Source organism: Gymnodraco acuticeps, unplaced genomic scaffold, assembly GCF_902827175.1.
Source record: "Gymnodraco acuticeps unplaced genomic scaffold, fGymAcu1.1, whole genome shotgun sequence".
NCBI lineage: Eukaryota > Metazoa > Chordata > Actinopteri > Perciformes > Bathydraconidae > Gymnodraco > Gymnodraco acuticeps.
Window position 1 is genome coordinate 3,171,788 of NW_022991216.1, and position 144,179 is coordinate 3,315,966.

General features: G+C 40.6%; 4 protein-coding genes across 5 annotated transcripts; 3 read left to right on the forward strand and 1 right to left on the reverse strand.

Moving 5' to 3' along the window:
• The first annotated feature begins 6,715 nt into the window (after positions 1-6,715).
• ptcd2 (pentatricopeptide repeat domain 2) lies at positions 6,716-10,428 on the forward strand. Its single transcript, XM_034238976.1, has 10 exons — positions 6,716-6,864; positions 7,659-7,751; positions 7,842-7,971; positions 8,507-8,624; positions 8,750-8,828; positions 8,912-9,003; positions 9,136-9,249; positions 9,348-9,422; positions 9,511-9,624; positions 9,844-10,428. The coding sequence occupies exons 1-10, from the start codon at positions 6,753-6,755 to the stop codon at positions 10,063-10,065; spliced, it is 1,149 nt and encodes a 382-aa protein (XP_034094867.1). The 5' UTR covers positions 6,716-6,752; the 3' UTR covers positions 10,066-10,428.
• A 643-nt stretch (positions 10,429-11,071) lies between these two features.
• Positions 11,072-17,316, forward strand: cacfd1 (calcium channel flower domain containing 1). Of its 2 annotated transcripts, none has more exons than XM_034238889.1 (5): positions 11,072-11,658; positions 13,757-13,829; positions 14,471-14,596; positions 14,760-14,867; positions 15,296-17,316. In XM_034238889.1, exons 1-5 carry the CDS (start codon positions 11,547-11,549, stop codon positions 15,384-15,386), a joined length of 510 nt encoding a protein of 169 aa, XP_034094780.1. In that variant the 5' UTR covers positions 11,072-11,546; the 3' UTR covers positions 15,387-17,316. The 2 variants fall into 2 exon arrangements, with proteins under 2 accessions (XP_034094780.1, XP_034094781.1); XM_034238890.1 differs by having other exon boundaries at positions 15,023-15,309.
• A 2,607-nt stretch (positions 17,317-19,923) lies between these two features.
• LOC117561454 (PHD finger protein Alfin1-like) lies at positions 19,924-22,089 on the reverse strand. The gene is made up of 6 exons (XM_034238891.1): positions 22,082-22,089; positions 21,788-21,876; positions 21,588-21,693; positions 21,249-21,354; positions 20,369-20,427; positions 19,924-20,041 (listed from the first exon to the last, which is right to left on the reverse strand). The coding sequence occupies exons 2-6, from the start codon at positions 21,871-21,873 to the stop codon at positions 19,949-19,951; spliced, it is 450 nt and encodes a 149-aa protein (XP_034094782.1). The 5' UTR covers positions 21,874-21,876; positions 22,082-22,089; the 3' UTR covers positions 19,924-19,948.
• A 7,846-nt stretch (positions 22,090-29,935) lies between these two features.
• On the forward strand, positions 29,936-114,217 carry si:dkey-34e4.1 (carboxyl-terminal PDZ ligand of neuronal nitric oxide synthase protein). The gene is made up of 11 exons (XM_034238876.1): positions 29,936-30,435; positions 31,783-31,854; positions 73,363-73,455; positions 73,676-73,734; positions 75,438-75,546; positions 76,925-77,066; positions 80,759-80,931; positions 95,621-95,782; positions 98,568-98,760; positions 101,104-101,431; positions 112,401-114,217. The coding sequence occupies exons 1-11, from the start codon at positions 30,331-30,333 to the stop codon at positions 112,915-112,917; spliced, it is 1,953 nt and encodes a 650-aa protein (XP_034094767.1). The 5' UTR covers positions 29,936-30,330; the 3' UTR covers positions 112,918-114,217.
• Positions 114,218-144,179: the final 29,962 nt, after the last annotated feature.

Consider the following 144,179-nt stretch of genomic DNA (forward strand, 5'->3'; position numbering starts at 1 on the left):
TTTTACGTCGCCACATCCATTCCCATTGTTCATCATTGTTCCACAATGTTTATCATCATGAAATTAATATCCATATATTGTATACTATACTTGCACTGCTTACCGTTTCATACTTTATATAGCCTATCTTAGCATATTGTAACGTTCCCAAGATGAGTCGGAGACAGGCTTGTAGTTATTAGGCTTTAATAACTAGTATTTGAAGACAGATGATAACAGGTCAAGTACACTTCGTGGGTTCTACCGCACACTAACTTATTTCCTAAACCAACCACAAGATATAGCACTGTCTACGTCACAACTCCCCGCCCTACCCCGTCCGCTCCACCAACCATAGGCCCGCACCTCAGCCACCATCACGGTGCAGCTCTATGATTGGCAGAGAGACGGGGGATGCCTAAGTGACACCCTGAGTAGCCTATCAGGATCGCTACACTATTCATACACACTGTTCATACTGCTCACAGGCTGCTGTGTCAACACATCCTCACTCCCAGGTCGGCCTATGTTGACGTTATGTCAAGTCCTGTGTCGGCTTTTTCCAACGCAAGGGGGGGGCCTTAGCGTCCATTTTCAACGCAAGAGGGGGGCCCTTAGCGTCCATTTTCAGCTTTCCGGGATGTCCATATGCTTCTATGGACGCTCATGGAAGCACGGCATTCGTTTGTGTCGGCTGCCCTTAAAGGCAATGTGAGCGTCCATTCTCATTGGATAACGGAGAATTGTACACCCGGAAGTAAGTATTCCCCTTACTGTCGATTGAGTTTACAGTGATATCTGCACTACTCATCGACTAAAAAACACCAGATTATCCTTGTTAATTACACAACATTGATTGGTTTAAATTGTGTACAATGCTTTTGTATTTTTCCCCTTCGATTCGGAGAAACAAATATGTGTTCGGAGTAAAGGATGGCAGAAGACACTACACTACCCAGAATCCCCAGCTATCGTTTGGACTACACCATGTGCTCTGTTTGACGTCACGTGATCTTCAAATTTCTCCCTGCAGAAAAAAAAACATGGCCGAACTTCGTTTTATTCTCGGTGTAAAATGCCTATTTTAAAGTTAGTTTGGCCATTAAAATGCGTTTTGATGTCATTTGATGCGAGAAATATGAGTTGTTATTTCAGATTATGTGTGCAGTGGATGTACATGATCTTTAGTTTGCTAGTTATTACGAAGATTACTTCAGGAAGTTTTCATTGTTACCAAGGTGGTTGCTAGGGACGCTGCTATCGATATTAATTCTGTTATGTTGTGTAACTGTTTAATGGTGTTATCTTTATTGCTACCCCCTTCCCCGTCAATGTATAGTGTTGGTCCACAGCGCAAACGTATTAGTTTAACAAACTCCGCATCTAAAGATACGTTATTTTCCCCTGTGCAATTCCAGTCTCACATCTCAGAGCACATCGTCATTAACAAATACCGGAAACAGACCGAAAACATTTAAAAAAAATAAAATATTACTTTATTCCGAGTGTGCTTGCTTTTCTCTTTGAAAGTCATCACATAACGGCATTGTAATACACGGTTCGGCTGCATTAAATATTACATATCTGCCGTAGTTCTGTATTTATAGAGCCCTGATGAGAAGACTTATAGACAAACATGAGGAACTGAAAACGTGACGTGGATCATAAATATATCAGCAGTTAAACAACATCTTACATTTCTTTTCACACAATACGTCTCGTTGCAGTATCAACACTAATTCGGCTGACTTTTATATTTGATCCAATTGGTAGATATGCTGTATTTACACCAGGGGTGCCCAACCAGTCGATCGCGATCGACCGGTCGATCGCGGGGAGATTCCCAGTCGATCGCGAGATGTGTCTAAAAATAGAACAACAATATTCTGTTTTATCGTTAATGTCCTGTAACATAATCTTCCTGTGCCAGAATAATGCACATGAACGCATCAAAGCTTTGTGATTGGCCGGCGTGACCCCATGTGTCGGGGCGTGGCTGGTTAGCAGTGGACTAGTTCGCTAACGTTGTCCGTGTCAACAGAAGTGACAGTCCGCACACACACAAGACCGCAATTATGGCAGAAGCAAAACATATATAATTTTCACTCCGAGTGGGAGGATGATTATATTTGTATCTATTCCAATTCAAAGTCCATCTGTCTCATCTGCAATGCGAGCGTGGCTTTATCGAAGAAGGGTCATTTAGGAGCGGCATTTCAAAACAGTGCACAAACGCTACGAGACGGAATTCCCTCCTAATTCTGCCCTACGCTCCCAAAAGGGGAGGGGCCTGAAAGGACAGCTAAATGCACAGCAGTCCATTTTCACCAGGCTCAACAACAAGAGCAAGGCTGCTACCAGAGCATCTTATCGTGCCAGTCACGTTCTTGCGAAACACATGAAGTCTTTCAAAGACGGCGAAGTTGTGAAAGAAGCATTCCTGGAGGCTGCCGATGCGTAATAAAAATAACAGTAGCATTTCAACAGTTTTTTGATATGATAAAAACTCAAGTTAGATACCGTTATTAATCAGCTGTAAGTTTGAGTTTGTTTGAACTTATTCATTATAATTAATGTACAAAATGGTATAAGAATGCAAACATTAAGATCTGTTCTTTTTAAATTGATTATAGTCTATTATCAATTCAGGTTAAGAAACTAGTGTTGCTTGCATCCTATTTTAAAGGCATTTATTTTTATACTCTACTAAAATGCAACAAAAAAAGGGTTTGATTCTTTTAATTTTGTCTTTTGTATTGCACTGTTGCAGCAGATTCCTGTGTAGCTTCAGATCTGAGTTGTCTTATTAGTAAGCCTAATTTATACTTTTGTAGCAACACTATTTTTATATAATGGCAAAGAAAAGGTAAAGAGTCTTTTCTTTTTTCCCTGTGTCATATTTGGCAGGGTTGTGTAACCCTTATTGTAACATAAGGGTTACACAACCCTTGTGTAACTTCAGTTAAATACTTGTATGTGTGTAGATTAGAAAGAGGTAAAATAAAGGATCTGCAGTATTTTATGGAGTATTAATCGTACAAAGGCTAGTTTTATACAAGTAGAAGTGTGTATTTACCTGGTAGTAGGCTGTCAGTAACTACGCCTCTCTATTTGGACTGGTAGATCTCAGCAGACTGGCAACTTTAAAAGTAGCTCTCGGTTCAAAAAAGGTTGGGCACCCCTGATTTACACCATAAAGGTGCACAGCTGATATAAAGGGACACCTAGTGGTTAAAGCATGTTATTGAATTTCATTATTTTTATTATTAGATATTAATAGGATCCCTATAAAGTATATTCATTACTCGTTATTCTCTACTAATAGTTAATTAAAGACTGTATATAATGACTATTTTGCACATCCCTTTCAAGATTTCAAGATTTTCTAAGGTTTATTGACATATCATATAGGCCCACACAACTATGGTGTAGTTCTGCATTGAATGAAAAACTTGGGTCGCAGGTTCCTCAATAGTGCATTACAAGACATCTATCAATATTTGTGCATACCTCCAGCAATGTTAACTATGTTGAAGCACTTATTTTAACTGATATTATACATAATGTATTATACTCTTATAAGATGTATGTAGATATTTAATCTCCGGCCTTGTCAGGTATTGAACAATCAATAAATAAAGAACACAGAATTGTTGAATATAAAACACAGAATTTGTGTGATTATACTAAATGATTTACAAATGAACACCACTGCATATTTAACTGTTACACATGCTGATGTAACGCAAATGTTCCAACTTGGGATCAATAAAGTATATCTTATCTTAAGCTGATCGATGGCTACTGCCATATTTGCAAAATGTGCCTCTGAACCTTGACAAGTGCATGTTTCAGGCTTATCAATTAATGTAATGTAATGTTATCAATTAACAACAGGGGTCACAAACATAAGACCAGCTGTTAAATAAAGCTCTTCTGACCTTAGCTGGCATGTGTGTATATATATATTAATGCTGCCCATTATGGGCACAAGCAATTTTCACCCATTTATTAATTATATGTTTTAAATGTGAGTGTTTCCTATCCCCTAAACCTCCAGGGATGTACACAGTTTAATACTGGCAACTTCTTATTATGGGAAATACGAAAACGTCTTTTAAAACTACAACTCCCAGTAGAGACGTGCCATAGATAGAGAACATGTTGCGAAACAGAATAGCCAGCATGTGTAGTTCTGGGGGGGGGGGGGGGGGGGGGGGGGGGGGGACGCGGTGGTCCCGTTCAAATCCAGTTTTGGACATTCTGCCGTTCGAGGCTCGGCGTAACCCTCGGAGCACACTCTCCAATCACAGAGCTTGAGGACTATCACGGGGTTTGTCAAACAGAGCACATGGTGTAGTCCAAACGATAGCTGGGGATTCTGGGTAGTGTAGTGTCTTCTGCCATCCTTTACTCCGAAAAAATATTTGTTTCTCCGAATCGAAGGGGGAAAATACAAAAGCATTGCACACAATTTAAACCAATCAATGTTGTGTAATTAACAAGGATAATCTGGTGTTTTTTAGTCGATGAGTAGTGCAGATAACACTGTAAAATCAATCGACAGTAAGGGGAATACTTACTTCCGGGTGTACAATTATCCGTTATCCAATGAGAATGGACGCTCACATTGCCTTTAAGGGCAGTCGACACAAACGAACGCCGTGCTTCCATGAGCGTCCATAGAAGCATATGGACATCCCGGAAAGCTGAAAATGGACGCTAAGAGCCCCCCCCTTGCGTTGAAAATGGACGCTAAGGCCCCCCCCCTTGCGTTGGAAAAAGCCGACACAGGACTTGACATAACGTCAACATAGGCCGACCTGGGAGTGAGGATGTGTTGGCTGTGTATATCTAGTGCAGGGGTAGCCAACACGGTGCCCGCGGGCACTCAGTCTCCCGCAGGGGCAACGTGAGGCGCCCGCCGGGCACGTTCTAAAAATAGCTCGCCAAGAAAATCCAAAATGTATAAAATACACAAAACAAAAAAGGAAATGTAATTAAAAGAATCTACCCTATGCATAAACGAAACCTAAATCATAGCGAACTCTATCTACTTACTACAACTCGATATCTATCTAACACCCCTCCTCCCCCCACCCCCACAATGAATATCGACCAATCACGTTCTTGCTTGATTTGCGGGACCAGCGTTGCAGTCGGGAAGAAAAGCAATGTGGCACTTCCCCGCTGATTTTCCTTCTGGCAGAATCTACACATCAGACCCATTGAACTAGTCATGCCAGCCTATACAACACATGAGGGGCAGAGTTTTACTCTGTGTGTTGTAACTTGCATATATATTTATTCCACTTGACCACACACACATGGCGTAATCTCCAGGGGGGACATGTCCCCAGCTCTTTTCGAAATCCCGTTTGTGTCCCCCCACTTTACAAATATGTTTATTATTATTTTTGAACGCAAGCCGTCATCGCCACGGAGGTGCACACAGATTGTGTGTGTGTGTGTGTGTGTGTGTGTGTGTGTGTGTGTGTGTGTGTGTGTGTGTGTGTGTGTGTGTGTGTGTGAGAGAGCACCCCATTTATCTATTTAATATAGATAAAATAAGAAATAATTCCAATGTGTACAATAGGACAGTACAAAAAATTGTTTAAAAGGGGAGTGATTAGTAAAATATGCATAAATAAAAAGAAAGAATGCTAAGGTAACATAAGATAAGAATAAACAAGTTTAAATGATTTGTTATTGGTTGTGATAAAGATGTTTGGATTATTGAAAAGTATACAGCTCCCTTTCATCTGAGTGTTGAGAGCTGTATCCATAAATTCATGTTGTGTTCAAAGTGCTCCAGATTGATGCATTTAACTTCAACATTTAAAAAAAAATCTTCCCGGGGGAGCATGCCCCCTGGACCCGCCTAGAGGAGGTGAGGACCCCCCTAGAGGAGGTGAGGTCCCCCCTGGAGGATGTGAGGCCCCCCCTAGAGGAGGTGAGGTCCACCCCCAAATAAAGCAGGTTAAAATAATTTAATTGCATACATGCTATTTGAGTAAACACTGAAAACAAACCCAAACAGCACACAAAGGTTAAAGGTAAGCATATCATAATGTTTAAAATGTGCTAAATATATACACTGCAAAAAACTAAAAAAAGAGGAGTAAAAGTAGCCCCCGACTTGTTTTATTTTTAGAAAGTAGCCCTCATCCTAAAAAAGGTTGGTGACCCCTGATCTAGTGTATTCATACCCCTCACTGTTTATTCATCATTCAATTCATTCTATATTGTATTCTGTCTATTGTGTAGGCCAACATTACTTTTCACTTTACTGCTTGTTGCACTCCTGGTTGGAAGCTAAACTGAATTTTGTTGTCTCAGTACCTGTAATATGTACAATAACAATAAAGTTGAATCTAATCTTGAGCAGGAACAAATGTATTTACTTAGTACATATCTGACATTAACGATTAAACACATGTGTGCATTCTTTATAAATGCAAACCGAGTCAAGCCGACTCCGGAGGTGGCGGTATGCACCTTAAAGTTGTTTGCAATCCGCCAAATAACCGAGAGAAGAAGAAGAAGGCGAAGAAGAAGATGAAGAAGAAGAAGCCGACTCGGAGCTGTCCGACTTCAGGCGAGCTTTTTGAGACCTCCCCCGGCTGCGATCGGCTATTCTCGTCTACTTTCGAGGCGAGCCGCAACGCGTCTCAAACAAACCTAGTTTTTCCCCGAAGGTCCCATGGGTCGGAAGTAGATGGGCGGGACTTCGCCTCTCACGCTGTATCCACTCCAGTTTGTATTATATATCCATGATGGCGCTGGCCAGGATTGGTAAATTATGTCGGTCGTTGGTACATGAACCTTCGAAAGGACTGTTTGTTGGAGTTTTACAGCCAGGGTGGATTGAATGCTGCACAGGAGGTAAATTAAACACAATTTTTCAATATGTTTCGTGTCAGGTGACCTTCAAAGCTAGCTGGATTAACAGACAGAGATGCTACACTGGCAGCATGTAAATAACCCACATGTGTGTACAGCTGCCTGTAAATGTGTTGAATGCGTCATAAAAACTCACCAAAACACGGTGTAGCCTACCTGTAGTTTTACTTGCATTATATAGCAGTTGTATGTCCGTCTCATTCATTACATTTGGACATTCGTAATACCCGTACAAGCTTACTCAAGATTGGGTTAATTTTTTTGAGTTATAGGCAATGATGGAAAGTACATTAACTTGTAGTGTACTTCAGTAGAAGTGTGAGGTACTGGTAGGCAAAACGGTACTTCACTTGAGTATTTCCATTTAATGCAACACATTACTTCTACTCTACTATATTTGTAAGCAAATATTGTACTTTACATACAGATTATACAATAACAACAAAATTATACAATAAATACAACATATGAATACACTAATACATCATTTATATTAAAACAGGTCAAGCTAACAACCTATTTATAAAATGTGTTTAAATGAGTTTCACATTTACTAGCAGCAATATCAAAATGATACGCACATTAATGCATCACTAATTATAATCCTATAGTATGATAAATATGTTAATGATATGGGAAATGTTTTGGTACTTTGAGTATTTTGGTGCTAATACTTGCTTTTGAATTTGAAATCTAGGGGTATTTCTAAACTTTTGTTACTTTTATTAATTACAATATCTGAATTCTTCTTTCAACACTGTATTTTTTCTTTGCAGCTAAGAGGCATCTGTTATCACAAGATGTTATCAAATTACAAGAATTCCAGAAAAATAAGCTGGCTGTGGCTCACCTTCTCACTGGAGCTAAAGGTGAACTATTTATTCTTAATGTTTCTAAAGCTGCAGTTGTATGTCCTGCATGATGATCCACAAAGCTTATATCTTTACTTTATTTTACAGGAAATTATATTGAGCTGTTCAGTCAGAAGCTACAGAGGAATGACCTGATTCTGAGAGATGAGCTGAAGCGTCTCCTTCACATGTGCCAATCCGCAGACGACATGGTGATCGCCAGAGATGCCATCTCTAGGTATGGTACATCCTGTATTGATAGTTATTTCAAGCATCCATTACAGCATCAAATCATTGTCCTATCCTCTTTTTATTCTCCAAAATGCCATAAACAATATTAAACTGAACAAAACCAGATGCTACCAACTTCACTTAAGATAACTAAAATATGTCTACAATGGCTTTGACTATCATCATCAATTTTATGTATATTGTATTATTACAACTCAACTTTTTACCACTGACTGATAGGACATAATATGACATTAGTGCAATGTCATTTATATAATTAATTATTCTTTAACCATGTCCTCCTACTATTACACTACTGAGACCTCCAATTCGATACTGTACAAGCATATCTATTTGACCTTCATATGCTCTTACACTAATTTTCGAATTGTAGCTATTACATGTCCTTATTTTTGTCTTATATTTTCAATCTTTCCATTTTGTAATGCAAATGCTGCACATTAATATCCGTATAAATAATAAATACCCTTTTTTTATTATTTTATCTAATCTGTTATTATCCTTTAATTTGCAATCACTAGGTATCATGCAGATAACCGGAACTTAATGTTTGGAGACTTCAGGTTTGGTCCTCTCTTTGTGAGACTGTGCTATGAGCTGGGTATGGAGGACTTGGCTGCTGCTACAATTATGGATAAGGTAAAAAAGAACATAAAAACGATATGCTGTCTAACTTGGATAAAAACATTTGTTATGGTACTATTGACAAAGTTTAAACCAGACAGTGTTGGAATAATAATATTTCATTTGACTTTTCTGAACAGAGTATGAGTGGATTTTTCAGCGAAGCAACGTCTTTCAACATCACCTTAGACATGTTATTCACTAAAGGCTATTATGAAAGTAGGTGACAGATTAACCTTCAAGTGTTTATTTTTTATTTTTCACATAATCACATGTAATATATCAAACTTTGCCTTTTGCAGATTGCCTAGAGGTACTAACAACCATGAGGAAACAACCTGTACCATTCAACATAAACACATTGACGCTGGCATCTGCCACATTCTATAAACTGGTAAAACAAACCAATCAACATGTACAGATCATTTCTTAAAAAAATGAACATTACAGTTCCAATATACATCAGTTATTGTTTTAAGATGTACAATCTCTTTGCCGTTATTTAGTTGTGCGTTATGTTGTTCAGAACACGGAAGAGTCCTACAGGATGTGCACTGCTATGCTCGAGAACGGACTGACTGAAGGGATGACCATCCCCAGGCATGCTCTCTGCTTTGCTGTAGCGTTAGCACTTCGACAGGTTAGTAAGATCTTCTTCACATCTTTCTTTCATGCACAGAGATGTGAAAATATAAAATTGTCATTAATAATATATGTTTTCCTTTCTTTTTGTTCCAGAACGACATAGAAAAGGCACAGTCGTTGTTCTCAAAAATAATGATTCCTGACAGCCTAATATGTCGAAATTTAAAGGCAAGTCTGCATCCTAACTATGGTGTACTTAACTACTTGTTGTTTATGTTGAGTTAATAATATATTCTTCTTTTAAATGATGATTTAGGTTATGATACTAGCAATGTCAGGAGAAGTGACAGACGTCATATCCTTGCTGTCTGCAGCCTTGACGGCAAAAAGCTTTTCTTTTGTCAAGAAGCCTGAATTTTCGCAGGAGGTGGTAAGTTTGCTCCATATCAACTTAAAAAAATAAATCTAGATATCTATGGGTGCATTATTTAAATATTTTACACATTTCAATTAATATTAATGTCAATGCTTTTTTCTGTGGTTCAAAGGATTTTAACCCAAGATAAAAAATGAAAAAGCTACGGATATGAATATGTAAATCTCTGAAAAACCGCTAGTGAGCTCAGTGGCCTCCTATGACCTGTTTCAGGTGGATTTGCTGCGCCTGCGGATTGAAGGCGGTACACACATGCTGAAGGTGGAGCAGATAGTGAAAGATCTGGAGCAGGCTGATCAGGTGACCCAGCAGACCGTCGATGGCATGCTCTGCCACACGCCAACAGGGAAGAGGAGGCCGTCGCTGCTGATGGAACAGAGGAGGCACAGCCGAAGTACTCAGAGCCCACGAGTGGCCACTCTGCTGTCGGAGTGAGAGAAGCCTGCTTTCACTAAAGGCTGAATGCAATCAGTCCAAAAACACTAACTCTGGCTAGAGCAGACTTTGTTGAAGTAACTGATCTACCACTCCTAAAACAGACAGTCATCTATCTGCAGAGCTGGATTTTGTCCCATTTTTTTTTGTCTATCCAATTTGAAGAAGTTCAGTTGAAAAACAGTTCATATTTGTGGAGCAGGCATTGAAATACAAAGCTGCTAAAAGACAATGTTGGATGCAAAATCTTCATGGTTATGAAGCATTTCCTTGAAAGGAAATGGATAATGAATGATTTGGGAAGAATGTGTTGTATATAAAAGTGTGAATGAGTGATTAAAGATACATTTAATAATGGAAAAAGATTCTTCCTCTTGCCTTGATTTGTAAAGAAGTTGGGGGAAATGGTTTTTAATAATCAAGAATTTTACCTCAGGAAATAAAGGAAAGAAACACTTTCCAGGGAAACATAAATAAGGAATTATTTACTATAAAAACTCTGAAGATAGCGACTTGAAAATCACACTGTTATTTACAGTATATTTGTTTTAGATTTTGAGAAAATACAGGGACTGGGGATTTTGTTCTCCAGCAAGTCCAATAAAAGTACATTATGAAGGGATTTATTAAAGGTTACTACAGAAGGAATTATGACAACAGGTATTACATTGCATTTAGCTGACGCTTTTATCCAAAGCGATTTACAATAAGTACATTCGACCATGCAATAAAATCTGTTTCATTGCATGGGAACTCAGTTTGGTTTCTATACACACTTCAAACATTTATTTTGCTGTTAAACATTTTGAATAATAGGACTTCTACTTGTTACGTAGCATTCAGACATTATTGAATGGGTACTTTTACTCAAATGGAGGATCTGAATACTTTTTTTCAACATTGGGCGTATAGAATATTCATTGCAACTCGATTACAATCAAATCTGGTGATAGAAACATGTAAACAAACCTTGACGTGCGTCAAATCGTCCCACAATGCACCGCTCTTATAGGCTGAGTAACCAGGGAAGAGAACAACGGAGCAGACTACCTTACCTGAACCCGAACAAAACGAGGGGATTGTTTAAAGCTTTTTAGGGAGAGTTTAGGGAAGCTTTGCTCATTTATCTGATTGCTAAAGGAAATTCAAAACGGATTCTGTGTTGATATCCACTCCTAGCGGCAGCTGGTGGCGCTGCTGTTAGCATCAGCTAGCCGGTTAGCTGGTACCAACTGACGGGGAGAAGCTGCTGGCAACATCAGCTCAGCTGGAAAACACAAAGAAACAAAGAAAAAAACTAATTAATTATACTTTACATTTTGTATTTCATACAGCAGTGCTGAAAGGGACCGCTTTGTATTACTAAACGAGTGAGCAGTTAGTTTGTTTAGACTTGCTAACTTAATTGTGCTTGGTTCTTAGAGGCTTCACAACTTTAAATACGGTTTAGCTTTTTTAGCTAACATCGATATACAAACACAATGAACACCGAGGAGAAGGCAGCCGCCCCCGTTGCACCCCCTCCAGAGGATGACGGCATGACATGGTGGTACCGATGGCTCTGCAAAATAGCTGGAGTTTTAGGAGGAGTATGTAAGTAAATATCAAAGTACAATTTGTTACTTTGCACAATTGTAATGTATGTATTAGACACTGTCTATCTGGAGTACATTGTTGTTGCTTTATCTATCTATCTATCTATCTATCTATCTATCTATCTATCTATCTATCTATCTATCTATCTATCTATCTATCTATCTATCTATCTATCTATCTATCTGTCTATTTAATGTACAGTGAATACAACTATTGAGGGTGCCAGTTTACAAAGACTTATGTGCTCTTTTCTGTAGGAAGCAGGTGCATTTATTGACTTGTCAGCATACTTTTATACTGTGTGCACTTTCTGCATTAATATAAAACAGGACAGAAAGGGGATCAGGTTAATATTTTGGAAAACAACAACATGTTGTGTATACTTATTATATATACCTAACTGTAATGCTGAGCAATGCCAGACTACAGCTTTGTCCCAGCCCATTGTCCCCTCCCTGTAGCAGACAGTTGTGGGCACCGCCTGTTTGCATGGCTTGCTCATTCCATAACACTATGATATTCCTGATTTTCATCTGTATGATATGAACAAACAGTCCATAGCTGGTATGTTCACTCTTCCCCTCAGTGCGAGACAGGCTATTTTTACTGCTGGCTTTGCAGTTTTCCAGCAGCACTGCAGCTCTCCTTCACAGTGACACCAGAGCCACAGTGTATCACATTAACCAGCTGGGGCACTGCATATTCAATGGACTCTGTATTATTAAGGAGGCTGGATTGTCTAAAGAATCTGGATATACTACATTATTCTTCCCTTGTTTGTGATAGTGTGGGCTAGTCTCGACTGCTGGCAAATGTACCCTCTTTTCTCACTGAGTTTCAGCCTGAAACTGCTGTACATTGTCAACTCTCAAATACAAATACTTTACTTTGTGTTGGTATATCTGGCCGCAAACATTTAAAAATTCCAAAGGTTTTAGCATATTAGTTAGAAATGTGTGCCTTAAGTACCATATCATTATAAATGAGGAATAATTGACACTGATAACATTACTCTGTTGATAAGAAAGAAATGCCAAGGCACAAATGTTAGGAATGTTTTTGTAACATCTTCTTTACTCTTCAGTAGTGAAATAAATAAGTGTGGCATTTGGGCAATTTTACTCCGTTGAAAACATCTGTCTCACATTTGACTTTTTGACTTGTTAGAGAAGGAAAAGCAAAAGGGAAACATTATCTATCTTTGTTCTAAAGCTGAAATTATAAGTAAATTATCGGAAATGTTTTTGTGACAGCAATTATTTTAATCTTGTTTTTTTATTTTGCAAACACTACAAATACCACAGAAGTGTTGCATGGTTGATTGCTTCGTGTTGGATTGAAAACAACTGATAATTGCATTTGATATATTCTAGGACTGGCAACATAGTTTGACTTACTGATGCTGTGTAAATTGCTTTAACTGTGACACTTCCAATGTGTGTGTCCAATGATGTTGTCAAATCACACCTTATTTCAGAACCTCACACACACATTGACTAAAATATTTCACATCTTGATCACCACTTATGAAAACACCAGCCTTGAGGTCAGGCTTATCCCATATTGCACTTGTCACACATTGAAGATAACATATAGTCTGGGATTGATTTGAGGCAGGTACCATTATGTGCATATGTACCTGCATTTTAAACACATAATAGTAATGGTGAAAGCTAGAAAAGGCCTGTATTGAAAATGCTGACATTATCATAAAGTAATCTATAGCAGGGAAATAAAGCCTGTGGAAATGTCACTGCCTCTTTATATAAATGTTGGATTCCTGGATTGTATTCAGTGTTTTTCAGATGTTTTCAAAAACGGTTTTATTAACAGCTGCTTTTCAAAGATATGTTATACGTTTGTGTGTTGTGCATTTCACCCACATACTGTACATTCTCCATATGTTCTGCATTGCTGATTTTCTTCTGCTGTTTTTAGCGCACAGCCTGTACTAACCTGGTACTAACCCAGCACTGTCAATTAAAGTATTTAGTTATCATGGCTTTTATAACTAATGGTCCGGTCTAATGTTTTCATTATCGGTCATACGTCTTATCTTTCTCATAACCTTTAACTTTGTCTTGTCTCTGTGCAGCCTGTGCCGTGTCAGGAGTGTGGAACTGTGTTACTGTCAACCCTTTAAACATCGCTGCTGGAGTATGGATGGTGTAAGTCTTTAGCATTTGTTCTGCTTTAAAAAAAAACTTTAAAAAACTTTAACTTTAAAAAATAGCTTTTTGTTTTATAGGCTGTTGGAATTCAGTAAAAAACAACAACACACATACTATAACACCACTTATTTAGACTGTACAAAGCTCTGTGTACTGTTTGCCACAATGCACAGTGAAGGTGTGGTTTTAAACAGCACGATGATCATTCATTATTTGAACAAGACGGTACTTTATTTGTTCTACTAAAGTTGTAATAAGTTACAGGCACAGATGTTACTGTTTTAGACATCTCCTGAAAGGAAACATACAAATTATAATATATGTCATGATCCATGGGAGCATTATGTTCATGTAGACATGTTGACACAACTTGCTGCTCAAATGACGGAGGCGTTCAGACATTCTTGTTGAGAATATACATGTTGTAACAAAGCCCGCATTGATTTGTCCAGAATTTGAAGAATTTAGCACAGGCCTCAGCCAGCCTTGGTTTTGGTTTTCTTCCCAGATAAAAACACTGTCTGCAGTCAAAGCTTAGCTGCATTGTTACCTAGGCTTTAATTAGTTGGGAAAACCAATGAATCCTGAATGTAGCTGATATTCACTGCTGTATGTGTTTCCTTTTCTTCTCTCTCAAGGTTGACTGCCTTCGTGCTGTTCCTGTGTGAAGTCCCATTCTGCTGCCAGTTCATAGAGTTTGCTAACGCAGTAGCAGCCCGTGCAGACAAATTCAAACCTTGGCAGAAAGCCTTCTTCTACTGCGGGTAAGAACTAATATGCATTTATGTCAACAGAGTCTGTACTTTACTTCATGAAAAAATGTTGCATAAGCATTTGGAGACACTCTTGGGAATGTTGCTGTTTTATCTCCAGCATGTACTTAATATAATTGACTGACTTTTCGTCCCTTTTATTGTTCATTTACAGGTTGGCTCTGTTTCCCGTATTCTTGAGTTTCTCCTTCACAACCTTGTTTGGAAATGCCATCGCCTTTGCTACAGGAGTTCTGTACGGCCTCGCATCTTTGGGCAAAAAGTAAGATGATTTAACATGTAATGATGTAATATATAATATGCACTTATAATGTATCATCTATTTCTTTGAATCTATTTGAACAGCTGTGCAATATAGACCTTTTGCAATTACTCATATCTCTTGATGTTTCCTTCATCAAATCACTCCTCTAAAAGGTCATATTATAACAGGCTCTCATTAAATTCCTTTTTCAACATTAAAATGACTTCATAAGATCTTTATTTTATGCTTCTAACAACAATAATGAGCCTCTTAATTCGTGCAAATGCTCTTCTGACAAGGTGAGCCATGTCATAACCTTGCAATTAACAATGTTATCCTCTCCTGTCATACCCGCTCTCTCTTGGTTTCTACCCCCCCTCTCCCTGGTCATAACTTTTCATTACCCTCCTCCTCTTGCCTCCTGTGTTCCCTTTTTCTTTCCTCAGAGGAGACGCGGTGACTTATGCCAGACTGCAGCATCAGAAAATGGGGGATGAAGAGAGGATGACAGAAAAGGCAAACGGGGCTCCGGAGTGAGACATCTGCGACCTCCTTTTACTTTCTTTAGTCCTTACTGCCTTCCATCCATCCAACGTCCCCTTCCATGCTCCTCCGCTTGTTCCCATTTCTGTCCCCCCATACTTATGGTACTGACTTTATTTATTTCCTTTAACTGCTGCATCCTTATCGTCCTGACCTGAAAGTATCCTAACAGATTGATGTTGGATTCAGTCCAGTATTTGCTACCTGGCGTGTAAATGGGATCTCTCATTGTGACTCGATACCTTCGATTGTACGCTTTGTTTTTATGGTTTTTATGATTTATTATCTTATCCTGGGTTGTTTATATTATTTGTTACCCTTTGTTGTGTTATGTTGTTTGTCTCAACCCTTTTTTCTGCAGGAAAAATGTGAGGTACATCTTTTTAACCCAAAAGCCTTTCAGGAAATCCCAATAGGAGTTAATGATATTGTAAAATGTACATAATTGACTCGATATCAGCTCTTTTGTAGCTCTCACCTCATTATCATTACAAAGTTTTAGGCAGTGGAGTTTCCAAAGAGTTTAATGTAAACGCTGCATTATATTTAAATAATTTATTATCAAGAAGTGAATGTACTCAAATGAACATTTGAAAAATAGTGCTACAAAAGCTCTATGTAGATTTATGATCTGAGGGCTTATTAAATTGTGTTTTATCTGTATTGAAAGAAACTGCATGTTTTTATAATTTGGACTTAAAGTTACAACCCCAGATCTGTAAATTCCCTTAAGTTTTTCCTTAAGTTTTTGCCTGTATTTTATCCAATTGTACCTTCATTAGACTAAGGAAATTAGTAAGTATTAAAATATGACTTCCAAATACAAAAACAAAAGTCTGAATTTCCGCCTAAATGCATTTTCAAACATACATAGGCATTGGGGATATTTGTAACATTGGGGAATGTATCAGGTATACGCAAAGATAAAGACAGTTATTACATATATATATTTTCCTCTCAGTTGTATTTGGCTCAGCACAGACATTTCTGCACTAAACCTTTGGAGGGAATTAATGCAAAATGTTCAGTACATGTGTCACTTTGTTTTATTTGATTTCCTCATGAACAAGCAGCCGGTAGCAAAGTTATGGCTGCAGATTTCGTGGTAAATGTTGTAATGGAAAAAGTGGAATGTGCGCTCATTTTATTCTCTTTTTAAAACGTTGTTGCTACTGAAAATATTGTTTCCTTTTAAATGATGAGTCTTAATTAGTACACATCAACAAAGCCCATGAAATATTCCCTAAGGGGAAGTGTCTTTATGCAGGGACTAATTGCTCAGTATCCCACACTATCACCAGAGCCATGGTTTGCCTTTTGTCACTCAAATGAGGTCTGCTGTACAATTTGTGTTTGTGTTGTTTTGTTGCTTTCCCTCTTTTGTGTCATAATAACAAGGATGCTTTGGGAATAACTGTTTACCCGTACCTCTTACAGCTGTTTCTATCCTAAGTCTTTGACTGGCTGCTCAGTGACTGAGTGGATTATTCACACATTACCACCAGCTCTCAGGTGTCATACTTCACAATGCTCAGCGTACAGATACAATGTGGTTTATGCATATGTATATGGTAACCAGCATAAGCATAACTACAAAATAACTATATAATTTGAGCCAATGAAAAAACTGTTGTGTTGCACAAAACTTGCACAAGTGATTAAACACTACAACCACACCAGCAGTATGTTACAGTCTGAGACTAAAAAAACAATAAAAAAACACTACTCTCGTCCATAGCACATCCATCCAGTTTTATTGTTTTTGCAGTGACATGCATTGAAGACTCCCTTGCTTTGATTTATTTTACATCTTCAGGTGTTGAATGCATATTTTTTGCTGTAAGGGATATGTGTATAATAAGTGTTGTGATGTGAATCACGATCCTGTTCTCAATTAGGAAATTAAACAAACTTGCTTCTACTACCATGGTGTTGGCTTCTTATGTTTTGTACGGCCATCACCCATTTCTTCCATGCCTTGACATTTCCTTAAGCACCACCATGAAAACATGTTTTCCTAGTGCCAACAGCAGGTTCTGGTTTTCCTTAATTTCATCTACCAGATCAATTGCACATTCTTGGGTATAGATCCATAGATATGAATTGCTGCTATACATTACTTTTTAAATGAATATAGGTTAATAACTTTTGGGTGGATTGATCTGAAATTGTTTACAGATATTCATGGTCCACAGGGGATGCAATTCAACAATACACAAACCAAAACAATTAAAAATACAATCCTAAGCCTAGCTGCATTTTATGTTCAGTGCTAACTTGCAAATGTAAACATAAGAACATGGTAAAGAAAAATGTAAGTGAATATCTAATTCTAGCTTGGTCACAGGTTGTCGTTTATTATTGGTTGTCAATCTGAAGAAGGCGGTTCTTAGTGTCAGCTGTCAAATAGAGCCAATCTTGACCTTCTCTCTATTTGATGGGCGGCATTTGATAATTTGGGCTTTTTTACCGGTTTCCACCTGTGGAAAAATACACCAAAGATGTTCAATACATTGGTCTATAAATAAGTTTGGGTTCAACCTTTTCCCCTAAGAGATTGGTTAAACGTTGACATTTGTTTTCTTAGTTAAGTTTTAAGGTCAAGCCAATTATGTCAAGATTTTTATCCTAACTAAAATGAACGAGTTTAGTGCACTTGCCAATTAGGCCTCAGCACAACCACGAATTCGAGTGTGCGATACAGCGGGGAACAAGTAGCGCTACGGGGAAAAGATGGTGGAGTTCACTGCGGTTCAGGTAAGTTAGGTCTTTTTTGTTGTCTTTACATGTCACTAAAGCATCACATTTTTGTTTAAGACTATGTATATTGTAACATCGTAAGGCTACATTTTTGCTTAAGTCCCTTGACATTGATAATGTTTTAACCACTAGCAGCTAACTTGTACTATCAGAGTTAGCGTTGTTATTGATGGCATGCTAACGATAGAGAGCCGTATGGCTGCAAACGTTAAATCGTACAGTAAAGTAACTAATTAGACATGGCCAGAGCCCTAGAGAGATAAGAGTTACGACACTCTTTGATGTCGCTGCCAGCCGGTCACGTGGTTTATGTATGCCGGTGTTGTGTCACATTATGCCTCCCCGTCATGAAATGCCCCCCTTGTCACGGGAACGCGCATTTCTAAATGACACGTTTCACCTCTAAATGACACGTTAACACCATAGGTTTACACCTTAAAACGATGTTTAAAACGAAAAGTAAACGTTCAGGGTTTTTATTAATGGTAATTTTCAGACTGTGAGTTGTTTAGTGGTAGCTCATAGTCTTGATTCTTCTGGTTTAACTTTTCGCTCCGTATTTGAGGTGTCGAAATTCGTTCGTCACTTCCTTTTCAGTTTGTTTTTTTAAATGTTTTTTTTTATCATTATTGTTACGTCCTGTCTGTATAAACGTCCTTTAAAATGTATTGTTTAATTTTACATAGTTGTCATCTAATAATCAAAATATGTTTACAAATGTTACATAGTCTTTGTCAGCATATATGCTATGCGTACAAAATAAAAGTGTGACATTCATGAAACTTGCTCCATTTATTGGTACCAGTCCTAGAACCATACCCTGAAAAATGCTTGAGGGTGGGATTCATAGAAACCTCTTTTTTTTGGGGGGGGGGGGGCATTATATGACAGGCCTGGCCATCACAATATGCCCCCCCTTGCTATCTTACAAAATAAAAGTGTCACATTCATGAAACTTGCTCCATTTATTGGTATCAGTCCTAGAACCATACCCTGAAAAATGCTTGAGGGTGGGATTCATAGAAACCTCTTTTGGTGGGGGGGGGGGGGATTTTATGACAGGCCTGGCCATCACAATATGCCCCCCCTTGCTATCTTACAAAATAAAAGTGTCACATTCATGAAACTTGCTCCATTTATTGGTACCAGTCCTAGAACCATACCCTGAAAAATGCTTGAGGGTGGGATTCATAGAAACCTCTTTTGGTGGGGGGGGGCATTTTATGACAGGCCTGGCCATCACAATATGCCCCCCCTTGCTATCTTACAAAAATAAAAGTGTCACATTCATGAAACTTGCTCCATTTATTGGTACCAGTCCTAGAACCATACCCTGAAAAATGCTTGAGGGTGGGATTCATAGAAACCTCTTTTGGTGGGGGGGCATTTTATGACAGGCCTGGCCATCACAATATGCCCCCCCTTGCTATCTTACAACATAAAAGTGTCACATTCATGAAACTTGCTCCATTTATTGGTACCAGTCCTAGAACCATACCCTGAAAAATGCTTGACGGTGGGATTCATAGAAACCTCTTTTGGTGGGGGGGCATTTTATGACAGGCCTGGCCATCACAATATGCCCCCCCTTGCTATCTTACAACATAAAAGTGTCACATTCATGAAACTTGCTCCATTTATTGGTACCAGTCCTAGAACCATACCCTGAAAAATGCTTGATGGTGGGATTCATAGAAACCTCTTTTGGGGTGGGGTGCATTTTATGACAGGCCAAACAATAGTTGCATTGGTTGAAATGACAGTGGACACTAGTTAATGATGGTTCCTTCGGGGCATTATGTGCATCCAGGGCACAAGTACGGTTGATCAACTGGCGGCCTTTGTACACATTGGTGGTGGTACCACTGCTGACAAATGTCACAGCAAATCTGAGAAAACAATAAATACTTGTTATGTAAGGTATGCATTATGGGATTTTGTTATGATAATAGAATATCTCTAATGTATTTCCCACTAACATTCTAACCATTCCTTCAATAATCGAAATCTTTCAAAAACATAAATGTTGTGTTATGAGAAAGAAATACATTTTCAACAAAAATGTATGGAAAAACAAGCAAAACATTAATCCTTTATCAGTTAATGCTGAAGATGCCAAATATAGTAGCAATTACCAACGCAAATGTTATGTTGATAAAGTCTGGAAACATATTTCTGCTAATTTTCTTTATTTGTAATGTGCAATAGGAAATTACCCAATGTTCTTCATCCTGCTCCTCCATCCCGCAGTAAAAGCAAAGCCTGCTTAGATCATCTGTTGAGACAAAACGTAATCAATATCTTCAGATAAACCACATTACAGATTTGGGGTCAAGGTGACCCATTCCAATTTTTGACTAAAAGGTCAATTATATAAGGACACATTTGTTGTGGTCTTTTATTATTTTGTGTGAAGAAAAGGCAAAACACACACAAACACATAGATTTTCTAAATGATTAAATCTGAGCACAGAGGAGCCATCTGCTCCTTCTTTCACTATCTCCTTACCCTCTTTAGAATGGGAACCTGCACAATGTCATTACAAAACATCCAAAAACTTCTTTCGCACTGTACGCATCAATTTAAGTTTGGTTCTCATGGTTCTTTTGTTGTTCATCACATTAGCTTTACAGCTTTGATTATAATAAGTTCAAGGTAAAAATTAACTGAGGATATCAGTTAAAAGTAATACACACCAATGAGCACATTGAAAGGAGGAAGATGGGGAAATCTCACATCTTAAATAAACCGCAGAATTGAAAGGGTGTGTTAGAGTGTGACGTGTGTAGCCTATATGAAATTGCAGTTGAAGATGCCTGCCTGCGATGCTTCATATGTTATCTGTTTGGAGTTGAGATACACAATATACTGTATGTAGTGACTATTTACCCTAATCTATACTTAAGCCACTGTGTTGCTTTTAAAACCCTGATAATGTCCCTGGTCAACAGTACCAATGGTCCAAGCAGTGATACAATACAACAATTTGCATGGCACATTATTAATATACTAGGTTATTGATGCATACTTATGAGATACAATTAATAAAAGTAACTACATGAAGTCATTGACAATGTTGAGAAAAGGTAACAAACCAGATTCTCTGAGGAGAGAAGTAGCAATGTCCAGCCTCAGCTCGTGCACTGCCTTCTGTGAGGTTTCAAACTCAATTGACTCCCCCAGTAAAATCTTCTCTGCAAACTGAAGAGAACCTTGATTAGTATATGGACTGCATGGTCTATGATTTTACCCTCAAATGGAATACAGACAAATTACCCAACAGATTTAAAGAATGACATGTTGTATATGTGTAGTTTGACACAATTCAATACATCTTTGATCAAGATGTATAAAAGCAAGTCAAGATATTCAGTCTAATTGCTACTGAATTTGAGTTTGAGAGTAATGTTTGGCTAAATGCATTTCACACTCACTTTTAAGGCCAGGACACCACAGGATGTGCTGTCTTGTTGGCGATTATGGGGGAGGGTGCTGCATGTCCATCTTGACACCTTGCAGCCTTTCATCCTCATAAAGGCTCTACAGTATGTATATAGTACATGTGTCAAGATGCAGCACATCATTGTCAAAATACTCATAAAACACCGGAACTAGTACACTGTATCAAATGTACCTTGTAGACTGCAGGCACACCTTCGTTTTGCCTTTCCCTTCTCCAAGTGGATCCAAGAAGAGGGTTTTCTTCTCATGGGGGTACATTACCTTTTATTATTCACATGGAAACACAACATGCATTAGGCAGGAACCATACATTACGCAGGTACGATGTAGGGTATTGTTTAGATTTGATCAATAATAAGTGACAGCATGTATGTGTGGCCCGGTTATCTTGCAAATCACTAATTATATATGGTGTATACAGCACTATAGATACAGATTGGAGCTTAAAATATGCTCCTATTCTCACCACCAACATCCAATGACGGTTCTCGTTCACAATTCCCACGATGACTGTGTGCCATTGGATCAACCTGAGAGTAGTTGCACAAGTATTACATTCCTGTTGAAAAATGCACATTTGCAACATTTACAAAAGCAAAGTCATTCCAATCATGTACATACCCGGATTCTTCCAAATTTGTGTTTCCAGATGGCGGTCATAGCGTAGCTGTCAATAACAGCTGCTTGACCGTCATTGCGCTGGTTGATGTTCCTGGGTATGGTTCTAGGACTGGTACCAATAAATGGAGCAAGTTTCATGAATGTGACACTTTTATTTTGTAAGATAGCAAGGGGGGGCATATTGTGATGGCTAGGCCTGTCATAAAATGCCCCCCCCCCCCCCCCCCCCCCCCCCAAAAAAAGAGGTTTCTATGAATCCCACTCTCAAGCATTTTTCAGGGTATGGTTCTAGGACTGGTATCAATAAATGGAGCAAGTTTCATGAATGTGACACTTTTATTTTGTAAGATAGCAAGGGGGGGCATATTGCGATGGCCAGGCCTGTCATATAATTCCCCCCCCCACCAAAAGAGGTTTCTATGAATCCCACCCTCAAGCATTTTTCAGGGTATGGTTCTAGGACTGGTACCAATAAATGGAGCAAGTTTCATGAATGTGACACTTTTATTTTGTAAGATAGCAAGGGGGGGCATATTGTGATGGCCAGGCCTGTCATATAATGCCCCCCCCACCAAAAGAGGTTTCTATGAATCCCACCCTCAAGCATTTTTCAGGGTATGGTTCTAGGACTGATACCAATAAATGGAGCAAGTTTCATGAATGTCACACTTTTATTTTGTACGCATAGCATATATGCTGACAAAGACTATGTAACATTTGTAAACATATTTAGATTATTAGATGACAACTATGTCAAATTAAACAATACATTTTAAAGCACGTTTATACAGACAGGACGTAACAATAATGATAAAAAAAACATTTAAAAAAACAAACTGAAAAGGAAGTGACGAACGAATTTCGACACCTCAAATACGGAGTGAAAAGTTAAACCAGAAGAATCAAGACTATGAGCTACCACTAAACAACTCACAGTCTGAAAATTACCATTAATAAAAACCCTGAACGTTTACTTTTCGTTTTAAACATCGTTTTAAGGTGTAAACCTATGGTGTTAACGTGTCATTTAGAGGTGTAAACGTGTCATTTAGAAATGCGCGTTCCCGTGACAAGGGGGGCATTTCATGACGGGGAGGCATAATGTGACACAACACCGGGATAGTTCAAAACGCACTTCCGTTTCAATGCTTCTCTATGGCAAAAACAGCACAAACATGGTCAAAATAGTCATAGATTAAACCAACGCTGTTCTTTTTTAAAGATTGCTTTCATATTTACATGATGTGGTTACACTTTGTATGGATTGGCACTATTTATAAGTTTCGTTATTTAACGATATTTTGAGGGGAAAGTGTGGTAGCACAAGCAGGCTATGTTGCTGTCACTGCCAGGGCAGTCACGTCCGTAGTATAGTTGCGCTGCGCTGTCATGTTCTTCTATGGGACAGACAGACAGCAGCGATTGCATTATTGAATGGTAAATAATATATATATTAAAAAAACACACACACCCAAGTACTTTTTCAGCTGTAATTGCCTTATTGCATACTTTTTATTGACAGTTTTGCATTTGAAGAGGCAGGGTGACAACGGAAAGCTTGGTAGCCTATTACTTAGATACGTTTTACATTTTTGGAGGGAAACGTTTGTGTTCATGTTAGCATGGTGAAGACTGTTAACTTAATCATGTTAAGACTATGAATATCATTTTACCACAACAGTGGATGAACAATTGATATATGTGTTTGAACAAGAACAACAGGAAGAACAAAGTAAAAGGGACGAACACATGTGTGAACAAGTATTAAGAACAGTGTATGGAAAAAGTGATGTGATGTGGGATGTGTGTTAGAACAAAACAAAGTAAAATGAATGAGAAGGAGAACAAAGAGGGTTAGGGTTCAACAGAAAAAGATTAATTCAGCCAAAAAACACAATTTTGATTAATCTAAAGTGTAAAACAATCTTCAACACAGACCAAATTATTGCCCTTGGACAACAAAACATATGGTGGGGCAAAGAAACGATCAATTAAATTGAGAGAGTGGGAGACTAAAAATGATTACTATGATAAATATTCAAACTATTTACAAAACTATTTACAGAAGCTCCTGTTGAACCAGCAACAAAAACAGGTTTGTCAACAATAACGAGGCCACTTTGCCAGGGGGAGGTGATCCAGCGAGGAGACAATAAAGCAATTCATATTAGGTTCTGTTGAGACACTACAGAATATAAAACCTTCCAAGCCATGACCTCTGCCTGAAATCAGGACCACTCATGCCCCTTTCACACCAGCGCTTTTTGAGCTCTGGCTTGGAGCTGGAGCCTGAAAAGCGCCGGTTTTTCCTGTTCACACCGCAGCGGTGCCGGCTCTTAGCTCCGGAATCGGATTCACTTCCAGCTCCAAAAAATTGTCGGTCTAGAGGCAAGAGCTTCGGAGCTAAGAGGTGGCGTCGCTTACGTCTCTCTTACGTCGAGGCGTGCAGGAAACTAAACCCTCCTCCCCTGAACATGGGTCGACTGTCATACCTGCCTACAAGCAGTAGTGCTTATAAACACACTTTATAAAGTCAGGCAACACTAACCAGGCTTCGTGTGGTTCTGTTTATTTGTACCTTACTTTGACCATCCGTTCACTGTTATTGATCATTGTGGAGAGAGGCAGACGTTTTGTTTTGTATTATAGCAGCTATAGGATGGAATCAATACATGGGCTGCACAGGTTGTCGTGTCCGACTATCACAAGTAGAATCATAATAAAAATACGCCGGTAAAATGTGCCTGTAGAAAACGGTTTATGCCACAATAGGATAGCAATAGCAAGTAGTCAGTTTAGCTTCGGTTGCTATGCTAACATCACCCATTTTATACCAGAGAAACTTTCATAACAGCGTTGTGATGCCAAACAGCGTCAATTCAGACTGACACACATTCACTTAGGCTAAGGGGAACTGGGGATATGTATCAGCTGCTTGTGTGAGTCGGACAGTGAATACTTTAGAGCGGCCGCAGCAGTGTGAGCTAACCGGGAGCTAACGGAGGAGAATAAACTCCCGTGGAAGAGCAGCCAACACTGCAGCGGTCGGTAAATGCTGCAGAAACACATTAATAAACAATGAACCACGGCACTCTGGAGAAAAGCATAAGGTTGGAGAAGTCGTTATTCAATTTAATCTGGCTTCGTGTGATTAAAAGCAACACGATCATCGACCCGACGCAGTTCCCCGTTGTTGTTGTTGTGAGCGCCGTAATGCCGTTGGGGAGCAAATCAGCGATGTAAACGGTGACGTCATGACGCAGCAGCGGCAGCACCAGTCGGGTGCTAGGCGGTGTGAACAGAGCGGGAGCAGAAAAGGGAAACCGGAGCTGAACCAGAAAAGCTCCCGCTCGGAGCTAGAAAGGGAAAAGCGCTGGTGTGAAAGCCGCATCAGAGGAGAATGCAGCACATCAAACTGGAGTCAGGAGTGTGAATAACACATTTTGGCCAAAACAAATTGTTGCTTACCAATACAGTGACTGAACATTGGACACCAAAAAGTTTGACCTCATGTCGTCACGCAACACTGTTACTGCCCTAAGTCATTTCAAGATGGAGGAGTATGATAAGGCCATCAGCTTCCTCCGGGACTCCATCCATCTGTTTCGGGGCCTGAAGATCGGTCCCAAGGGCAGCTGGAAACCAGTCCAGACAGGACTGGTGATGGCCACAACAACAATCCTGGAGGTCCAGCATGACCTGTTGAGACAAGGGCACAAATTTGTTCTCACAAGCCGCTTCACTCCAGACTGCCTGGAAAACACATTTTCGTCCATTCGTCTGAGGAACTCTGTCCCAACACCTGTAGAGTTCCAATATGCTCTGCGCGCTGTCACTGTGGGTGGAAAAAAAAAGTGCTAATTATTTTTTTTTAAGTGTTTATTTTGTTAAAAATAAACATTTTGGATGCATGGATGCATGAAGGAATGAAGGATGAAGGAAGGATGAGCCTAAAAGGCTCATCCTTCATTCACTGCTGTAGAGTAGCCTATTCAGTAGGCTATTATTTGTTTAAGACTGAATAATACCTTTGAAGAACAATCATTAAACTAGAGTGTATATTACAATACAAAGGAATCTATCCTAGCATGCCATCAAGCATTAAAAAGTAGCGCTAGGCTAGTTGTACAGTACAGATGAGTTAACACGGAACAGTACCAACAAAAACAAAGTACAGTCAACATGTCACATCATTAAATGTTAGTATATCCCAAAATTCAATGAAATATTAAATGAAATATTCATCACAAACGCCACCTCATTTCTACTAGTGCTAGCAGTTAAGTCATATCATACAGATAAAGCCGACTAAGGATGGCTGACACGGTCAGGTTCAGCGGATACAAACCAAAATAACAATAAAGACACATAATCAATCTAAATCCTGCTTGTTAGTTACCCAGCATCAATTGATATATAAGCTGCTAGCGATTCATTACTGAAATCTTACCTTCAAAGCTGACGAAGTCGCGCTAGCTAACTAGCAGGCAATGCTAGCTAAATTGGTTGTAACAACCAGGATAAAATATAGATAATTACGCTGTGCATATACAAATGAAGACCAGTATAAGCATCATAAAGGGCCTCTGATACAATATAGACAGTTGACAATTCAAAAGAGTTCGATATTTCAGCAACTTACCTCTGGAACTAATCGACGCGCCGTAATGTAAGTGAATGAGGTCCAACCTATTATACATCCATGGGTTCAACGCCCAAATGACAATATTTTTGAACTATTTCGATGTCCATACCCCGGAAGTAGGCGCCGAGTGTCGTAACTCTTATCTCTCTAGGGCTCTGGACATGGCGTCATTTCTGTTATACGTAAAATAAATAAATTAGTTTAAATATATTTTCGTATCAAAAAATGAATTTGTGCTAATCCAAAAACTACCAAAATTGCCCTGGCAAATCATCTCCAAGTGCTATAGTGGCTAAAACTGAAGGGGAGCAAGTGAACATACCATCTTTAATTAAAGTGGACCTATTATGTTATATTGGAAAAATATATTGTAGGGCCATTACAATAAGTACATTCGACCAGGAAGACACAACCTTGAAGAAAACAGAATCATATAAGTACATCAGGTTTCATAGAGCCAAACATTTCAAGTGCTACTCAACTGGCTTTAGATAAGCCAGTCCTTTATTAGTATATAAGTGCTTTGTTAATAGTTCTATCGCTCGAAGTGGAGTCGAAAGAGATGAGTTTTCAGTCTGCGCCGGAAGATGTGCAAGCTATCTGCTGTCCTGATGTCAATGGGGAGCTCATTCCACCATCTTGGAGCCAGGACAGCAAACCCACGTGTTTTTGCTGATGGGAACTTGGGTCCCCTTCAGCAAACCCACGTGTTTTTGCTGATGGGAACTTGGGTCCCCTTCGCAGCGAGGGTGCAGCGAGTCGTTTGGCTGATGCAGAGCGGAGTGCACATGCTGGGGTGTACGGTTTAACCATGTCCTGGATGTAGGAAGGGCCAGATCCATTCGCAGCATGGTAAGCAAGTACCATTGTCTTGAAGTGGATTCTAGCAGTTACTTGAAGCCAGTGGAGGGAGCGGAGGAGCGGAGTAGTGTGGGAAAATTTAGGAAGGTTGAAGACCAGGCGAGCCGCTGCATTCTGGATGAGCTGCAGAGGTCGGATGGCACATGCAGGTAGACCAGCCAGGAGGGAGTTGCAGTAGTCTAGGCGTGAGATGACGAGAGCCTGGACCAGAACCTGCGTCGCTTTCTGGGTCAGCTGGGGACGTATCTTCCTGATGTTGTAAAGCGTGTATCTGCAGCAGCGGGTTGTAGCAGTGAAGGACAGGTTGTTATCTAGGATCACACCCAGATTCCTTGCAGTCTGAGTCGGGGAAACAACACAGGTGCCGATGTTGATAGTCAGGTCAAGAGTGGGACAATCTTTTCCCGGAAAGAAAAGCAGTTCAGTCTTGTCAAGGTTGAGCTTGAGGTGATGAGCAGATATCCACTGAGAGATGTCAGCTAGACATTATTGATGAAAGAACACCTGAAGGTGGATTTCAGGTTGAGTGCTGAACATGTCAGCCTCATCACACAAATCCAGGGGAACCTGGATTTCTGAAAGATTATTTTAAATGTTTTTTTTTACTGGTGGTGCCTGTTTTATGTAATCAATGTAATTATAACCTCATCTCTGCCTTTAATTAACATGTCATTATGTCAGTAATATCCCTCCTCGTGAGGCATTTTCTCTTGCTTATAAAGCTTATTATTTGTCAATATTAATATCTAACCCTCTGAGTACAGCTTGTAGGGAGTGTGTTGCTTCTTTCTCATATTATCACGAGTTCTTAATTCATCTAATTTGCAAGTATTTGTCTAAATATGTCCCACCTGCTAGATATGAACTGTATATTTTCGGACCAATGAAAGTACTCGACTATTGTATGTTCTATTCATGGTGTAACATCTGAAAACATCTCAAATTGAATTCTTAACTTCAGTAACTTATAGTGACTGATCAACAGAGGGCGCCATTGCATTATTTCCAAAACGTGTTTTAGTTTTAATTAAGTATTTAACCTTGTACTTAATTAATCATGTGACATTTTGCTACTCGTACAAAGAGTGCTCTCTTTAATGATACATTAACATGTGATGCTCCACTTCCTGACTTATTGGTATGAACATGCATGTGTAATGTTAATAGCAGTAATATGACTAACATGGTGAGAGGCGGGAGCTTCATAAAGGCTGAGCATCTTGAGAATAAACATCATTTCCATTATACAACCAAACAGCATCTTATTGTCTGAACAGAGATTTAATTTAGCAGTTTATATACAAATGTTCATGCATTCATGGAAACTATGGCTGTTCAATTTCTGAATTGTTATCCATGAATAGACTGGGCTCCAGTGGGGAACACCAGGATGATGAAAACGACCACATGAGGTTTGTGTGATGAGTCCGAGCTGCTTGATTATTATCCTCCTGACTTAAGGCTCATGGCCTACAGTGAAATCCCTGCATGATGCAATTACGGAAAACTGTAGTCTATTATCTGAAAGGGAACAATATGTTGTTGTATTCAGGGAATGTTTTATGACATGAAATGTTCAATCTATAGGAAAAAGTACTTGGATCTAGTACAAATATAAATAAATACAAAATACAGCCGCATTGACTATAAAATATGAACATACAGTATCAAAAGTAAACGTAGCCATTATGTAGAATGGTCCCTCCCATTGTGATATACAATTATTGGGTTGTATCTTCTTCATCTTGTCTTCTATAACAATGTGTCAGATTGTATGAACTGATCATTATGTAAACAAGAATAATATTTGGCTCTTTTATTAATATCTCCATATAGGTTTATTTACTTACATTGGTGTAATTTATCTAAGTATTGTACTCAAACACAGTTTTCAGGTACTTGAAGTGCAGGTACATTTTATACCTTATACTTCTACTTCAAAATAGTCCGCAATGAGAATAATATACAACTTTGAAAAGACATTACTCTGTTGAAATATAATTCCACTGTGCAGTGTATCGCCCCCACATTGAATCTTCCCCGGTTCCCAGGTATAAATGAATGAAAGTATCTCCTGAGGGCAGGACTCACTGCTCTCCTCCATAGCTTTCCTCCCAGCTCCGGGTTGCATCATGCCTGGCAACTTTGCTCCAATAAGGGGCTTGCTTTGTGCTCTCTGGAGGGAGGCGGGTGCAGGGTTGCTATCAACAGGACGTGAGTAAAGCAAATACCCACACATGAGCAACATCACCCGCGGAGAGGTAACACCACTGGATTGGATTTCCCCCGCAAATTTGGAAGAGTCCACGTGTTTATTGCGTGATTTGTGCATGGAAGGAAATCCCTAAGTGTGTGTATCGGTGTTTTGTCACAGGAAAAGCGGCGCCCAAATCTGTCCTTCCTGAGGACGGGGGACCTTTTTAAAACATTTTTATATCAACAACAATGGACTGCGTTTCCACCAGGAACTTTCTCTTGGAGACACACATATGGGATTGTAGCGCTTCAAACCCGGACGACATTCGTGTGTTTTAGTTGTTAAACGGTGTGACTGTCGTTGAGGGGGGGGTCGGCGGTTGGAGCCCGTGATGCCGGCGAGGAACAGGTACAACCTGGTGGATGATTTGGCGGACTCAAGGGTGCCGCTGCATAACGAGGAGGCGTACCAGCATGGGATTTCTTTCCAAGCCAAGGTGAAATAAAAAAAAGAGTGCTTCTTTTGGAACCGTGTGACCACACAGGGAATTCAGTATAGTGTTGTTTTGGAGCGGAGTGGCAGGTGCAATGGAGCCTTTCATCCGGTACCCAGCATGAAGTTTGAACGCATGACATTGTACTCAACTAACTGCACAGCACACATGTGGTATATTGTTGCAGGTCTTATGGAGATTGTAGTTTATGTAATCCCTAAACATTTAGATAGATGTCTTTTTTGTGTGGTGCTTACAAGTAGGCTACTGGTGGAAGAGGATTCAGTAGCAGTAGAAATACTCAAGGAGGCTAACATTCAAAATGGTCCTTTAAAGTACTACATTATTGTAGCACAAAATTACTTAATGTTCAACAAGTTCTAATTATGCAAACAGGACTAAAATCATACATATATTTCATTTATTGGCTTTTACAGAGCATTAATGTGTTCATCACTTTCTTGATGCAGCTTGTTAAGAGAGCTGAATTGAACTACTTTATATATGGCTGTGTACTGTAGGTTACCCAATAATAATATATCAACATAGGCTACAGTATGTGACTTGATATATTTGAGGTGATTTGTATTAATGATATTAACCTGCAAAATACTTTAGTATAAAATAAATGAAGGGAAGTAGAAGTGCAATATTTGCCTTAAAAGGTATTTGAGTCCAAGTATAAATAGCATAAAATGGAAAGAAAAGTACTATACCTCAAAATAGAACTTAAGTAGTCTAAAGTACTTGAGTAAATGCACTTAGTTACTTTCCACTGCAGCTCAAAGTGAAGTGAATTGAGTGTATTTTCAGGTTTTCCCTAGTCATTGAATTATTAACATCTCGGAGAAGAAAGCTTGACAGTATTCTGTTTTTAGTGGCACTATTCACACAGCAATCTGCTACTTTATTATGGGCTTTCTTGATGTTTTTCTTTTCTTTCTTTTTTGAGGAGGGCAAAGAAGAGTGCAGTGGTAGAAAGGGTTACAAAAAGTGTTACTGTTGTAAAGTTCAATCACAAAACTGCTTGTACCTTCTATGCTGTTACAGTAGGACTGTTTATCAACTATGTTTCTCATCCATGTTGGTTTTCTTTCTCAATATGGCTTTATTTCAAATAATACATCCATATGCCACTATAGCAGCATGTACATATTATATCAAATGATCGTCAATTCATTAAAAAGTGCATTATTATCCAAACCAACAAATGGATTAATAACCCCCCCCCGAAAACATCTTATTTTGTGAATGGTCTGTTTTTTTTTCTACCTCTTTAGAAGCTGTTAAATGTTCAGCTGGAGTGTGTGGGATTACACCTCTGACTTTGTGTGTTTTTGTTTACTGCAGTATGTGGGGAGTCTGGACGTGCCCAGGCCCAACAGTCGGATGGAGATCGTGGCGGCCATGAGGAGAATCAGGGTAAGATGTAAACACAATGTCATGTGTGTGTGTTTAAGAGCGCACACGCCACAGTCCTGTGGTGATCTAATTTGAACTCTCTTTACAATAATGCACTGAGCACACACATCCAAAGAGTATTTGTGTCTGTCAGATGACATTTATATTGAGACCGTAGTGACGCATGCACCCACTGGCTGGACAACAGATCACGACTTCAGAGAAAGCAATGCAGGGGTGAATTCTGCAGAAAGAAAAAGCAGTAAGAGATTTATTGGCTGAATACTGTGTTACCCTTTCTATAAATGTTTTTAAAAGTTCAAGGACACAGTGTGTGGGCATGTTATGGCTACCTTTGATGAAAGTCAGTCTGTTTCCTTCCTGTGGAGAGGCTAGTAGCACAAATCAAACCTTTTTAGAATGAATGAGTTTAATTTCATTTCTCGCCTGGCATTTCCTCATTCTTATTCATACTATCGTATCATAGCCAGGCTTGTTGTTTTTTCTTCTTCCCATAAAGCATTAGCAGTCAGTAGTGTTACTATGGGGATCCTGTAATCATTTTCCCCTTTCATGTCCCAGTGGGTCAGCGTTTTCCTCTAGGAGCACAGTGGTATCAGAGACCTGGATTTATTCTGTCATTTAAGTGTGGCTCACTGTACTCGCTTGTTTCAGACATGACGAGGCTCTTTGAAGCTGAGTGAATTTGCAGCATGATTTTCTTTTTAAAGCTCAGCAAAGCCATAATGTGCATTCATCATCTTAGAAATGCGTGAGTTTAAAGGGGCCCTATTATGCTGTTTAGGGTTTTCCTTCCCTGTATTTTATACAGAGGCAAAAATGCCACTTTTATCTCCTACACCCAAAATGCACAACAAAAAGGTCTCCGTTTGTTACAGATTCCTTAAAAGATCACACCAATATCTTTAAATATCTCCATTTTGAATCCTATTGCAAAATCATTCAAAAACACTGGCAATTCATTACTTATTCAAAATGTTGCAGCTCCACAATTATGAAAACTGAAAATTAGCATAATAGGGCCCATTCAAGGCACAACATTCCAACTTTTTTTTTTACAGCAGTTTTGGGGAATCCGCCATGTTCTTTTTCAATACTTTGTTTTGGCTCCTCTAGTGTAAAGGATTGAGGTTGGAGAAGGCAGTGTATAACATCTGAGAAACCCTGCTGTTAGAGAGAGATATTTTAGGCAGAGACAGACGTTGTCACGGTTTGTGCAGGAAGCAGGACCCAAATGCAGATTAAAGTGACGAAAAATAGCTCCTTTATTTCAAGGCTCAACTATTAACAAATACAGAACAGAACACTCACCGCAGACCAAGTCAAAACACAAGACGAACCGACAAAGACAGACGTAAAAACCAGAACTTAAATACACCCAGGACTAATCAAACAAACACGAGACAGGTGAGGAGGTAGGAGAAAACACAGAGGCACCAGGTGAACACAATCGGGTAATCAGGGAGGGAAAACAGACAGAAAGCAACAAGCAGGAAACGGGGGTGAACAATTTACAAAATAAAACAGGAAACCCAAAGACAAGACAAGACAAAACAACAACACAGACAGGTGTGTGTGTGTGTGTGTGTGTGTGTGTGTGTGTGTGTGTGTGTGTGTGTGTGTGTGTGTGTGTGTGTGTGTGTGTGTGTGTGTGTGTGTGTGTGTGTGTGTGTGTGTGTGTGTGTGTGTGTGTGTGTGTGTGTGTGTGTGTGTGTGTGTGTGTGTGTGTGTGTGTGTGTGTGTGTGTGTGTGTGTGTGTGTGTGTGTGTGTGTGTGTGTGTGTGTGTGTGTGTGTGTGTGTGTGTGTGTGTGTGTGTGTGTGTGTGTGTGTGTGTGTGTTCCTAAAATTCCCAAAGCTGACAAATCAATAAAGTTGTAAACCAAACATGATCATGGAGGTGATAAACGGCAGGGCGAGGCAGAACATAAAACAGGCTTTTTATATTTATTTATTGACATGATGTTGCTATTCAAAGATATACACTCATTGGAGCTTGTTTATGTCCGAGTATGATGATGCATACATGTTCTGTATCTTAAGTACCTCTTACGGTCTAAAGAAAGCCTACATTCATAATGAATGAGTTACTATTCTGAGGTTGCAACTCTCAGGCTATTGTATGGAATATCTTTGTTTTTAAGTCAAACAGAACACTGCTTCATGGAGTCCCCTGTGTGACTAATGTGAACAGAGAGTCTGCCTGAGTGCACCGATCTATAAAAATACAACCTCATTTATTATATATGTGTGTTTAATGCATTCTCTGCTTACTAGAGAGATGTTACTATTTTTGGACCAGTGGATTGGCATTTTTACTGTGTCATGTTATCTTTGAATTACTTTACTTTTACTGTGGCTACAAGTGGCAATCAAAAGATAATGTAGAAATGTATTTCCTGATATTGAAATATATTTTTACTGCAAAAAAAAAGTGAGTAATGTTCATCCTACATTTTGTAGGCTAGATTAAGGAGTAAAGGCATCAATCTAATGAACATTTAGAAGTAAATTTAAAAGGCTATATCAACATTGAGTTGAACACGGGTCTGTTTTATATCTTGTGAGTCAAGTTTTTTTATCCAAAGGTTTTTTAACTTCTTTTGAAAGTTCCATTGTCTCATTTCTTAAGTCAGGTACTGCCTTGTAGAATCAATAGTACGCCTGGTGTGTGTTTGTGTGTGGCCCCGGGTTTTGAAACACATGGAAAGCACAGATTGTTTCTTGTGGCCAAACTCTTCTTTAGGGAGCCCCCTCCCACACTGTGCCTACACTGAGTGAATGCAAACACATTTAGAGGGTGGGCGTGCGCTCTGCGTTGGCTGCCAAGTTAAACGTGATTAGCTTTGTGCAGCTGAATATTGACTGGCCTTCCTGACTCTCGCCTCATCTCTTTTCACTGAAACCTTGTCTTTATTTTATTTTTAAAAGAAGCACAACCATTTAGCTGAGGGACTGAGTGTGGAGGAGAGTGATTAAAGAGAGTGGGGAATGAACTGATGGCACTGAGGAGAGAGACTAGAGTCCTGAAATCAAGAGGGGTTGTTGGCTGGCAGAGCCGAAGTCGTTTCATCTCCCTCGACTAATCTGTTTAGTCTCAGTGGATGTGAGGAAACAGGAGCAAACATGAGCAGGGAGGCAGAGCAGCCTGATCCTCGCTGAACAAACACTGAATCTGGGTTTGACAGTGCTAGTTCAGTCAAGTCCTCACACACCTGCCATTCCCACAGCGAACAAAGAGAAAAAGACACAATTTTGTATCCTGTGGATCTTTTCAGAGTTGTGTTTTGTTAAACCTTCTCCCATTATGTCTGATTGGTCCTACTGTGCTGGTTCATAATAATTACTTTCATTCAGTTTGACCGGTGGCTTAGAAACCGCCCCAGTAGTGAGTTCACTTAGTATTTGCACGTATGAATGTGTGTGTGAGCTCCAGTGCTTTATAATAGAGAGACCCCTTGCATTGTAACGACCTCCACAATTGATTAACGAGGCTGAATGATAAAAGTTGCATCCCACACGGAGAGATGTGGTTTAGTCGCTCACAGCTCACTGCTTTGGAAAAGGCATGTCCTGGAATATCCTTGGGAAACAAGCAGGCCGATGTCTCCTCTACGAAAAAAAATTACGGACATTCTCGCCTCCTCACCCCTTCTCTCTCCTCCTACCAGAATAGACGGTCTCAATTGAGCACATCTCTGCTATCTCCTCAGTGCTGACAGGAATAGATTTAGGCTGAGGGCAGGCTGCATGCCTCCCTTTGAATTTTGATCGGCTCTAATGGGATTTTAAGCCTCCCTCGTGTCCGTCAGGATGCAGCCTCCGTCCTCTCGCTGCCAAGAGTCTTGCTGGAAATTGCCTGGCTCCCTTTGGTCCCATTAGTTATCCGGACATCTCAAGTTAGAATATTTCTCTGTCGTGCAAGAAAAAAGCAAACCATATCGTTTTTAGGGTTCCTCTATTTCAGTATAGTGCTGTTGAGCCTGTATCAGGTTTTTTTAGAGAACTGTCATGACACAGAAGTCAGGAGCAGATCTTTGACTGCCAAGAGGAATGAAGTGAGAAAACAGGCACTCTGGACCCGTCAGAGCGCAACAGCATATTTATTTATTTTGTAGTTTTACCTTTTTTGTGTCAATTTTTTCAAAAACTTTAGTGAACAAAAACAGCTCTGGGAAGCAAATACAGTTACATATTGGTACATTCTGGCATGCAAATATTGGCATAACATCTTTCCATTGTATACTTTGCTTGAGGATTTTGTCAACTAAAACCCCATGAGATGCTTTAAAAGCCAAATAATCAAGCAAGGCTAAGGCATGTGTGTTTAATATGAACCATCTTGTTTCTCTTCTCTATGTGACCACCTGTCTCTCACTCATACAGCACTGTGGCAGCAGTCAACTCTATTTGCCTGCAGCCAAAATAAATAACTTCCACCAGAGGAACAGAGAAATATTTCACTTTCACCGTAGGAAATATTTCTCTAGGTATCAAACTGTCTTACTTTATATTCACTCAGGGAGACTGAATATGCTACATTTCAACAGCTGTTGCATAGTTGAATATCTTTCTGTTATCGTGGACTCGTATTGACCATTATCGGTGCCAAACAATATGGTGAACGATAATCCCACCTTATGTTTACTGTCAATCACATTTTTGTTTAACAATGACACATCCTGCATGTCCCAGAAACCAGGGGGAGAAATGAGAGCACAGATTAACTCGTGGGGGGTAACAGATCTTAAGCAAAGTGAGGACGAATGGAAGGGTGCTGTTCTATGTGCACTCACATGTGTGAAAGTGGGATATGCACTATTTAGGGGAGGCATGACACATATTTGGTGGGGGGGGGGGCATTGTTTTCACTTTGTATTCATGGTAGCTTAATGGCAGATGTACAAGAGCATAGTCGCTGACCTATATGTGTACTGGATCAGACGTGATTTTAGCTTTGAAAGGGGTGCAGCTACTCTTTGTTTAACCGAACCCCCAGAGAAAGGGGGGTGGGGGCCCATTCTTCTTTACAAATAATTAATTCACAATACATGATCAGTGTTTTAAAGTGAAGTGCTGCATGATCTGCTCTGTTAAGACCCGGTCACACCAGAAAGTGGCACAGTATATGTATGTGGACAATATTTCAGTATGATAATTAATAATCTTTTAAGGAAATGCATCGGGATTAAATCATATAAGAAAAGTTTGTGGTATTCAATAAAGTAATCATGACATACAAATTATAAGTAACATTTCCCAACATGTGTGATGTAATTTCTTTTTAGTAAATATAATTTGAAGATTGTTTTATTTAGGCAACTTTACTTTAACGGTGTATATATTAAAATATCTATTTATTTTCTCTATTATACGATACGATACGATATACTTTATTGTCCCCGTAAGGAAATTCGTTCTGGGCTCCGTCCAGCAGTTCCGCATACATGTACATAATATACAAACATAGTGGACATTTAAGAGACATACACATATCATCAATCATACACCGTTTGAACAAACACAATACACACAGACGCACATACTGACAATGGCGACCTATTGCACAACCCTCATGGCCAACATTTAAAAAAAATATATTAGAATTATAATCTTTGCACTGAAGTACGTTATTATAAGAGAAAATACTTTTTTCTGACATTTCATAGACCAAACAACTAATCCATTAATCAAGAAAACAATCAACAGATTAATTGACAATAAGAACATGTTGTAAGTTGCAGTCCAAAATGCTCAATTGCAGCATTTCCATTGTAATCTACAGATTTCTTCACAATTGTTTTTTTGAAATGCTGGTGTGACCCAGCCCCCTATTTTAACTTTACTTTAAACCTAATGCTGCACACTGTAAATTAGCTGACACCCGCACTCTATGGGAAACACCATTTTATTTTGCCAGCAGACAGTGGAGTCACAAAAACATGACCTCAGTTAAATCATTTTCTCTTCCTGCTGAGGTGGAATATTTAATTTGACCTTTTTTTAAAAGTGCATTTGGTGCATTTCCTGAGTGCAAGCACTTAAGTTAATGTTTCATCGTGTATCTTTTTAGTTTGTTGCTGATCTCATAAGCTTTTTTTCAAACTGTTGTGTGTATGTGTGTGTTGGATAAATACGCTGAAGGGACAGCAGGTCTTTGCTCACATGGATGGACAGACAGGTGGTGAGTGGTCCCTGCCTCCATAACCAGCATAATGTTGCACACACACACACACACACACACACACACACACACACACACACACACACACACACACACACACACACACACACACACACACACACACACACACACACACAGGCTTATGCTTATGCTTATCATCTCCCCTCAGGCGCTGCTGTGTCTTTCAGTGCAACAATTAGTCAAGTCTTATACACTCAGATCTCCCCACGCTCACCCAAAACGAGACCCACGCTTAGGACAAGACATTTCTAAAGCCAGGAACTCCATCCTGCTGCACAGCCTGAAGGCACCATTTCTTCAAAGACATTCCCCGACCATCGCTCTCTTCAGCCTCAGGATCTTTGTATTGGATACATAAACATAAAGGTTGTTATTTGTAGTATTTCCAGACTTGACACAACACAGATGTTGGATAAAACCTTCCAAATCTAATGTTGGCATTGTCAAACCAGGTCAGCTGTGTTATTTGTTCTCTGTTTGGGACAATTGCAATATGTCAGCAAGTCAAAGCTTATAGTTGTGTAAAGTGTAAAGGTCCCAAAAGAGCTCATAGCCAGAAACTGATTATATGAACAGTCATCTGTTACTGCCAGCTGCACAGCCTGCTGTAGCTTATCTTGAGTACAAACACAACTTAAATCAACTTCCCTGGCTGAATCTACAGTGCAGGAATCTCATGAAATCTAGAGACCAACTACTAAAGCAAAGCTTGAAATCCGGACTATCCACTGATAGACAGAAATGCACTCGTAACAAGATAACACAAACAATAAGGCAGGCCAAAGCAAACTTTTTCATCAACATAATTGAAGGTGCGAAAGGTAACAGTAAAAACGTTTGGCAAATCCTAAATAAACTATTAGGTAAACAAACCAAACAGGAAATAATGTACTAGAATTAAAAATCAATGATGCCCTGATAAAAGACCCTGCAGTGTTGGCCAGCTCTCTATATGAGTATTTTATAAATAGTGCTCTGGACATTACAAAGCTCTTCCCGCCATCTGAGGTCTCACCCAGCCCGACTGTGGATACACACCCCGTTTTTGACCTGGAGGAAGTCACAGAGGCTGAGGTAAACAAATATAATCTTAGGGTTAAAAGGTTCTAAGGCTAGGGATGCATATGATTTCGACACCAACTTTATAAAGACAAATATTGACGGTCTAATAAAACCAATTAGTATGCTAGTAAATCAATCTCTTAGCACGAGGGAAGTTCCATTGTCCTGGAAGGTGGCCACGGTGACACCGATCTTTAAATCTGGGGATAAGGCAATGATGTCCAATTACAGACCAATCAGCATCCTCCCCTGTGTCTCTAAAGGCGCGGACACACCAGGCCGATTATCGGCGTCGGTGGGCGCCAGGCCGACGATGAGCGTCAACACGCCCTACTCAGATTGGTGTGTCCCGCACCGTTGGGTCTTTTCAGCCGGGCCGACGCCTTTTCGGCGAAAATAAATCACTCTGATTAGCTGTTCAGCTAGCGAATCAGTGCATTAGAAGCAGTGTTGTGCTAGTTACTGAAAACCAGTAACTAGTTACATTACTAGTTACTTCATGTCAAAAGTAACGCAGTTACTTTACTAGTTACTTACACCCAAAAGTAATGCGTTACTGTGAAAAGTAACGTTTTAGTTACTTAAAAAAAGGGCTCCCATTAATGCCCTTATAGCCTTCATTTCAGTACTGTTATTGCATTGGAGAATAATACAATCTGTTGATCAACTTGACATGCATTATATGCAATCTGGATTGCATCGATATTAGCTGGCTTTCCATTTTTGTATATTCTTTCTCCAGGTTGTTGGAACAAGTTTTCCGTCCCATATGCCGTGTGCCGCCCGGACATGCTATCATGCTAACTAGCTCCCTGAAAGCGGGTGACTCCACTGTAGCAATAGCCTGCATGTGTTCTACAACATACCGTGCAATGGCTTTATCGACTTTTCCCTGGCTAGCAGTCCCTCGGTTAAAATCCAGCCGCTGTTGCTTAGGTGGAGGTGGAGTGGCGTCGGCTGAGTCTCTGTGGTCTTAGCTACTAGCTTCGTCCCCAGCATGTTGTTTTTGCAGATGTTTTAAGAGATTTGAATGACTGGTTTGGGCAGTAGATAGGATCTTTGACCCGCCAAGACACAACTTACATTGAACTAAAACGTTCTTTTCTTTGTGCTCGACAAAAGTGAAATAGTGAGAATATCTCCAGGTGGAGAAACTAGACTTGAGCTCCGCCGCCGCCATGATAGTCTTGTTAGTAAACAACACAAACACGCCCACAAGCGCGTCTCCGCATGTGACACAGGAAGTATCTAAGTACATTTACTCAAGTACTGTACTTAAGTGCAGTTCTATTTCGTATATGGCTTCGCCCTCTAAGGCTATCGCTATTGGTTTACCCTTCTGCGCCCCCGCGCAGTACTGAAAAACACTTGTAGTCCACGCCCACCCGCTAGGTGGGCCCCACCCTCGGGCCTCCTTCCGGTATAAATAGGGAGGTTGCCCGGCGATCTGCTCCCTCTTTTCTTCAGCAACCAGCAGTTTACTGAAGCACGAGAAAAGCAACATCATGAGTAATAAAGAGTGTGTCCGTATGTGCCCTTCGTGCAATACGGGCTACATTATGAGCTACGATTTGCATCCGATATGCGCAGCCTGTCTGAGGCCAGAGCACGCGGACGCGGCTATCAGCCAGCAGGTCGCATGTCCTCACTGTGTGCGTCTTCCGTCATCCGACAGGAAGCGAAGGGCGGACGCTCTAGCTGCTGCGGGTGAGGAAGACGTCTGGGGTGGGCAGGAGCCCATCCAGAACACACCACCGTGGCTCCAGAGGAGGCGGAGGAGATCGCTAAGGCGGCCAGCACGGCGCTCTTGCTGTGCACAGCCGTGGCGGTGTCCCAGGCGAGGATTACAGCCTGGATGACACAGATCCAGCGTCACCTCTGGTTACAGCAGGCAGCGGTCACAGAGCCAGCCAGGAAGGTTTTACTGGACGCTCCGATCAGCTCGGACGGGCTGTTCGGGCCCCAGTTCCTGGCCATGGTTGATTCCATGAAGGCGGCATCGGAGCAGGCGGAGGACATCCGCCAGCACGTCGGCTGGCTCCAGCCAGCGGTGAAGCAGCACCGACACCAGCGGCAGCAGCAGCAGCCAACCCGGCCACAGCGGCAGACGGACAGACACCAGCAGCAACAGCAGCCGAGGCGTCAGAATCGTCCGTCAGCGGCGGCCGGGGCACCGGCCCACACCTCCAGGGCACCGTCCCGCACCTACGGGCCCCCGCCAGAGGGGGTTAAAAAGGGAGTGAGATACTCCCGTTCGGCGTCTGCTCCATGAGAGCCGCCGAGGAGACAGAGCGGCCTTGACGGTTTGGGAGGGAGTGTGAGGAAAATAAAAAGAAGCTTATTTTCCAACATGTTGGCTGAGTCATCAGTTTCAAATGTGTTTCACATATCCCCCACTCTGGGTAAACCAGCTGCCTATGACCTATCGGTTAATAGCCAGCAGGATTCGTTACAAAAGCCTGCGCATTTTAATCTATCGATTAATAAGCTGCGGAGCACAGTAACTACACCAGCTGCCTTCAATCTGGTGATTAGTAGGCAGCATGGTTCGCTGCAGGGTTCTGGTGGTTATAACTTTCGGTTATTAAACCACAGACCTCGCGGCATTCCTCTATCCGAGATACGCCACCTACACACGGTGACAATAAGCCCATGAGCACCGTGGTAACGCCTCATGTGGTTATCACTGCACACACCTCCACCCATCCTCTGAGCGTGTACGTGCATCATGATGAGAGGCGGAGTGAATGCAACATATGGAGGCCTCCTCACAGCCTTTTCGCTAGGCCCACCTTGGGTTGCCTCACGGGGCCTCCGCCCCCCCACCAGGAGAGGGGGGGTAAAAAGGGAGTGAGGTACTCCCGTTCGGTGTCTGCTCCATGAGAGCTGCCGAGGAAGCAGAGCGGCCTTGACGGTTGGGGAGGCAGTGTGAGGAAAATAAAAGAAGATTATTTCCCAACATGTTGGCTGAGTCATCAGTTTCAAATGTGTTTCACATATCCCCCACTCTGGCCGGTGAGCCAGCTGCCATGACCTATCGGTTAATAGCCAGCCGGGTTCGGTACAAAAAGCCTCTGCGCTATTTAATCTATCGATTAATAAGCTGTGGAGCACAGTAATTACACCAGCTGCCTTCAATCTGGTGATTAGTAGGCAGCTGGGTTCGCTGCAGGGATCTGATGGTTATGACTCTTCGGTTATTAAACCACAGACCTCGCGGCATTCTTCTGTCCGAGATACGCCATATACACGGTCATAATAAGCCCAGGAGCGCAGTGTTAACGCCTCATGTGGATATTACTGCAAACACCTCCATCCATCCTCTGAGCGTGTACACGCCTCATGATGCGAGGCGGAGTGATACGCAGCGTGTGGAGGCCTCCGCACAGCCCTTTCGCTCTAGGCCCACCTTGGTGTTGCCTCACGGGCAGCGGCGACGAGGGCTCTGGCGTGGCTCGTCGTCATGACAACCACAACACATCTCGAGCATGCGCGCCCGCTGTCAGAGTGTTTCTCGGTGTGGCAGCGCATGTGTTTGATGGACGGATGGATGCACAGGCTGATCAGCAGAGGGTACACCCTGCAGTTCGCCTCCCCCCCCCCACAGTTCAACGGGATACAGGTGACATGCCTAACATCCCGTGAACAGTGTCTTGCGCTCCAAACAGAGCTACGGGAACTCCTGTTGAAAGAGGCTATTTCCAGGGTTCCCCAGGAGGAAGAAAATCAGGGGTATTACTCCCGCTATTTTCTTATCCCGAAAAAGACAGGGGGAATGAGACCCATCCTCGACCTGTCAGTTTTCAACAAGGCAATAATGAAAAGGCCTTTTCACATGCTGACGGTCAAAAAGGTGCTAGAGTGTGTTCACTAGGGAGATTGGTTCACCTCTATAGACCTAAAGGATGCATACTTCCATGTACCCATCATTCCGCAACACAGGAAATGGTTTTCTGCGGTTTTCATTCCAGGGAATAGCGTACCAGTACAACCGTCTGCCGTTCGGCTATTCCCTGGCTCCTCGTAGTTTTTCAAAGTGTGTAAAGACGGCGTTGCAGCCGCTACACAGAGGAGGGATGAGAGTACTATTTTTACCTGGACGACCTGCTGCTGCATGGCTCGCTCCAGGGAGGAAGCGGCTTTACAGACGGTACAACTCATATTGTATCTGTCAAAGCTGGGTTTCATGATAAATTGGGAAAAGAGCTGTCCTATTCCAGCCCAGAGTATTGTTTACCTGGGTGGAATTGAACTCAGCCCGCATGAGAGCACGACTCTCACGGCAGAGAGTGGAGTGGACACGCTGACAGCTCTCCTTCGACGTGTCACACCCCGCAGCGTGGTGACGAAAAAGCCCCCCACAGTTCAATGGGATACAGAAAACACTCCTGTCCTCCCAGAAGCTATGTCTTGCGCTCCAAATCCGAGCTGCTGGAACTCCTGTTGGAAGAGGATATTTCCAGGTTTCCTCAAAGGGAGGAAAATCAGGGGTTTTCACTCCCGTTATTTTTCTAATCCCGAAAAAGACTGGGGCAATAAGACATCCTCGATCTGTCAGTATTTCACATGCTGACGATCAAACAGGGGCTGGAATGTGTTCACCAGGACGACTGGTTCACTTCCACCTGAAGGATGCATACTTCCACGTACCCATCATCCCGAAACACAGGAAATTCCTGCGGTTTCTCATTTCAGGGAATATCAGACCAGACAATCGTCTGCCGTTTGGATAGTTCCTGGCTCCTCCATTTTTGGTGTAGAGAAGGCTGGAGCCGCTACACAGAGGAGGGATGAGAGGGGTGGGTTTCCTTGGACGACCTGCTAGTTGCTGGCTCGCTCCAGGGAGGAAGTCGCTTTACAGACGGTACATCTCGTATCGCATCTGTCAAAGCCTGGGTTTCATAACAAGTTGGAAGAAGAGCTGTTCCCTTCCCTCTCAGACAAACGTTATCTGGAGTGGAATTACAAACTCAGCCAGCAGCAGAGCGCTCTCTGGCAGCGAGTGAGAAACTGACAGCTCTCCTCCGGCGTGTCACAAACCACACAGCCCTCTCCGTAACACAGCTCTGCTCGGCATTAGCGTCAGCTGGTCACAGGGGGGATTCCCCTGGGTCTCCCCCACAGGGGGAGTCTCCAGAGGTGCTTCATTCACTGCAGAAGCCTGCTGTTTTAACCTATTGGTTTATAAACTGCAGAGCTCGAGGCATTCCTCTGTCCCAGATATGCCTTACACACGGTCATAATAAATCCACGAGCATTGTTATAACGCCTCGTGAGGACAGCATACACACACCTCTCATCCTCTGGGCGTGTACGCGCCTCATGATGAGAGACAGAGTGGAATGCAGCGTGTGGAAACTCCCTCGCAGCTTTTTTGCTTCACGGGCAGCAGCGGCGAGGGCGTAGCACGTCACCATGACGACCATTACGGCACATCACAGAGAAGCCTCTCCCACCAGCAGTTCCATGGGATGCAAGAAACACTCCCGTTATCCCAGGAACAGTGTTATTTCCGGCGAATTTAACCGAGGGGCTCGCAGAACGCAGCAGCCGTGCTATGCGAGGAGTATGGAGACTCAGACCGGTGTCACGCACACTGGCGCCTCAGTGGATTTGGCTTTGGTGTTACGCGCACTAAAGAAAAACCCCATTTGAACCTGATCAGGTTCCCCTTAACTGTATTCAGCCAAAGTAGTACTGCTTTTGGCTCTATCAGAGGAAAGGGTGATCTGTCTGCTCTCCCTGTGGCTCCGTCATGTCTCCGGATCTATGGAGATGCAGTTCAGCTGTTTTACGCCCTAACCCGGCTTCATGCCTATAAGGTAATCACAACTCTTTTAGGTCAAGAGTGATCACCCTAGCTGGCTTCTTCCCCCCTCCTTACAGGTCGGAGGAAGAAGAAACATCTCATCTCCTCTGCCCGGTGCGCGCGCTGTCTGCTATGTGGCGCGCACGGCGCATTGCAGCCGTTCTCAGCGCCTGTTTGTGCACTACAGAGAGCGCTCGATCGGGCAACATCTGTCTACACAACGGGCTGTCACACTGGCTGTTGAGGCTGTGTCACAGGCATATGTCTCCTCTGGGGTGGAGCCCCCGGAGAATATCAAAGCGCACTCAACCAGAGGAATTTCCTCCTCCTCGGTGTTTGCGCGGAGGAATGTCAGTGGAAGATATTTGCACGGCTGCATCTTGGTCTCCCCCTGTTCATTTATTCAATTTTATTTGAGGGATGTCTCCCTTTCCTCTCTGACACGCCCTGTACTGGGTGTCCTGTCAGAGTGAGTGACGTCAGGGATCCAGCTGTGCGCCTCTCTCCTGCCTCCGGCACACAGAGAGCGGCCCTTTTTCCCCTCGTAGGAGAGGGACGTTCCCCTTCCTCTGACACACTTCGTAGGGAGTGCCTGGTCAGAGTGAGTGACGTCAGGGATCCAGCTGAGAGCTCTCCTACCTGGCTGACACGGAGAGAGCGGCTGTTCCCCCTCTATGATCGCAGGACAAGGTGGGACCTTCGTCTCTACTTTCTCACAGCGGTCGGTATGTATTGTTCCCAGCCTTCCCCCGTCAGGAAAACAGGTATGTTTTCTCCAGGGACGGGATGTGCCATTACGCATGGCACAACAGGCAGGGGGGTGTTATTAAGCAGGTATGTCTGTGCTTCTAGTGCTGGACGGACCCAGTGGGGCGCAGACTACATCATGCTTCGCCCTTAACCCAATAGCGATAGCCTTAGAGGGCGAAGCCATATACGAAATAGAACTGAGGTTACCTACTGTAACCCAGCTTCTATGAGTATTGGCGCAGCCCTCTAAGCGCTGGGCCACACTGGCTCTACGAATAGCTGAAGAAAAGTTATATTGTATGGGAGCAGATCGCCGGGCAACCTCCCTATTTATACCGGAAGGAGGCCCGAGGGTGGGGCCCACCTAGCGAGTGGGCGTGGACTACAAGTGTTTTCAGTACTGCGCAGAAGGGTAAACCCAATAGCGATAGCCTTAGAGGGCTGCGCCAATACTCATAGAAGCTGGGTTACAGTAGGTAACCTCAGTTCTCATCTCTGTTCGCCTGGCTGTTGACTATATAAAAAAACTAACGCAGTAACGGAGTAACGCACCATGTAGTAACGGTATGAGTTACTGAATTAAAAAAGTAATGCGTTAGAGTACTAGTTATTGCCAAAAATAACGGCGTTACAGTAACGCGTTACTTTGTAACGCGTTAGTCCCAACACTGATTAGAAGCGAAACGGAAGTGAGGGACCCAAACAAACTATTAAGAAGGCAAATCTGAGATTTCATTTAACTCCAGCTCTCGACACAGGTGAGCTTCTCGTTGTAGAGTGAAAATGGAATGCACACGCTATTTGTTGTTTGTTTATATCACGCAGTCTGTTCTTCTTCTCTCGGTTATCACGCAGTCTGTCTTCCGGTTGTTGCCTCTTTTGAATGACGAATACACACTACCGCCGCCTGCTGGTAAGGAGAGTTATTGCCACTCATGCATGCGCAGTTCGTACATGCTTCTTGGCCGTCGGCTGAAGTCTTTGCGGTGTGTTGCAGTGCGACACATGGCAAAGACGCAGGAGACGTGAGGCGACGCAACAGTTGGGGTCCATCTGTGTCAGTTCTTTGTTGTCAGATTGGTGTGTCCGGGCCTTAAGATCACTGAAAAATGGGTGCCAAAACTAATCACCAAACATTTCAATAAAGGTTTCGCTCCACCCCACCCAATGCAGTTTGTTTTTCGTGCTCACTGAGACAGCTAACTGTGTCTTTGTGGAAAAGGTTAAATGTATGTTGGACACGAGCCCATATGTATAGGTGCTGTCTTCCTTGATCTCAGGAAGGCATTTGACACTGTTGACCACCAAGTGCTCCTTACAAAGCTGACTTATTTAAATTTTTCGGCAGATTCAATACATTGGGTTAAATCTTATTTACCAAAACAGTGTGTTTTAGTAAACGGTACCAAATCGCCCTACCTTGTCAACCCTGTTGGGGTTCCACAAGGTTCCATTCTTGGACCATTACTGTTTTCTCTGTACATTAATGACTTGCCTAATGTTTGAATGAAAGTTGAATGTGCAAAATGTATGCCGATGATGCGGTCATCTTTGTACATGGGGAGAAAACACTGAAATTATCTCATCCTGTCTCTCAAATGCTTTGGACAAAGTTCAACACTAGCTGAACAACATTTGCTTACAGTTAAATGCAAAAAAAAACATGATGTTCAGTAAACGACCAGTCAAAATCGAAGAATCCAATGTGTTTTTAAATGGAGCAGAAATATAACTAGTCCCCCACTTCAAGTATCTTGGAGTCATAATGGACTCGAACTTGACTTTTAAGAAACATATTAAGAAAGTATCCAATACCATTAAATTCAACTTGCAACATTTTAAACAAATCAGACCTTTCTTAACTGTGCTAATTAAATGCTGCAAAGTCATACCTCCACTGTATGATTATATCCCACATTGAATACTGTTTGACAAACTGGTCGTTTGCTTGTGCCACAAACCTGAAACCCATAGAACAGCTGTAGAAGAGAGTTTTACAGGACAATTTAAAGAATGTTGGAGCAACAAACAGACGTGCAATCACCGCTAAATGCACTTTTATACAGGGGTATCTCCTCTTGCACTTTATGTAGCACTCTTATCTTATCTTGCCCTTTATATACCATAGCTGCTATATTGTACTGCCAAGTGGTAAATGCTTGTATGCTGCTCATGCTCTTTCTGCTTGTCATGTATTTATTTTTGCTATGTATATAAATGTCATGTTCTTGTATGTTGTATGTGAGGAGACTGCAGATGGAAATTAGCTTAAAGCTAAAATCCGGCTCATTTACGCATTGTTTTGTTTTAAAGTGTTCATCGATGTGCACTGTCCCGATTCAAATAAACAATTAAAGTAAAAGACTGTGTGTGTGTGGTACTGTGTGTCTGTGGTACTGTGTGTCGCTCCGCGTCGCTTCCCACAATGCAGTTTGGCGAAAAGTGACGTCACCCCATTCAAAGTGAATGGTGAAGCGTCAACGCACGCCGCTGTGTGGACTGGCCGTAATGCTGATTGGCAAAAGCTGGTATGCTAGCATGCTAACCAACTAAGCGAGTAAACATACAAACATTAGCTGAATCTGCTCCAAACCTACAGAGGTCAGTGCTTGACATGCTACTATAAGAACCATAACGGAGCGTCCACACTACAGCTTAAAAAAAATCTTGGAGCTGGGCGTGTCTGAAGCTTGGGGATTTTATTCGAGCAACGCGACCAACAACCAATCACATGAATCTCCCGCCCCCGACATACAAAGCAAAAAACCCCGGGGATTTTATGGGAGCAATATATATATATATAAACTCCCCAAACAGGCGAAAACCTACCAGTTTCACCCACTGTCTCTGCCACCTCCCTCCATGACTGGTTCCTCCGGTTTGTATCCCGGTAGGTGAAGAGGGTCTGGTCATACAAAACCGGGTGATTTGCTACGGCGATAATTAGTTTCTCCTCCATCTTTTTTTTAAATATAGAAATGAACAGCGGTTTGGCTAGGGCTTGAGCTGTCAGATTTTCAGAAACGGGATTTGATTGGCTGGTGCTGCCTACTCCGGCGTCAGAAGTTGAACATTGTTCAACTTCTGACGCCGGAGACGGACCGCTATGCTACCCACAATTCAGTTCGGCGAAAAGCGAGGCAATGTGACGTCACCCCATTCAAAGTGAATGGGCAGACGGGTTGGAAACCGTTTTTGAAGCTGTCGAAGCTGTAGTGTGGACGGCCCGTAACTGTTTGTGTCTCTTTTCTTTTTCTTTTTCCTTTCTAGTGACTGTCTGTATTAAGACAAGTTAATTCTCCGGTCTGTACATTTACAAATTTGACTCGGTCACCGAGATTGTCCCAACAGATTTGAATTGGAGTAGAATTTGATGTTGGTTTTCCTCAGCTCGTCTTTTGATGAATGGTACTCTTGAGCATGTCTTCCCTCTCGCTATTATCCTGCAAATCTGAACTAACCACACATTTCAGGCTGCTCCTTAGGTGTCCCTGGCAACCAGCTCTGCCACAAAAACATGTTTCTCAACTCCTTTTTCAGATTTGGGATAGGCTTAAAGTTTGGTGCAGATTCAGAAACTAACCCTGTTTTGATTTGTCATGGATATATGTGATTACAGCTGCACAGTAGCATTAATAGAAGCAGCATTATTTGTTGGTATTCAGTTTTGCAGAACACTCATTATTTGTATACCTTTTCACACAAATTAAAGCACTTTTCACTTATTCTCCATATTCATCAAAATAAATATGAGCAGGTGAGCAAGTCGCACTCCTCTGCCTGGAGGCATTTTTTCTTAGCATGAGTAGACGGATAATCTAGGCCCGTTGTATTATGGTTACGTTTGTTGGATAATGATTGAGAAAAGTGCTGCAGGCTTTTGAGCTGGCAGTTAGGCTGCCCTACTTCTACACTTTTTTTGGAGTCTTGTGTCTTCTCATCTCGTTCCAGCGTGCTACATGGCAACACTCAAAGTTTTCTTCTCCTGCTCTGATATCCTTCAACCTTCCGATCCTCCCTCCTGATTCTCTTGTTGTTTCCCTACCTTCCACTTTCTTTCATTGTGGCTGTATTTACTCTGTTCCCCTTCTCTTGTATCAATTCTGTGTTGGTTTAAACATGCAGGAAGCAGTCAGGGTTTAAAAGCTTTGCTACTGACTTCCTCTTGTCAACACCTCCATTAACCAGTTATTCAATCCATATTTTTATAGCTGGAACATCTTCCTACTGACTATTGGAATACCCTTAGTGAAGCAATATCATGTTTTTCATATGGAGACACAGCAGAAGCCTAATTGATAGTCATCTCATCCTCCCCTCACCTGACCCTCCTCACAAGGATGTGAATACAGGGTTTTGTCTAAACTGGGTAACAGTGGGGGTTTGCCTCTTGTTTTCGGTTTGTGCCCTCATGCCTAAATGCAGATCTTCACCGTAAAATGTTGTGAATCCAGAAAACAATATTTGTGTTCGTTTAAAACTGTATAATTACTCAAAAAATATGAAAAACTTGTCAAATAGACCGTTGGACCGCAAAGACAGCTTTGTTTTTACGGATCGCCATCTTCTATATGGGCGTCATGTTCTGGCGAAAATTGATATATCTTAAATCAGCGCCCTCATATTACATCTTTCTAGAATAATTACCTGGAATAGACTTTACATGGATGTGAATCCTACAGTAGATGCATATTTTCATCCAGCATATTCAGTTACAGTACATTATTCGTTTAGCTTAGACTTCCAAAACAACTTAGCCTAAGTGTAAGAAACCACAAAGATTCAAACTCGGAACTGCAAAAAAAGTGCAGATATATTTGCTGTCCTGATATCAATCAATTGTAATATGTAAGTGCACAGGTATGACATAATGGTTGCTTATTACAAATACTAGGGATGGTAATACATGTACTAACAAAAATAATTTAATCTAAATGATTCCAGGAAAGAAATGGAAAAGAGATGGCATTTTTAACTACACTACATAATGGAGACTCTGCTTTCTCACTTGTCACTTGTATCTTGCTTGTTCCTTACAAAAACCATTGTGTACCAATGACACATTGGGTTTTTGTGAGACTACTGTATGTGCTGGGCTTTTTCTTGGCTAGGCAAACAAAAAAGATGTATCTGATTTGCCACTGATTTTCCATTGCGTTTTTCTAGTCATGATTTTTTGCTGGGTTTATCAAAATTATAGATTTGATGCAAAAAAGACTATCATATTTATTTATCTATGACTGAATTGTACTTTTCACCATTGCGTCAAAGTAAGCTGTTTCTAAAAGTGAAGTTTTAGGTGTAAAGAGTAAATACATTAACCTTTTATACATTTGGTGCACTCTACATCTACTATTTGCCACTCAGTCTTTCTGTTGTCACTAAAACCTTCATTCTATCTGTTGAGTTTGATGGATGTGTGGTTCCTGGATGCTCTTGTCAGTGGGATTGTGTTTTTGACTTCAGTCCGTTGGGACACACACAATGGTTGCTGCCTGTTATACTCTAATTGGATACATCAGTGGCACACCTATTGTGCAAAATAGCCCTTATAACACGTGTTATCACTCATATCATGTAAAATATCTGTACATGTGCATAATTATTTACTAATGCCAAATAAAATGTGACAAATACAACTATATTACTCATGAAATATTTATTAACGAAATATTTCAGAAATTAATTTGAAACTTTATCAAAATAGGCTTCATCAAAGCAGCAACACACTCATTTAAACCAGACAGGTCACACAATTAAAAATGAGGCAAAGGAAACTCAGCAGAAATTCAGCACAGAGAACTGTCAATGCAAGGAAGCTGCACTGCATGGTCCTGAACTACAAATGATAAATGTAACATTTGAGCAATCAGCATTGAAACATGTGCTATTGTAAATATTTTGCCGACTTACAAATTAGTGAGATACATGTGCCTGTCGGGGCGCGCAGAATTTTTTAATCCTTGGTGGCACTGAGGAGAGGGCCACTCGCAAGTCCTGTTCAACAGAGAGCCGTGACCTCCTGTTGTTCTTCATGTAAATCATAGTAGAGAACGCCAACTCCAGAGATGGGGTCGTTACTAAAAAAATGTAATATATTACACTACTTCGTAACTATCTACATAAAGTAACTCGTTACTTTACTTGCCGAGCACGTACGAACTGTGCATGCGTGAGTGGCAATAACTTTCCTTACCAGCAGGCGGCGGTAGTGTGTATTTGTCATTCAAAACAGGCAACAACCGGAAGACAGAGAAGAAGAACAGACCACGTGATATAAACAAACAACAAATAGCGTGTGCGTTAGCTTCACCGTAGCATGTGTTATTTGCAGGTGTTTGTTGAGGTTTGACGTGGTGTTTACAGCAGTGGATAACAGCTTCTGGCCTGGACACAGTTTGCACCTCACCGTCACATTCCTGTCTATTCTTCGGAGGACTCAAAATAATGGGCATAACTCCACCCCTCGAAAGTTATCGCTGACTCAGCCATGTTTATGCAGCACTGCACGTGGAGATGTGGACGCGCAAGTCGCGCAGATTACGTACATATAAACCTACAAAGTACTGATATAGTAAATTAAAAAATAATTATTTTTGTGTAGTTGTATATTGCAATAATAACGTATGGTTGTCACAAAATCCCACGGCACACCCGGACTTGCCTCACGGCACACCAGTGTGCCGCGGCACACCGTTTGGGAACCACTGGGATACATGATGTGAGCAAACTGCTGCCGCTCACCCCACAGACTCTAAACTGCTCCATTCACACAGGATAACGTATTCTCTGCAGTCCAGATGACAGGGCTAATGTGACTGTCACTCAGATGAACAGAACCTTGCTCTCACAGAGGACCATGTCCCTGTCTGTCAAACTCTGTCCAATTACTAATGTCTGAAACTGAGGCAGCATAGTTTTTTCAATCAAAGCTGCATTTCCAGGTTTTTTTATTGAATAGAAAAGGAATAACGATACGATTTGATAATACTTTATTGTCAGATAGAGTCTGACATTGTTCTTGCATCACAGCAGCTCCATTTGAAAGATTAACAAAGACAAATATTAAGACAGGATACAAGGGAACAGACATTTAGCATAACATCACGATCACTGAAGAGTAACATGACCTATCGTACTTTAGACCTTGGATGTAATTATGTATTTCATTTTAGGATTGACTGGTGCACAAAAGAATGCTTCAGTCTTACTTTATTGGACCTTGTATCTCCGATTTGATGGTAACAATTCATATTCACTGTCAGGACAAGGTTGGGGTCAGAGACGATGTTGCCTCAATATGTTATTATGGTAGGCTGGTTTATAGAGTCTTTCAAAAGGTTGACCTACAATCTTTGACAAGATTTTCAACTGGTGGAGCAGTTTGGACTTTAAATACTTAACTTTATATTATTTATATAACACACCACTCAGCATTTTTTTAGAAGCTGTTTTGCTGAATTCATTGTTATCTTCACTTGCATCAACCCGTCAGGGCAGAAAAGCTGAATATATAACGAGGGAGGAGACAACCCATACGACGTCTAATCATATGCACTGGAGGCATTAGCATATTTTTGGAGCGGAATCTCAATTGCCCAAACTCTGTACTTTCTTCATCTTTCTTTTTTGCTTCCTTTGAATATTTTGATCCCAATTGGATTTCATTATAATCTTTTACTTGTCTGGTTCTGTGTGTTTTGGGTTATAATAAAGCCTGCGCTCCTCTGATCTCTTTCTGTCAGGTTGTCTCTGTCTTCCCTTGCCACCCCCTACGATACATCAAATAGTAGTGTGTCGTGACTTCCCAACATTACCCTGGCTCCATTATCCCAGCTGAAAATGCTACTGAGCTGACCTTCTCTAACAACATTTTGCCACAGTTACAAAGGATATGAGACCAAGAGATCTCTGTCACCAAACGTCTGTCACTTTTGGACTAAATGACACCAGCTTAATATCTCTGAAGGGTCTACGGCTTCTATAGTCTTGTTTTTGAGTAATAACATCACGAAGATCGTACAGTAATCATCATTGTTATCGCACTGCGTCCTGATTACTGTTCATCTCTCAAGTCCTTTGATTCTGCACAAAAGGAATTCAGTGCTTTTGATCTATTTGATTGCCTTTGCAATGCATTACTGTTGGAAAGTCGTCACAGAGCCTCAGCAATAGTGATTTTAATTGGTGGCCTTCTAACTAGGGCTGGGCGAGATGAAGAAAATCATGTATCACAATATTTTTTTACTAAATACCACTATCGATATTGTGACAATATTTTATATTTGATTGTTATTTCTTTAAAAAATATATACACAATTATAATTTAGATAAGTAATCATCAGTAATATTGATTGAATGAGTAAAGGCAATTCCTCGAGTGGTGCAGTAATGAGTCCTTAAACCCTGAAAATACTTTTATCCCTCATCTTTTTTTTGAGGTGTTGGTGATTAGAAGCCTGAAATAACATCTCTAGTTAACCCAAGTTTACGAGATTTTCATGTTTTGTTGTATCGGATACAATTCTGTGATTGTCCGAAGCTACAATAGTCTGTTAATTCAGAAAAATACCACTTTACTGTAATGTAGCCATTAAAACCAGGAAAAGACAACAATTCCCATTTTAAGAAGATCCAAAATCTAAGACAATATCTAGTCTCATATCAGAATTTTTAGATTATGTCAATATATTGCCCTGCTTTACCACCTACTTGGCTTGTTTTTTTGTTGTTGACATTTTGTGAGTTTTACCATTATTTATCTTACTTTGGTCCATGGAGTAGAGCTGCACGATATATCGTGTCGTGACGATAATCGCGATATGCGCATGCGCGATATTCACATCGCAGGACGTGCAATAATAAGTAGGCAAATTAACTCAAACACGTCATGTTACAATTATTTTACTGCTTGCTAGAAAAGGAAAACTAGCGCGGCTCTCATGTTAGGGGTACTTGAGTGAGTGACAGGCAGGCTCTGCATGCACAGCAAACCACAATCAAATCTCCATAGCAAACGGACCCGGTGATTAAAGGTAGAAACACTGAATAAAGTAGTTTTATGTGTTTCTCCAGGGCAGTTCGGCGCTGCTAACCGAGCTAGCTCAGCTTGTTGCTCTGATAACTTAAGATCCAGACCTCCGTGACTAAAATCCTTCATCCGGTTAAATATAGTTAGAAAAATACCAATTGTAAAGCATTTAAAGTTCAAGAAAGGATGGTTTGCGGACAAAAAAACAGTCTTTTCTTCAAGTCCTGTATTTTTTCATATCGCAATATATATCGCAGGGGGCAAAAAAATCACAATGTCAGTTTTTTCCAATATCGTGCAGCCCTACCATGGAGGGATGCACATTTGGATATGGGACAAAAAGACAGACAGCTGTCAGTAGAGGGGAGCTGACAGTCATCAATCAGAGCCATGTGCTGGCACACTTTACCCAACCTTCTGTTGTCATGCCTACATGGATACTGGAAGAGCTGTCTCCGTCCTCTCAGACACAGATTTAAGCTACTCAGTCATCATTGAGCTTTATGAAAGCTCTCTCACACTCCTAAAGCCTCTTCTAAGGGGCTTTTTGGGGCCAGGTTTGCATGTAAGGCACAGATGGCGCCCCTGATTGACACCCCGTGTTTACCCCCTGAAAAAAGGGTTAACGTGTGGTTAATCAGGCAGTTGCATTTGGCCTCAAACCTGTCATTGTTTTAGTAAACCATTCGCCACCTACTTACTCCTTCTCCCTGGTTTCCTTTCATCACCTACCTCTTTCACACCAGCTGTAGTCTGTCATTTCCTGTGTTCACATTTGTGCTTTCCTCTGGTGATGGCAGACATATAAGTTACGTTAAAAATCCATTATATATCCTTTTTATATGTCAATATACACTAAAGTCACTCGTTAACGTTGATCTCTTTATTTGAGCACTGAAAGAATAAACTGGTTATCCTTAAAAAATCCTCCTTATTTAAGCCTTTTGGAAAATAATATAACCTTAAGGGTATTGTAGCTGCAGCTTAAAATGATATCCCTTATTAATTGATTCATATTTCTCAAGGTGATGGTTTCAAATGGCTTGTTTTGTGCGACAAACATTCCGAAACCTCAATATATTGGGTTTTATAAGGACATAAAACGCAGAAATTTTTTGAATTTCTAATTGGAGGAACAGCAACCAGAGCATGTTTTAAGTTTTCCCTCTTAAAAATGAACAAAACAATTTTTAGAAAGAACTTCGGCTTGACTGGCAAATTAACTGGCAATGATATATCATAACATAAACATGCTGTGTTTCTTTTCAAGACCCTAGAAGCTCCTGCCCTAACTAGATGTCATTACTGTGTTTACAGTATATGGGTGTAGAATCTAGATGGTTGACGGTTACCCCCCTGCACTGGCTCCTGGGGGGGGGATTTTAGAGCCTGTGATCTGACAGCGTTGGTCTGTAATCCTATTACTCTGACTGCTGCTCTAACAGACTCCTGAATGGACAGAGCATTGCTCAGCATCTCTGTAACACCAAGGTCCCTAGGTTCACCTACAGCTGAAAGATGCCCTGTTGCCCCAGAGCTTTTCCTTATTCCTCAGCCTCCCAGTGAGGCCACTTTTATAAAAACAGATGGTTTTCAGTTTTAATTGATCTCTTAAAAAAGTGTTTCCACATCAGTACACACTAACTGAGACAAAAAGACTTCTTCTTTAGTAGATTAATGTTGAATGAAACCCAGGCAGTCTCACACGTTGGGCCAATGAAGCACTTTACTGAAATGAAACTACATACAAGCATTATAAAAAGCAGTGGCATACCTCACTTAGCAGGTTTTTTATCCACTACTATTATGGGATTATTAGGAGATTTTTTAAACAAGATGGTGCCTTGTTTCAAAATGCATTAAATACTCAGCTTTGAATTATAATTTATGTCCTGGTATGTTTTTTTCTGCATTAAAAAAACCTTAAAAATACATTGATTCCTTTTCGCACTCTGAAAATTCAAAGTCTAAGAATACACAAATACGAATTGTCCTTCATCACTGACAAATACTTCTAAGTGTAAATGCACCAGTTTCAGCTCTGGACCATGATTGGCTTTCAATGTTATTGGGATGTCACAAAAGATGGTCGTAGGTGCACGCCTTAAACTGATATTGAAAATAACAGAAAGTGGTCCTCTTCATCAGAACAGTGTCAAAGTCTGCACCTTATAAGCCTTTCTGCAAAGTGAAGGTCAAACATCCAATCGAAGTAACACAAGTCCTCTTAAAAAGATCTAAAGATATCAGTCACTTTATTTCTATATATTTCATCAGTGTGCTCTGCTTTGGGATATAAGTTGGGATATTTTACACAAAATGGATCTGATATATTGTGCCTCACATTTTCATTTCAGTGGAGTCACTTAAGGACACAGATTTGCATTTAAAGGAGACACTACCCATTCACTGGACGTAATAACTTGGAAGAGGTTTAAGATGAGGGTGTTTATATCAGACTGTCTGCGGGTTTACTTATGTTGTTGTTAACTCAGTGGATTGGATGTATATATGTTATAATGTGAATAACCATTTTAAGAGACTTAGTAAATCCATGTATTATTAAATATTGTATGGCTGCAGTTTAGAATTCTATTCCATATAATTCAATTCATCGTTTGGTCTCTGAACTTTGAAAAATATGCCCTTCCAAGGCAATGTCTTTAGAAGTTTTGTCACTCCAAAACTCAAATATATGTTTTTTTCCTATGACATAAAACACAGAAGAATTGCTCCTTTTCAATTTGGAGGAACTGCAACCAGCGCATACTTTTCTTCTTAAGATTCAGTTAATTAGTTAAAAATGTGTACAATTTTGTAGGTTATCAAATACTGTTAATAACCGACTAAGGAAATCGCACATGTGGATGTAAGTAGTGTGTATCCACAGGGCCGCCCCTTGCCAACTTGGGGCCCCAAGCGACATTGTGAGATGAGGCCCCCCCCCAACCGACAGGAGTGAAAAAATGTTTGCAAATATAATTCCTGTTTATTATTATTATCAACAGTTACTTTTTTATACAGTGAGGTAAATGTGCATGTATGTCGTTCAGTATGTGTTTACAGGTGAATACGTCTGCATTTCCTGCCAAATACTAGCCTCATAAAGATTAAAATATAATTAATGCAAATAAACTACTTCTACTAATAATGACAATCATAATCAATTCAATAATAAAAATACTATATTGTTTTATTATAATATAGTCAAGACAAAACATGCTTATGACATGCTCAAAAACTGATATTTCTTAAATCTGTATTCAAATGTAGTTCCCTCTGTCAGCAATGTATCAAAAACTACACACACATTTCTATCAGTGTTTCTCTGTGTTGTGGTTGACATGATGATGACTGTTAGGAGTTAAGGGGAGAGGCTGAGCATCACCATGAAATGTGCAAATTGACATAAAAATGATTAAAAGGGGAAAAACTGCTCCATGTTTTTTAGGCTGTACACTTTAACTGTTATGTAAGCCAACTAGACAGACAGTGTATCACTCTTCCTCCTGTACATTAGCAGATAAAAGGCATAACATACTTGAATGAATGGTAAATAAAGAATGCTGGAAATAACTGCATCTCCATTAGCCTGTATGCTCTGCAGAGACTGCCTTCTTCATGTCGTGAATTGCAGCTGATGTTTTAATATGGCAATTGGCAATTTCACTTATACAACATTCGCAAGTTGTACATTTGACTCATACAATAACCCACCTTCGAGTGATGCTCTAGTTTCTTCATGTTTTGTTTTTTGCGCCGGACTGAAACTGTCTTTTCACCGACATCTCTTCACCTGCACTACTGGCCGTATCAAAGCCGTGATTGGTCAGATGTCGATACATTACAACGGTGTCGGGTTACAGACATGCTCCCCTTGTCATCTCTCACTCTCGGGGGGGGGGGGTGCGCGGAGAACTGAGCGGAGAACTGTGCACAGCAGCTGAGGCCCTCTGGGCGGGGCCCCCTGCGCTAGGCGGGCCCCCATGCAGCCTGCGTGATTGGCCTGTAGGGAGGGGCGGCCCTGTGTATCCATGTGCACCTTCTCATTGAGTGTGTGTGTTTGGCATGCTCAGGTCGTTCCTTTGTATTTCCTCCACGTCCCATGTGACTAACCCTGAGTATCCACCGTCAGCGCCCTGGGACTGGTGGTCCTTTCACTGCCTGTCAGAAAGTAACTCAGGCGTGGGTCCATTGCAAGGGCGCAGCGCTGGAGGAGTGCCTGCACGAGGCTGCGCTGCTTCCCCTGACAAGCTTTAAGTGTACTTGATTCCCATAGCTCTAGCATGCTTCTCAACTAACAATTATACTACTGAATTGAAAGTCAGAAAGCCCAACTGCTTTGGCAGAATGGCTGGAGAACTTTCTCAATCTGTTAAATATGGAAGAAGCTGCCTCCTCCCTTTCACATGTTGATAGGGTGCACTATATATTATTGCTTCAACTAACCTTATACAGTTATGTGAAATCTGTTGACATAACATATTTAATTAAGGTCAACTTCTCACTTTTTTCAGTGTAACAGATTATGGGCTTCCATAAGGTACTTCCGCGACTTAAACTATCTCTGCTGCTCCCCCTCGTAAGAATACAGAACAACTGATATGGAGAATACATTAAGAGGTACAAATATAATCATTTCATAATAATGAAAGTATATCTGTGCTGTAAATTCATGGTTGTACTGGGTGTATGAGGGTTCAATTAATGGGGTTCAGTTTATGTGAGTGACTTTAAATCTGGATGGAGATTCGCGGGTTTATTGATGTGTATAAATAGAGGGGATACATAAATTAACGTTATTGAGATTGAGGAATCAGGAGAGGCCACTAGTAAGTGTGATTATTATATTGAATGTGATTTAATGTGTATGGGATATGTGTGATCCTAATTGGTGTATTGTTGTTGTCCTTTTTCTTCTAAGGTTAACAACCTATTTAGATTTGATTAAATCATCAAAACTAGGAGTTGTTTCCGTCCATCTTGATTCCACCCATACTGTCGGGAGATAGACAGTACAATATCTATGTTATGGAGTAAATCATGATACCATGTGCATGCATGAAATAACATTGTAACCACCCCCTCATGTTATTGTTCTACACAAAAAGTTGAGTTGATTGCTCTGCAAAGCTCCCAGCTAATTCATCCTGCAGCATGTTTTGCTATTTTAATCCGTGATGGCTTTTCGTCCTGACCTAGCCGCTTTCATATGGAGGGAAACAATGATGATCAATTAAGAGTACTACATAGTCTGTTGTCTGAGTTCAGGGGCTTTGATTTCTTCCCTGCCTCCAACCAGACGTATTAACACAGACCACAGGACTGATCAATTCTTTCTGTCAGCCTCTATAAACACACTTGCGGTGCTAGTAATGAAAGTCATTTATCTACACAAGACACCGCTGTAGCTCCCAGATGGAGCGGGGCAGTCGGTGCCAGCTGTGGTTGCTTATCTGTCTTCCAGAATAGTATCACTAAAACTAAGAATAAATATGCCTAGAAAAGAGGACCTTGAGTTAAAACTGTCCCAACCTCTTCTTAAAGTTATACTATGCCTGTTGGAGTTATGTATTGCTCTATATAATTGAATTGTTCAACATTTACTTTCTCGATGTTATTGTTTATCTTTAATGTATATTTATTTATTCTTTGTTGTTTGAAGGCCGTTTGGGGCACCTGGTGATCATGTATGTATCATGAGACAGGTGGTAGTTAGGTTAAGAGCACCAGCATATGCATATGTTTTTTTTACCATGGTGATTCAAGTGAAAGCTGTAGGAAAGGCTGCAAGGCAAGAATATATAGGAAACGTGTTTAGTGTGCCTTTTTGATATCGGACCATGGAAATAAATGTACGAAAAGGATTCTCTTGCCTGGACTTAACCTCTGCGTAAGATTCGCTGACCTGTGCCTCTGCTGCAGTTTTATTTTGAGTTATTCTTCCATTTTATTCCTTTATGAATTTGGCCGCCACAATGCAGTATATTGCAGTCTTGCGTGTCACCCTGCTGTGTTGGTGCAGTCCCAGTTAAGAAGCCCTTTAAGCTGTCTGGTTCCTGTTAGCACCATCTCCCCCACAGGACCAGACTGCTGCTCACTCACTGGAGGCTGCCAACAGACCCAATCCATAATATGTGCACTCAGGCGGGAACCACTCACGTAGGCACAGCAAGCATCCAAATGCAAGCAGTTTTTTAAAATGTGGTCTGCCTATCTAGCTCCTGTATCTTTATTCTTTCTTTCACATAACACTCCCAGCGTGCACAAACCAAAACTCCCGTCTGTGTCTGGTCGAAGCCAAGGTCGTCGTCTGTGGCGACTCTCGAGGTAATTGCTCCCTTATCACACTCCTGCTGACTAATGATGAGGTGTGCCAGTTCATGTCATGGGAGTCACTCTGTCCTCCCCGTTTAGCTACAGGGCAGAGGCCTGTCTGAAAATACCCCTCACAGTGAGAGACTAGTTGAGCAGTGATTTAAGTCTTTGTTTTTACTAATGTGTAAGAAGCAGAGCAGCTTGATTGCCACAGTTTCCCTGACACGCTTTAAGAGTATAGATTCCTCTGCAAAGCTAGCAGCTGATTCATCCTGCAGCACGTTTACTATTTTAATCTGTGATGGCTTTTTATCCTGACACTTTTATTTTGAAGGAAATAAAGATGATCAATTAAGAGTACCACTCGTGGTGTCTGAAAATACCCCTCACAGAAACTAGTTGAGCAGCAGTGATTTAAATCTTTGTGTTTACTAATTGGACAGTGTAAGAAGAAGAGCTTCTTGATTGCCCAAAAAATTAGCAGTTGGAGTTTTACATAATAAGTTTGTTTTTTTTGCGTGAAATTGCTTCCCTCCACTTTGATTTCAGAGAAGCCTTCTTCCTTGCCAGGATGTTGGGCAGCTGTTGTGATCTCAGCTCCCAACAGTCATCTCTTTGTTTAGCAAATTGGGGGAAAAAGCAGTGAAATTCCTTGGAACTCCCCAAATCCTGGGAATTGTAATGAAGGGTTGCTAGGTTGCGATCTATGGGGCCTATTGTGTACTCCTGTATGGATTCAATGGTACTACAGGGAGCATCAATGACCCACAATGCACCCCGCATTCCTCTGCTTTTCAGAATCGAGGAAGAGGAGTGGGGGGGTTGCCCATCATTTAAATCCTACTCAATGATTCACTAAAAAAATATCCGTAAACAGCAAGAAGAAAAACTAATTTGTTCTTTTTTCAACTTTTCCCTTTTATGAGTTTTTTTAAGTGAGACCTCTAAAAATGAACCAAATAACATTAACTAAAGGAAACTGTGACCAGAGGTTGCTGACATGTTCCTTTTTGGAGCCAGGGGTACAGTATCCCCAGCTACTTCCACATAATCATTTGGAGCCCTTTTCCTACAAGGACATGTACACGTGTAGTTCACTAAAATCCCTCATGTCCTCTGCGGCGTCCTCTAAAGTTTGACCTTCTATATCACTCTTAGTAGGTGGTCAAGATTAGATATTGATCTCAGGATCATGAGGTCCAAATTTCTACGCGTGTGTATGGTTTGATTATTCGTCAAGGGCTTAACTATCATCATGGTGGCAGATGTGTTTCCTCAAATGTTGACCTCCTTCCACTCTTTGCACTTTAAGGAATAGTTTAAGATTTGGGGAAATTTGCTAATTTACTATGTCCAAACGTAACAGGCAAATTACTTTAACAGATATTAGCTTAGCTTAGCATAAAGACTGGAAGCTGTGTAACCAGCTAGGCTAGCTACCTAGCTTTGACCAAAGAAATAAACATAAAAGCGTACCTTACATCCTGCAAGCATGGTCAATTCCAATCACAGGTGTCTAATTTCCATACCACAAGTGTATCTGTAGCTAATATATGTTGGCAGAATATATTATAAACAAAAACATTTCTAAGAAGCTGCTCTGAATCTGTCAGACCACATTTTATTGTCTTAGCTCGCTAAGATAGTGTGGGGGAAACTTCTGAAGCAATTAGAGTCAGGACTCAGAGAGACACGAGGAGAGCTGGAGCTTTGATGACAAACACTGATGGTTTATTTGGAGTTTCGGCCGGAGAATTGACAAGACAGGTGCTGTGTCACGAGTTGACACAGCGGTTGCCAAACCAATTCTGAAGAACTCTTTCTGCAGCTCGAGGTTTTAACTAATTAGGAGTGTAATAATCAACATTCTTCATCAGTGAGACTACACATTATGGACCCTGAATCTAACTAGAGAAGTCCATAGGAAAGAATGTGCGCCAGGGAACCTACGTCCCTGAACAGTAAACTACCTTATGGCGGCTTGTGCTCTGTCATAGACTGGCAACAACAATGCGCCCAAGCTGCTCCTCCTTAAGAGAGATAGCAGCAATACCCAAGGCTGTAGACCTATGCCATGGGAAAGGAGACAGTGAGAGGAGAAAATGATGAACTGTGTCGAAGGTTGAATACCTAAGCAAATGATTCCCTAACAGATAGTACTAAAAAGTGAGTGGCCCCTTCTGGTTGGATTTTGTGATGTGTTTCTCTCTGTTTGGAAGCAGCTAACTAAACATTTACAACACTGGGAACACAAACTCCACTGAGAACCAATTGTCCCCTTCCTCATTCTGTGCACATAGCAACAGCCATCGCTATTCTGTCTGACACTTTCATTATAGATTGCAGAGAGCAACGCTGGCTAAGATTTGTTACGCTGTCTGGGAAGACTGATGAGTCTGACGGCCTAAATGCTCACATCCAGACATCCAGAGAAAGATTTGAAATACATCGTCTCACTCTTAAGCTTGAGCCTTGCTGTACTACTGAAACAGTCAGTCAGCATTGGAGGTATAGTTTTAGCGTTTTAAGGCAAATCTTTGAAGTGTGCCTCTTTGAATATGAAGCCATCTCCTTTGTGTTTATGTTCAATCCACATATATCAGCCATACGCTTTTCATTACAACTCCAACTGAGTTATTCCCCTAGTCTGTCCTCCTAAATGTCTCTAGCATAAATCAGAAAGTTTCAGAATCTGTAACAGCAGACTAAAGTAAACTGAGCTCCCCTCTGGAGTATTTCTTTGCCTTGCTGAAAGACTTCTAACACGTTGAGGCTTTGGGGAACTCATGTCATGAACTTTGTTTTTTCTTCCTGCTGTTGATAAAAGGAAAACCAAAACAATAGAAGTGCATTACAAGCTTGAATATTTCAAAAACACTTTGCACTTAGATAAGCAAAGAAAATATAAAAAATTCATACTTCCCAAATCCCAGTTTGCTTCACCAGAATGTTGTCTTTATGAAAGAGCATTGTGTAATTGTTTTGACACCGATGTGGTAGGAAAGGTAGTTAGTTGCTACATAAAACTAGGGATCGACCGATATGGCTTTTTCAAGGCCGATACCGATAATTAGTAATCAAGGAGACCGATAACCGATATTTGGAACCGATATACATTTGCAGTAAAATCAGAAAATCTTGGTGTCAAAATGTAGAATAACACAAACTCCAACACAACTCAACACAACTTCTTTGACATGCATTTAAGCATATATTATGTTTAATTAACTTTTAAACATCTTACAACTGGTTTCCTCTCTGTGCCCTTTTCTTTAGTGCAGTCATCTGCAATGAGTTAGAGAGAGAGAGACAAGAAGTGGGGCTGCAGGCTGACATGCTTAACTAACAATATGCTTAATTTATTATCTGTCTATCTAGCATAACATCCCAATAAGCTGCTAGCAACTGCAAAACACTAGTGCTAGCTAATGTTTTGCAAACTATTAAATGTGAGGCTATTACAGTCGACCTAACGTTAGTCTAGTAGCCTCACTTCTAATATTTTGCTAAACATTTGCTAGATACATGTTGGCTAGCTAATGAGCTTCACATATCAACCTGAAAAACTGCGAGGCTCCACTCGCAGCCCCTCCCCCTCCGCACCACAGTTACTCTGCTGCGAGACGCTGTACGCACCCCCAATTCTGACTGACTTTCCGCGTCCCTGTGTAACTGGGAAACTGATAGAATTGGATCATAAGATCGTGGTGTTTTTGCAACTTCAGCATAGGGGATAGGGATGTTTATTGAACTTCGGTTTAACACATGTATGGCTCTGCCGCTCAGCGCTGCTGCTTGCTTCAGTCTGTGTCTGCGTTCTTTCGCACCTGCCTGTAATCTGAGAAGGTCCCGCCTCTGGCTGGCTCCCGCCCGGAAAATCTTCAGTAATAGCCTATCAGATAGCGCTGTGGGCGGGACATTGCTCGTGTTCACAGAGTGGTGACTGCAGCCAGAGAAACGGCCGCATCAGAGCCAAAGTTTTATCGGCAATTTGATTAAAAAAAGGCCGATACCGATAATCGGTCAAATGCGGAATATCGGCCCCAATAATCGGCCAAGCCATTGTTATCGTTTATTAGACTTTGTTACAAGAGTTGATATGCTGACTCTTTAGTGGTATTAAAACACAGTATTTGGATTATTAATATTAACGGTGATTGCTGTTAGTATAGATTGTTAGCTAGCTAGAAAAGCATGGTGTTTCAAAGATGCAGGACACGTATCTTCGATTGGAGGGTAGAGGGAAAATCTTAAAGGTGCCTGTTTTGTGCTTTTTGGGGTCTTCTCTTCCCTGTAGTGTGATATATGGGTTTCTGTGCATGTAAATGGTCTGCAAAGGCAACAATCCCTGTGTTCCATGAAACACCTCCATTGGATTCTTTGTTGAGTGACATTACTATGTAACACTTGCGCTGCTATTGGCTTGGCTCCAAAACATTGTAGTGATATGCAAAGGGGCGTGACATCCCTAAGCAGTTGACCAATCACAACAAAGCCAGCCAGCTAACCAATCAGAGCAGACTGGGCTCTGGTTTCAGACAGAGGGTGAAAAGAGGTGCTGCAGTATGAGACAAATAAAGAGCTTTTTGAACATTAGAGCATGGAGACATGTCAGAGGCACAAAGTACTAGTATGAACCTGAGAATGAGTATCATAGGGCCCCTTTTGGTTTATATTTGTTTCCTAATTCATTTTCATTTAAATATTCAGATATATTCTGCTCTCCTCTTATAACTCTTCTTTCGATTTTGATGGTGTTTTTGTCAGGTTCACGCCCCTAAAATCATCCAATTCTGCTCATTCACCTTTCTTTGAATGTATTCTTCTCAGTTTTGGCCCCAGAGCACATATTCTCCTCTCAGTGTTTTACACAGGGTTCATAAGCACACTGCAATAGAGATTAATGAAACTTAGCACCAGTTTTCTTTGGGTTCACACTTTCCTTTCATCTAACCAATGTCCCACTTCACTTTGCAGCACGAGTATTTCCCCGTTCCTCCTCTTTAAACCCGTCGTCTCCCTCGGTCTCTGTGGTGCGTTTCCTTCTCTCCCTCCCTCCCTCAACCTATTCTCCATTTAATCAGCTCTCCCAGGATTCGCTTTTGTATAATTAGAGACTGAAACTTTAATCACCATGGATCCAGGGCAGCGAGAGCAGGGCATTTCAAATAGACACACAAGCAGGAAATTAGCCTGAAGAAAGTGTGGAAAACGGATTTGACCAGAAAGCTTCCTTTTAGAGTATAACACTTATTTCCTGTGAGTCTTCGCACACACTCACACAGTGAGGACTTAGCCTGCGTACATAAAAGACAAATACAACCCAAACTATTCCAGGATCATGTCTGTGAGGTCTTGACTTGTTCATAATGTTTAGTTAATTGTTCCCTGGCAGAATTGTGCAGCTTGATTAAAGGTCACAGTTTGCAGGATGTCCTTACATAACAACAGCTGTCTCCTCCTATCCACTCACCACTCCTCTCATCTTCAATTGTTCATCCTCTTACCCTTTCCTTGTTTCCACTGACATTTCTTTTACCCTTGCATTTTAAACAACGTACTCCTACACTTTTACACTTATTCACATGGCTGCAGTTGGAGTACAACATTAAATATGTCCACTAATGCTCTATATTAACATTTGGCAGAATGTAGTAAACGGCAGGCTGGACATTTAAATCCTTTATATTATTGTTGTATATATTTTGTGTGTGAAAGACTTGAAAAAAACTAGTCGCATACTATTATGTTCATGATCACAAGATGTAATAAAACCGGATAAATTGTATATCAGCACCACTCATGGGGTATATTCTAATTATAAGCTCAACCAGGACACCTTTAGCTTAGCATAAAGACTATAAGCAGGATGGATCTAGCTTGGCTTGTCAAAAAATGGCCATCACAACTTAAAAAATATAACATGTGACTTCTCAAAACATCTTTTTGGTTCAATTTTCTTTTGTATACAATAATATTTGACAGGAGAAGCAGAAAATCCTCTACATTTGAAAATTGGATTTGTTTTACCATTTCTGCCAGAGAAATGTCAAACAATCATCAAAATATTTTCAACGATCTAGGGCTGCCCTCGACTAAAGATTTTTATAGTCGACCAATAGTCGTCAATCCAGGCGATTAGTCGTCGCACGTATATTCTCCATCTATATGATATTATTTATTTTTCTCCCCAAATGGTTTCTGTTTCAAAGGCTGATAAAGAACATTATTATAACAGTATGGTACGTTGTGCTTCACATAACATATAAAATAAAACTGTAATAATTAACCTTTTGAAATATAAATTAAATGTTACACGTAGAAAGCCATGAGTCACACTCTTTTCACAAAATGTGTGACAAGAAAACAAATGAGCTTCCTTCTTTTCAACAATGTCAAACTGATCATTTCCACGTGCGTTAAAAGCCAGAGAGCTGTTTTCCATTGCAGTTTGTCGTTTTTCATCGACTTTGTAAGCTGTATGAAACCAGCTTTTTGTCAAACACCTGCATTTTGTCACACGGTGGATGCCTGTTGCTAAAGAGTGTGGAACCATGCTTCATGTTTAACAGTGACGGTGATTTGATTCGACAGGCCAGACTTCCTAAGTTCCTCTGCAGAAAGCTGGCCAGCTGACGAGGTGGAAACATGTTAGTCTCCCCTTGCCGACGCAGCTGCTGTGAAACCCTCAGCAGAACAGAGTGGAGACAAACTCACATCCTTTACCTTAGTGTTCATTTAGCTCAGTGGTAACCAACCTTTTCAAGCCCAAGATCACTTTTTATTCCAAAATGTAAACCGAGATCTACCAATCCGATATCTTCCAAAAAACCCACTTAGGAGTAAGACTATTCATCGTCATATTTATTTTTGCAATCAATTTATGTTACAACAGGCTCAATGTACGTGTAAAGATGCACACAAAGAAAGACACAGTTATGCACAGTTATCTGTTCAATACAAACTATTAATATTTACAGTATCTGTTCACACTATATCAGTGGTTCTCAAAGTGGGGGGCGCGCCCCCCCAGGGGGGCGCAGAGGCATGCCAGGGGGGGCGCGAGAGACCAGGAGGAAAAATGGTTACAAAAAAAAAGATTAAAAAAAAAAATCATAATTTTAAAAATTATTGATTCGAAAATAATATGATGCAGTACAGTATTATTACGTGTTGAGAGATGTATCCATAGATCTCTTCATTTTGCTCTCAAAGTGCACCAGATTGATGCATTTAACTTCAATATTTAAAAATGAAATCTTCCCGGGGAGCTTGCCCCCGGACCCCCCCTATGTGAGATCCACACACCACCTATAAAAATAGCACTTTACCCCTGCTAAGCTGATTATCGAGCCTTCATTGTAACAATCGCGGGTACACTGTGTATATGCGTGGGGAATGTTGCAGTAGAAAATTCCACTGTAGCGACCGGTACATTAATGGGAAACCCTAAATGTTTGAGCACCCTCTATGAAACGTCAAGCTACCTGAGCTACTGAGCCTGACTATTTGTGTTGGGGGGGCCCGACTTTTTTTTTTCTCCAAAGGGGGGGCCTGACAGAAAAAGTTTGAGAACCACTGCACTATATTAAGTTTCTCTGTTCAATGCACAATATATTTCCAATGCTCAAGTTGCTCTATCAGCCTGCCTTTAATGAGACTGCTGTGACTGCACATTATCTGCAAGCCTTTTTAAATCTGGCTGATAGTTAGTGATTGCCAGCCGAAGGCAGTCAGTAAGATGTGCGTCAGTCTTACGAGTTCTATACTTGGATTTAATTATTTTCATTTGTGAAAAGGCCGTTTCACATAAGTATGTGGAGCCAAAGTAGGCCTTCAGTTTAAGCGCACATGACACAATCAGTGGATACCTCTCTCTACTCACGAGTGACCAAAAGTCCTGATCTCTTGCTCTGGCCTTCAATTCAATGTCGCTTTGCATTTCAATGATCTCTATGTCAACACCCATAGGTAATGTAAACACCTCCTGCATTTTAGCTGACAGCTGTTCAATGTCAACGCTGAGGAAAGGGTTTGATACAAAACCAACTACTTGCCCCATGTCTTGTAGCTCCACAAATCGATCAGTTTGTTCAAATGGGTTCAGAATTGTTCAGAATGGAAAGCAGTTTTGTCTGTGAGGTTTTGTGACACCTTTTCAAGATTTGGGAAGTGTGTCAACCTCACATGTCTTAACTGAGTGGTCCACAAACTGAGCTTCACTTTGAATGCCTCCACTGCGCTAATCATGTGACCAAGCTCTCAGTCTTTCCCTTGCAATTCTCGGTTAAGGTCATTGAGTTTTGCAGTCAGATTGGTAAGGAACCCCAAGTCCAATAACCAAGTATCGTCGGACAGCTGCTCATACTCCTCGTTCCTCGACTTCAGAAAACTGATGATCTCTGGCAGTAAATGCTGGAGCACCTTTCCCCGACTGAGCCACCTTACATCTGCGTGAAGGATCAAATCTCCATACACAGAGTTCAGCTCGTCCAATAAAGACTTAAATAGCCGGTGCTGGAGTGCTTTTGCGCGAATTGAGTTGACAATCTTAACAACAACATTCATTACATGTGACATGTCAATTGCTTTAGCTGCCAATGCCTGTTGATGTACCACACAGTGATAGTTTACAAATGGTGGAAAGTCTGGGTCTTTTCTGCACAGCGCAACAAATCCTGAACGAACACCGAGCATCGCTGGTGCACCATCGGTTGTGAAGGACACTATTTTATGAATGGGAATCTTGTACTCACGAACATAGTCCTTGAATGCCTTGTACACATCCTCACCCCTGGTTCTTTCTTTCAATGGGATAAGGGCAAGAAAGGCCTCCTTGACAATCAAATCCGTGAAAACCATCCGGACAAACACACCTAGCTGGGCTGTGTCTGTGGCATCGGTAGACTCATCAAATTGAACTGAAAAGTATTCCGAGAGAGACAAGTCTTTTAATACTTGCTGGGATACATCTTCGGACAATGACTGGACTCTTCTGGCTACAGTAGGTGCACCAAGTGGTACACTTTTTATCCTTGCTTTTATGTCCTCTTTATTTTTGAAATCCGCAAACAAGACGTCAGCTGTGGCGCTCATTGCTTCTTTAATCATCTCACCATCCGTAAATGTTTTTTTGTGCTGAGCCAAAATATGGCTAATCCGGAGGGACGTTTCTGTAGCTGCATTGCTCTTTGATGTAGGCGCGATGAAAAGCGACTGCTGTGCTTTTAGTCCTCTTTTCAGTTCATCAATTATTTTGGTTCTTAATGCGCTGTTGAGTGGATATGAGTCTTTGAATTTACCATGGGTGCTCGCATGATGGCGCTCCAGGTTGCCCCGTTTCGCCAAGGCTACCGCCTGTTGGCATATTGTCATATTCCATCCATCCATCCATCCATCCATCTTCTCCCGCTTATCCGTGGTCGGGTCGCGGGGGTAGCAGTTCCAGCAGAGAGCCCCAAACTTTCTTTTCCCTGGCGACATCAACCAGCTCTGACTAGGGGATCCCAAGGCGCTCCCAGGCCAGAGAAGAGATATAATCCCTCCACCTGGTCCTAGGTCTACCCCTTGGTCTCTTCCCAGCTGGACGTGCCTGGAACACCTCCCTAGGGTGGCGCCCAGGTGGCATCCTAACTAGGTGCCCGAACCACCTCAACTGGCTCCTTTCGACGCGAAGGAGGAGCGGCTCAACTCCGAGTCCCTCCCTGATGACCGAACTTCTCACCTTATCCCTAAGGGAGACACCAGCCACCCTGCGGAGAAAACCCATCTCGGCCGCTTGTATCCGCGATCTCGTTCTTTCGGTCATGACCCATCCTTCATGACCATAGGTGAGGGTAGGAACGAAAATGGCCCGGTAGACAGAGAGCTTTGCCTTCTGGCTCAGCTCCCTTTTCGTCACAACGGTGCGGTAAAGCGACTGCAGTACCGCTCCCGCTGCTCCGATTCTCCGGCCCATCTCACGCTCCATTGTTCCCTCACTCGAGAACAAGACCCCGAGATACTTGAACTCCTTCACTTGGGGTAAGGACTCATTCCCTACTTGGAGTGGACAGTCCATCGGTTTCCTGCTGAGAACCATGGCCTCAGATTTGGAGGTGCTGATCCTCATCCCAGCCGCTTCACACTCGGTTGCGAACCGATCCAGTGAGTGCTGAAGGTCGCAGACCGATGAAGCCATTAGAACCACATCATCTGCAAAAAGCAGTGGTGCAATCCTTAGTCCACCGAACTGCAGACCCCCTCCCCCATGACTACGCCTCGAAATCCGATCCATGTATATTACAAACAGGATTGGTGACAAAGCGCAGCCCTGGCGGAGGCCAACCCTCACCGGAAATGGGTCCGACTTACTGCCGAGGACCCGGACACAGCTCTCGCTTTGGGAGTACAGAGATTGGATGGCCCTGAGTAGAGACCCCCCTCACCCCATACTCCCGCAGCACCTCCCACAGTAACTCCCTGGGAACTCGGTCATACGCCTTCTCCAAGTCTACAAAACACATGTAGACCGGATAAGCGTACTCCCAGGCCCCCTCCAGGATCCTTGCGAGAGTAAAAAGCTGATCCGTCGTTCCACGACCAGGACAGAATCCGCATTGTTCCTCCTCAATCTGAGGTTCGACAATCGGCCTGACCCTCCTTTCTGTCGGTACCTTGCAACTGCCTCGGGAGTCCCCCGGGATAACAAATCCCTGAAGGCCTCCTTCTTCAGTCGGACGGCTTCCCTGACCACCGGTGTCCACCAGGAGGTTCGAGGGTTACCGCCCCTTGAGGCACCTAGGACCTTGAGACCACAGCTCCCCGCCGCGGCTTCGGCAATAGAGGCTTTGAACACCGACCACTCTGGTTCAATGTCCCCAACCTCCACAGGAATGCCCGAAATATTGTCATATTGTCATATTGTTCTCTTTTGCTGATGTGAAAAGAAATTCATGCTCCCATTCCGGGTGGAAATAATACGTTTTTGATTTATTTTTCGCCGGACCCTCAGCCATATCGATGTTGGTTAAATATTAGCAGAACTTGGTACAGTTTAAGTTACTCCTGAAGATGACTGTTAAGATACGATTGTTAACCCCACCCAGAATTGCATGCAGCAATTCATAGACGTCAACATATCTAATAACCATTGTAGCCTACCATTGTCATTGTAAAATGACCTGTGCGTGATTCAAATCAACAAACCAGAGCTAGGTCTAAAACGTTTGTTTAAACAACCAACCAGAGCATGAACATTTTTTTTTTGGAAAATATTATGTTTTTGGAAAATATTTTTATTTTGGAAAATATTATTATTATTTTTTTTAAATGCTAGGGATCGACAGTGAAGGCTTTGAAGATCGACCAGTCGATCGCGATCGACCTGTTGGTTACCCCTGATTTAGCTGGTAGATGTTCTGTTTTCCTGTCAGGCAGAGATGTGGCCACATGATCATTTCTCTAACACTTTCTAATGACAACAGGATTCCTATCAGCCATGTGACAGGTAGTAGTCTAGAACATTTGAAAGGACAAATGTAGTATTTTGACCTGTTGATACCGTTTTTCGTGACAGTCAAGGTGAAGTTAGGTGATCCATCAAAATGTCCTCTCACTGCAGAGGAGACTTTCTTTCAGTTGGCTTTGTTCCCAATCTCAACAGACTTTATCAGTGCTGCTATAGTGAGCTGCCAAGCTAGTAAAGATGCTGATATATTAAAGTGCACCACAGATCCTGTTATAATAATACTTTCAGATTGATCCCAATTATGCCATCATTCAGGACATACACGCTCATTGCAAGAAAGAAGTCGAAAGGGTTGAGTGGTGCATGCGCAGGTGAAACAACTAATACTTAAGTGGGCAACAATTTGGATAATTTATGATGTTTAATCATACATTGTCTTAAATTGTGCTGGTGTTGGACTTTCAAGTGTTAGTATTTGTTGCTTTTTGTGTTTTTATAACGCTATAAAGAATATCTTTGGTTAATTACTCATTCAAACAAGCGTTTTAAATAAGTGTTTTTGGGCTATGGGAGCCTTTGATGGGCATTTGGTCAACAAAGTATTTAAAACAATACATTATTATAAATATACTTATTAGTTGCAGTAAAGTTAAAGGTTTTGAAATGTTTTGGACTTTTGCTCAGTTTTGTGGAACCAAATATACTCCATCAAATTAACAAAACTACAGTATGAAAGCTACATTTACTGTAGTGCAGTTGATCTCAAACTGTGCTACCTGTTGCACTCACATAATATTTACGTTTTGACTTGTTTCACACAGTGAAGATAACATACTGTTAGGTAATACTGCTATCCTGATGTTATTCCTTTTTGTCTCTTTTTTAGTATGAATTCAAGGCCAAGAACATCAAGAAGAAGAAGGTCAGCATTGTGGTGTCTGTGGACGGGGTGAAGGTGTTACTGAGGAAGAAACAGAAGGTAAGTCACCTGTGAACAACGAAGAGGAATAACATAGAACTGTGTTCCACTTGATTTAAGAAAGTAATCAGTTAGGCTGAGCGAAGAAGAAAATATTTCAGCTCTAAATTAGTTTTAAAAGATTGTTTTTACACACCAATACATATGAATGATATACATGAATATGTCTTGTTCTGATGTGTTATTGCTGCTTTGTCACAATCATCCGTCTCACACACAGAGGAAAGAATGGACATGGGATGAGAGCAAGATGCTGATCATGCAGGATCCTATATACAGGTCAGTCACACATCTCTTAAAATGACACTGTATGTTTGTATTAAACAAAACAAAGCTTTCTTTGCACACTATGGCAGTAAGATTTGGAAAAATGGCAATTATTTTGTCTGATTTTGCAATAGAGTCAAGATATTACAACATATGATTATTTCTAATCCATTAAGTAAATGATTATTTAAAGATTTGTTTAAGATGATCTGTACCAAATAAATAGTTTATAGATCACGTTTTGTAGGCTGGAATATCTCTCCGGCCCCACATTTCTTAATTCAAAATGTCATTTACCACATATTTAGCCCTTAATAAATATTGTCCTTCCTGCAATTTGAATATGTCATTACTATATATTAACTATTAATTAACATTTAGATTTATTGTGCAGCCCTGTAACACACGCTGAGGATTAAACTGCCTGATATTCAGTCCAGTGTGTTCTGAACTCAGCATGTTCTATTTGACTGCAGATGAAACACACTGAATGTCCCTCTGTGGAAATCTTCTCTGCAGCTCACCCTCAGTGGATGATGCTGAGTCTTGGTACTTTTTAGTCCCTCACATTGGCTTGACCATGCAGGACTAATGTGCTTCAATGTACTTTACTGCATGTGCTAAATGTACTTACTGTACATGCATTAAATTGTATAATGAATAATCTATAGCTTGTGTATGTGTTGGTAGAGCATATGTTTGCCAGTATGGGATTTTTCCAAGGGAGGCATCCTACTCACATTATGTTCACAGTGATCTGGTGTTTAAAGGGGTGTGTGTGTGTGTGTGTGTGTGTGTGTGTGTGTGTGTGTGTGTGTGTGTGTGTGTGTGTGTGTGTGGTGTGTGTGTGTGTGTGTGTGTGTGTGTGTGTGTGTGTGTGTGTGTGTGTGTGTGTGTGTGTGTGTGTGTGTGTGTGTCATACCCTCCCTGTTTACATGATGGAATTAACCAATCATAACAGGCTTCTGACGCTGCCAGTCACTGCTTTTTTTGTCTCTTCAAAATGAGCAATTATGGTTAATAATGCAACCTCTTAACAGAAATAGAAATCTGTGAATCTCAGCTTGTGTGCGATGTGTGTTTGTAAATTATGTATTCACCTGTGGAAGAATCTCATTTTCCAAAGCCACACCTCATCAAAGGACCGTTTATGTGTGTGTGGTCAGAATAATTGCACTTGCCTGTGATTCTGTGGGTTTGGTTTTGCAGTGGAAACACATGCAGTACTGTAGTACACCCTGTAGTATCAGGTGGCTTTCATGAGTTGATGGTCATAATTAGTTTGCCTCATTCCCAGTGGAGAGGAGATGCAGGCTGACCCTCTCACGGTTTACTGCAGAGAGCGCAGCGTTTATGGCAGAGTGAAAACCAGACAGGGCGCGTACTTAAAACACAGTATAATACTACACGTATTATACTGTGTAAAGACATTCTTTATCCTTGATAAATATGAATTTAATCTGGAGAAATAAGGCATTGGGAAGCAGCAAATCTGCCAACAGACACTCACACAAACTCACACACAGGAGGAGAGATATATGACAAAAACACACATAACAATCCAGGGTCATACATTAATACCAATGCCAGTGAAATTCCATTTATTAATACCCATTTTGATACCATAAAGTATTGTCAAAATTCTCTAATCATTCGTTTTGTATTGTGAAGTAACTCTAACATTTGTGTACTCAAATCTAGTTTCATGTTTTCAGGATTTTCTACGTGTCTCATGACTCCCAGGACTTAAAGATCTTCAGCTACATCGCCAGAGATGGATCCAATAACTCCTTCAGATGTAACGTCTTCAAGTCAAAGAAGAAGGTACCACAGGAGTCCACTCACACACACACACACACACACACACACACACACACACACACACACACACACACACACACACACACACACACACACACACACACGCTCACACGTGCACACACACACACACAACTGATTGCACACACACTTTTCTGGGGAATAGGCTTTATGCAACATCCCTGCAGCTTTAATGGGTCATCATCCTTGATATTCCCTGTATAAATAACACTGACCATCATACTGGAATGAACCCATCATAAAGGGAGAAGAAAACAAATGGTAGAAACTGCAGCAGTAGTCCTTAATCTAACAGCTATACGACGTGTTGCATTCAGAGTCAGGCTTTCTGAACTGTGCACTTATTCCTCTCACTACCCAATTTGCTGCTGTCACTGCTCATGATATAAAACTCCTGCTGCTTCATGCAGTGTTAGGCGCGCTGCATGGATGAATATATGCATTGCAGACTCAAATGTGGTATCAGTTTTCTGTTTCCACCTGTGACTGAGGGCTGTTTATATTAAATGTTTTTCAATTTTTCTATCTCTTATTCAGCTGAGTTAATTAAAATGTGGTTTTAATTAGTTTTTTTGATTTCCGGTGGCTTAGTTGATATCCTGAGGTTCATCTCTGTGGATAAAAAGCCTGCAGTGAATACAGAAGAGATGATTCAAACTGCATATTTCCCCAAACAACTCTTGATCTTTAGCATCTTGCTGCAGTTGTTGCTGTAGTATCTGCTGCAGCCTTGGCTCACAGGTCTGGTGTTATCAGTCAGCTGTAAAGAGAATTGTTCCACAGAAGGGAAGTTATTAGTCTCTGAATGGAGGTATTCAACTGCGTGCCAAAGAATGACTGCGAGTGTTCATGCTTACACAGTCTGCAGCGAGTGATTTCACTGATGAACTCCTCTTAAAGCAGCCAGCAGGAACTCATCAGCCAAATGACCGTTTTTTGGGTGTTTTTTGTTAAATATTTCTTCTGTTAACGCTGAACTTTTTTATTTTAGGTATTGGGGCTAAAGTACCGAGTATGTTTTCTTATTCTTTACAAGAAAGTATATGAACAGGCGTTTGTAAGCGTGTATGTAAATGTGTGAAATCATCCCTCTATTGTGTTCGACCTATGACGATAACTGGACTATATGAGCCATTGCTTTATCAGCCTTAATCTACATTTATATATATTACTGCTTGGATTTGAGTTTTTCTTGTATTTTTCTTCATCTTCCGCTTAATTCTTCTTATTTTTGTTCATGTTTTTCTGATTTGCTGGTACTGTATGTCAAAATATGAGTGCAACTATTTAATGAAATAAGCTAAATACAAATAAAATCACTGACCTTTTACCTTACACCCTCCCTCCTGTCTCCCCCTGTCAGACGCAGGCCATGAGGATAGTGCGTACAGTGGGTCAGGCCTTCGAGGTGTGTCATAAGATGAGTCTGCAGCACGCTGAGCAGGACGCAGACGGACAGGCGGACGGAGAGAGCGACAAGTCCTCCGAAGAGTCCAGCAGTCAAGGTGAGGCCTACCTGAAAGAGCTTACTGTCATCTGCTTACATTTGCTGGGTACAAGCAAATGTAAGCAGATAACAGTAAATACATATTTAGTGTTATTATAGTGTGATCGAGAAAAAGTTAAATAAGGTATTTAAAGTTTGCAATCAAATCCTTGAAACGAACTAGAAGGGCTCTAAAAGAGAGTAGACCTCCTCCAAGGTCAAATGCATTTCACATTTTTAGGAAGGTGAAAGATAATGTATCAGCCCTTTAACTTGGCTCCGCTTCAGAATTCAATGACTTGTTCCTTGGCCCATGCTACACCAGTTTCATTGACAATTTGCCAGAAATGTTTTATAATCCTGCTGACAATAGTCCACTTATTCCTGGTCTCTGTTTCCAGCTTACTTTGTGAGCCACAGCCTATTTGTTTATTGTGTTTGCTTTGGTTAAGCAATGTGTAAACAACTACTGCACCTCCACCTGTTAGCCAACAACACATGTAGCCAAACAGAAGAAACACAACACAAACTTAGATAAAAAAACAACAACATTAAATTACTTTTTCTAAAGTAATCTTGTATCATGGACTGTTTCTCAAATTAAATGATGCAATGCATATACCCAGATATTTAATTGAATTGGATAATTAACTGAAACGTTTTCCTTCAACTCCATTAGTTTGTAGAAAGCCAAATGCTATACTATGTATTGAGTTTTTAATACATGGTTGCACTTTTCCAATACAATAAAAATTATAGAACAATCATAAACTGTGTATTGAATAAGTTTAAAATGAAATATTAACATCTTAACCTATAGTAGAGTAACTAATATTTTGAGTTGTGTGATTGGAGTCCACACCTCTGATAAACTATGCATAAAAAAGCTAAATATCTGGAAACGAAATATGGATGTGTTACACCAAGAATGATTTCAGACTTAAATGTTGTTTTTCAACTTCATCCCGTAAAAGGTTGGTCTCTGGTTTATTCCTGTCTCAGCTGGACTACAGTGATACCATTTATAGATTTGCCTGTCCCACTGTTTTGGCCAAACTTGACCCACTCTACCATGCTGCACTGCGTTATATATCAAATGCACCCTATAGGACTCATCATTGCAAACTGTATAGCCTAACTGGATGGTCCTCACTTACTATGCGTAGGATGCAGCATTGGTTTTTATTAATGTATAAAGCCATTTTAGGTAAGCTTCCACTCTACATATGTGCCAGATTTGCCCCAGTTTGTGCCACGGTTCCAGGTTCCTGCTGTGCGGACTGAGGCTGGAAAAAGGAGTCTTTTTTATTATGGTCCTTGGTCTTGGAATGACCTTCAGTCAACCCTCAAACTGAGGGCACTTGTCTCAATAGTATGGGCTCAGAACAGTCTCATAATACTGTAAACTGTGAAGACCACTGAGACAAATGTAACATTTGTGATATTGGGCTATATAAATAAACATTGATTGATTGATAATACACACATGCACACAGAAGGATTCACACTTGTACTTCATGATCCGCAAAAGGAGTCACACTTGTATTTCCGGATCCACACTTGTGTTTTTCAATGCACACACAAATATGTTCCGTTTCATATACATGTAAATAAAATCCAAATACAGAAAAAAGTTTTACATATGTATTTTTGATCCACACATATTTGTTTTCCATTTAAATCCTCTGCACCTGCAAACACAAACCGCTTTCTGTGCACGGATCGCTTTGCATTCGTGTGTGGGTTTTTTGAGACTCCCCTGACGGTCAGCCGATTCGTACTTGTAATCTTTTCTATCTATAGCCAATCAGATGTCTCCTCAATTCTAAGCCAATCACATGAGCGCGCCCCCACGAGGGTAGATGTCTTGCGTTCATGACGTAGCGCTTCATGTACGCATTTTGCGCTGTCCGGAGCTGACAGGTCCAGGGACCCTGCCTGCAGGCGCTAATCTCAGGACACCCTCCACTCTCAGTACAGCGCCACTTTCCGAACAGGAAATGCACGCAAATACAAGCCTTTATATTATTAAGGTACAGCGCCACTTTCCGAACCATTGATGAATGCTTGTGTACACAAAAACGGCAGGCAAAACCGTTTTAAATGTGTGTTTCCTGTATGGCGAATACAGCTGCTTTATTTATGTCTGTATGAAGTTGTTGTGAGTGTGGAGGGAGCAGCTACAGGTTAGCTTAGCCTAATCGATCAGTGCACTACGAAGCCAGTGCTAGACAGTGAACTGTCAACGGGGGGGGGAGCCCCGCCGGTCATTATCGGCCGATATTCACTCTTAATAGTTTGATCGGTGCTCTCTATAAAGGCCGATCAGGAGACCTGGATCTGATCTATATGGACATAAATGCGTATATGAAGCGCTACGTCATGAACGCAAGAAATCATACCCTGGTGGGGGCGCGCTCATGTGATTGGCTTAGAATTGAGGAGACATCTGATTGGCTATAGATAGAAAAGATTACAAGTACGAATCGGCTGACCGTCAGGGGAGTCTCAAAAACCCACACACGAATGCACAGCGATCCGTGCACAGAAAGCGGTTTGTGTTTGCAGGTTCAGAGGATTTCAATGGAAAACAAATATGTGAGGATCAAAAATACATATATAAAACTTTTTTCTGTATTTGGATTTTATTTACATGAATATGAAACGGAACACATTTGTGTGTGCATTGAAAAACACAAGTGTGGATCCGGAAATACAAGTGTGAATCCTTCTGTGTGCATGTGTGTATTATGAGACTGTTCTGAGCCCATACTGAGCCTGTTTTAAATTGAAGTTGTCTGAGGTCCTTACCACCAGCTGCTCTTGCAGTAATATAGTGCACCTTTCTTTCTGTCCTAATGTGCACAATGTAGTAACTGCTTTTTCGTCTTTTGTTTTCTTAGTTATGTTCTCTTGTGTTATGTGTTATGTGTAACGTTGCTGCCTTCTTGGCCAGGTCAGCATTGAAAATGAGATTTTATCTCAATGCTTTTATCTGGTTAAATAAAAAATTAAAATAAAATAACACATTTTACATTTGTAAAGCACTTAAATAGTATGCAAAGGTACTTTACAAGGAATTTAAACAACGGCAATAACAGCTGTGTATGACAACACACATTTGACCTTTCTGAATTCTGTTCTGGACAATGTTTTTGTGAAAAACATTTCTGTTTATGAGCCTTTATTTATCCTTTCAGTTAATTGGCCCAACCTCTCTCTCCTGGCTAAAGCTTGACCTTTAATTTCACGCCTCTTTAGGACCTAAATGAAGCCATCAAACCTCACCAGCTCATTAATTCGGCACAGCGGTCAAACAGCATCAGCACAGATGTCCAGTTACACCAAATAAACAGTATTAAGAAACAACATCCTGCTCATGTTGAAGTGAATGCTCTTTGAGGCCCCGTGACGTGTTTACTTCATGCAGGAAGGAGGGTAACAAAGGGAAAAATCCCTGTAATCACAACGTCATTGGACAACAGAAGAGGTTGATTACCAGTGTTACCAGTAATGAGAGTAATTTGCTCAGTAACTGAACACTTCTCTGGCACTGAGCTACAGTTACAGACAGGCAGAGGTGCTGTGTATCTGCTCCAAATAGCAATAATTCAGGGTTTGGTTATCTAAATAAAGGCATGCTGGTTTGTCATTTACATAACACCCTTGAGGGGATGTTTTTGCTTATTGTCTTTGTGTATTCCTTATCAGGTCGTAAGCTGACGGGGGCAGAGCAGGGGGAGGAAGAGGAGGACAGCGAGCTGAAAGGAAGACGAGGAGGAGAAGATTCTTCAGCCGGCGCCTCGATGTGTGAGAAGGCCCTCAGTGAGATCCTGCAGAGCCTGACCGAACTGAACGTGGTCAAACCTGGACAGACCATCATTGTAAGACTACTACCACACACACACTCACAAACACACACTCACACACTGCATTGTTAAGGGCAGGGACACTATGCTCTGCTTGATATCTTATAATCGTCTTCAGTCTGCCCGGTATAAAGACAAACAATCTGACTTTTTTTATTTCAAAGGAAACAGATAATGGAGATTACATAACATCAACATTTAATTTCTTCTCAGTGTTTGTGTAATTTAAACTCTGAAGAAATGTAAAATGATACTATCTATTCTAATATATTTCTCTTTAAGAGTTGTGAAAAAAACAATGACTCAGAGTACGCAAAAGGTAGCGATAAGATGTTACAGAGAATTTGATCAAACGTAAAAACGTTACATACATTAAATGCTTTGACAATAAATACATCAAAAAAATTTCATCTGTGGAAGCCAACTGTAAAAAGCACGACCAATCATTTTAGCCGGCCCGGCTAAAGTAACTGGATGGCCTACCTGCCTGTCAGCCTTCCATCTGTGCACAAACTTATCTCGTGCCCTCATTGGTCATGTGCGCTTTCGTGTGTGTTGGAGGAGGGGCTCTGTGAGGAAGTTTGTTGGAGGGGGAGCCAGATTTTTTTCGGCTGCGTAGTTTCAAATTCTAGCGCACTCGAGCTGGTTTCTCCATTCTTACCTACCCTACCTGTAGGAGCCATTTTGTGGGTGATGTTGGTGTGTCAGTTTATTTAAGTTATATGTATAGTGCAATATTATTTATGAACACTGGGTGGCGGGGTTTAGCTGCACCGGGTGTATATAAGGAGGTCATAGGTGACAGGAGATGGGTGGACACAGTAGGAGAAGAGCATACCGATTCCACCAGCCCGGCAGATGCTCATAAGAATCACTAGAACGCTAAATTAACCCTGGTATGTAAAGACGAATAAACATCATCATAAACCACAACTAAGGACCGGAAAATCATCTGTTTGTGTCTGCGTCTGGATCACTTTTCAACCCTTCTGTGAAAGTAACGGCAAAAATATATAGGACATAGGAAAAGGAAATTGCCATTACATTAAGTGGAATCGTACTTTTGAGTGAAACTGGACAATTGGATTCACTTCAAATTGGATTAAGGATCGTTTTCGGGGAAAACAAATAATTGGATTATTGCACCATCGACTTCTCATCACGGATCAGCTGCACACGCCACAATCAGCTGGAGATTGTTCCCACCTGCGAGGACCGAAGAGGCTGAGAGAGGACTGGGAAAGCGGCCGGGTATGTGCACCGTGCAGCATGATAAGTAGATTGTTTTGGAGATATTAAGCTGTATTGGACAATGGCTTAGTAAATGGATGTGGTGCTGCAACATTGTCAGCTGTTTGAAACAGCGCGCTGTCAGCTAACGGACAATTCCTGAGAACGAAACTTAAAGGGACAGTGAACATTAATTATGTCTGTGACATCTGACGTCACGTCACAAGAAGGCGCTGTTGGACTGCAATCTGTGAGAGAAAAAAGGATTATCACTCACACTGCCAAAGGATTGGAATTGTTTATTGCAAACTGCCAAAAAGCAAGAAACTTCAGTTACAAACAAGTAAAGAAGTTAATGGAAGTACTGAAAGAGCTTATGAGCTCAGAAGACAATGCAAAGGAAATACAGTTGAAACTGGTTGAATTTAAGAAGTTGTGTGATGAACTAAAAGAAAATCACAAATCATTAACTGACCTTCAACTGCCTGAAGAAGAAATGGGAAAGCAAAGGCAGTGGCTGCAAGAAAAGATGCATATATTTGATGGATTTATACAAGATGCAAATGTGTGGTTATCTGAGAGTGGACAGGCAATTAGACACTCTATTGTGGGAAGTGCCATAGAACAAAGTGTCAGCTCAGATGACATCGGACCTGATGACAGCATTTCAAAGGCATCACACCCTCAGTCAAAATACAAACCTGGTTCATCACACGCATCATCTACCTCTTCTGCTCGAATTAAAGCCCAGGCAGAAAGGGCGGCTTTAATCGAAAGGGCGGCAGCACTGAACAGTCAACATGAGCTTGATGTAGAAGGGGAACAATTAAAACACCAGAAACAACAGTTGGAACAACAGGAACAACAGGTGAAACGGAAAAAGGAACAACTGGATATACAAACTAAGCTGGCAGAAGCCAATGCCAGGCTAAACGTGCTCAGCATGGGATCAAGACACACCTCTAGAGCATCAGATGGGATGAGCTCTTACTACAGAAACCCTACAGCAAGATTTAACGTACAGGCCACTGAATTCTTGCCTCATCAAGCCCAAACCTCTATTCCCAGACAAAGTATACAGACACATGTGCAGGGACATGTTGACATCACACCTCCTGTAATCAACAATGGTAATCAAGGTGACATCTATAACCTAATCCAGAGGCAAAATGACAACACTGCTATGCTGGCTCAACAACATCTCACTTCTACTTTACCTCCAAGAGACATTCCTGTTTATGATGGTGACCCATTGCAGTTTGAAGCTTTCATCCGTGCATTTGAAAGAGGAGTAGAGCGGAACACTAATGATGAAAGTGACTGCCTGCATTACCTAGAGCAATACACTAGAGGACAACCACAGGACCTAGTGCGCAGCTGCCAACATCTGCCTCCAGCTCAAGGTTATCAAAGGGCAAAACAGCTGCTTAAAGAGCACTTTGGTAATGAACATAAGATCGCCACTGCATACATGAACAAAGCATTTACCTGGACAATGATCAAAGCCGAAGATGTGAAAGCACTGCAAACCTTCTCTTTGTTCCTAAGAGGTTGTTGCAATGCAATGGAACATCTCACCTATATGGATGAAATGAATGTTGTTTCAAACATGAAACACATACTTCAGAAACTACCCTACAAATTCAGAGACAAGTGGAGGAATAGAGCATGTCAGCTACAGGAAGAGCGTGGGCATCGAGCTACATTTCCTGACCTTGTTAGCTTCATAGAGAGGCAAGTGAAGATACTGTCAGATCCTCTGTTTGGAAGCATCCAGGATGATAAACCAACTGCAGCTATCAAAACGGTTATCTCTACCTTTTCAAAGGGAAAACCAAGCCTAAGGGGGAAGTAGTTTTGCAACAATTATTACCTGCCCAAGAACAGCAGTGCTAGAACATGTAACAACGAATGGAATGAAAATACCTCCATCAAGCCACAACTCCCTACATTTGTGTTTGTTCTGCAGAAGAAGTGGTCACTCATTGGAGCAGTGTCCACACATCCTGAAGAAAACACAGAGAAAAAATTGACTTTTTGAAAGGAAAAGGGGTGTGTTTTGGATGCCTAAAAATAGGACACATGAGCAAACACTGTCACAGTCGTTTGACATGTTATGTGTGCAATCAAAGTCATCCTGAAATACTCCACATTGAACAAAAAGGCAAAAGAGAGGAAGCAGAACACACAAAACAGAATGGGAAGCCAATGGAAAGTAATAGTGTCATCTCACCTCATACATGTGGTCACATTGGGGCCGGTGATGAAAACTCCATCTTCTCCATTGTACCAGTACAAGTAAAGAGCCACAAAGGGGACAAAGTGTTACAAACTTATGCATTTCTGGACCATGGAAGTTCATCCACCTTTTGCACAGAAAGTTTAATGAGGAGGCTAAACCTTACAGGACAAAGGACTAACATTCTCCTAAAGACAATGAATCAGAGAAAGATTGTGTCTAGTCATCATATCTCAGGTTTGGAAATATCGAGTCTGGACGAAAACAATTTCCTTCAACTATCCGATGTGTTTACACATAAAACCATGCCTGTTTCCAAGCACAATATTCCTCTACAAGAAGATCTGGAAAAATGGCCTTACTTAAAGGACATCAAAATTAATGAAATTGCTTCTGGCATTGACCTACTCATTGGGACAAATTCTCCTAAGGTATTGGAACCTTGGGAGCTGATCAATAGCCAAGGAGAAGGACCGTACGCTGTAAAGACCCTACTGGGGTGGGTCTTCTATGGTCCCCTAAAAGGAAGCAACGACAGCAGAGATGCTAATTGCCACCCTGTTGCTACTGTCAATCGGATATCCATTGTACACCTAGAGGAGCTATTGGTCAAACAATACAATCATGACTTCAATGAAAATACAAGTAAGGAAACAGAGGAAATGTCCAGAGAAGACAAACAATTCCTGAACATTATGAATCACTCTGCAAAAACCACAGATGGACACTACTGCCTAGACTTACCATTTAGACAAGAAAATCCTAGCATGCCAAATAACCGATGCGTCGCTGAGCAGCGTATCCAAGGCCTGAAACGCAAGTTTGGAAAAAATGAGAAATTTCACAATGAATACACTTCCTTTCTGACGGAAATTATCAACAACGATTATGCTGAAATGGTACCAGTAAACCAGCTAAAGCCAAGTGATAACAAGCGTTGGTATATACCTCACCATGGGGTATATCACTCGAAGAAAGGAACATTAAGGGTGGTCTTTGACTGTGGTGCTGTCTTCAAAGGAACATCACTTAACTGCCAACTGCTTCAGGGTCCACATCTAACAAACTCACTCATTGGAGTCCTTATCAGATTTAGACAAGAACCAGTTGCCTTAATGGCTGACATCAAAGCAATGTTTCATCAGGTTAAGGTGTCAAAGGGGCATATTGACTATCTGCGATTCCTGTGGTGGCCCAACGGTGATGTGCAACGGGATCTTGCTGAATACCGGATGAAGGTACATCTTTTTGGAGCAGTATCATCACCCAGTTGTGCAAACTTCACATTGAGAAAGACTGCTGAGGACAACAAAGATAACTTTACAGCAGATGTGGTAGACACAGTTAAAAATAACTTCTACGTGGACGATTGCCTAAAATCCATGCCCTCTGAGTCAGAAGCAGTAAAAATGGTAGGAGACCTGATTGCTCTCTGTCGAAAGGGAGGATTTATGCTGTCAAAGTGGATCAGCAACAGCCGTGCAGTATTAGCATCCATTCCACAACAAAGCAGAACCAAAGAGACCAAGGACTTGGACTTGGATAGGGACAAGCTACCAATGGAAAGAGCACTGGGATTGCACTGGTGTGTTGAAACGGATGTGTTCAAGTTCAAAATTGCTGCACAAGAACGACCATATACAAGACGTGGCATCTTGTCTGTTGTCGGCTCTATATACGACCCCTTGGGATTTCTGGCACCATTCACCCTACCAGCCAAACTGATCATGCAGGAGCTTTGTAGGAAGAAACTTGGATGGGATGAAAACATACCACAAGCTTTAGTTCAGCAATGGTCAGGATGGCTAGCAGACATCAATAAGATGGCAGAGTTTCAAGTGGACCGGTGCATGAAGCCAACAAGCTTTGGTCATGTCAGACATGCACAACTGCACCACTTTTCTGATGCTAGTGAAAGCGGCTACGGCACTGTTTCATATCTAAGACTGGAGAATGATAACAAAGAAGTGCATGTTTCATTCATAACAGGAAAATCCAGAGTGTCACCATTGAAACAAGTTACAATTCCCAGAATGGAACTTACAGCAGCAGTCCTGGCTGTCAAAATCGACACAATGCTGAAGAACGAATTACAGCTGCAACTGGACCAATCCGTCTTCTGGACTGATAGCACTACCGTGCTAAAATACATAAAAAACGAAAACAAACGCTTTCAAACATTTGTAGCAAACAGGATCTCTCTTATAAGGGATGCCACGGATGTATCACAATGGAGGTATATTGGAACAAAGGAAAATCCTGCAGATGAAGCCTCTAGAGGACTAAAGGCAGACCAATTCTTAAACTGTAGGAGATGGATCAAGGGACCTGAGTTTCTCTCCAAGCCAGACAGAGAATGGACAAACTCTCATGTGGATTCAGATATCCCTGGCAATGATCCAGAAATCAAGCAGGACATCACAATGAACGTCATTGTCAAAGATTCATTGAGCCCCACAAACTCTCTGATAAACCACTTCTCATCATGGAAAAAACTGAAGACTGCTGTAGCCTGGCTTCTTAAAGTAAAAACGACACTCTTGAAGCTGATTCAAAGGAGAAAGGAGATTCAGACTACTGTGAATGGCTCTGAAAAGGATCCTAGAAGATTAAAGGAAAAGGTCGAAAGGAAGATACAGGCCTTTAAAGGAACACTCCGCAGACAATGTTTATGTCCTGAAGATCTTGTTCAAGCAGAAAATGCAGTCATTTCTTTTAGTCAAAGGCAACGGTTCAAAGAAGAACTATCTTTACTAGAAGCTGGTAAACATAATGTGAAAGGAAGCAGTTGCTTGTACAAACTGGATCCAATATTGGATCATGGACTCCTGAGACTGGGTGGTCGCTTGAAACGACTAGCAATGCCTGAAGAGCCCAAACATTCGATCATTCTCTCAAAGGATCTTCACATATCCACACTATTGTTACGAGATATTCATGAAGACCTTGGACATGGAGGAAGGAATCAGATGCTGTCTCGACTCCGTAAAAAGTACTGGATAATCAAAGCTAACTCTGCGGCAAGAAAGATTATATCAAACTGTACTGTGTGTAAACGGCATCGTGGAAAACTTGGAGAACAGAAAATGGCAGACTTGCCCTTGGAAAGGATTCTACCAGATACACCTCCCTTCACAAATACAGGAGTAGACTACTTCGGTCCTATTGAGATCAAGAGAGGACGAAGTCTTGTCAAAAGATATGGCGTAATCTTCACTTGCATGGCAAGCAGAGCAGTACATCTTGAAGTTGCATACGCACTTGACACAGACTCCTGCATCCATGCACTACGACGATTTATTTGTCGACGAGGTCAAGTTTCCTCTTTAAGGTCAGACAATGGCACAAATTTTGTCGGCGCAAATAGAGAGCTAAAGGAATCACTCAATGGTTTGAATCAAGACAGAATTCAGAGTGCTATGCTTCAGCGAGGGATAAGGTGGTATTTTAACCCCCCAGCAGGAAGCCATCACGGCGGTGTTTGGGAACGATTTATCCGTATGGTTCGAAATGTGCTGTGTTCTGTTCTAAAGCAACAAGTTCTGGACGACGAAGGATTGCAAACCTTTCTTTGTGAAGTCGAAGCGATTCTGAATGATCGACCAATTATAAAATCTTCTGACGATCCGATGGACCTAGAGGCCCTCACGCCTAACCATCTTCTTCTGATGAAAACCAAGCCAAAACTACCACCTGGACTCTTTGTAAAGGAAGACTTGTACATCAAACGCAGATGGAGACAAGTGCAATATATGGCAGATCTCTTTTGGAAAAGGTGGACACAGGAATACCTGCCTCTAATCCAAAATAGACAACGGTGGTTAAAGGAAAAAAGAAGCTTTGCTCCAGGTGACATTGTTGTAGTGGCTGATTCCACTGCTCCACGTGGCTCCTGGTTAATGGGCAGAATACTGGAGACAAAACCAGACGCACAAGGTATTGTGCGCACAGTTCGACTTCAAACCAAGAGCAACATCTTAGTGAGACCAATAACAAAGATATGTCTGCTCCAGGAAGCTGAGACATAAAGAACAGCAAAGACCGATGACCCTTAAAATAAGGGAGACGAAAAGAAACTACAAATACTTTAAGAATTACATGCTAACACATACACACCTTTTGTATAGCTCCTTTATTATTTATTGGTAATTGTCTTTTTTCCCATACTAAAGCCAATTAGGGGCCGGTGTGTAGGAGCCATTTTGTGGGTGATGTTGGTGTGTCAGTTTATTTAAGTTATATGTATAGTGCAATATTATTTATGAACACTGGGTGGCGGGGTTTAGCTGCACCGGGTGTATATAAGGAGGTCATAGGTGACAGGAGATGGGTGGACACAGTAGGAGAAGAGCATACCGATTCCACCAGCCCGGCAGATGCTCATAAGAATCACTAGAACGCTAAATTAACCCTGGTATGTAAAGACGAATAAACATCATCATAAACCACAACTAAGGACCGGAAAATCATCTGTTTGTGTCTGCGTCTGGATCACTTTTCAACCCTTCTGTGAAAGTAACGTCAAAAATATATAGGACATAGGAAAAGGAAATTGCCATTACACTACCTTTTAAGGGAAAGGAAGCAGGGTTTTGTTGATTTGTCACTTGGGATATTATTTTAAAAAGTCACTATACAGTACACTGTAGGTGTCAAAAATGTTGAAAAAATATTTTTAAACAATTTTGATAAGTGGTTCACTGCAACAACTCCTGATATTGCTAAGACTTACCATCCTATATCAGGCCATACATTCTAACTGAACATGTTTTGAGAATAATTTACTACCCAAGAGCTGCTTGTGTAAGATGATGAAGCTTGTTCTTAGAAATTGTATTCTTATTTAGAGAAATCTTATAAACTCTAACTATCTCACTGCACTGGCGGATTATCACAGTTGTTTCAAGTCTGTCATCTCAAATCACACTTTTTCTTTCCCTTGTCATCGGCAGTGTTGTGCTAGTTACTGAAAACCAGTAACTAGTTACATTACTAGTTACTTCATTTCAAAAGTAACTCAGTTACTTTACTAGCTACTTACACCCAAAAGTAATGCGTTACTTTACGTAACGTTTTAGTTACTTTAAAAAAGGGCTCCCATTAATGCCCTTATAGCCTTCATTTCAGTACTGTTATTGCATTGGAGAATAATACAATCTGTTGATCAACTTGACATGCATTATATGCATTCTGGATTGCATCGATATTAGCTGGCTTTCCATTTTTGTATATTCTTTCTCCAGGTAGTTGGTAAACGTTTTCCGTCCCATATGCCGTGTGCCGCCCGGACATGCTATCATGCTAACTAGCTCCCTGAAAGCGGGTGACTCCACTGTAGCAAAAGCCTGCATGTGTTCTACAACATACCGTGCAATGGCTTTATCGACTTTTCCCTGGCCAGCAGTCCCTTGGTTAAAATCCAGCCGCTGTTGCTTAAAGGGGACCTATCATGCAAAATGCACCTTTGGACGTCTTTTATACATGAATATGTGTCCCCGGTGTTCCAGGGAACTCACCAAGTGTCAGAAAACACAACCCTCTCTATTTTCCTCCTTCGCCAAATCTCTAAAAAAGTGGCTGAAACGGATCTGAAAAAAACGGATCCAGATTTCAACACTTTCCTACGTCACAAAGAGACGTGCTCTGCTTATTGGTCAACTCTCCACCTATCAGGGGAATGAGCCACGGCCACGTGCATTGCCGGGATCAATACCAACCATCCGGGAGCAGGCCAGTGAGGACACATCCAATTTTGAAGCTGTAAGTTTTTATTTAGCGGTGTTTTTCCTGATAAAGCTATCTCTAGCTTGTAGTATGTAGCATGTAGCTTTGCCGTATCAATGTCGCCTCAAACCCAAATAGTAATCGGTTAGGTGTTTATATGTTTTTGTAACATTTTATATTGTACGCTCCGCAGTCTTTGCTTTGTCTTTTATTTTAATTATCAGGCATTTGCTAACATGTTCAGACATACTGCCGTAATGGCCATCTGTGTGAAGGCTGTAAAGCCACACCCTAGCCGATAACACAAGTATTTATTCTCCTATTTATTAGTATTTTGTGTCCTCTAAAATCATATTGAGTAAGTTATAATAACAAACGTAATCTTCTGTAGGTAAGTGCCGTTTTTTGCAGCGTTATATGTAAAAGCTTTTGTGATTGTAGTCTGTAAGAACGATCAGATATCATCGATCTGTAAGCTAAGCTAAGCTACGCTACGCTAATGAGACATGCCGTTTTTTGCAGCGTTATATGTAAAAGCTTTTGTGTGTTTACTTGTTTGCGCACATGAATATAAATGGGGGTGTGTGAGGATACAACACTGTGTGTATGTATGCGAGGGGGGACACACACCACGAGTAAAACGGAGCTAAAGCCCCGTTGGTATGTTGTTGTTGACAAGGCCTTACCTAGCAACAGGCTAATTAGTGGCTAGCACTCATTACAGTCAGTCTACTGAGCTCAGCCCCTCTCCAACACATCATCTGTATTGAGTCAGAAACACAGCATGCACGTTACGGTTCAAAACTAACTCAGATTGGAAAAGGCTAAGCAAAGAGCTTTGCTAAATAGAGAGTTTTAAGCCCCATCTTTTGGGATTTCAGACGATATTTATCCAAATAGTATTTTCTCATCCTGAATACTAAATTGAGATGATTTTGTTCCAACTATGTTTTCTTCTTTACAGGCCAGCACCTCACATACTTACTAATTAGTGACAATTTGTACATCCTTTGCTATTATTTACATTTTTTTTTCTCATGGCGGAAATGAAAGACTGTACCTGGCAGCCCTGCACTACAATGAAAACGCTGAGCGTGCACAAGCCACTACATCCCCTGGAAACCCTCTGTATAAACTGCAGTTCCCAAAGGCCAGGAAGGGAGAATGCAGAGCAAAACCAGTAAAGACTGACCCCACATTCCGTAAGTGTTTAAAATATTTATTATACAACTATTTACAAATATAAAATTAGAAAGAACTTTCAGTTTTTTACATGCATATACTAATCTAAACCACATTTTTTGTTGTGCTTTTTTTTTAACATTGCACAGGCTACGTGGCCAACTTGATGGACCTCATCTTCGACCAAGTCTTTGTGGACCCTGCACCATTATGAGCGACCTGACAGGGACGAGGTCATCGCCGGGTATGCTACACGGTTCAATTTGGCTGCTGTCTGAACCCAACATCGACATTTTGCGGATCAGGAAACTCCTGCCTCCTTGAGGACAACGCAGACCGGAATCACCACTCTGATCCTGCGTCCAAGGAAGCCCCAGCACCAGCTCACAAAGCTTCTGTAGGCTAGATACCTGTGACGCCTGAAATCATTAAAAAAAATATTTAGTGTAATTTATACAAAATACAAGTACATTTCGTTTTTTTTTTATGGGTTCAAAGAACCGTTCATTTTGACAATAAAGTTCAGAGTTGATATCAAATGTGTCGTGATTATTCATGTTTGGATGGGTAAAGAATATTCTGATTTCAAAAGCATAAGGTTGTGTGTGGACTTTTTTTGTCGTACACATGGGTGTGTTATGCCATTGCTGTGTAATAATATATATATATATAATAGTACATGTACAATGAAAGATTGCATAAAGCCATATACACCAGTATTTATTTCCATGAACAATATTGGCATTCGTTTTACACTTTCAGTCAAAACAAACAAACCACTCACTGCTCTATTTGCCTCAACTGTAGTCCACCATGTTCAGCTCTGTAAATATTAAATGCATTCTGCAGGAAGAACACATTCAGGCACACAGGCTCCAATCCAGGATGGTCCACCACAGGTTATAGAGTCCTCAAGTTCCTGCATCCGTCTTGACACCTAGTGTGATAAAGATATATTGAATGACATGTTAAAAATGTATTCTCTAAACAGACAACTTAGTGAAGCTATCAAAAATGTTACCTGTGGTATCTCCATGCAGCACACATTCTCCGTTCAGAAGGCATCGTGGCGCAATTTGCACATGTACACCTGTAGAAAGAAGTCAATAACTGAGCTTTTAAAAACACATGAAACTACACACACTGCTGACAACTGAGGTGTTGTTGGAGTTATACTTTTTATCACCCTAAGTTATTGAACTTTCCAACGGTTGTTGCACGATGTTGGAAGAAAAGGACTAAACTATTAATAAACGCAATGAGGCCATTGTATATATGCTGAAAATATGAATGTCTCCCTTTATAAATATATATATGTATCGCTGTTTTTGCGTTACAAGCTCTAAGTTATAAACTGTACACATAGCATTCTTGCTAATTAGCCAAAATATGAACGGAATAAGTAGCACGCATCGTAACAGAGTAAAATAAATAGGAACAACAGCTTGTCAACTAACCATTCAGAAACGTCCTGCTGCAACCGAGATGTTTCCACCTCCACCAAAACCTCCGCTGCTTCAGGGTCAGTCTCTGGATCAAATTGATAATACGCTTGAACACATGCATTGCTCTGAGATGACATGTTTATTCCACACTCGTAATCACAGCAAGCATGTTAACGTGACTCTCACCGGCTCATGCCCCCCTCTTCTGCAGGGGGCGTGGTCAGCTGCCGCTCAGAATTTTCAAAGACAGGCTTGGAAAAGAGCGAAAATGAGCGAAACGAGGCATGGCTAAAAAATGATCTGTTTGGTATTTTGAAAAATAAAATGTATAAATATACCTTATATAGGTATGGTCATACACTATATCATTTAAATATAGCATGATAGGTCTCCTTTAGGTGGAGGTGGAGTGGCGTCGGCTGAGTCTCTGTGGTTTTAGCTACTAGCTTCGTCCCAGCATGTTGTTTTTGCAGATATTTTAAGAGATTTGAATGACTGGTTTGGGCAGTAGATAGGATCTTTGACCCGCCAAGACACAGCTTACATTGAACTAAAACGTTCTTTTCTTGGTGCTCGACAAAAGTGAAATAGTGAGAATATCTCCAGGTGGAGAAACTAGACTTGAGCTCCGCCGCCGCCATGATAGTCTTGTTAGTAAACAACACAAACACGCCCACAGCCCGTCTCCGCATGTGACACAGGAAGTATCAAAGTACATTTACTCAAGTACTGTACTTAAGTGCAGTTCTCATCTCTGTTCGCCTGGCTGTTGACTATATAAAAAAACTAACGGAGTAACGCACCATGTAGTAACGGTAACTGAGTTACTGAATTAAAAAAGTAATGCGTCAGAGTACTATAGTTACTACCAAAAATAACGGCGTTACAGTAACGTTAGTCCCAACACTGGTCATCGGTAATGTATTAGCATGCGCTTTACCTCTCAAGCATACAATGCTTATGTTTCCAGACAGTCGTGATATATAGTTGAATCTTACAACAACCGAAAGTAAAAGCAGCCTTATAATAACAGACATGCATCGTAAACACCACCCTGTATGGCATTTTGTTTCCATCATATGTAGTGAAGGTTCTCCTTCATTATTGACACCTGCAGCAGAATTGAGCTAACAGCAGCATCCACATTCAATGATTCCAGTTTGTATTATGCTGCTTCTGTCTTTGAAGCTGCAGGAAATGACCTCCACTGTGTTTCATTGATTCGTCTTTAGTGATGTTTTGATGCTATTATCCAGGCAGCGTGTTGCCAAATGGCTCATTTCTAGAGAAGTACAGTGTTGTGCTTCATCATGTACTGCAGTACCTGACCAGATCATCCACTGCAGCTCTGCATGACTAACAAAGGCTGGCAGCAGACATTGTGTGTGAAAAAACACGGTCACACATGCATTAGGTGAAAAGAAAGACATTTTTGTTTCAGTTGTGCTTGAGGTTTAGTATAATTTAAATCCTTACAGAGTTAGGTACTGACTCGGCTGTGACAGGATGGGGAGGCTCTGGTGTGTCACAATGTTTTTCTTGGATTTGTCACCATAGTGAGAGCGCAGGAGACACAGCTGTTATCGTGCTGCTGAAAGAGAGAGGGGATGGATAGGAGAGGCGAACCTGAATATTCCTGCTGCCTGTGAAAGGGGGGACACTTAATCCCATAGAGGGGTTCATGAACATCTGCTCCGTGGAGATAAGAGAAGAGAGAGGGAAGGAAGAAAGGAAGGAAAGAAAGAGATGGAGGAAGGTTTAATTAGAGATCAGGATAACGGAAATAAAGATATGGATTACACAATGCAGGTTGTTTAGACAACACAAGGGTGGACACAAAAACAGAAACACCACCAAGACCAGAGGAGTTGAAAATGTTTTAAGGCGATAGTTTGAAAGGCTGTTGAAAATGTAATTAAAGGCCTTGAGAAATGGTATCAATCAGCTTCTCTTTAAACAATGTGTTACTACATGAGCATGAAAAGGTATGCCACAGTTTCAGATACTGCACATTTGTTGTTTTTTTGTTGAGCTCCCTTCACTGGTGGAGCTCAGTTTGAAAAAAGTGATGTCACATATTCTGTACACCAATCGGAGTGGAGCAACATTTCAATAGAAATCTAATGAAAGTTGTGGGATTGTTTTTATTACATTGCCTAGCCGCTGTCAATCCAACCCGATACCCTGAGACCTTTTACAGAGTGTTACTTCGCCCTCTAGTGGTGTGATGTAGGAGTTGCAATATATTCTATATACCATTGTACCAATATAAGTTATCTGTAAATATTTTACTGCCTCTGTTTTCATTAATGTTATCACAGTTTCTTCATTTATACTTTGAAATTGTTTTAGTGTTGTGTTGATTCGCTTTCCATTTGTTTAAGATTTGGTCAAGGACCCTCTTAAAAACGAGTGTACATTTCATGGGATTCTTCTTTAGATAATACTTTCTGACTGTCTTGATCTGCTGTATAAGAAGAGGGTGAAAAAAAGCAGATTTAAGGAGGTTTTCCAGGGAACATTTGTGCTACCTAGAAAACGATCTTAAAATCCAGGAGGATTGGAGACTGAGATAAATGGAGACATTGGGCAAAGAATGAATGATTTGAAAATGAGCTGAGAGATTATTTTAGTTCTGATGAGGGGTTACACTCAGGCTCCAGATCAGTGGGTCTCACTCCTGGTCTCAGTCTCTCGGGTGGTTTCTATCCTTCTGGTTCCCTAATTGCATGTGTCTGGTGTGCAAGGTTTAAAAATAGCTCCTATTATGAGGAGAGGTAATATAACTGGCAGCCCTTTGGCCAACTATGATGTCCAAGGAATCTTTAATGTCTTTACAATCATATTCCTTCCATGAATGTTGTGTATTTTTCTGTGTGCTCAGGACTTTAATCAGAGGTCCCTCTTCACTGTGACGTCCCAAGGAATAACTCCCAGCAGTCCTTGCTCTCGGTCTCTGACTCCGCTGGCGTCGCAGCATTACCTTCAGCTCCTTCAGCAGCAGCTGCAGCAACAGCAGCAGCACACACAGGTGGCCGTCGCACAGGTAAGGAAACACACACAAACTGTTACACACACACACACACACACACACACACACACAGACACACACACACACACACACACACACACACACACACACACACACACACACACAAATAACAACTCATACACATTGTGCAGGTTGGGTAAACACGGCAGAAGGTCATAATGACCAATTGTAAAATATCTACTGGGAGGCGTGTGGTGCATTGGATAGAGCCTTGAAGTTGGGGTCAGGGGGTCACAGGTTCAAACCCCACTGCAGTCAGCATGTCGTTGTGTCCCTGAGACACTTCACCCCAAATTGCTCCTGTGGGGATTGCCCACAGTACTTGGTATGTAAGTCACTTTGGATAAAAGCGTCTAACAAGTGACATGTAATGTAATCTACTCTATTACACCTACAGCCTTAGATTTAGGGCTGCATCTAACGCATTATGGATTAATTTGATTTGATTACACGATCCCCTCCTTAAAGTCTTAACAGTTTGTGATATTCAAAGTCCAAATATGGTATCATTTGTATTATTTCAGTTTTTACTATTATATTATTTTCATTATTATAATTTAATTTTAAAAAAATGATAATTTTGTATTGCTCTGAAAATGTTTTCCTTTTCATTTTTGTATTAACTTTATTTTTTGATATTCAACGACTTAATATGATATTATTATTATTATTTGTCTTTTCTTTTATATATGTATATATATAGTTATTTTTCATATTGCTCTTAACTAATTTTCCCTTTACATTACTCTTGTATCAATACAATTACATTTAACTTTTCTCTACAACCCTACGTTAAGATCAAGCTTAAATCCATATTTTAAAGCTGATACTTTAAAAAATAAATATTCCTGGAAAAGGTCAATTGATCCCGCCAGGTAGTTTCCACCTTTGGTACTTTTAGAAAAAGGCAGCAAACTAAGTATATGTAATTAATTTATTGCAAAGACAGGAAGACAATCTTAGATTTAAACACATGAAACCAGAGAGAATTGGTTTTCACAATGTTTTGCTTTAACATTTACTGACTGATTTACATGTTTCCAAATAGTCGTTGCATCTCCACTCTGATTGGTTCTCCTCTCTCACTGCAGCCATTCCCATTAAGCATTTCAATGAATGAGATTAACATTTCTTTTAGTCTATGCCCTTTGTACAATCTTTTATTGATTAAGGGCTAAATCAAAATCAATAGTCTCTTTTTAGAAAGGGGAACACAATAATCAGTACGGCATAAATTAAACTTGATGCTCGCCTGTTTTCAGTAATAGCCAGTAGCATGTACCTCTTATTTTTCTAATTGACTTTGTTGGCCCAGCTGAGCTCGTCGGATTGATCCTGACTCACGCTGTGGATTTAGCTCATCCAGTGTGTCATGAAATATTTCATATGATTCTGCTCGTTCATTGACATTGATGACATCTTTCTCTCTCACTCTGCCTCATATTTATTTCAGTAAGCTTTTGAAAACCTGCACTATGTCATGAAATGAAAATGGAATTATTTAGTAAAAGAGACTTGTGAGGCTTTTGCTCCACAGATCATCACATTTTATTTATTTATTATTGTTAGTTTTGTCTTTGTCATTCATCCTGCCACATTTAAATATTATTATGTGTTCAAGCTAAATGACTTATAGAAATACAAAATTAAACAAACCACCCACAAATAGTGCTAATATTAACAGGAAAATTCCACATATTTTGATATGATTTTTGGTATAACAAAGAGCATCATGTCAATTTTCCACGCAATTTTAAATTGTTGTCCTATTTAACTTTCTTCCATCTATTTGTCCTCCAAATTACTAATTGGCAAAGCATTTATTTTATTATTAGTAGTATTATCTTTAGTGTTGTCCGCATTCACACACTTTTTTGTAGCTTGAGGCTAATTCACTCTATTATGTTGCACACAATCACACATCAGCAGGAACTATATGGAAAATATTTTAGCACAGTTAAGCAGTCCTATGGAGATGATCTTCATCTTGAGTTATCACTCCCTCAATCAAATACGTGTCTTTTACCTATGGTTTCCACTAGGGGGCAGCACCAACAGAGTAATGGAAGGGCAGTAAGTGTAGCAGAATGAAATACATGTGGTTAAACATTTGAGCATCTCAAGCGATTCAATAACCCTCATTTATAGCGTAATCTGAGGAACTACAACACAAATGCATATTCACTTCAGTATTTAAAGTCTGATGTGGTTGATTGCAATGCCACAGCCACATCGACCCGCAAGTTAATGATGCACCTAAAGAGCCATTCCATTATTCATTTGAGTTTCAGTCTTGAAATCATAGCAATGGGAAATGATGAATTAGATGTAATCCAAATAATATAATTAATCAAAATCACATAATATCTCTGATGGGAGGTAAGCGGAATTAAAGAGACAGAAAAAAAAGCATTTCAAAACTCTTGCCGTACAATTAATTGGTCATTTATCCAAATCACAATATTGATTAGTGTAATATTAAAATAACAGGAAGTGCAATATTTCTCTGTTTTGCTATTTGAATCCTAATTCAGCTTCCTTTCTGTGATTTGAATATTGCATTGTGGTGTGAAAGTAGTGTCACCCTAACATTTTATTATCTAAACATATTTTCTTAGTACAGTTCCTGACAAAATGATCATTCCCTAAAATATTGAAATCATATTGCGATAAAAACATTAGTCTAAATCACAATTATATATTTTTTTATTTTATCCATATGCTCTAATTCTAACAGTTCAATCCATAATGCCCCCCTCTCTCCGTGTGTCCTCTCCAGGTGCAGCTGTTGAAGGATCAGATGGCTGCAGAGTCGGCAGCCCGCCTGGAGGCTCAGGCCCGGGTCCACCAGCTGCTGCTGCAGAACCGGGACCTGCTGCAGCACCTGGCTCTGTTGGTGCAGCAGCTGAAGGAGCTGGAGGCCGGCGCCCCAACAACACCAGCAGGACCGGAGCTGCAGGCTAATGGACTCGGTAAGTGACTGCTGGGAACAGATGAACTGATGTCAGGTCAGGTTCCCCCGGGTTCTGCAGTCCGGGTCTTTGCTCGCTCCTCTGCTGGCCCGGGGACAGTGCAGTCACTCATGACACACATGGCCTCCCGCCTGCAAACACCCTCAGCTGTGTTTGACGAGGCAGAAGCACAGCTGCCGGGGATCGAACCCCCGCCCTGCAGGTGAAGGTGTTCCCTTTGTGCTATCTGGGCAGCTGTAATTGAGCATTGTTGCCTTTATCTAAAAGAAGATTATTCTCCTGGTGTGAGCTAAAACTGTTTAAGCAGTGTGTACATTCTGTGTCTGAGTTCTTTTCTTGCTGAGATTTCTTGATCACAGTATCAAAGGAGGCTTTTTTGTCATGGTTAATGAAGACTGATTAAAAGCCCTTGATATTGTTAATGAGAGAGAATGAGGTGAAATGGGAGAGAGTGAGTTGGTGCTCAAACATGGTTTTTAGAGATGATTCTTTCATTTTTACATAAGCATATGAGTTTTCACATTTATGTAAAAAAAGGTTTAATTCACTCACTCAATGTATATAATAGTAGTAGTAGCAAAAGGTGAAGCAGTTTAGCATGCCAACATTAGTTAATTAGTAATAATATAATAATAAGTACCGATAATACAAATGATAGCTTAGGCTGATGTGAAAGACATCCGATAATACTTTAATGTCAGTTAAAATCTGAAAATGTTCTTGCATCACAGGAGCTCCACTTGCTACATCAACAAGAACATATTCCAAGACAAGAAACAAGGAAACATAACAATACGATCACTGAAGACAACATGCTCAAGACCCTCTAGACTAGACGTTTGACCTGGGATCTAACTGCATTCAATTTGAGGATTGACTGGTGCACTGAAAAGTGCTCCGGTCTAACCTCGTAAAATAGTGGTCAGGACATTAGAGGAATATTTTTAGGATTAATAAATCTGCACCAAAGCACTGGACCCTCCTACAAACAGATGCATGAAGCTACATTATTTCCTAACATTTATCCATTTCCACTTACTGACATCTAATTCAACTATACATCTACTATAACATCTGGAATTAAGAATATTCGAATGTGTACACTGTTACCGATGTGTTAATTTAACTATATGTTTAAGGGGTGGTTTTGGCGCAGTGGTTAGAGCGTTTATCATCAGATCAAGGTGCGTTGGTGAACCAGTTCGAAACCCGCCTCGGCCGCCACTGCGTCAGGCCGTTGTGTCCTTGGGCAAGACACTCTACCCGCATTTGCTCCTGTGGGTAATGTCCACAGTATTGACATTTACATGTCTAATATGTAATCGTAAAGCACTTTGAGCACCTGTAAAAGCGCTCTAATTAAAAAATGTAATCCATTATTATTATTATTTATTACTGAAGTGTTAGTGGTGTTGTTGTACTAGATGCATTGTGTTGAAATGTTTTTTTAATGAGCTTTCTCCCAGATGTTTTTAATGTGGTTGTGAAAAACATTTAAACCATTGCTCATTAATTGCCAAAGAATGGCAGTCCTGTTAAACACTACTGCCAACTATATTGATTCCTCCCCCACCCATATCACTTTTTGCAACACAAAGTGTAAAAACAACATTCTTCCAAACAATAGCATCTCTATATTAAACTAAGAGCAGATTACATAATCAGAGTGGATTTAAAACCACATTTTGTCAACATTATCTCACACTCTCAGACTGTGTTCTCACTGAGAGTTTTCATTGTGTAAAAACCTTTATTTTTGGTACACACACATTCATACACACACTGTCCCAAGGGAGGATTTTCGGTGGAGGCATGTATTACAGGAGTGAAAAGAAACGACCATTCTTGCCAAAATCATAATGAGACACACACAGTGGGCAGAGCTGTGTGTGTGTGAGTTTTGAAGTGTGTACATTTTGAAAATGCCACATTATGTTTAATGCTGGTTTGAATCATGTTAGTCCCTCTGATAAAAAATGCTACTCTTAGACATAGCTGGACTTAAATCTTCCTCTGGCACAGAGCCAACTTCTCCATTCTGTAATGAGAGTCAGGGCTATGAGAGATCTTCAGACAAATAAGAAATATCTTTTTCTTTTTCTTTTTTTTGGTCGACTAGGGCTGCACTATTAATTTGAATTTAAAGAGGCCCTATATATCTTTGAATGATAATGAAAATAATGACACAAAAATGATCAATCCCTCCAAAATTGTGATTCATATCACAATTGCAAAATGAGTTTCTTTCCAAATGTTGCAGCCCTATGGTTAACTCTTAAATGCTCAGCAGTTGCATGTTTTATTATAGTGGCGTTTTGTTGATTTATCTTCTGCTTATTCCAGATGGTCCTCAGTCCCCGTGCGGCTCAGTAACATCAGCAAAGGCTCTGACTCTGAATCTGAGGAAGAACTACATCCAGACGCTGGACCAGCTCATCACCTCCACACCTGCATGGCCTCTCCAAGCCTTCCCCCTCTCCCCCTCCACTGTGGACAGTGCTGAGTCCTACCTGAACCTGCTCAACCTGGAGAACAGCAGCGAGCCTGCTGTGCTGGTGAACGGAGACGCTGACCTCTTCATCAGGGCCAAAGGGAGCGCAGAGAACAAGGAGGGCTCGTGCAATGAGATCGTCCCATTCACCCTGAGGAACTCTGCCAACATAGATGAAAAGTAATACCACTTTGCTTTTTTATTTAGAATAGAATATAAAGTACTGTACCAGAACTAAGTGAGTCCAATGAAAATGAAGAACATTTTGTAACAAAGCCATTATACGTCAAAGGAATAGTTCAACATTTTGAGAAATAGGCCTTTTTTTCTGGTAGAGAGTTTCTCTTATGTCTATAAGAAACATATTGATGGTATATTCTGGCGTTAGTACCATCCAAAGAACTGAATATGCAACATTTAAACATTCAGTGTAAATTAGTTTGTTACTCCTTTTTGTACCTCCATATTATTCGTAGTTTTACTTCTATTTGGGAGATTTTTCTTAAGTTTGCATGATGTTTTTAGGGGATATAAACAGGAACTTTAATGTTGCTATGCCGTTAGCTAGCTCTTGGCTACAACTTGAGCCCTGAGGGATTTTATGCCTTTTAATTGTTGAATGTTTTTAGAAAATTGGCACCATTATAGGTATACTGAATCAGCTATTAGCATATCCTGTCTGCAATAGAGTGGTGCAGTGACGAGTCCTAAAACCCGGAAGTGAGTTAGCATTTTACCACTACCGGTTCCCTCGTCTCAGAGCCAATGGGATTTCTCCATAGGATTTTGGAAAATAGCTCGAAATAAGGTCTGTGGTTGACACAAATGTAAGAGACGGATCACGTTTTGTTCTATGACATTAAGGCCCCGTCCACACGGAGACGATATCAGTTGAATCCGCTAACGTTCTCTATCGTATAGAAGACGGTTCGTCCACACGAGGCCGACACGGAAACGCGGATTCGGAGCCCGAATCCGATAACCTTTGATTACGGCTCCCAAAAAGTGGGTAGATCTGAGGACGAAACGCTTGCGGCTCCGTCTGTACGGATCATACGATATACGATCATACGATATACGATAATACGATCATTCCCTGAAAACGATGACGCCATAGCCCCACCTCTCTGCGTTTCACCAACAACAACAACAATGGCGGATCACAGGGTTGCGTTCGTGCTCCAGACGTTACTGACCATGATACAGATTTTAGTGCAACATTTACAGCTCCTCTACCACAACCATCAGCAACAATAATAATATAATATATAACATAATAATCGGCATCGGTCTTATTCGTTGCTTTTGGTGTATTTTGTGGTGGAAGTACAGCGCCACTTAAAGGCCCGGCATATGTACTACATCTTCTCCAGCGGGTCGAGCGGTCTCGTGTGGACGGACACGTTTCTTGAGCCGATTCCGTGTGGACGGAAGACTTTTTTGATATCGAATTCGGTTAATTTTCATTTTCGTCTCTGTGTGGACGGGGGCCTAAATACATCAGCAGTGCACTGGTGATTTTTGAAGAGTTGACGTGTCTGAAATATGATTGTTGTTAACAAGTGGCTGAATAGGACTACAGAAGTTGTCGAGGACGTTGTACGTCATTACGCCGAACACGTAAAAAATAGAATATTACATTTAAACTGTAACGGCCCGTCTACACTACAGGCATCAACAAATCTTGAAGCTGGGCGTGTCTGAGGCTTGGTGATTTCTCGCGACCAACAACCAATCAGGAATCTCCCGCCCGCCCCCGACATACAAAGCAATAGCAATGTTAAAACGAAGTAAACTGGATATAAAATCCCCAAACAGGCGAAAACCTACCAGTTTCACCCACTGTCTCTGCCACCTCCCTCCATGCCTCGCTCCTCCGGTTTGTATCCCGGTAGATGAACAGAGACTGATCATACAGCACCGGGTGATTCACTACCGCTATAATGAATTTTCCCTCCATTTTTTTTAATATGAGGAAATGACCTGCGTAGTCTCTCCCAGCATACACGCGGTTTGATTGGCTACAATGTTCAACTTTTGATGCCGATAGATGCTCGTGATGCTTGCAAAGCCATGCCATGCTCCCCACAATGCAGTTCGGCGAAGTTTACAAATCTTCTACGTCACCCCATTCAAATGAATGGGCGAAGCGTTGAAAGCATTTTTCGATGCCTGTAGTGTAGACGGGCCGTAAGTCCACTGAGTCTAATAATCTGTGTATTGCATCTTTGTGTTCAGAGTTTGAGTTTTGAACCCAAAAAAAAAAAAAAAGATAGCTTACATGTTGATCCATTTGAACAGAGCCAGGCTAACGCTATCCCCCTGATTACACTGTTTGTGCTAAGAAAAGTGCCTGCTGGCCATATCTTCATTTTTTATGGATAAACATGGAAGTAGAATCAATGTTTCTCCATCTTACTCTTAGCTTGAAAGCAAATAAGTCTGAAAATGAACGAACTATTCCTTTTAGTGTGCAAACATGTTCCTAATGTGGTAGCAGTCAGTTTGTATTTGAGGCACAGTGACACACAGCCTGTAGCTTTTAGTGTTATTAGTGGAGGACTGCTACACTCAGCAGAAACAGCCTGCAGCTAATGAAAGTGACTGTAATCAGGGGATTACAGAACACAGGAGGAAAAGGCTCGAGGTCGGACAAACAAAGAGGGGATCATCAGGTTTGAGGTTGAAAGAGAAAGGGAATCAGAGAAGCTTGTGAGAGAGGATGAGATTTAAGAGAAAAACAGAAACTCTATCAGCTGTTTCTATTTCATGGAATAACTCATTTTGAAAAGCCATTAAAACACGCGTTGACAGAGACGTTGTATTCTTAGGCTTAATTTATAGTGAGTTTTTATTTCTCACTGTCTTGCAAATGTTATCTTGCAAAGTGCTTCCCCTTCTGTACTTTAGATGTAATGTCTGAAACAAACACAAGCAGCTTTTACCTTGAATGCATATATAGGAGCCACAGCATCTAATCACTTTTTAATGAGCTAAAAGCTCCAGCGAATCTCATTAAAGCCATCACTAAGACCAGAAATAGCAAACATCAAAATAAAAAGAACAAATTTACTACGTTAGATCCAGCAGAACAAACTCTTAAGTCCTTTCTTATTTAGCTCTCATCCTCGCACTTAATTTGTCTCTCGATTTTTGCTCTCCCTCTGAAAGCAATCCCCAGCGAATTCCCCAAGGAGGGCATGTTCAAGTAGATTTTAGAGCCGACAATGAGAAGTAAGGAGTTGACTCAGTGGTGTAGTGTGTATTTGGCGTGCTTGTGGATGTTGTTGGTCTGCTTTGTTGTGTGTGAGGCTTTGCTCCCAGACTCACATCCTGTGGTTTCCTGCAGCACAGACTCCGAGCCCTTCACAGCCTGAAACTCTACCCCAGTCCACGTCAGAATATCTTTTTTACTTTTGCATGTGAGGGAGAGGGAACAAAAGGGAACTTCAGATCTCTTCCGAAGAGAGGCATTTTGTGACCCTACATTTCCATGGGAAAATCAGTTTCATCTGGGAATGTTTTGTGTGCCCGGCTGAAACCCCCAATTTCCCCTGCCTTATTGATTCTGTCTATAACTCTTCTTTCTGAGCACCTCATTTTCAATTATCTGTCTCGAACGCTTAACAGAAGATTTAATAGCTTAGAAAAATACTAAAAAGACTTCCCCTTCTCTGCCATCCTCCCCCTCTTTTCTATTGGATGTTGTTTGTCTCTCCTGAGTGACATCATTTGTCTGTTAATAGTGCTCGTAAATGCTGGGTTTATTCACAAATTGCATGTAAACGTAATGAAAAGTCAAGTTATTTCTGCACAGGAAAAAAAACACAAAAAATGTTCCTGCTGAACTAAATAACTTAATTCCTGATGTGACCTTTCGATGGTTATAATTTGTATGTTATGCTGCTTGAGTGACTCAATTATACATCTTTGATCACAGTGAATCCTAGGGACAACAACACAGAATGAAGGTTATGTAAATGGCAACTTCATTATGTTATTTTGTCTCCACATGAATCTCCTCTGCAATACCTTCGTCAGTCTCCCTCCCTCCCCCGCAACACGGCACATTCTATTACTTCCATTTGCTTTTGTTTTCCGGATTTCCCCAGGGAATCAATGTTTGGAATCAACTGAGTGGCCTTATTTGATGTTCTGGAAAGCAGACAGACACTCTTCTGCCATCCTCTCTCTCTCCTCCTCCATGAGCTGACCTCCGCTCTGGGTCAAGAGCTGTTCATGCAGGGCGATAGAATCCATTCATTTCACATTATTAGTGCAATTTAGCTCTAAATCACAGTTATTACGCCCAACATGGTTCACATCCGTGTGTGCTCTCCAGCTGGCTCGCTGAGTCGAGTGCTATATGATCACTGCATATGGTATGTTTCCTTACAACGCTAAAGCTAACCATGTAGTGAGTCACACTTTACACAACTAACAGGCAAGGCAGAATCAAACGGGGTGTAACAGTTAAAATACACATTGTGGGCAGAGCATTGGACTATGGAATCTGCAGCTTTTTTAAGTCATCACCCCTCTATATCCTCTGCAAATACTATAGTTTTGGTCATAAACAAAACGTTTTGGACAATTTAAAAGGTTGACCTGATGATGGCAATAAAGGAAACGTGAAGTCCTGAGGGGGACGTCAATTTATTTTCCTAATTTTAAGGCAACTTATCCAGAAGTTATTGAGATATTTCATTCAAAGCTACGCTACATATATTCAGAATTGTCCTTCTTTAAATCTGTCAGAGAAATCCTCTTCACATAAATATCTGTATAAATGTGTTGCAGAGCGATGTATCCAGATTTTATTTTTTAGATATTTCTGTCTCTACCAACATGGCAATCCTCAGATACTTGTATCTTAAACCGGCAGCGTGCCCACACAGGGCAAAAACAAACACATATGGTGACCATAAGAACACCGGACTATAAATGATTCACCAGTGAGTCATGCTTTCCTCTGCTATGCTATGGACTGCTCTCCTTCTCTCTGACCGTGTTGTATGTTGCATAATCACATTTCCTGACCTATCTGCCGGTCTTCTTCCTCCCCCGTATGCTTCATTGTTTTCCATCATCAACATCATGAGATGCACCAGTAGCATCGTCGTAATTTGATTGCAGCGATGTGATATGAGTTTAATTGACCATGTTTGCAGGCGTCTGCAAGCCTGACTCTGCTACACTGCAGACTTTGTCAGGCTTTAGGATTCATTAGTTTGATTTAAAAAGAAGTTTTGTAGTGACTTTGTGGGTCCTGGTATACTCTCACGTTCATCCACCCACTTAACCATCCCACACATCTCTCTAATGTGCTGTGTTCATTTCTTTACCAAAGCAAGACGCTTTCACAAAGGCCCAGTGTCTCTCCTGAGATGAAACCTCCTACTTATGTCTATCTCACAGTGCAAATGATTTTAGACATGACTAAACAGGAAGACAGAGATGTTCCCTTTTTTCTCCACCTGTTGATCAGCTCCCACTGGTTGTTATTTAAATAAGTGTTGTGCTGTTATTTCTTGCTAGCGTCCTGATTGCCTGAGTTATTCCTATGTGTTGAATGTTGAAGTAAATCAGCATGCTGTGATTATGAGTCATTTGTTGACACCTTTGCCGCGTTTGCCTCTTTATTGATTTTCCTGCAACATTTAATAAGTTCTGGCAGATAATAGTCTGACACATCTCTAACAACAAAAGTGAAGCAATGACATCAATGACAGTAAATAATTATGTTTTCGCCAATTAACTAAATTCTCCTGAATATTTTCCAATTCTTGAAAGCCCTGGTTTGATTCATCTTAGTCGTAATCGAGCTTCGATATATCTGGTTCTTTCATTTTAAAAACGTGTTATAAAACAAGGGCCTGTGTCCCTTTTCAATCAAAAACAACCACATACCAATTATCTTATGTAAATAATAATAATGTATGGTAATACTGGAAGCAGCAGCTTAAGATTTTTAACAAAACAAAAAAAGAATTTGCATTAACAATGTTATATTTTTAAAAGATTGTTGATGAACTGTAATGATGATACATTGTTAAAGTAGTTCTTCATGTAAACATGACACAAATGTGGTTTTCTACCTATCAAATATTGAGGTTTGCTGCTTATTTCTTTGGATCATATTAAACTGAGGATTTGGTAGGACTAACGAAACAAGACTTTTAAAGACTTACTTTGAGAAACTGGGGTGGACACTTAATAGAGGAAACTATAACGAATAATGTACAAAGCAATTGTCAGATTGCAGCCCTATGTTTTTGTAGCACTAGCATAGTGTTTTGTATACGCCTTCACAGCATTTTGAATTGTGTATACCACTTCAATTTAATCCTCATACTGCCGATTTCTCCATTGCAACTGCGTCACATTGTAGTATTACATTGTCAAATCTGTTTTAGTTGTATAAAATCCTACACATAGTAGTTTAAATGTGCTAAAATGTGCAGAATGACTGACATAAGCTTTTAAATGCCCTTTTCCCTGACATAGTGTGGTGCTCCTCTGTACTCTAACTGTGGCCTCTCTTCGGTACAGGTGTGAGGACCCTCTCCTGCTCTTCCTCTTCCTCCTCTAACCACCCCTCATTTCCCCGTCAGTCAAACACACAAAAACAACAACCCCTAAATAACTCCCACACGACAGGCTTTCTTAAACCCACACTGAAAAGCTGAAACGTTGACTTTAATTAAATGTATAATGTCAACAGATTTCACATAACTGTATTACTGTAGGTTAGATCAGAGCAATGTTATTAAGTTGAACTTAACATTTGTATTCAAACCTAATATTATTACTCTCAACTAACCTAATACAGTTATGAGAAATCTGCTGGTATTATACATTTAATTAAAGTCAACAGTTTCGTTTTTTCAGTGCATAGCTCATTGCCCACTCCCATGCACCAGCCTACCTGTCCCTGGAGCTCTGCCACTGCCTAAGCCCCTTCCTCTCCTCCTCTTCCTCTTTCTGCCCCTTCTCCTCCCTCTATGTGAGTATTTTCATGACATCCAGCATGTGGACTGTGTACTGGGCATGTGGTGGTGAACAGTGTGGGTGTTTGCTGGTTCATGTTCAGGGCTCACCCGTGATTCTCCCTGCTAATGACTGCATCATCTCTCATGGAGGTAATCAGGGAGCCACACATGTTTAATGCACGGCAGCTCTGTCTGTGATTTATGCACTTTTGCAAGACTGTGAGCACTTGTTTTGTTTCGCACACTTAGGAGAAATATTCCTGTCAGTATTTGCTATTATCTTGTCAGTGGATGTTCCACCTGAACAGTAAAGCTGTCACTTCAGAGGCAGAGGAGAATACCTAGGATGCACCTGTCTGCTCTCACTGTGTTACACGGGGGTCTTTTTGTATTTAAGTGAGTGTGAGTGTGTGTTTGGTGTCGTGTGCATGTATTTCTTTACTGAGTCTGACCAAATGACAGTTTCACAGCCTCAGGCAAACGCCATCAGAGATCTCACATTTACCAAGTCTTAGTCCTGAGTTAGATGTCCTTATCAGTTTTTATCTTATTCAATCAAACTCATCCATTCTAGTTACATTTTACTGCAAGTTTTTGCCTTATTAGTTCCTTAGTTAGTAGCTATTTTAGTATACTTAGTCATCAGATTATATTGAACATTTCGGTTCATTTTAATGTAGTTAAAATGATCCCTTTGTTTCGTTATCCCATGCTCTGTTATCATGTTATAAACTATAATTTAAAGCTATCTAAAACAAATCTACAGTAGTACACAGCTGGTGTTGAATTGAGTTTTGTCATTGCCCTATTTTAGTTATTTAAGAGTCGTAAGCGATGACCCGATGAGTCAAAATGTTTCTTTAGAAATTAACACTGCTTTGAGTACATTTAGTTACTGTATTTTGAAACAAAACAAAATTATAACTTAAAAACCTGAAAGACATGAATTAATGTATCTTAAACTGCATTTCCACTAAAAAAATAATCTTACTTTGAGCAAGAAAACCCCATACATTTCTCCCTGATGGATTGCGTACAGTATTTCTAGTAAATGTCAAGTCTTTGGAAGTCCATTTTCTATTCTGCGCTGAAATGAACTGAAGCCGCGGGCCATTTAGATAGATCCTCCGCAGTAATGTAAAGTGTACGTGAGCAGCTGTCGTAAAATGGCCTAATAATCTCTTTTAGTCTGACAACCTGCTACAGTGAGCACAAGATGAGGGACTAATGAGCACGGTGGGTCGTTCCTATTAGTGGCAGTAAGAGAGCTGCTTGTACATTTACTGAGGAAATAATGTGTTTTATCAGAAGACAGACAGGGGTTTAATAAAGTTTGTAGGCAACATACAATCACCCAGTCACAGCAAGAAATCAAATATGTCTGGGATTGTATGGCTTTTGTGATCATGCATCTTAATCTCTTGGAAAGACATCCACAATTTCACAAGTATGGTTTAAATTCTTAAAGAAAGTAGGTATTATCTACCTTTTTGTCAAGTTGCCTTCTTGTTTGTCAAATATCTGTGTGATAAATAATAAAAGTATGTGAGACGTAAAACCAAAGAGAAAAGAGAGATGGATGGAAAGACGACTATGAAGTTATAAAAGGCAGAGGTAGAACACTAAGGGAAGACACAGAAGAGAGAGATAAGGCAGGGAGGTGTGTGGGGTGTCAGTGTGACAGAGAGAGGAGTGCTGAGTCAAAGTTATGATAATGAGAGCAGCCTGCTCCTTGATCCAGCTGCAAATTCATCCTCAAACCTGGCAGCACACGCTGAGAGAGAACAGCACAAGAAATCAAAGCTGCGTCACAATTCAGACTGGGCGGTTTATCTTTGAAAGCCTCAAAGAAACAGTTGCTCCAGCGGACAAAACAGTACATGTATCCAAGGCTGTCATAATTCAGACTGTGGGCCAAATAAACATTAATTGTAATATTTAAAAGAGTATATTTTCATTTATCAAGAAGCATCGTTGCTAGTATGTACTAGCTGTTGAATATTTTTTACATTTCGGTCTGTTTTCACAGGCTTTAAAAGCACACGTGTAATTGACATTAATTAGCTCTAAAATGCAATGCCAAACATTCTTACATATCTCATTAGTTATGCAACACAGTGTGTCAGTGTGCTAAAATATTCCAGTTAGACATTTCCATGCACAAAAACCTATATAACACACTACAGGAAAGAAATAATCCCCCAAATTACAATAGAGCCTTTTAAAGTATTTCTCAGGGAAAGGGAAACTTTGATCTGCGGAAGGCACTAGAGGGAAAATCACAGGATCATGAAAGAAATGTGGATTTTGCACCATTGATTTATGTTAATCCATCCAAAAGTTTTTTTATTTTAAATCAAAAACATCCGCCTCATGAAGCCCAGGAAGTCAGTAGGAACAATGAATGTCTGAACAACATTTAATTAAAATCCAAACAGTAGTGGTTGCCATATTTCAGTTTGCACCACAGTGTTGTATCACATTGTCATCCTAAGGCTAATAAAAACCAGCGATGCTTCCGGTGACCTTGGAGTTAGTGAACTTGACTTCTCCCCCACAATGCTCTGTGCTTCTCCTTTTGTTCGCCGGGGAAACAGTGTGTGATTATCTCTGGTGATGGTTTCCCTGCGCCATTATAACGAGTCTGTCATTACTGCAGCTATCAACACCCATCTGTACAGAAACGGAGACAGTAGAGACATCAGCACATCGCATAAGTTCATTAGAGAACAGGATTCAGCCGCAGACTGGATTTCACTGGGGAACAAAGTTAGCATCTAGCAATATAATGTAGATGGGTGGAGTCCGGGAGGAAGTGAGGCTTGTTAGCAAATGTGTGTTGGGCCTCATTGCCAACACAATGACTGTAATTGTGTGTGGTTGTGGGAGCTGGTGCTTGTCGTGGATTTCCTGTGTTACATTCAGAGAGACTGCAGTGTAGCTATTTCTGGTGTGAGGAGGGGAAAGCCTGCAGCTCTTTTATCGCTTCCTTACCCCCACACTCTTTTTTTTGTATTCTGTGGCTCCTTTTCTTCCCTCGCTCCTCTCTCTTTTTCATCGGGGGAGCTGTGGGATGTAGATAAGTCCTCAGACAGCAGGAACAGCAGGGAGCAGGGAGAAGGAGAGGGTTTCTGCCTTGTCTAGTAACAGCTCGCGTCACAGAACGTCTCAGGTTAATGGGGTAATAATGTGATTGATGGAGAGGAAAACTGGCTGTAGGCTGATTCTCATGTACAGTGGAGAGAAATCTGTATTATTATAACGTGGACAACGAAGGAGTTTATAGTGCTAGACCTGAATATACATAAATATAAATATTCCGAATCAGATTTCTTTCTTACAGTAGCTACGTTATATAAGTATATATCACCTGTGTATGCTGTTTCTGCGCTTGTGTTTTCAAAGCACTTTGTCAGGCCTAATCTCAGATTCAAAGCATTTTAATATAAGCATTTATATAGCTCTATAATTTATCCATGGTGGGGAAAAGTCTGACAAGCTGTTATTATGCTCTTGTATTAAATAAGGAATAATACAAACGGAAATACTGTAGAGTAAATATTGCTTTTAATAAAGCGAAAGACGTGTTGCAGTCGATCTCAGCCAAACAGTTTAAAGAGAATGGAAGTGGATAGCTGAGGTACCTTTATTGATACAGCAAACCAAGGTGATGTATTTCCAATGAATCAACATTGGAAATACAGTCAATTCTGCAAACAGTGAATTGAACATTATCAATTTAATAAATCAAAATCAAAAGTGAATCATTAATAATGTGTGTGATATTGTTAAAGATGGTGTTCAAAGATAATGTCGTTTTGGCTAATCCAACAGTTTTTACCAGTCTCCCCGAGACAAAAACTGAGAGACGCTTTAAGACAGACCTTTTTAATATATTTGGTATAGTCTGAAATTATGTCAAATAGCAATATTAAGCTACAGTATCTTTTCTTATTTGTTGGGTGTCTTTACAATCCAATGACATAATTATGATCCCGTAAACATCCATAAAAGTTGAAGGGGCCCCTATTCCAAGCTTTTTTCTGGATATATGCATCTGATTCCAATATGATCATGCCACTGAAACGTCTTTCATTTGATTTTGTGGCATCTTGTCCCACTTCCCTAACCCTCCCCCTCTGTTCCCTCTCTGGCAGATATAAACAGACGATCCCTAAACTGGACCCTCCGCCCTCCATGATCCGGAAGCGCTCCAGCAGGACCTTCTCTCCGGGCTCCGGGGAGGTCACGGCTAACGACGGGGCCCCTAGCAGCAGCAGCAGCCTCTCCTTCCCGGACATCACCCCCAGCTCCCTGTGCTCCGCAGACTTCCACTCCCTCTGTAACGGCGAGAGCAGCTCCTGCTCAGCCAGCGAGGACTCGGGGGTCCGGTCCGAAACCAAGTCGCTGCTGTCTCCTTTACGCGACGACGACGACTTGTTCGGTGACCGCGGGACGTTTCTAACGGCCTCGAGCGGCTGCGACAGTCCCCTGGAGGACAGAAAGGATCTCTTCTCCTCGTACCCTGCTGATCCCACCTCACGCCCGGACACTAACGACCACCTTCCGCCCTTCTCCCCCCCCATGAACGACACCTGCCTTCACATCAGCTTCTCCGAGGACGAGCTGCTGGACATCAGCCAGGAGGAGCCCAGCGTCCCTCAGAGGAGTTAGGAGGACCAAGAGTCCTCACTTATCAATCAACTCTTAATGCAATACTTCCTGTCAGACCCTCTTCTCTTTGCACTGGGCTCCACATCAGGACCTTTCATTATTCCGTCCACTTTGACACAGTCCAAACATAGCATATACCAGTTAACGATGAATAATCTATTGTATAAATTATTAGCCAATGGACAGATTTAGTATTTTTGTAATGAATTCTAATCTTATTTTATTTAGTGACTAGAATGTTAAGCAGAATACATGTAGCAATTCTTGCACTGTTAAGGTCACATGTACGTTAGAAAGTAAAAGGAACACATTTTATTTTTGCTAGTAGTCTACCTTAAAATGTTATTTTGTATGATGCTTCTGCTGTGGTGCAAACTATTGTGGGAAATATTGTTTTCTGCAGATTTCACAGAGTGATCACAGGGATGTTGGGATAAGCCTCGCCTTCTGAAAAGCACCGGACCCGAGTATGGAGGGAAAGAAAAGAAACAGAAAGTCAGGATAAAAGAAAAAGAGAGGATAGAAGTAAGCAGTGTTTTGATTTATGCACATCAATGTGTGGCTGTGTGGGTGTTTAGTTTTCATTCACAGAGTTGAGATGGTTTAGGAAGGTTTTGAGCTACTTGTATTTTAATTTGATTTTGACTTACATGCTTTAAAGCAGAAAATAAATGCCATATACGAATAGATTTTGTATTTAAGATGGTTGTAATCCTTCTAAAGCATTTCATTTATGATATTTTTGCAAACCCTCAAAAATCATGCAGGAAAGCTTTGTATTGCACATGTGTCAGTGTGGAGAGTGGGTTATTAAATGCACCCCCACACAATGGAACGATAATTGGGCAATCACAGAGGGCCTTGGAGAAAGACAGCTTGGCAGATAGATTTTCTCGCACCGCCTCAATTTGAGAAATCCTGAACCACCAGCAAAATGTTTCATTAAGAGGGATCAATTAAGCTGACATTTTATATATCCATATAGAGCTACAACTATTAGTCAATAAGTCTTTAATCCGACAAATTGGTCGGATTAAAGTCCGATTTTAGGCACAAATTCCCCCAAAAATACTAGTTTTAGCTTTTCCAATGTAAAAATTACTTTAATTTTTGGCTCATTTTTTCTTTTCTCTGAATATATTTCATGGATTAAGTGTTAAAAAAAACACAAGAAAATGATTGGCAGATAATGAAAGTAATCATTTACTGCATGTGTTTGATCAAATAAGCTATTTTATTTGAATGTAGCCTACATGCAAGATTTTACTGTAAAGTTGTGTAGTCAATTGAGCGCAGGTCTAACCCGTATGGAGGACGGAACATGACTTAAGTATAAATAAATAAATGTATGAAGAAATACAGGAATAAATAAATTACGTACATAAATACAGGAATAAATAAATAAATACGTAAATAAATAAATAAATACAGGAATAAATAAATGACGAAATAAATACAGAAATAAATAAATGTTGAAATGAATACACAAATAAATAAATAAAAGAATAAATGCATAAATAAATATGGAAATAAATACATCAATGTATAAATAAATAAATGTCGAAAATAAAACAGAACACACGTTATTATTATATATCTTTCATTTATTTCTACATTTACGCGACATACATTTATTTATTTATGTATTTATGTGTCCGTATGCTAATGAGGTGGGCGGTCCTAACCTCAGTCTGAAGCAGGATTCGCCAATTGTTGGAGCCAGGCAGAAGCAATAGATTTGTGGCAAGTCACATCATGTCGAGCTGAGCCAAGTCCTCTATACATCGTTCCACACGAAACTGGACATAGTCTTTTGGTTCTCCGTTCTCTAAATGGTCCGCTAATGATCGTAAATGATCTCCAATGGCTCTTAAATCAATATCCATAAATAAACCTTACAACTGTGGATAAACCATGGATGTATAAAGATAAGGGCTAAACAGTAAAGCTCCTGCATTCGAATCAGCGCGGTTATCCAGGCGTTAGTAGTAGAGCCCTCTGCCAGAAATGATCACACACTCCTGTAACCAATCCTGCTTCAGACTGAGGTTAGGACCGCCCACCTCATTAGCATACGGACACATAAATACATAAATAAATAAATGTATGTTGCGTAAATGTAGAAATAAATGAAAGATATATAATAACGTGTGTTCTGTTTTATTTTCGACTTTTATTTATTTATTTATACATTGATGTATTTATTTCCATATTTATTTATGCATTTATTCTTTTATTTATTTATTTGTGTATTCATTTCAACATTTATTTATTTCTGTATTTATTTCGTCATTTATTTATTCCTGTATTTATTTATTCCTGTATTTATTTATTTATTTACGTATTTATTTATTTATTCCTGTATTTCTTCATACATTTATTTATTTATACTTAAGTCATGTTCCGTCCTCCATAAACCCGTGACAGGTAGAAGAAATAATAAATGGACAGGAGAGGAAAAGCAGTGCAGGGGATAAGAGGTCCGGTGTGACGGTGCAGGTGTTAAACGCCCAGAGGCCAAGCTTTTAACACCCAGAAACGCGGCTTTTCTCACCATCGCATGAGGCGGGAAGCTAAAACAGCAATAATACGTGGAAGAAAAATAATAATAAAGAGGAATAGTTGAAGTACTTTCGCACTTGTTTTCTTTCCTGCTACTAAACTGAATCCAGAGTATATTTGCAAAATCACACTGGTGTTTTCTTCAGGATATGTATGCTGTTGATACATGTCTGTCTTTTGTACCCCCTGCAGAGGTGAATGCACTGCAAGAAGATCAAGGCTCTTTTAACTGTAACGGCCCGTCCACACTACAGCGTCGACAGCTTCAATCTGCCCATTCACTTTGAATGGGGTGACGTCACGTTGCCGCTTTTTTTCGCCGAACTGAATTGTGGGTAGCATAGCGGTCCGTCTCCGCCGTCAGAAGTTCAACTTCTGACGCCGGAGACGCCGGAGTAGCCTGCACCAGCCAATCAAATCCCGTTTCGGAAAATCTGACAGCTCAAGCCGTAGCCAATCAAACCGCGTCTAAGCTGGGAGAGATATCCCGCCGTTCATTTCTATATTTCAAAAAAAGATGGAGGAGAAACTCATTATCGTCGTAGCAAATCACCCGGTTTTGTATGACCAGACCCTCTTCACCTACCCGGATACAAACCGGAGGAACCAGGCATGGAGGGAGGTGGCAGAGACAGTGGGTGAAACTGGTAGGTTTTCGCCTGTTTGGGGAGTTTATATATATATATTGCTCCCATAAAATCCCCGGGGGTTTTTATGGGAGCAATATATATATATATATATAAACTCCCCAAACAAGCGAAAACCTACCGAAATCCATCTTTTTTTGAAATATAGAAATGAACGGCGGGATATCTCTCCCAGTTTAGACGCGGTTTGATTGGCTACGGCTTGATCTGTCAGATTTTCCGAAACGGGATTTGATTGGCTGGCGCTGGCTACTCCGGCGTCAGAAGTTGAACATTGTTCAACTTTGAGACGCCGGAGACGGACCGCTCTGCTACCCACAATTCAGTTCGGCGAAAAAAAGCGGCAACGTGACGTCACCCCATTCAAAGTGAATGGGCAGATTGAAGCTTTCGACGCTGCAGACGCTGTAGTGTGGACGGGCCGTAACGGCCCGTCGGCCTCAAAAAAAGCTTGGAGCTGGGCGCGTCTGAAGCTCGACCAACAACCAATCACATGAATCTCCCGCCCCTGACACACAAGCAGCGGTTTGATTGGCTAGAGCTTGTACTGGCATATGATTTGATTGGCTGGCGCTGGCTACTCCGGGGTCTCCGGCGTCAGAAGTTGAACATTGTTCAACTTCTGACGCCGGAGACGGACCGCTATGCTACCCACAATTCAGTTCGGCGAAAAGCGAGGCAACGTGACGTCACCCCATTCAAAGTGAATGGGCAGACGCGTTGGAAACCGTTTTTGAAGCTGTAGTGTGGACGGGCCGTAAGGCCTTCATATACTATATATTTTTAGTATTCAAACAGGTGCAGTGGTGGGAAATGATAACAAGCAGCTCACAGCTGGATTCAAACTGTCGAGTAACGGTGCAAAGACAGGCCATTAAAACAGTTTGATTCATGTCTGCGGCAGAGTTCCCGTTAGCCGGTAATTACCGGACTACGACCGGTAAAACATGTTGAAGACCGGCAAATCTAAATCTCTCCGGTCAAAGTGTCCGTTCAAAATCATTTCCGTTTAGCGCAATATTACATCAGTTGCGCAACTTGCGCCATTTATGTGACAGACAAAAGAGTATGTGACAGACAAGAATAGTCAATTCTAATGTCTAACACGTAATGTGGAGAAAGAGATGTCCTGTATGGGTTGATTGTGCGTTGATCTGTTGGTAATGCCTCGGGGTTCCGGTGGGCATGTAAACAAATGCATAATGCTGCGCTATACTTTGCGGCCTCACCCGGTTGCATAGCGACGCTTATTGTTTAGGTGTCTTTTAATAAGCAGGTAGTCCTATCATTAGCTAGAACTAGCTAGATCTGATTGATATAGATATAAACACGAGTGAAGTCTAATCTGACGGGAGAGAGATCAGCTGCTGCAGCTGACGAGTCGACAAGCAGCTCTGGATGATCACATGCAGCGGTGAGCGGAACAAAGCACACACCAGGTTAGAATAGCACACGTAGGCCTAGCTATTTTAATGACCTCTCAAACTACCGTAACTAGTTATAGATATGTTTAGTTTTACTGTCGGGTCACTCATTACTGATCCGCGAGCTGCATGATACTGAAATTGTAAATAAGCCATCTGTATGTCAAATATGTCTTATATGTCTTAAATGACATGATGAATTGGAAATGGGGGACCCTGATGTAAACAAGACGAAAGTCTTTCTCTGGTCTGCATCCCCTTAACAATTGTATGTTTTGAGCTGTACTGTACTGTACCCAATATACAAGCTGTTAATAAACTTTTCAATCAATCACGGGCTGTCAGAGGGAGAGCGCTCCGTTTATTATTCCCGTGTTATTGTAAGTTACTGTACACTTTTGAATAATGTAGTTAATCTACTATAATTAGTTTGTTTAATATCGAATAATATCAATTTGTTTTAAAGCACAATAAATAACAAAGAAGACCTTTGACCGGCACTTTTCTCATTTTGTCCGGAAGATTTAAACTTTAACGGACATGTTGACCGGCGAAAAAATATTCTAACGGGAACTCTGGTCTGCGGTCTGAATGGGAACACGCTCTCCTCCTCTTTCCTTTACTCTGCATTCATTATCACATTGGCATTAGATATTCATGTATTTCCAACATGCGTAACATTGTAGAGACTTTCTGTCACTCTCCGAGTTCTTCTGCTCCAAGGTGTCTTTTGAAGGCGAGCTGTTTCTCCCCGAGCGTAGAACCTCTCTGAGGTGACTGCAAGCTCAATGTGTTTAGTGGGAAGCAGTAATGAGAAACGGGGGAAAAAAGGAAATCCTCCAGCTCACAAGAAGACTCCGAGATCTCAGGAGTGCAAACACCACCCGAGGCACAGGCTAAACGGGAGAGTTGTTGAAGTGCGTGCTGCGTGGTACTTCACACCCTCTTTCAACTTCTCCCACTGGATCATCAATAATGCAAGATGTCCGTGCAGTTGAGGAAAGCAGAGCGTCTCCCCTGCTCTCTTGTTCTTTCTCTCAGGAGAGACGTGGCCTTCAATGCCAACCTGTGATCTGCCATCAACCCAGATCACAGCTTGACTCAGACTTGGCTTTACATCGATTCTTTAAGAAGATGGCCATCCTCCATTTATGCGCCTATTAATGCTGCAGAAAAGTCTTCAGTCTTTGTAGCCAGTGATCAAAGCTGTGTGTGTGTGAGGCCATTGATCACAGACGCATATGGCAGCCAGCGGAAATCCATATAAGACGACAGATTTTCTTTTTGCTTGTAGACAATTGCAAATTGTTCAAAAAAGGCAGAGAGAAAGACGTGGTACAAAAAGATAAACATATACCATAGTTGTAGTAATATCAAACATGTTCAGATGTATTTGCTATTACTTAGTGTGCACTCCTACAGTATAGCACATTAAAGAAGAACAATAAGCGTTATCAATAATGTTACAGTATAGATTTAGCTGCCTCATTTCATCATTTAGAGTACTAAACTTAATCGACTCAATTTTGGTTCAATAATAATAACATATTTAAAAATATTTTACATTAAATATTCTTTTATTAGGTTTGTCATAGTTTCAGCAAGTTTTACGATGTTTATTTTACAGGAAATAGCAGATTTATATGGCATAAAATGGTAAAACCAATGTTAAAAAGTCAGATTTAAATTTTTGAAAAAGTCAGATTTTCCTTTTAGGAGCTAGATTGAAGTAAAAGGTGTTTTTTTAAATCCTCTGAATAATAAAAATTCATGAATATGATACAAATTAAATCAGTTGAGAGAAAGAATGATATATATATATATAGGTATTTGTGTGTTTGATTTGATGTACAGTACGGGTGATTTATACCAAACAGAAATGCTTCGGACTGAGTAGAACAGCCCACTCTCTGAGTCCTTCCTCTAAATGTCATCATGGCTCTGAGGAACAGTCTCTCAGATATGTAAACAGTGGTGTCGGCCAGATGGAGCTAGGAATAACAGAACAGAGGTGGGACTGTGCGTAAGGAACAACATGAGCGTCTGCTAATTACATCTACAGTCTAACATTTAGATTTTGCTGACATTTATCTCCCTTTGAAACAAGTATTTGTAGAGGTTATTACTACAGTTGTTCTTTCCCTCCTCTTCTTAAAAAGGGGGATACAAGTTCCTGAGAGCTGAGTTCCTGAGAGGCATGTCTGGAGCCGGGCCCTGGAGGAACACAACACCTCCCGGGTTCAAACCATTTCCTTTCCACAGAAATGTTTTCCCTCTGAAGTCCAGTGAAGGAGAAGTAATACTGCTTTTACAGCCTGCCCAAAAAGGTCAGCCACGTTCTGAAGAGTGTTTGTTCTAAGAGATCTTATACAACCGTGCCTTTTCCAAAAGCTAAATATACTTTTAAAATGACCACACTGGAAAGTAATGTTTGCTCTTACTTTTTATTTTTTTTAGCTAACAGGAGTTTCCCAGAGAAAGTAACACTGCTCTGATTTGTTCAGCTAGTTGACAAGAGCTGTGTAGGAGATGATGTTTCAGAGCTGCTGCTTTACAAGCCCACCATGGAGGAGATGTGTGTGCAGGAAGCAGGACCCAAATGCAGATTAAAGTGTCAAAAATATCTCCTTTATTTCAAGGCTATACTTTAAACAAAGACAGAACAGAACACTCACCGAAGACCAGGTCATAACACAAGACGAACCAACAAAGACAGACAGAAAAACCAGAACTTAAATACACACAAGACTAATTATACAAACAAGACACAGGTGAGGAGAAAACACAGGGACAACAGGTGCACACAATCGGGTAATAAGACACACCAGGGAAACTAACGACAGGGAACCACTGACGGATCTAAAGACAAAACCCAACGCAGACAGAAAACCAAAGACAGATCTAGACAAGACAAAACACAACACAGACAGAAACAGGCAAGACAGGAGGTGAAGACCTTTCAAAATAAAACATGAAACAAAAGACAGAAAAAGACGAGACAAAATACAACACAGACAGATCTTGACAGTACCCCCCCCCCCCCCCCCCCCCCCCCCCCCCCCCCCCCCTCAAGGGACGTATCCCAGACGTCCCAAAAAAAATCCAGCAGGGTGGGTGGAGGGGGACCGGAGGAGGGACACAAAACTAAGGCCAACAGGGTGGGTGGAGGGGGTCTGGAGGACGGGCTTGGGCTGACAGCGGAGGACCCGGAAGGGGTCTCGGGCGGACGGCCCAGGGGCAAGGCAGAGATCAAGGATGGGGTCTCGGGCGGACGGCCCGGGGGCAAGGCAGAGTTCAAAAAGGGGAACTTGGGCTGACAGCGGAGGACCCGGAAGGGGTCTCGGGCGGACGGCCCAGGGGCAAGGCAGAGATCAATAATAAAATAATACAATTCAATAACGTGCTTTGACCACCAGGTGTCCCTTTCTATCAGCTCTGCACGGTTATGGTGTAAATACAGCCTATCTACCAATTGGATCAAATATAAAAGTCAGCCGAATTAGTGTTGATACTGCAAGGAGACGTATTGTGTGAAAATAAATGTAAGATGTTGTTGAATTGCTTATATATTTATGATCCACGTCACGTTTTCAGTTCCTCATGTTTGTCTAGAAGTCTTCTCATCAGGGCTCTATAAATACAGAACTACGGCAGATATGTAATATTTAATGCAGCCGAATCGTGTATTACAATGCCGTTATGTGATGACTTTCAAAGAGAAAATCAAGCACACTCGGAATAAAGTGTTATTGTATTTTTAAAAAACGTTTTCAGATTTCACATCACATAAACACCAAATCCCAGCATGCATTGCGGATAACCATCCAATCATTGAGCTGAGGATCTTGCCTACGTCTGTTTCCGGTTTCGTCAAGACTATTAAAAAATAAATCATTACGTCGGGGTAGCATTTGCTTGGTATTTCCGGTTATTTCTCCACTGGTTAACATGGGTTAACAATACCGTGTAGCTGTCACGTTTGAAGGGGACGAAACCGTGACATGTTCACGTCTCCCAGCATGGTAAATCGTCACATGTTCACGTCTTGCCGTGATACCGGGTTGTATAAAAGACACCTGTCCACAACCTCAAACAGTCACACTCCAAACTCCACTATGGCCAAGACCAAAGAGCTGTCAAAGGACATCAGAAACAAAATTGTAGACCTGCACCAGGCTGGGAAGACTGAATCTGCAATAGGTAAGCAGCTTGGTGTGAAGAAATCAACTGTGGGAGCAATTATTAGAAAATGGAAGACATACAAGACCACTGATAATCTCCATCGATCTGGGGCTCCACGCAAGATCTCACCCCGTGGGGTCAAAATGATCACAAGAACGGTGAGCAAAAATCCCAGAACCACACGGGGGGACCTAGTCAATGACCTGCAGAGAGCTGGGACCAAAGTAACAAAGGCTACCATCAGTAACACACTACGCCGCCAGGGACTCAAATCCTGCAGTGCCAGACGTGTCCCCCTGCTTAAGCCAGTACATGTCCAGGCCAGGGTTTCCGTTAGGATTTTTTCTCGCCGGTCAAATGTCCGGACAGAATTTATTTTACCGGACAAATTTGAAACTTACCGGTCATGTTTCAATAAGAATAATAAGAATTGTGTAGCAGAGTTTCCGTTAGCAGGTAATTACCGGACTAGGACCGGATGCTGATGTTTAAAAGTCAGTTAATGGGAGTCATTTTTATATTTCTTCAGTTTATAATCGTAACAGATTGAAAAATTCAGATTAATTTTTCAATAAATGATTCCACAAACAACAAACAACATAATTATTACATTCAAAGAAACTACTTGTAGTAGATGAAGTACATTATTCAAAAGTTTACATTAACTTTGAATAATAACACGGGAGAAACTGATCCTCTTTTTCCCCTCTCCCTCCCTCTCTCCTGACAGCCCGTCAGTTTCTCATGCAGCTCGCTAAACAGTGGGCGGGGCTTCAGGTGATTATGCAGCAGCTAATGCGATCTCTCTCTGGCGTCCGGTTATACCTCACTCGCGTTTATGTCCATATCGATCAGATCCAGCTCTCCTGATCGGCCTTTATAAAGAGCACAGATCAAACTATTAAGAGTGAATATCGGCCGATAATGATCGACGGCCAATCGATCGGAGCATCGGACATTTTGACCGGCAGGTTTTGAATTTACCGGTTTTTATTAAATGTTACCAGCTAAAAACCGGTAATTACCGGCTAACGGAAACCCTGGTCCAGGCCCGTCTGAAGTTTGCTAGAGAGCATTTAGATCAGGGGTACTCAAATACAAATCTTAAAGGTCCAAAATAAATGTTTCAATAAGACAAAGGTCCGTTTATTACGGTCATTCAAACTTTTAAACAATTGCAACAAGATTCTTAACACGAGGTTGCAAAAACAAAAATAATCTGTATGCAGCAGTTTTCATTGTTATTGTTTCTGTGCTTGACCCCTCAGAGTCGCAGTGTGAGAGCTGCACAGTTAGGAATAAAGGCAGATGCACCCTCTTTCATTCAGCATTCCCATTATTGCTTTATAAATGTCTTGCCCCCTTTAGTGTCCACTGAGGTTCGTCAGGCCCAACACATCTTCAACAAACTCCCCCTTTGCCTCATCATAAAAACTCACAAACACCAGCAACTGAGCATTGTCAGTGGTGTCAGTGGACTCACCCACAGCTAAGGAAATGCACTGTGCATTTTTTATTCCATCACAAAGCTGATTAATCAAATCACCAGCCAGTATTTATGTTCTTCTGGTTGCTGTGGAATCTGAGAGGGGGATTTGCTTAATTTGACCTGTTATTTCCTCTTTTTGTTTGCCTTCAAACATGGTCTCCATCACTTCAGTCATGCATTCTTTTATACTGCAGTTATTATCCAGTGGAAGGTCCTTACCTACTGGCTTAGTTAAATCAAAGTGGTTACTTTTTTTTGGCTGGGCAGTGTAGTTTTACACACCGTCTGATTTGACTTTCTCAGGACGTAAAACAGTTTTTTGGGGGCAGACCCCCTCAAAGAAAAAAATATATTTACACACGTATGGTCATCATCTTAATAGTTGTGTATGCTCATCCGTGAGCAGAGCATCAAGTTGACATGTCTATTACAGCTGAATGCGGCGATTACCATCTTGTTCAGCAAAACGCCTCACAAACGTATTAAGATCAACAGCTTCAGTGCGTTTTGATTGAATGCTGAGTACAGCCACACTGACCGTCTCTTCTCTGTCATTGTAGACCGCAAATACCTCATTCCTTCAGCGCTTGGGTCTGAATGCTTCTCGTTTTGCGCCGTCCAGTTCAAAATGAAATCGCCGCCAATCATATGTCCACGCTCGCGCCAGGACCGGGGGAGGGGTTACATGACGTGCATCTTGTGCTGCATTCACTTGCACTCGGACATTAGAGACTTTCTCTCATAAATGTCCGATGAGCCACAACTTTTCTTTCAAAACAAAGCTGCCAACTGGGGTGGCAAGGCCTATTTTTAGGGTGTCAGTTGCCACCCCGGTAGGTGAAACTAGGCTACTAGCTACAGTACAGATGGAACTAGATGAGCTGTTAACTCTCGCTCTGAATTTGTTTTTTTTTAATTCTCGCTCTGACTTAGACAGGTTGAAAGAGACACACACATTTTTCCCACCCGCATTCCGCGAAGACCCGCCCTACTGTGCCTCTGATTCGCAGATTGTTTGGGGGGAAAAAACGCTGACTGGATGCTGAATGTGATTGGACCAAAGCGTTGACACACACAGGTGGAACACAGTGGAACAGTCAGACATGCAGAGCGCTGTTTGCAGTGGACATAGCGGATAATTTTGACTCGTTGCGAATGCGTTGTGGCGATGTCTCACATATAATACAGAGAGATAATACATATGAAAAGTATAATTTGCTCAGAGTCCGGAGACAGTGGTGGTTCGGTCCGGATCCGGACCGGAGTCCGTAGTTTGAGGATGCCTGATTTAGATGATCCAGAAGAGGATTGGGAGAATGTCATATGGTCAGATGAAACCAAAATAGAACTTTTTGGTAAAAACTCAACTAGACGTGTTTGGAGGAGAAAGAATGCTGAGTTGCATCCAAAGAACACCATACCTACTGTGAAACATGGGGGTGGAAACATCATGCTTTGGGGCTGTTTTTATGCAAAGGGACCAGGACGACTGATCCGTGTAAAGGAAAGAATGAATGGGGCCATGTATCTTGAGATTTTGAGTGACAACCTCCTTCCATCAGCAAGGGCATTGAAGATAAAACGTGGCTGGGTCTTTCAGCATGACAATGATCCCAAACACACCGCCCGGGCAACGAAGGAGTGGCTTCGTAAGAAGCATTTCAAGGCCCTGGAGTGGCCTAGCCAGTCTCCAGATCTCAACCCCATAGAAAATCTTTGGAGGGAGTTGAAAGCCCTTGTTGCCCAGCGACAGCCCCAAAATGTGATTTTCTGGATTTTTTTGTTCTCATTCTGTCTCTCATAGTTGAAGTGTACCTAGGATGAAAATTACAGGCCTCTCTCATCTTTTTAAGTGGGAGAACTTGCACAATTGGTGGCTGACTAAATACTTTTTTGCCCCACTGTATCTGAGACCCATAATATATGCCTAAAAATAGCATGATAGGAGACCTTTAAAGCAAGACTGCAACATGTTTTGAAACATTAGCTTTATGCAGAATGACAATAGAAGATTTTTAACACGAATGTCTGTAAAAAAAATCTGGTTTTTCAGCAGGACTACAGAGAAAAGCTACTGTCGTGATTTATTTTTGAAGTGTTAAGCATGGTCCAAAGTAGAACTCGTTAAATTGAGCATAAATTATTTTGTACTTGTAACAGCCTTGGTGGAGGTCTGCACCCTTCTAGTACCACTTTGCTTTTTGTAAAAGTATAACAAATTAGATAATAAAGCTTTTATATATTTTCCTCCTACTCTGCTATAAAAGCATATTAGCATATTTCCCCAAATACTTTATAGCCCATGTCACACGTAGCCATCAAGAAAAGGTGCAGATACCAGTAATACATGTTCAGAAAATGGAGAGTAACAGCCATGAACACCACACATACAGAGCAACATATTGGGTGAAAAAGAGTAGGAATTCAGAAGAAGTCTCAGCGATGCAGAGAAAATGACTGTTCTTTCATTGTTTGAATAACAATGTAAACATCATTTTGTTGAAGCCAAACATCCAGCGGGAGTCTCTGGGTAATGGTAATTGATGTTTTTGCACAGAAAGTGAGGAAAATGGGTTTACAGGTGACAGGGCTCTGAGTGTGGGTCTGCTGCAGGCGACTGGCAGCCCCCCCCCCCCCCCCCGGAGGAGGAGGAGCGAGGAAGATGATACGGGTCGGAGGTTTGGCACCATTTTGGTATGTTGTTAGGGACGATGGGTTGTGGTACAGAATATTAATGTTGTGTTAATATTTGTAATAGGCTCATTATTCTTCTGTAATTATTTTGTGTTTTTTTACAACCTTTCAACCTTCACCAGGGAGCTAGATGATTATGTGAGATGAATATTGTATTTAACTTGCTTGCTTATGATGAAATACTATAACAAGTTATTTTACTCAATAGCAACCAACATTTACTTTGCTCATGTTACAGTCCTCATGTGATAACTGCAGTGCACACAGTTTATCGCTCTGTGTTGTCACATGACCTAGTTGATCCTTGACTTTGTACTTTGTTTTTACCAGGTAAATATTACTTTCTAGACACACTGTGTTTTGAGCTAAATGTCAGCACGCTCAAAATGTTCACCATGTTCAATAGCATGTCAGGATTATTATTTTAGTTTGAATGACTGGAATAATTCCATCTGATGAGACATGCTTTGCTTTCTCAAAGCTTGTCCCAAAGCCTCTGAATGTGGGAGTAGACTGTCATTTGTTATACAATTTCTACCGGTTTGCCTCGGTTCTTCTGGGTTATTTGCTTTTTGTGAAACATTGAAGTGTTGTGGTTAGACCATCCAAGCATAATATACATTTTTGCTGCACCTCACAAAAAGTCCTCAATCTAATTAATTTCCAAAATGTCGCTTATTTGATTTGGAGATATACTTTGTCGTATCACTCATTAGTTTTATTTGATGCTGTTTTTGCCCCCTCGCTTCCATCCCAGCATCTCTGCAGCACAGGCATTTTTCCCGTGAAATTGAATCCTATTTTCTCAACAAGGAAGAGTTGGTCATTCCTGTTTATTTTTTTAATTTAGCAGGAGAACATTTTGAAATATTGAAGCCAATCTTGGTCAAATAATTGACCACATGCTGAAATTCCGATTGTTTGGAAGCAGAATCAAGTTTTTACAGCACATTAAAATGCACAATCTACAAAGTAGATAACTTGTCAGTATCGTGTTTACAGAATGTTTTCTCTGCCTCCAAGTGGCCAAAAGCGCTGTTTTGGGGTGATTAAGCTGCACCTTCTATCAGGCATAACTGATCAAAAAATAGTGAACATGAGTATAATAATATATTAAATACAAGCTTAAGTCATGTTGTCATTACATCAGTAATGTTGCTTCATTCAGCATTATTTCCCCATCAATTTGGTTTACACTAAATGCAAAAGAAAGACTTTATAAAAGTAGACATTTTCTTTTGCTTTGACTTACACTCCCAATTGGCTACACCTGTAAATGGTTGTTGACTGAATTCATCCATAAGGAGTCATTCTCTCCACAAGCACAAATGTAGCTTACCTTGCTCCATTTTCACCAGCTTTCCTTTAGCCTCCCGTCTCCCTGCCTTAGCAGAGTGACCACCACTCTTTTTTCCATGGTTGTCGTGGCATTAATGTGTTACAGCGACTTCTTCCCATGGTTATCAACAGGTCAATATGTTCTAGAGGAGCATCCCCCTTGTATATCTTCCAGCAGTGAACACTCATTTCATTCAAATCCTCCTTCTCTTTCTGTGTGTGACCTTGCCTTTAATCTGCCATCTGGACAAACTGCTGAGCAAGGCCTTCACACAAGTGGACAGAGAGAGAAGCACTCACTGCGCTGTGAACATATATATTTATAAACTGCTACACTTGCACTCACCAGCTTATCCTATCTTCAACCGCTGCTTTGCCTTTAAAATAAAAAAGGATTTTATTTGATAATCCTTTGTTTGAGAAACTTAAAGTTTGTGTCAAAGTCTTAGTTTGAACTGTTATTTTCCTTCTTTTTACGTGTTATGTTTTGCAATAAATAAGTTAGTCAAGAATGATAGAAGATGCAAATGGTAAAGGATAGCTTAGTTCTTTAGTAAAAGGAGCAACAGTAGTGTGAAAAATAATGGAAGGCATAAGCATCAAATAATAATCCTTAAGCAGAATAGCCCATTTCAGAAACATTAATATTATATTATTTGATCTAAATCAGTTACTTCAATGCTGTCGTTTTTAAAGGTGGGGTCTGTATTTGTGTTACGCTAGCTTATCCAACAATACATCATCATCGGTTGATTTATATGTATAAGCATACACTTGACCCAGTTTAGAAGCTGTGGTTAGCCTTTGTTGTCTGCAGAAGCTTTTGATTGATTGTTCATGCAGTGAAAGCAAAGTTCATCCATCCAGGAGTGCTGCATTTTTCACAAGATCCCCATGAGGGTCCACTAATGCATTTCAACGTCCTCCTGGAGTCTAGAAATACACGCAAATACATAACAAGACTGTGACAAAGACCTCCAAACAAATGACTTTTAGACAGAGGTGAATAGAATAATACAACAGATGAATACACAAAGAGGTAACAAATAACATCACATTTTAACAGAGGCAAAGATTACAGAAACAGGCAAATATAAGAACTCCCTTTTATGTTTGCAGACCATTTACATGAAGTCAAACCTATACACACTACAGGAGAGGGAAACCCCCAAGAAGCATAAAAGGGCCACTTTAAGATCATTTTGAAAAAAATAATTCTTTCACATTATTAAAGCCAGATTCGTATTTGATTTTAGAGTTAAATTGGTGCTTTGACTTCAGTAAATGATCTAAAAACTTCTTCCACAAATGTAAGTATTTACAAATTAGATTATATACATCTTCACTTTCCGGAAAGACCACTACCCAACACTGAACAACACGACAGGACTGTAAACGCTGAGCGATGTGATGTGTTTGAAGTTTGCAGGTTCAATCTTTATTACATTATACTAAAGCATGACTCAGCATTTTCTGCTGTTTCCTCTGCCTGTTCATTAGATGAGATACATGTCACCTCTGTTCAGAGCCCATGTGCCTGTGTTTCATTTGTGCGCCTGCCTGACAGTAATAACAGACACACAGCGACGCTCACTCAGCTGTGCTGCTTCAGCTCTCTGCAAATCTGATACGTTTTCACACGCCATTTATTTGATCACATCCCAAAGAGAGATCCGATTGAACTGCAGCAGCAGGGAATCCTAGAAACAGGGAATCCTAGAAACAGGGAATCCTAGAAACAGGGAATCCTAGAAACAGGGAATCCTAGAAACAGGGAATCCTAGAAACAGGGAATCCTAGAAACAGGGAATCCTAGAAACAGGGAATCCTAGAAAGAACAACACGAGACAAGTACAAACAAATCTGCTGGTTTCTCTGGAATTTACTAGCTGTAGCTTTCCAGGCTCCCTTTCACTCCTGTATGTCTTCTGATTGGGTTGACTTTAAATGAGTTTAAATATTATTATTTTATTAAATTAACAATTCAAGATCAATATTAGTAATTATGGTGCTCTTTTATCTACTTATGTCAAGCAAACCCCTTCTCCTGAGGTAATAATGTACACAATGTGTGTAGTGTTCAGTTTCTTACACTCAAAATCCACTAAAATGTTGTAAACACTATTTGTCACTGATTTATAACAATACATGTATATGTTTTGAATCTTTGCTGTTATGAATGTCACATATTGTTTTGTACAACTAGCAATACATTTGGATTACATATGGTCATTTTCAGCTTGATATGTTTTTTGTTCCTCTACTGCAGGGGTGTCAAACTCAAGGCCCGGGGATCAAATCCGGCCCGCAACTTCATTTAATGAAGAGCTCTGAAATAATATAATACGTTTATTATACGGTTACATGCCGATTTACAGAAACACGTTGCCCATAAACTACATGTCCCACAATGCATCTCAAATATGATTTTTGTTTTCTTTTATTTGACTTTTTTTTCTTCAGAATTTGACTTTTTTTTACATTTCTCCAGAATTTGACTTTTAAAAAAATCATTTTGTGACATTCTCACTGAAGAGACTTCCAATGATTTGCCCTAGAATTCTGCTTTCAGACGTAGTGAATTATAAAGTTATTACCCTATCCCATATTAATCCAATGCAGAGGCAATAATGTAATATAATACATACGTTTATATATATTAAATATTTATATATGTATTTTCATATAGTCTTGAGGTTACAACCTGCCCTTTGAGTGCAACCATAATGCTGATGTGGCCCGTGATGAAATTGAGTTTGACACCCCTGCTCTACTGTGACCTGTCTCCATGCTTTAATGTTCAAAAAGCTCTTTATTGTTCTCATACTGCCTGTGCTGTAGCACCTCTTTTCACCCTCTGTCTGAAACCAGAGCCAAGTCTGCTCTGATTGGTTAGCTGGCCAGCTCTGTTTGTCAATCGCTTCGAGATGCCTATCACTTGGCATTGTGTGGGTTGGGGGGGGCTAGCCAATAGGAGCGCAAGTATTACATAGTGATGTCACTATGTTCTGGAAAACAAAGAGGATATTTCTATTATCTTGTATAATATCTGCAATTCTTATTCTCTCTCATTTCAAATGTCTTCTACTCGTCATCTCCCTCACCTTTCAAATATATTCCTCAGCTCTCCTACCAACAGAAAACTTAGATTTTTGAGACCCCCTGAAGAATATATAATGACTTTTCAAAGCCGTACCTCACCCTCCCTGCGGTCACACGTTTTTTAAATGAAAGTGTCTCTTATGGAGAAGAATCAGATTAGCCTAGTGACAAATTGATTGCAGCGATGCTGAAGCAGCATGTGCACCTCTCTCTGAGGGACACGCAGCGGGGAAACATCCCGTCTCATTTACAGCATCAATCTCACACCTGTCACAAATAAAAGCGTGTGTGTATGCAAGGACACACACACACACATCATGCCATGAACACATGAGCCAAGGAGCATTGATTTATCTGTTTCTCTAAAACTGATTTATGTCTTTTAATCTGCCTTCTGTTTTTGTATAGGATGGGGTGACTGTATCATAGAAGAAACGTTGTCATGTTGCTAGGCAGCAGCCACACAAAGCCCCTATTATTCACAATCAGCTAATCAAACTGCATATCAGAAAATAATACTCTCTTGTTGTTTTAAAGCATTGGTCCTGAAAGCTGCAGCTGTCATCAGGCTCATTCAAACGCATGACTGTGATTGGACTGTGGCCTTTACATGACCCTACAGTCTTTACTCTGGTCTACTTTCTCTTTTGATTTGATTTTATACTCATTTGACTCAGTTTGGTATTCTGCTTCCATTTCTTTGTATCTAGTCTGCTGTTCTTCCTCTCCTAATACAGTGCATGTGTTTGTCTCTCTTCATCTCCTCTCCCTTTTGAACCTCACCTTCTGTCATAATTAACCCTTAGATGCATACTGTAAGTGGGTCTTTTTTGACCCTGTGAGGTGGTTTTCTTAGAGTATCTTTGTAATTACATTTTTTTATAATTTGATATTCCAGCTATTCCTCAAAAAACATGTTTTGGATATCATGCCATTCACATTTTAAATTTACATTTTAAGAAATTGTAGTTGTTGTATTACTACCCCAAGCTTCCATAAGTGGGTCAAAAATGAATTTGGAATTTCGTTTTTTTTCAATATGTAAAAATAAATTATAAAATTATAAATAGTGAAAACATAAATATAAAATGTTTCTAGTGTGAACCAAAATATAATACTAAATATTATACAAGTGATTTTTCTTAACCAAAATGACAAAAATGGCATAAAAACACATATTGTTCTAATACGGGTTCTTTTTGACCCACTTATGGAAGAGTGTAGGGTCCAGTCACTCGTGCATCTAAGGGTTAACATTACATTACATTTATTCATATTATTTAATGGTTTGAATAACGGTCTACAGTGCATTCATATGTATTCTGTCTATATTTACATATAACTTACATTCAACTTTAAAAAAAAGGTGCAATCTCCCACAAACAAATACATTTAAAAAAAGCAAGAATCCTGCAAGGGTTAGGGTTAGGGTAAGTAAGTGAAGACATTTGAAAAGTAATCCAGAGCCTATCTTCATGTGATCCGTTATAAATAGGAAGAAGTGTAGAGAGCCTGAAGCAGATGTGGCCAGGGAAAAGAAAATGTGGGGCTCTCTGCTGGAACTGCTGGAACTGCTATCCCCGCGACCCGACCACGGATAAGCGGGAGAAGATGGATGGATGGATGGATGGAAGAATCCTGCAAGTGCATTAGCTTTTAATTCTCAAAAGAAATTGCTACAGCAAGAGCTACATTTTTCTTAATGCTACTCACAGAAGTTAGAATAGATTGTTTTTGTTATTAGCCATGGTGAAGTTGAAACAGGATTTTTTTTTGTCTTTGATGGAACATGGAACTTTCTGCATTCCTAAAATCGAAGGGGAACTTTTACTCTGGAGTTTATTCTCCTGCTCTAATTATTCATTGTCTTCCCATCTTATCCTTCTATTGTCTCTTATTCATCTATATGTTAGTTTTGTTTTCCTCCATAATGGTGCCTTGAATGCATCTCACACACACACCTGTCTGCATGTCCCACCTGGGGTTTCTTCGTTACATTAGGCAGTAATTGACGGAGGCAGATGTAACCTGAAAGGCAGAACATGAAGACTTAATCTAATTACTCTAATCGACTCAACGGTGCAGCTGCTGGTTATACACACACACATACAGATAGACACACTATAATGTCACATCATGATATTATTGAGAGAACTTAACGCTGATCACTCTCAAAAGTTAGTTATCTGTAGTGCAGGAGAAAATGCTTTCTCTTTCAAGGCAATTGAAGAAATCTCTATTAAGTTATAAATCATCTGACTGTAATTTAAAGGCAAAGGCACCCGAAAAATACCAAAAATGATTGTCTGAGCCAAAAGATCTAAGAGGCTACAATATGTATTTGGTTACTTTAATTTGAGAAAAAGATGGGAAAGAAATCGAACAGAAAAGTATTTTATGGCTGAACTTCAGTCAGTCAATCAAGTGCACTCTTGTTCCACCTATCTATTATTGTGCAGCTAGTTTTGTGTCACTCATTTTGAAGAATTGTCAATCTTAAAACAACATCTAGCCAGACTCTAAGGCAGCTTCTGTCTGTAAATAAATGCTACTACAGGATTTCTCTGTCTTGTACCAATTGTAAAAGACAAATTGATGATGGCTACCATAATACAGGAATAATAAACATTGTCATTTTAGCTTTCAAGATGTTAAACAAGAGTCTACATCCACGCTAATGGCTCTGTGAGGTGTTTAGCTACATGCTAATGTTGACATCCTTTGAGGAGCCTAAATGTTATACCAATTAATCCAATAGTAGTTCAGCATTGCATGACAGACATTTGTTTTGTTTTCTCCTACTGTCTATATTAACCCATTGTCTTTGTGTTCCCCCCTTTGGTGTTCACGGTCAAATTTGACCGGTCCTGTTTTAACTGCTATTACATTAACACAAAAACCATTAATCATCACCAAATTTCATTTAATACCCTTTCAAACTGTAAATATTGTATCAGACTACTGGTACACATGAAAAACTACGACGGAGAGATTTCGAGAATAAAGTCGTAATAATACAAGAATAAAGTCATAGTTACGAGAATAAAGTCGTAATTACGAGATTAAAGTCGTAGTTTCATAAGTGACTTGAGAAGGAGACAACAGCAGCGTCCTGCAATAAAATGAGGAATGTGGAGCATCTTGTGAAGCAGTACTTTAGTTTAGGTTTCTCAAATAACAAAATACTTCATCTTTTGTCAGATTAGCATCAGATTATCATAAGTATTAGAACTTTGAAAAGGTTGTGCAAGAAACTGTCTATTATTTTTGAAAAAATAACCAAACGGACTTGGAGGAGATTGTCTCCTTTCTGCAGGAGGAGATGGCTGGTTCTGACCGACTACAAGGCTATCGTTGGTTACATCTACGAGCTGTTCAAATGTGTTGTTTCACAAGAAACGATGAGACTTGTAATCAAGGCTTTTGATCCAGAAGGAGTCGAACGATAGCCTTGTAGGGGAATCGGAATGAACTCCTCATTGACATCAGGACAGCAGATAGCTTACACATCTTCCGGCGCAGACTGAAAACTCATCTCTTTCGACTCCACTTCGAGCGATAGAACTATTAACAAAGCACTTATATACTAGTAAAGGACTGGCTTATCTAAAGCCAGTTGAGTAGCACTTGAAATGTTTTAGCTCTATGAAACCTGATGTACTTATATGATTCTGTTTTCTTCAAGTTTGTATCTTGTTGGTCGAATGCACTTATTCTAAGTCGCTTTGGATAAAGGCGTCAGCTAAATGCAATGTAATGTAGTCGGCCAGAACCAGCCATTTCCTCCTGCAGAAAGGAGACAATCTCCTCTAAGTCCGCTTCTCAAGTCACTTATGATACTACGACTTTAATCTTGTAATTATTACTTTATTCTCGTAACATTACGACTTTATTCTCGTAACTATGACTTTATTCTCGTATTATTACGACTTTATTCTCGAAATCTCTCTGTTTTTTTCCTAAGCTGTGGCCCTAATACTCCATCGTAAAAAACTGCAGTACATATAGCCTATAAATAATAGACACTGAACGTATTGCGTGTGCCAGGTGTGATCGGGTGTGATCCATGTGGGGGGATGGGCACATAAGAGCGGGAAATGTGTCAAATTGTTCTGTGTGTGTGTGTGTGTGTGTGTGTGTGTGTGTGTGTGTGTGTGTGTGTGTGTGTGTGTGTGTGTGTGTGTGTGTGTGTGTGTGTGTGTGTGTGTGTGTGTGTGTGTTTGACCGGGAACACCATGGGTGTTACAAAGTTGACTAAATCATCCAAAAAAAATGTATGTTCAAATGTCTACTGTGAAGGATATCATAAAGCCTTAATGCAATTGAATGTAAAACAAAAAAGTTATGATTGATGAAAGTAGTAAATCGGTCAGATTTGACCCGAATACAACAGGAGGGTTCAAATAACTATGTTCACCCTATTTCTGAAAAGCTCTGTTTTTAGCACCTGTCTCTTTAAATTTCCCACCCTTAAAAAGCATTATATTTATATATTGGGGCTACTTAGATGCATTCAACCTTCAAATAATTGTAGTATACCACCCAAATCTTGGTACTTGCATGAATAACAGATGCTCACCACCACCTCCACTTAAACAAATTGTTTCTAGGAATGCTGCAAAATAGAAAACTGACAGGCTCTTAAATAAATGTAAATCATAAGCTTAATGAAAAGGGGACACTGTTGCAGTAGCTTGAAAGAAATGTGCTAAAAATAAAAAGATAAACAAATGACACATTGGACTCTTGCACACACACAGAAGGCGACACCAGAATTCATTTGACAGCAGGAGGAGCAGAACGTGAGGAGGATAAAGATGAAGAGTCTGTTGTCCTGACGTCTTATCTCTCCAGATACCTTCACATCTTTACTCTCTTATAAGGAATGCACCAAGAGATTGTTCTCACATCCTCCTCCTCGTCTCCTATTATCTCGATTCAAAAGAAGGAACACTAGTGTTTGTGTGTGTCCATTTGTGTTGTCTAAGCTTGAATGAATGACTAACCACATACAGAAGAATAGGCAGTGAAAAGAAGCATTGCATAAGGGAACAATCCTGTTTTCACCCTCTGTGATATTTAACCAGTAGAGGACCATGCGGAGATATTTTACTTAAAGAGGCCCTATTATGCTTTTCGGGGTTCTCCCTTTCCTGGGTTTCTGTGCATGTAAATAGTCTGCAAAGGCTAAAATCCCCCCTAGACTCCTTTGTTTACTTCAGTAACATACAAATCACTATGTAACACCAGCGCTTCTATTGGCTAGTGCTCCAACACATTGTACCTGATAGGCTAAGGGGCAGGACATCTCTACAGTAAGTGGTGAACCAATCACAACAGAGCCGGCCAGCTAACCAATCAGAGCAAACTGGGCTCTGGTTTCAGACAGAGGGTGAAAAGAGGTTCTGCAGCACATTAAAGCATGGAGACATGTCACAGTAGAGACACAAAATATGTCCTATTTAAGTCAAAGTAGCACTACTTCTGTCAAAACAAATGTAAAACTATTCTGTTACAAGAAAAGGTTCTGCATTCAAAATATAACTTAAGTTAAAGAACAAAAGTAGCGGCATCAAAACAGAGATCAGAGTTTGCAGTTCAGTCTTGGTAATGAGAGAAATGAAGTGCAGCCCGTCACAGGGACGTGAAGGACAGATCTGACTGTCACACTGTGAGAGGACGCGCTGCAGCCTTCAGTGGATCTGACAGAACCATGCAGCCTCGCCTCGTGTGACTCTCAGATGTTCACACTTTCCTCTTGATCCTGAGTCACAGCGACAGAACACACACAAGCCAAAACTAAAATGGTCACGATTTAAAGTTTCTAGATTCACAATACTTATATATAATTATTATAATGATTCAATTTCATCTTTTATTTTTCTTCTTTGTCTCCTTTTGACAACTTGATTGCAGTCATTTGTGTGTGAGGTGCTGGGGGAGAGAGAATAGAAAGACATATATATCATTTAAGAGACACTGATTATTTACAAGATATCAGATCAATATCAAAAATACTTTATCTGGGAAGAAATTGGATTTGTAACGGTTGCTCCAATTTAAAATAAATTCTAAAATGTTATAAAAAACATGGAGAAGTTGAAGTAAAAATGTGTACAATTATAGAACAACAATAAATATGTATAGTGAAAAAATTATGTAATAACGCCAAAGTGAACAGTTAAATGATTGGTTGGATATAGTCCATATGCAGTATATTATAGTATCATGTGTGTATCGTTACCATGATCTCAATATACTGTATATATTTTTTAATATCCCGGTTTCTGCCAACACTGGTATGCAGACACACCCCTATTAAAAATATGTATTTGTTATTACTTCTAGGAGGCAAACTCAGCGTGCAACAGCATCATAGGTCTCCTGTTCTGCAAACCAACCAAACGAAAAGAAAATCAGAGGACAATGGAGGATATATCTGTCTAATTTATTCATGGCTGCTAATTATAAATGATAAGAATGCTTCATCCCATTGTTACACCCTCTGTTCGGCTCTGAAGAAGAACAGCAACTGGTGTAGTGTTCCTGTTCAACACACAAGTAAAGATCAACCTGCACAGTGACAATATAGTGTATGCCTCCCTGTGCCTCTGTTGCGTTACATCAATATGATCATGTGTTACTGTAACTACAGAGGAGAAGCAGAGTGGAGCTTGAATATATTCCCTTTTGTCAGTGTCCCTGTTGAGTCACCTAATATGTTCATTAACATACATTAAGGTTTTTGTCCATTAATGAAGTGCAGCTTTTTCAAAATCCAGACACTAGACGGGGGATGAGTGGGAGGATAAGAGGCTGAGAATAGAGGTGACAAGCGACAGAAACTGTAAGAACAATCACTATTTTCTTTTTAGTGACGAGTAGAGAAGGAATCACAATAAGGGAATAATAAGATTGCTTTTTTATCCCTGTGTAACTAGCTGCAGACAGGAAAAGCCTCACTCAGGTGATGGACAGCTGTAAAGATTGGGAATCCCTGCCTGCAGCGACTGCACCTGCTCACCTCTCGCTCAAACATCAATACTGTATTTCCTCTCGTGCACGCCCCACGGACAAATAGACATGTGCAAAGTGCTGTATCTGCTCGAGAAAGAATAATGTTTCTCATCTCGGAGCATGCAAACGGTCAGAGTGACATTTAAAGAGGAAGGATGAGGTTATTACATGCATGCATCAGACAATCCTAATCCCATCTCTGAGAGACACACAGACCTCATGAATAACTGACATCTGTTCCTCTCATCCTCCCACAGCCCCAGGAAGCCACCAGCAGCCAGATCTGCTGCAAGGAAGGGGCTGATTTGCATTGCTGCTGCTTAAAGGACTTGTTCTACAGATGAGAGTAATTATGTTGAATTATCCTGTAAAACTGTGCATTGTCTAATAGGGTTATGGAGGAAATCAGAAGAGATAAATAGCGAGCAGAGAGGATATTGACTCACTAAAAGGAAAGATGGAAGACTCCTAGTTATTCATCCATGTCTCCATCTGAGGGATTACCCTGCATTTAATTACCAGCCTGGGACAAGTTGAATGAACATATAAAACACCAGTCTTTGCCATAGACACGCACAGCCAGATGGCAATAAGAAGATAGGAAACCTAGCTTAACTTGTCATGAGAGCTTTGTTTTGGAAAAAAAATCGTTTCGGACTTTAGAAAAAACATACTAAGCAAATTTTCTGGGTCATATTTCTATTTTGTGCCTCTACTGTGACATGTGTCCTTGCTTTAAAGGTCCCATGTCATGGCCATTTCTACTGATCATAATTCCATTGTTGAGGTATAGAATAGATTTAAATTGTGCAATGTTCCAAACTCACATTGGTTTCTCATACAGCATCTCTGTATAGTATGTGTATTCACTCTCTGCATTAGCAAATAGAAGCGCGAGAAGTAAACAAAGGAGATCAACGAAGCCTTTCAGGCAGGTGTGTGGGAGAGAAAGTCCCTCTGGAGGAGACTTGGGGATTTTAGCCTTTGCAGACCATTTACATGCACAAAAACCTTTAGAACACGCTACAGGGAAGGGAAACCCCGAGAAGTGTAATAGGGCCTCTTTAAAACTGCAATATGAGAAATCAGATATCCACCAAAGTCGTTAGGATTCTTCTTTTGATGACCATGATTCTTAACATCATATTTTGTTAGTCGCTTCTGTACTGCTGTAATTGTCTAGATTAGAATGGTGGAAAGACATTGACATCCAAGGAGCCGTAGTCCGAGCATGGCTAAAACAAAACTTTACATTTGTGACATGTATTTAAAGACGTCCAATATACAGAAAGACTTGATGAACTTGGGGATGAGAGCCACTGATTGTTGCACGCAGTCAGACTAACACAAGAGGTTTCTTATTGGATTCTTTAACACAATTAGAATATAAAAATGGACAACCATAGCCTAAAATGTCACTTTTGAATCTTCTGCTTCTCTATTTCTGCTTCTGTTTTATTTCATCTAAAAGGGTCTAGTTGGCTTTCACCTCGGCTCATCTTCCAGCCATATTGGTATACTTTAGATACTTTATACTGGGAGATGGCAGACATAACTCCAAGTGAAGCGATCCTCTCTGCCTCTCTTATCAAAGCTGCTGGAGGGGAAGCAGTAGAGTGGCACCATCTGCCCGTTCATCACTGCCCCGACTCTGATGAGCTGAGAGTGGGAAATAGTATTACTGGCATCCTGTAGGTTTGAGAGTGTGTGTGCATTTGAGCGTGTGTACTTTAGAGGCTCAGTAGTGATAAGCTGTGAGTCACCCTGTAGGTAGAAGGAGCCAGGGAACATAGAGACCTACAGACAGAGTTACCTAAAGTGAGTCAGCAGTAAAACTCCTACAGACGCTTCCGCTTCTTCATCCCACAAATACACACTTTTGTAGTTCTGCCAAACATTACTACTTCTATTTTATTATAGACTAACCCTGGTAACCACGGCATGCCTTAAGGGACAATTCACCCAAATCAAAACAAATGTTTTATTTGAAAATACATTAGAAAGCCTTCATTTTCTAATGTATTTTCAAAGACATATTGTTTTAGTCTACAGGCTATAATGCCTCATCATAATCATCTCTTGCATTATCATCCTCACTGAGAGGCAAAAGGCACCAAATGTTTTTACGATACATATCGATAGAACATTTTGCTTTTCCTGCATTTAAACTAATCTATTATTTAATTCATATAGAAATACAACACTGATTTTCTTTGAACAACAACGCTATCATTGTAGTGTATACTAAAGCACACTAGAGTGTTTTATTGAGTTGTCGAAAGTTGGAGATATCGACAGTTGAGATAAAACTAGATGGCACTCAACTTGTCGTGCTCAAAATGGACACAAAAACAATGTCTCTCTATTACAGAAATAATGTTAATCAAGATAATTCTCAGACCTTACTGTGTAGCAGTTTCATAGGAACTATGTATTTCCACCAAACTATACCCTGCGCAGCTGTGGCTTAGAGTGTTGTAGAAGGTTGATCTACCAATTGGAGGCTCTTTGGTTCGATCCATGGCCCCTGCAGTCAACATGTCATTGGGCATGACCAACCATGTGTTATTGGCCTCTGTAGAGGTGCTTTGTACACCTGCTTGAAAGTGTCAGCTAAAATGTAATGTAATGATACACCTGCCAACAGTGTCACAGCGCAGAAGGAGCTGTGAATCTAATTTGAGCTTACTCTTTATTGTGTAAAGTTTGGTGGAAAGAAAATAGTCCCTAAATGAAAATGCCCACAACAAGGTCAATGGATTATTTAAAAAAAAAAAAAAAACAGGTCATGGTATAAAGACATATTGCTGTTTAATTATTAAAATTTCATTTTTGGGGCGCTTTGAGCACCACAAACTGGTCGATGTCTTATTCAGGTTATTGGAAGGATGGCAGAGTTCTCTACGGCTGATATTGGTTAAACACAGCAACTAAAACAAAAATAATCAGATTAATAAATAGCAATACAGCTGTTTCTGTGAAACATGGTAGTTTCACAGAAGCACACACATTCACACACACATCACACTTTAAGTGGACATCTGTGATCACAAACAGCAGACTGTAATTGCTTGTCCTCTTCTCCATGCTGCTGCTGATGAGGGTGCATCTTTAACCGACACTCAGCGAGATTCAAGAGGCGCCTGAATACCAGGAACACCTGCTCCGTCTGATCCAACACAATAATCCTGATCACATAACGCTTTGATGTTGCAGTTTTGTTGTAAGTAAGTCAGAAAGGTTTTGATTCTACTCTGCACACTAACTTTGATCTGGTTTGCTGCAGGGTCCGTTCTCCTTTAATTAAAGCCTTTCCATTAGCGTTATGCTAATGTTAGCATTGTTAATCAGTCAGTTGGTCTACGACATAACAAATATGAAATGGTTTGCCATCAAATGTAAATGTGAGGTTGGATGAATCTGCTAGACTTTGGTCCTGTTATATATCACAAATGTAGAGTTTTTTTATTGAAATACCTTAACAACAATTGGATGGTTTGCCATTACATTTGGTATGGACTTTTCATCCAAGGCCAACATCTGCAACAATTTCATTTTTTCCCAAAAGTTGGTGAAATCATGACATTCTCAAGCCTCAGCTGACATTTCAATTAGTCAACCAACATACTGAACACAGTATCGTGAACCTAGTAAACATCACACCTGTTGTTATTATTATTATAGGCATGTTTGTGCAGCACGAGTACAGCCTCACAGAGCTGTTAGCATGGCTGTAGAAGTTTGGTCTATACAGTATAGATCATTAATGCAGTACATATAAAGTATAAATCGCCATATTGTTAAAAAAAAATTGAAATCATTCATCTAAAGTAACACACATGCTTTTCCAACAACATGCTTTTTTTTTTTATTGTTACGTCTTTACATTTGACCATTAGAGAGATAAATAAAGACTCAAGCACTTTCGAGATGGCCAGCTTCAGTTAGGAGGATGCAGGTGCAAGATAAGTGGAATAAAAGATGAAGAGGAGGTGATTGAGAACAGATGATTCCTCACACAGAGATTATAATGGGAGGACTGAGATTAAACAGATCAACGAGGACATTACATTCACAGGCATGCACAGCACGTAATTCATCTGTAGAATATGAAATAATCCATAAACGTGACTTTCTGACATTGATTGTTTCTGTGTTACAGATGTTAAAAACTCCCTGGAGGCAGCTGGAGGATTGAGAGCAATGTGTTTACTATGTGTCACAAGAGGTCAACAATACACAGCAGAGAATATTTTCTCCCCTCAGCAGATGGTTTGAAAGTAATCTTGAAATTTTGTATTTAATCTTTTAGCTGACAATGGCTTTAAAGTGCACAAATAGGCCTGTCAGACGCTCTACAGTGTACGTTTATGATCATTTTCAGCTGCAATTTGAGCAGCGAATAACCACAGGACATCAGTATTCAGATGTTTATCAGGCCCTCTGGATAATCGCTTTGACTCTGCATCTATATTGCATGTTTGTAGTTGTTGCCAAAAGAGCAAAACATGTACTTGAGTGAATGATTGGACTCCATGTGGCTGATTTGTGTTACGAAAGGAGAGTGGGTTTCTTTTACACGTCTCCTCCTCTGCAGATTCCATCTAAAATAATGTTCCTTCTAATCATGCTTTCAGTGATCGCTCTGATTAGCTGTGTGATTTTTCTAAGCGGGATGGGAAAGGAGAAGGAGAGTTGTGTGATGTTTAACAGAAAGATTGTGCGTGTGCATTTCTGCAGCAGAGTGAGAAGAATGGAAACAGAGAGGTCGTCCTTAATCACGCCAACGATGCCCTTGAAGACTTTTTCCTCAGCCTGAATGAACGCTGACAACCCCGACGAAACCCCCGCACCTGTTCACACAGCTATGTGCAACACACATGCACACGCACACACACGCACACACACACACACACACACACACACACACACACACCAATAATTGATCTCAAGCTTTGAGCCTCCTCTAAATGGATTTGATTAGAGATAAGGATAATCATGTTGCAGGGGATTGCAGCATGATTAGGAAACAGTTTATTTGCATTTTAAACATTTTTAGTGACTGTACAAAAAGAATATCGGTAAAGGGAGTTTAGTTTCATTTATCTTTTGTTTTTATGTAAGGCCCTCCCCAGTATGGTGTTTTATTTTATTTATTTATTTAATTTATTTTATTATTTTATTTTATTTATTTTATTTATTTTATTTATTTATTTATTTATATTTATTGGTATTTTATTTATTTTATTTATTTTATTGATTTATTATTTATTTATTTTATTATTTTATTTATTTTATTTATTTTATTTATTTTATTTATTTTATTTATTTTATTATTTATTTATTTTATTTTATTTTATTTATTTTATTTTATTTATTTTATTTTATTATTTATTTTTTAATTTTATTTCTATTTATTCGTTAAGACTGTGTATAATAATACCAATACATTTTTATATTTGTATTTTTCTTATGTGTTATGATGTTTACTTAGCTTACTCTAATTGCTATTCTCTTGTGCACTGGTTTTAGTTTAACTTGTTAAGCACTTTCTTATGGAAAATCTCTGCCATAGGAATTTTCTTGGAGATTGATAGAGTTTTGCCAAGTTTTACATTACCTTTTCATGTGAAATACAAGATATTTCAACCTCTGATATCCCGTAATCAATCTGTGAAAGTGCAAATCACTCTATGGTTGAATGGCTACAAAGGCTATAATCTGCAGTGATGGGGTCACTCAGATATGCTTTATTGCTTCCATTAGAGGTATCCGCAGTCACAAAGCGGTTAAGGACCTCCGCTTTAATTTTCATTCACGTCCTACGCTTCAGTTTTCAGAAAGCGTTTAATTCATATAAGTATGACTCAGAGCTTGATAACAGCTTCTCTCTGTGCTCCCATTGAAAGTGTGATTTTAGCATTTGGCTCTTCTCATTCCTGCACACTGCTGCCCATTCAGCCTGCTGAGACACACATACACATACACACACACATACACATACACACACCCCAGCGCCAGAAACCCAGAGAGACGTGCCAGTGTTGGCATCGTTTGGTGAAATGTCACCACAGTGTGTTTTAGATTTGGGTTGCTGTGGTCTCCTGTCAGTGATAGACTCATCTCAGCTGGTGTTTGCCCCCCCCCCACCTCCTCTTTGCTCTTTTGTATTGCTCTGGTCAGCAAGACACCGATGATGCAGTCCATTTACAGCCAGTGGAAACAGGAGGTGAAGAGATATAGAGGAGGCTCCATATTGTATGCTTCTTGGGGGTTCCTTTCCTGTAGTGGGTTTTTGTGCATGTAAATGGTCTGGAACATAGTGACATCACAATGTTAGACTCGCTCTTGTATTGGCTAGTGCTGCAACACATTGTACCATATAGGCTAAGGGGGAAAACATCGCTAAGTGGTTGACCAATCACAACAGAGCCGGTCAGCTAACCAACAGAGCAGACTGGGCTCTGGTTTCAGACAGAGGGTGAAAAGAGGTGCTGCAGCACATACATTTGTTTTAGTTTGTTAAGGCACAACAAGATCAAATAAAGCATATTTGTGTTACATGTTTATGATTACAATGTGTATATTTGATGTTTTATATAATTTTTTTTCATTTTATTTTCCACGATGCAGAGGAAACAGGTGGTTTTTTTGTGTATCAATGGGGCTCGTCCCACCATCTTTGAGCCATGATCTGAAACATGCCCGTTTTCTTTTTCAGAGGTACCTTAGTCCAACTTGCAATTTCTAATATCAGCTGCAGCTTACAGGGGATTGGTTTATGCAATGATGTCTTCATGGTGTGCT

Excerpts from the sequence above, each read along its gene's own strand:
- si:dkey-34e4.1 (XM_034238876.1), top strand. The coding sequence starts at position 30,331 with ATGCCGGCGAGGAACAGGTACAACCTGGTGGATGATTTGGCGGACTCA. Across the intron at positions 73,735-75,437 it reads ATGCAGGATCCTATATACAG|GATTTTCTACGTGTCTCATG; the intron begins GTCAGTCACACA and ends TCATGTTTTCAG. Across the intron at positions 80,932-95,620 it reads AACCTGGACAGACCATCATT|GACTTTAATCAGAGGTCCCT; the intron begins GTAAGACTACTA and ends CTGTGTGCTCAG.
- ptcd2 (XM_034238976.1), top strand. The coding sequence starts at position 6,753 with ATGATGGCGCTGGCCAGGATTGGTAAATTATGTCGGTCGTTGGTACAT. Across the intron at positions 6,865-7,658 it reads GATTGAATGCTGCACAGGAG|CTAAGAGGCATCTGTTATCA; the intron begins GTAAATTAAACA and ends TTTTCTTTGCAG. Across the intron at positions 9,004-9,135 it reads CTGCCACATTCTATAAACTG|AACACGGAAGAGTCCTACAG; the intron begins GTAAAACAAACC and ends TATGTTGTTCAG.
- cacfd1 (XM_034238889.1), top strand. The coding sequence starts at position 11,547 with ATGAACACCGAGGAGAAGGCAGCCGCCCCCGTTGCACCCCCTCCAGAG. Across the intron at positions 11,659-13,756 it reads TGGAGTTTTAGGAGGAGTAT|CCTGTGCCGTGTCAGGAGTG; the intron begins GTAAGTAAATAT and ends GTCTCTGTGCAG. Across the intron at positions 13,830-14,470 it reads GCTGCTGGAGTATGGATGGT|GTTGACTGCCTTCGTGCTGT; the intron begins GTAAGTCTTTAG and ends TTCTCTCTCAAG.
- LOC117561454 (XM_034238891.1), bottom strand. The coding sequence starts at position 21,873 with ATGTACCCCCATGAGAAGAAAACCCTCTTCTTGGATCCACTTGGAGAA. Across the intron at positions 20,428-21,248 it reads TTCTCTCCTCAGAGAATCTG|ATGATCTAAGCAGGCTTTGC; the intron begins GTTTGTTACCTT and ends TTGTCTCAACAG. Across the intron at positions 20,042-20,368 it reads AGCAGGATGAAGAACATTGG|ATTTGCTGTGACATTTGTCA; the intron begins GTAATTTCCTAT and ends TTGTTTTCTCAG.